Below are 144,179 nucleotides of genomic sequence, written 5' to 3'. Positions count from 1 at the left end.
GGAGTGAACCCCATTACAATGGGCCATACACAATGGTGTATGCTACTCCCATTGTTGTTAAAGTAAAATAATTGAGGTATTGGTTGCATTTGTCTGATGTTAGGAAAGCACCCCCAACGTTACCATCAACTTTAAGCATTTTATCTGACTCTTTTTAATTAAGCTGTATTCTTTTGTGACCTGGGTTTACATGATTATAGCAAGTATTGCATTTGAATGGTTATTGCGTGGTGTTTTGATTTTTCTTTTTCCCTTTTTTCTTTTAAAGTAACATGAAACATTCAGACCTTATGTATATACAAAGGAGTATATTTTTTGTGGTTTTAATAGTATGTGTTCATAACAAAGTTGTACTACATTGTTGCTTCAGTTAATGTGTGGTTTTGTGTTTGGTTTATATTTATATATGTATAGTTCAGTTATATGGGTAGGCCATATAAAGGGGGTGTAGTACTTTAAAGGGATGCATGCAGGGTACACATGATCAATTTTTTGATAAATTGTTTGAAGCCACCACACCAAGTGATGAATATTTAACTACAGTGGTTAATTTTAAGCGGATGAAAGTACACAATACTCTCATATGGAATTTAAGAATGTGAGTGAGGAGGGATTTAAGAAAGGGAATATGACCAATACAAAGGTGTAGTGTGTGATATAAAGTCTAAAAAGCACCAGCCAGAATTTAACAATATGTGGTATAGTTACATGAACTCAGTAGGGAAACAGAAGTACAACAGGAGTTGTTATGTCTACTCCCTCATCCCCCATGCGTCTGGGGCACCCAAAATGTTAGTACCCCAAGAAATATTGCCTTTAGAGTCCCAGTGCTTAGCGCACCTACAGGCCGATTCATGTAATTCCTCTCAAAAGTGTTGCACGCGGCTGGCGCACAGCGTGCCCGTGCGAATGTCTGCGCCAGCCGCGTGCGATAAAATCAATTTCCGCGCACAGCGTATTCATGGATTCCCACCTCCAAAAGCAGACGTGGCGCAGAGTGGTGCAGCGACCCTGCAGCAGCGCCAGTTACGCCCCCAAGAATGCCCTCGCGCAAGGAAAAGCCATCAAGATCGCAAAACCATCGCAAAGGGCTGCACCAACCCTGTACCAGTTTACCCGACTGGCAAACAGCAAACGCAAAGCGGGGAGCGCGTATTACGGGTGTCGGGAACACGCATGCGCGAGAAGTTTCACACGCGACCTGGCCTGGGGGAGCGTGTGCGTGTAATTCAGGGGTGCGCGAGAAGGTCCACACGCGATTGGCCTGGGCGTGTGTATTTCAGGGGCTCGCGGGTGGTTACACAAGCGATCGGGCCTGGGGGAGCGTGTGCGTGTAATTCAGGGATGCGCGAGAAGTTCCACACCCGATTGGCCTGGGCACGTGTATTTCAGGGGCTTGTGGGTGGTTTTACACGCGATCGGGCCTGGGGGAGCGTGTGCATGTATTTCAGGGGTGCGCGAGAAATTCCACACGTGATTGGCCTGGGCGCGTGTATTTCAGGGGCTCGCAGGTGGTTACACACGCGATCGGGCCTGGGGGAGCGTGTGCGTGTATTTCAGGGGAGCGCGAGAAGTTCCACATGCGATTGGCCTGGGCGCGTGTATTTCAGGGGCTCGCGGGTGGTTTCACACGCGATCGGGCCTGGGGGAGCGTGTGCGTGTATTTCTGGGGTGTGCGAGTAGTTTCACACGCGATTGCCCTGGGCGCATGTATTACAGGGGTGCGCGGGAAGTTTCACACGCGATTGGGCTGCGTGCGTGTATTACAGGGGTGCGCGGGAAGTTTCACACACGATTGGGCTGCGTGCGTGTATTAGAGGGGTGCGCGGGAAGTTTCACACGCGATTGGGCTGCGTGCGTGTATTTCAGGGGTGCGCGAGAAGTTCCACACGTGATTGCCCTGGGCGCGTGTATTACAGGGGTGCGCGGGTGGTTACACAAGCGATCGGGCCTGGGGGAGCGTGTGCGTGTAATTCAGGGATGCGCGAGAAGTTCCACACCCGATTGGCCTGGGCGCGTGTATTTCAGGGGCTCGTGGGTGGTTTCACACGCGATCGGGCCTGGAGGAGCGTGTGCATATATTTCAGGGGTGCGCAAGAAATTCCACACGTGAATGGCCTGGGCGCGTGCATTTCAGGGGCTCGCAGGTGGTTACACACGCTATCGGGCCTGGGGGAGCGTGTGCGTGTATTTCAGGGGTGCGCGAGAAGTTCCACATGCGATTGGCCTGGGCGCGTGTATTTCAGGGGCTCGCGGGTGGTTTCACACGCGATCGGGCCTGGGGGAGCGTGTGCGTGTATTACAGGGGTGCGCGAGAAGTTCCACACGCGATTGGCCTGGGCGCGTGTATTTCAGGGGCTCGCGGGTGGTTTCACACGTGATCGGGCCTGGGGGAGCGTGTGCGTGTATTTCTGGGGTGTGCGAGAAGTTTCACACGCGATTGCCCTGGGCGCGTGTATTACAGGGGTGCGCGGGAAGTTTCACACGCGATTGGGCTGCGTGCGTGTATTACAGGGGTGCGCGGGAAGTTTCACACGCGATTGCCCTGGGCGCGTGTATTAGAGGGGTGCGCGTGAAGTTTCACACGCGATTGGGCTGCGTGCGTGTATTTCAGGGGTGCGCGAGAAGTTCCACACGCGATTGGCCTGGGCGCGTGTATTTCAGGGGCTCACGGGTGGTTTCACACGCGATCGGGCCTGGGGGAGCGTGTGCATGTATTTCAGGGGTGCGCGGGAAGTTTCACACGCGATTGCCCTGGGTGCGTGTATTACAGGGGTGCGCGGGAAGTTTCACACCTATAATGCTCATGCCTTCTTTTGCTAGGATGGCTGAGCTGGCCAGCCCCAAAGTTCCCTGCAAAGGAGACTTAAGGAGGGTACCATGCCTCACGGTTGAGGTATTAGCCAGCACTGCCACTCTGACCTGCTCATCCAGATGACCTGCCACTTTTTCTTATTCTCCCCAGCGGCTCTCTCCACCACCACTACTGAGTTCTCCAAAAGTGAAGATTTGTCGTTCTCTTTACTTTTTCTTCACATTATTGGTGGCCCCGACATGATCCCAGCATCTCCCATGAGGACAGAGGATTCCTGGCCGCACATCTGGAGGGGGCGTGCCCACCTGCAGCGACCAGTCCCCTTTGTGCACAACCGTTGAGAGGTCTACAGGAACCGTGTTGTCAGAATTCCTATCTGTTCTTTGGAGCAGGGTGTTGTCCCCAGATTGTGCAGGATGTTAACAGGACCCAGTGACGGAGGACTTCAGGTGAACGCACAGACGTAAGTGCACCTTCTTCAGAGAAAAACAATTGAGGGATGAGCAGAGAGTATGGGTGTTGTGGAGTTTGCAGAGAGAGGATATATGTGTGTGGTGGGAAGACATTGGATTTACGGTTTGGGAAACCATGTGGTATTGTATATATTTTCTTTTTCACAAGTGTTGTATTATGGATTATGGAGTAAATGGGATCCTTTCCTGGGGTGATAGGGAGGAAGACAGTGCTGTGCATTGAAGAAGAAAAAGAAGATATGGATAGAGGATTTGTACAAGTAGCAAACCTGGGATCTCTCCATCCAGTGTAAAGGGGTAGTGGGAATGATACGTAGTTGTGGTAGAGGCCCTCGTTGGTCTGGGATCTCCTCACACGATGTAAGGGAGTGTTGGAACAAAAAAGTCGAATTTATTGTGTTTATATTTTTTCTGTTTTTGTGGTGGTTAGTGGTGACTGGGGGATGGCCAATTGTGATGTGACATAGGAGGTGTGAGAGAGGAGTGTGTTTGTGTGCATGTGGGTGGGGGTATAGTGAAAAAGGGTAAGTGAGGTCCCTCTGTGGATACTTTGGCAATAGGGGATTTGAAACGTTTGTGTCGATTCTGGGAAATCAGGCTGGCGATATCTGAGCTAAAGCAGGGTACGCAGGTGTGAAGTTGGGTGACGACAGTCATGATAGAGCACATTTTAACGATGGTAGGCTTCAGGTTTGGGTGGCACTATGGCATGCATATCCCGATACACCTGATCTCCAGTTGACTATGAGGACCCTGCCCAATATACATTGCATGTACACGAGTTGTGGCGGGCAGAGAGAGGAGATTCATGTGATTGAACGATTCAATTTTTCTATTTTGTGACTAAAAGAGGCCTCCCGAAGGAGGTACAGAAGGCGCTTGAAAAGATAGTGGGGACTGAGGTGAAGGGTTGGGTGGAAATTCAATCTCTTATTATCCATCATTGCAAACGGTTGAAAGAATAGGAGAAGGAAACTGTGCAGCGAGTGCAAGCAGAGGAAGCAGAACTCAGGGCGATTCAGGCTGATGTGCATGCAGCACCTGCAGCTATGTGGGGAGGAGAAAACGATTGGGCAGGTGGGTAGCAGCCAGAGTACCAAGGAGTATTTCGGGGGGGATTTCAGTGGGGAAGAGGGGGAGTTTTCAGGTGCCCGAGGAGGGCGAGGAGGTTTCAGAAGGATGGGACCACGAGGAGGAGGAGGAGGATCAGGTCAATGTTGCACTTGTGGGCGAATGGGCATTTTTTGAGGGAGTGCAGGAGTAGACAAGCATATGCGTATCCTCAACAAAAGATGTACCCTTACCCTAAGGGAGGTCCGGTGTCATACCACCAGGCATACGGACATTTACCTACAGCCACCCCACATGGTGTGCCGGTGCCCGCAGCCCCACCTGCTCCCCCACCATCTTTTCCACAACTACCATCCCCCGGTTCTAGTAATGTACCATTTTATGCAGACAGTACATAATGTGCAGTAACAGGGCCCTCATATTCTGAGTAACACCACTGTTCTGGATGATACAGTGACAAATAACCAGGGGGCCACAGTGGTTGGAGGGAGCCCGTTCGTCTTTCCAGGGATAAATACGTATTCAGATTAGGGCAGCCCACAGAGAGCCTTAGTGTGTCCAGTCCTATCAGTCACCGCCAACCCAGAAGAGGAACCCTTGGTGGGGGTAGCAATAGGAAATAAGCCATTCATTTTTATGGTAAATACAGGTGCGACCAAATCATGCATTAGTGAGGGAGAATTCCCTTTATCAGGTGAGGTTATGGAAATGCAGGGCTTCTCTGGGGCAGTTCAATTGGTTCCTTTTATAAAGAATTGCATATTAAGATAGGGGGTAGAGAGTTGTGGGACACCTTGTTGTACTCTACTGCAACTACGATCAACATGTTGGGGAGAGATATTTTGAGTAAGCTCAACATGACCATCTCGTTTACGGAAAGGGGTGTGGTCTGTTCAACACCCACTATGTGTGCCGTGAGGGTACTGTTTACCTTACATGCAATGGCATTGAATCTGCTGCGATAGGAATACCAGTGGCCCCAGATTTGTTCTTATATGGAATTACCATATTGCTTAGTGCAATACCGCAAGGCAAACAAATATTTGCGGGTACCATCTGAGTTTCTGTTCAGGCCTGCCAAGACCCAGGAGATTGTTGCAGGAACCATCATAGAACTGGACGTAGAGGGAGTTCTAGTAGCAGAAGACAGAATTGTGTTGATAGCAGTTGATGCAAACAAAGGGGATTGACGTACAGTTGTGTGTGTTGACCCAACCATGCCAATGAAAAATGTCTCAGATGAGGGGCAAATGAAGGGGAAATAATATTGGAAGTGTGTGTCCCCTGTGAGATCATGATACTGTACTGACATGTCACTTGCCCCATGTTATTGGTAGGGAATGGTCCCTCTTTTGCTTCTGCAGATCTGTCACAAATACTTGATAAGTTATGGACAAGTAATTTGCATGATATGGGACTTTTACAAAGTGTTGCACCAATACGTATTACTTTGAAACCTGGCGCTGTGTTACCTCGAGTGAAATAATACCCTTTATCAAAGACAGCAGAGGAGAGAATATATGACACCATCATGGTCCTTTGCACCAGGGCATAATAGAACCATCTAACTCGCCCTGTAATACAGCTATTTATCTCATGAAGAAAGCAATGGGGGCTAGTTGGAGAATGATTCAGGATTTACGCCCCCAAAATGACATTGTACAGGCAGAATTGCCAGTGGTTCTGAATTCTGCTAACATATTATGCAATATATCAGTTGAGGCCACCCATTTTACTGTGGTGGATTTGAAGAATGCTTTCTTCTCAGTACCCTTGCACCCTGATTCACAGTATCTTACCATGTTCACGTTTGCTGGGAGCAAATTCCACCATACTAGACTTCCTCAGGCGTACAGTGAGTCCCCGAGCATCTCTAATAGGGTGTTTCACAAGGATTTTGGTAATATTGTTGTCCCCAGTACTATAATTCAATATGTGGATGACTTGCTGGTATGTAGCACTACAGAGCATCAGTGCAGGGAGGATTCTATTGTAATGCTGCAACTGTTGGCTGACATGGGGTACAAGGAGGACAGAGCAAAGAAGCAATGCTGCCAGCACAAGGTGATGTACTTGGGACAGTTGATTTTGTTGAACAGTAAAAGTGTAACCCCAGAGCGAGCAGCAGCAGTGCATACTAATCCACAACCAGCGACAGTTAAGGACATGCAAAAATGTCTTGGTTTGTGTAATTATTGCAGGGTGTAGATTTTTGAGGACACGTCATATACCAAACGATTACTTCAGGCTCTCAAGAAGCCACAATGAACAAATAATACTATTATTTGGACTGATGAGATGGTCACTAAATTTCAGGAATGATGGATCATCAACTATTGATCATGAGACTGGTCAGAGACATACTGAGGCATCAGTGGTGCGGTTGGTGGATGGAGAATATAAAGTTTTTCATGACTCTGAGGCTTCCGGGTCATTACTCTGCACAAGCAGCAGAATGTATCTCTCTTATTGAGAGATGCACTTGAGGCAGCCCAAGGGTCCTGAGTAACAATTGTTTCTGACTCGGCATATGTCACAACCATTGTTCATTCAGGATTGTCAAGATGGATGCAGAGAGGATTCCATAGGGTGGCTGGGTCTCCAGTGCAGCACATGGCTTTGTTAGATTGATTAATTGCAGCCCTTGCTGAGCCTTCACTCGCTGCAGTGGTTAAATGTGCTGCCGAAACGGGTGGTGTACATTTTGTTTCTCTCTGCAACCATGCAGCAGACACAGCCACCAAACAGGCTGTGTATTTGCTGCTTCAAGATATTCCTGAAGATCCTGTTTTTGTGAACATGCAGTTGCAGTTGCAAGTTCCATACATAACCCTCCCTGTTGCCGAGATTATTGGGATTCAAGGCCAGGTCCCACAGAGTGAGAATTTGGTGTGGCAAAGGAGAGAGTGTGCTCAATCTCCAACTGATTTTGGATGGGGACAAACAAGCACAGGGAATAGTTATTATTGTTATAGTTGTTCTTCTATAACATGCTTAATACCAGCGTGTGGTTTCTAAGCATAGGATCGGGATTCGAACCTGTGTTACCCTGCGCTGTTTTGCTTCCAAGGCAAACGGGTTGCCCCTGGGCTATCCTTCCTCACGGGTAGTGACAACCCAAGAATTGGCGATGGTGGCATTTTATCAACTTTACTACCCCTTTCATTTATCTAAACAGCATATTGCAGCAGATCTTTAAGAGGATTGGTATGTACCTAACGTTCAGGAATTATTATCTGTGTTCACATCTAATTGTGCAGTGTGCCAGACATACAGTATGGGGCAAATATTAAAGACTTTGAGAGGCATTGTGCCATGTCAAATTGGTCCATTTTGTGATTTACATATCGATTTTGCTGACATGGGACAACAATGTAATTCTTATCGCTATGTAATAGTGGTGGTTTGTCCTTTCTCCCATTGGATTGAGGCTCGTCTGTGTGCATATCCTGATGCCAAATCAGCTGCCAAATTCTGGTGAGGGAAGTGTTTCCCTGATGCGGAGTGTGCAATACTCTTAGAAGTGACAACAGCACACACTTCTTTAATGAGCTTTTTAATGAGATTGCAGCTCTTTTGGGAATAAAGCATAACCAATGTTTCATTTACCACCCTCAGGCCAACAGGAGTGTTGAAAGGATGAATGAATTGCTTAAGAATAAGTTATTGAAGCTTTGTCCAACACTGGATATGAACTGGGTGCACTGTCTCCCTTTGACCTTGTTCAGTTTGAGGACTCAGCCTTGTAAGGACCATCAAATCTCCCCTCATGAAATGTAACGGGAAGACATATGCACACATCATTGTCACCTGTGCATAGTGCTTCAGATGCTCACAGTGCTGCATTGATTCTGGGGGATGAATTCCATTCGTACTTAACTCAGTTAACAAAGGGTTTTAAATACCTCTCTCAACATATTGTTCCAAGATCATCGAAAGAAACTGATAACAGAATCTGTGAGCTCGCCACCTTTGCAATTGTTTCCCAATAATAAAGTGTATATAAAAAATGTGGTTAGACGGTGGAGTGAACCCCATTACAATGGGCCATACACAATGGTGTATGCTACTCCCATTGTTGTTAAAGTAAAATAATTGAGGTATTGGTTGCATTTGTCTGATGTTAGGAAAGCACCCCCAACGTTACCATCAACTTTAAGCATTTTATCTGACTCTTTTTAATTAAGCTGTATTCTTTTGTAACCTGGGTTTACATGATTATAGCAAGTATTGCATTTGAATGGTTATTGCGTGGTGTTTTGATTTTTCTTTTTCCCTTTTTTCTTTTAAAGTAACATGAAACATTCAGACCTTATGTATATACAAAGGAGTATATTTTTTGTGGTTTTAATAGTATGTGTTCATAACAAACTTGTACTACATTGTTGCTTCAGTTAATGTGTGGTTTTTTGTTTGGTTTATATTTATATATGTATAGTTCAGTTATATGGGTAGGCCATATAAAGGGGGTGTAGTACTTTAAAGGGATGCATGCAGGGTACACATGATCAATTTTTTGATAAATTGTTTGAAGCCACCACACCAAGTGATGAATATTTAACTACAGTGGTTAATTTTAAGCGGATGAAAGTACACAATACTCTCATATGGAATTTAAGAATGTGAGTAAGGAGGGATTTAAGAAAGGGAATATGACCAATACAAATGTGTAGGGTGTGATATAAAGTCTAATAAGCACCAGCCAGAATTTAACAATATGTGGTATAGTTACATGAACTCAGTAGGGAAACAGAAGTACAACAGGAGTTATGTCTACTCCCTCATCCCCCATGCGTAAGGGGCACCCAAAATGTTAGTACCCCAAGAAATATTGCCTTTAGAGTCCCAGTGCTTAGCGCACCTACAGGCCGATTCATGTAATTCCTCTCAAAAGTGTTGCATGCGGCTGGCGCACAGCGTGCCCGTGCGAATGTCTGCGCCAGCCGCGTGCGATAAAATCAATTTCCGCGCACAGCGTATTCATGGATTCCCACCTCCAAAAGCAGACGTGGCGCAGAGTGGTGCAGCGACCCTGCAGCAGCGCCAGTTACGCCCCCAAGAACGCCCTCGCGCAAGGAAAAGCCATCAAGATCGCAAAACCATCGCAAAGGGCTGCGCCAACCCTGTACCAGTTTACCCGACTGGCAAACAGCAAACGCAAAGCGGGGAGCGCGTATTACGGGTGTCGGGAACACGCATGCGCGAGAAGTTTCACACGCGACCTGGCCTGGGGGAGCGTGTGCGTGTATTTCAGGGGTGCGCGAGAAGTATTACACGTGAATGGCCTGGGTGCGTGTATTTCCGGGGCGCGCGAGAAGTTCCACACGAGATTGGCCTGGGCGCGTGTATTTCAGGGGCTCGCGGGTGGTTTCACACGCGGTCGGGCCTGGGTGAGCGTGTGCGTGTAATTCAGGGGTGCGCGAGAAGTTCCACACGCGATTGGCCTGGGCGTGTGTATTTCAGGGGCTCGCGGGTGGTTACACAAGCGATCGGGCCTGGGGGAGCGTGTGCGTGTAATTCAGGGATGCGCGAGAAGTTCCACTCCCGATTGGCCTGGGCACGTGTATTTCAGGGGCTTGTGGGTGGTTTCACACGCGATCGGGCCTGGGGGAGCGTGTGCATGTATTTCAGGGGTGCGTGAGAAATTCCACATGTGATTGGCCTGGGCGCGTGTATTTCAGGGGCTCGCAGGTGGTTACACACGCGATCGGGCCTGGGGGAGCGTGTGCGTGTATTTCAGGGGTGCGCGAGAAGTTCCACATGCGATTGGCCTGAGCGCGTGTATTTCAGGGGCTCGTGGATGGTTTCACATGCGATCGGGCCTGGGGGAGCGTGTGCGTGTATTTCAGGGGTGCGCAAGAAGTTCCACACGCGATTGGCCTGGGCGCGTGTATTTCAGGGGCTCGCGGGTGGTTTCACATGCGATCGGGCCTGGGGGAGCGTGTGCGTGTATTTCTGGGGTGTGCGAGAAGTTTCACACGCAATTGCCCTGGGCGCCTGTATTACAGGGGTGCGCGGGAAGTTTCACACGTAATTGGGCTGCGTGCGTGTATTACAGGGGTGCGCGGGAAGTTTCACACGCGATTGCCCTGGGCGCGTGTATTAGAGGGGTGCACGGGAAGTTTCACACGCGATTGGGCTGCGTGCGTGTATTTCAGGGGTGCGCGAGAAGTTCCACACGTGATTTGCCTGGGCGCATGTATTTCAGGGGCTGACGGGTGGTTTCACACGCGATCGGGCCAGGGGGATCGTGTGCGTGTATTTCAGGGGTGCGCGGGAAGTTTCACAAGCGATTGCCCTGGGCGCGTGTATTACAGGGGTGCGCGGGTGGTTACACAAGCGATCGGGCCTGGGGGAGCGTGTGCGTGTAATTCAGGGATGCGCGAGAAGTTCCACACCCGATTGGCCTGGGCGTGTGTATTTCAGGGGCTCGTGGGTGGTTTCACACGCGATCGGGCCTGGGGGAGCGTGTGCGTGTATTTCTGGGGTGTGCGAGAAATTCCACACGCGATTGCCCTGGGCGCATGTATTACAGGGGTGCGCGGGAAGTTTCACACGCGATTGCCCTGGGCGCGTGTATTAGAGGGGTGCGCGTGAAGTTTCACACGCGATTGGGCTGCGTGCGTGTATTTCAGGGGTGCGCGAGAAGTTCCACACGCGATTGGCCTGGGCGCGTGTATTTCAGGGGCTCACGGGTGGTTTCACACGCGATCGGGCCTGGGGGAGCGTGTGCGTGTATTTCAGGGGTGCGCGGGAAGTTTCACACGCGATTGCCCTGGGCGCGTGTATTACAGGGGTGCGCGGGAAGTTTCACACGCGATTGGGCTGCGTGCGTGTATTTCAGGGGTGCGCGAGAAGTTCCACACGTGATTGGCTTGGGCGCGTGTATTTCAGGGGTGCGCGGAAAGTTTCACACACGATTGGGCTGCGTGCGTGTATTTCAGGGGTGCGCAGGAAGTTTCACACACGATTGCCCTGGGCACGTGTATTACAGGGGTGCGCGGGAAGTTTCACACGCGATTGGGCTGCGTGCATGTATTTCAGGGGTGCGCGGGAAGTTTCACACGCGATTGGGCTGCGTGCGTGTATTTTAGGGGTGCGCGGGAAGTTTCACACGCGATTTCATCAGGGTACGTGTATAACAGAGGTGCGCGGGGAGCACCACACGTGAATTGCACGTGTGGGACCTCCCAGGTGTTCCCTCTACACCCTCCACGGCCCCTGCAGGTGGCTCACACCACAGGGGCCTACCCTGCACATGCCCTGCAGGCACCCCATCCACCATGGCCATGCCCCCCAGCCAACCCACATGTCAACTTGCACTACTGCCCACCAACGCATGTCCCCCTGCTCCCCCAGCCACCAGGGGCACCTGCCACCAGGCCCCCACCCATGTCTCCCACCCACCCCACCCCCCAGCACTGCGGAGCACCTGCCAGCAGACCCCACCCATGTCCAAATCATGTTCCCCACCACCCCCACCCCCCAGCACTGTGGGGCACCTGCCAGCAGGCCCCCACCCATGTCCAACTCATGTTCCCCACCCCCCCACCCCCCAGCATGGCGGGGCACCTGCCAGCAGGCCCCCACCCATGTCTAACTCATGTTCCCCACCACACCCACCCCCCAGCACTGCGGGGCACCTGCCAGCAGGCCCCCACCCATGTCCAACTCATGATCCCGACCACCCCCACCCCCCAGCACTGTGGGGCACCTGCCAGCAGGCCCCCACCCATGTCCAACTCATGTTCCCCACCCCCCCCCACACCCCAGCAGTGCAGGGGCACCCTCCACCAGGATCTCGCCCATGTCCCATCCATGCCCCCCTGCACCTGGGTCCCAACAATCCCCAATCATGTCCGTAATGGCCATCCTCCCCTGCCAAAAGGCCCAACCAACTATCACATCCACCCACATATCAAAGGCAATTACATGTTACACACCCAATGTAAATAATGCAAATGAACACATGTCTGTCACACACAATGGCTGCAAGTGAATGTTAAAACACCCAACATGACATGCATGAAACCAATGAGATGATACGACACATTGAAGGATGAAAATAAAAATGTATTGGAAATCAACTTGAATGGAAATGAAATGAGAAAAACCACAAAGCAAAACAACCAAACGAAGATGAATGTCTATGAAAAAAATCAAAAACACACAGCACAATCAAAATGAATGGTGTCCAAAGTCACAGTCAGAAAAGTAATCCAAGTGTAAATGATAAACAAAAACCATTGCTCCATGGCGATGAAAAAAAAACAAAAAATAAAATAATCCATTGAAGAACTATTTACAAGATAATCCCGGGTCCATGAGCTCAACCAAATGAAACCTAACTATGACAACTAACTAAAAACTGAACTATATACAAAAATGTGGCGCATTGTCCAATCGCAACCAAATAAAAAAATAAATTAAAGGAAACCTAACACTAACTATATAACTATATACAAAGGCGGGGGGCAAGTCCAGCGGCTCACTCCGTGGTGTTCCGGGCCAGGGCATCATCGAACTCCTGTTCGATGTCCCGGAGGCGGTCCTGTTCCATGGCCCCGAGGGTCCGCAGGGACGACGCTGTCTCCTCCTCCAACCCCCTGCGGATTGCCTCGAGGCACTCGGCCCGCCTCAGGGCCCTCCGCATGGAGTTCTCCGCCCTGACCATTGTGAGCCACGCCTCTTCCGCCCGCCACCACTCCGCACCTATATGCTGGCCCAACCGCTGCCACACAGAAGACACTTCCCGTCCTGGGTCCTCCTGCCCTCCGGCCGATGCCTGCCCCTCCGATGTTGATGGCCCCGAGCCATGATGCCTCCCACGTTGACTCCGCTGCTGCCTCCGACGCCACTGCCTGTGCCAGCACGATGGCATCCAGGCTGATGGAATCCACCGACGCCGTCGTGCACGTGCCCTGCCTGATGATGCCGGCACATCCTCCATCTGCTGGGGTACAGTTGCTGTGGTGTCCACCCGTGCTGGACCTCTGACTCCCGACTGTGGCAGGGATGGGATCCCCACCGAGCTGGCTGCATTGGTCAGGGCATTTCCACAGGGGGCCCTGGTGGCATCTGGGCCAGAAGACGGCAAGGAGAACGACTGGCGTATAGTCTCCACAGAGGAGGAGAGGGCCGCCAGATTGGCCGACACATGCAGGAAACCCCCGAACATGGACGATCCCAATTGGGCCACGTCGGCATGGTGCTCTTCGTGATGACGTGCGTGCTCCTCCTGGAAAGCATGCACGGCATCACGAATCACAGCCGTGCGCATCGCGACCCCAATCAGGACCTTCTCCATACGTCCAGGGGTCCCCTCGTCCACAGGTGGAGGGGAGTCAGATGACATGGACATCCCCTCTACCTGCGGGCGGGCCTGGGACGGGGCATCCCTGCTGGTGCATGGTGGTGCACCCACAGGGTCAGGGACAGCGACATGCACAGGCCCCTCCACGGTGACCTGTGCTGCCTCCTGCCCCTGCCCCTGGACTGCACCACTTGCACCAGCAGGGATGCCCCCACCAGGCCCCATGTGCGCCTCAGTGGCGGCCTCCTCCTCCTCTGTGGGAACCACCAACCTGGATGGCTCCTCACCGTCTTCCGCCATAGCAGGCCCCTTTGGGGGCTCACCCACCCCTTCCGCTGCAGCCGTGGGGGCATCCCCGCCGCCTTGCTCCACAGTGCCGTCTCCGCCCTCTTCTTCACTAGCCGCTGCGTAGAGGGAGACATAGAACACAAGCATCAGGGTACTGTACAATGGTCCCCTAGACAGGAAGCAATAGCAGATGAGTGCCACTGTCAAAGTACACTTCCATCATGTCCCTCCACAACACATGTGTCAGTCGAGGCAATACACACACAGTGACAGTCATGGTGCATGCCATGGACATTTCCATACATGTCCAATGGACTCTCGAAACATACAATGTAATGGTACTCACATGCATCATGGGTCATGCCTATCACATGCACACACTTCACCTCAGTCACATCCATCTGGCCCCGTACACCCCAATCACAGTGGATACAAGGATGACTAGGCTGCATCAGTGAATCTGTAAATTGTCACAGACATGTGTCATGCATCCATGGCATTCACAAGTCACAGACACGCAGGTCAGGCACACAGACATGGATACCATATATGTACCTGGCATCAGCACCCATCCCTCACCCCCACCCATGTCCAGGAACAGAGACTGCCATGCTCTCATGTGTGCAATCTGCATAGGGCTCCCCATGTCGCATTTAAACACATGCAACAACCGTGCGGTTCACACATTACTGGTCGCACATGCATTACCATGATGTCCCTGCACACATACATGCGTACATGGCCTATGTCACACATACAGGCAAGTATCAGACATCCAGCACACTGCAACATGCCCTGTCTCACACAGCAATGCTTGGCCACTTACCGCTCAACTCCAGACGGGTCTCCCTCTCAAGGACCTAGGCGTGGAGCGCTGGGTGTACGCGTTCCAGGACCCTCATCTGGATGGAACTCATGCAGCCCCGGCCCCCCTCCACGAGGCGCCGGGCCTTTATGAGGGTCCTGGACCTCAAGTCCTCCTAGCGCTTCTTGACCTTCTGGATGGTGCGGGTTGCCACCCCCTCCGCGCTGATGGCAACCACACAGTCGGCCCAGATCCTCTCCCGTCCTTCCTTGTTGGCGCGGGACGATCCGAAGAGGGCATCATACTTCCCCAGGACTTGCTCCACCAGGACACCAACTTCGGTGGCAGTGAAGCTGGTGCCCCTCTGCCCCTCTGGCCGGGGGTTGCCACTGGTGCCAGATGTTGATGTGCCCGACATGGCAACCCCAGGGGCAGGAGTGGGTGGGCAACTGGGTCCTGGGGCTGGGCTGTGGAGCGATGTTATCTGAGTCGGGAGTCTTCTGTTCCAGCAGGGGTGGACACAGCAACTGGACCCCTGCAGATGGCTGATGTGCAGGCACCAAATGGCAGGGCACGGTGGCAGCAGGCAGGCAGGAAGGCAGGCAGCAGCAGATGGCACGTGGGAGGCTGCTCGGGGCACTGGGGGGCAGTAATTCGGCCTTCTGGGCAGGAGTGTGGTCTTCCGTGTGTTTTCGCGTGGCCAGCTTGATACGGAGTGATTTGGCACGTGAAAATCCTGCACGTCAGCGTGAAATTCGAGGAAAGGGCCTTAGCGCGTAAACGCGTCAGCACGCGTACGCGATTTCATTGGACCAAAGGCCCAAACAGCGTAAGCGCGTCTGTGGCGTTTCGCGCACGGGCGTTGCCCTGGCAGGGCTTGGAGATCCTGCGTGCCTTTGCACTGCTCTGTATGTGCTTTTTGTGTGGTGCGTGTGTTTTCCATCCGTTGGGGTTCACACGCTATTACTTCACAACGGGTGTTGGCTACGCGTTCTTCTACACGCAAGGCAGACGGTGAGTGGTACCCCACTCCCCCCCAGGCCCGATCGCGTGAAAAACTTCACGCGAACCCCTGGAATACACGTAGCACGCTCCCCCAGGCCCGATCGCGTGTGAAAACACCCGCGAGCCCCTGGAATACACCTACCCCGCTCCCCCAGGCCCAATCGCGTGTGAAAACACCCGCGAGTCCCTGAAATACACGCACACGCTCCCCCAGGCCAGATCGCGTGTAAAACTTCACCCGCACCCCTGAAATGCCCGCACGCAGCCCAATCGCGTGTGGAACTTCCCGCGCACCTCTGAAATACACGCGCACGCTCCCCCAGGCCCGATCGTGTGTGTAAACACCCGCGAGCCCCTGAAATACACGTACCCCGCTCCCCCAGGCCCGATCGCGTGTATAAACACCCGCGAGCCCCTGGAATACACGTACCCTGCTCCCCCAGGCCCGCTCGTGCATGAAAACACCCGCGAGCCCCTGAAATACACGCGCCCAGGCCAATCGCGTGTGAGAAACTTCTTGCGCACCCCTGAAATACACGCGGCCAGGCCAATCGCGTGTGGAACTTCACGCGCACCCCTGAAATACACGCACACACTCCCCCAGGCCCGATCGCGTGTGAAAACACCCCCGAGCCCCTGAAATACACGCACCCAGGCCAATCGCGTGTGAGAAACTTCTCGCGCACCCCTGAAATACATGCGCCCAGGCCAATCGCGTGTGGAACTTCACGCGCACCCCTGAAATACACGCACACGCTCCCCCAGGCCCGATCGCGTTTGGGCCTTCTCGCGTGTGTAGGACTTTGGCGCACAATTTTTTCCTGCGCAGGGACGCTACCGCCTGCTTTCGTGTGGCGGACATGTATGGGCCTGTGCGCGTCTTTGGCCGTGCGCTGTTTTTCCCTATTCGATTCCTTGAATACGTGTTGTAGGCGAGCATGTGGGCGTTCTGCGCACTTGCCTCCTGTACTTCCCCCGTGACGCCCACATTTTCACGAGTTGTTCCCCATTCTGCGTGTGACGCCCCGTGTTATGCCTACTTTTGTTATGTGCGCCGCGCTATGTGCGAATTCGCTGTGGCCTTATCGCACGGCGTTCGATGACCTGTGCGCCAGCGTGCACCAGCGTGCGCCGCGCACTTTCTCAGCGCACATCCCACATTTCGCGCGTGCACGGACTTCCATGAATTGATGTGCGATGTTTTCTGTGCGATAATCGCACTTGCACTGCGATAATCGCACTTGCACTGCGATTTTTGCTATTTCACTACGAATCGCACGTTTTCGCACGCGTGCGCCGTTTTTTCGCCGCACATTGATTCCATGAATCGGCCTGTTAGTGTTGTGTCAGGTTTCCAGCTTATTCGAAGGGCACAAGGTACAAGTGGTGTTAATGGACATGGAGAGAAATGTGCCAAGGACGACAGTGCCCCTCAGTGCAAGCCACAGCCCATGTTAAAATTGGAAGGAGTGTTGTTTGTGTCAAACAGATGTGAGAAAGCATTGGTAAGCTGTACAGCAGGGGGTGGGCATGGTTTGGAGAAGAAGTTATATGAAACATCAATGAGAACTGTTTCACAATATGGATTGCATATATGCCTAAACTAACATGGATTGAAGCACGTGAAACACCAGTTAAAGTGCAACAAGTAGATGAATATCAGTTCTGTTTTTAAGGGCATGGGATGGTTCCAGTAGGTACTAACATTAAGTGCAACAAGACACTGTTTATTCTAGACCTTGCAAAAGGAACAGCAGCATTCATGAACATGTATTGGGTGTGCAGCCAACAAGTACTCCTGCATCTTCCGCCTTCCTGGCGAGGCACATGTGCACTCTCAGCCTTGCAGTACGTTATCTTAGTGATGACGGAAGTACACTTGACAATAGCTTTGAAGCGTGGGATATCGCTATCCATTTCACCCTCTATCCAAACCCCCCAGATGAAGACGAGGAAGCGGCTGGGGAAGTTATGAAGGAAAAGATCCAACTACTTACCAGAAGATTTGTCCGAATTGCGCAAAGAAATTCCAGACAAATGTCGGCTGTACATTAAAACTGAAGTTTTCTTTGTGTCGCCCCTGACTCTAGGAATCCAGGCTGCTGTGAATGCCAAGTTGTTGCAGAAGTCATTCAGTTGGCAAATGATACCAAACAAGGCCTCAACGCTATCAAGAGTGAGCTGAGGGCGATCCTATTAATGATGCTTCAGAACCGGTATGTCTTGGATCTTCCTGATGGCGATGGAAGTTGGCGTGTGCAAAAAGATCAGGTTGTCCTGTTGCACCTACACACCGGCAAATGATGCAGAGAATGGATCATTGGCTCATATCATAGGAGGCTTGCACAAATTAAAGACTGGTGTGGAGAGTGAAGCAGGTGTGCAGGCCGAAGGTTTGATACATTGTTTTCTTGGGCACCCTCGTGACTTGGGGCATTGGTGAGGATATTGGTCCCGATCATGGTGTTCCTGTTGGTGTTGTTTCCCATGTGCCAAATGATGCTTCGATGTTGAGTATCCCAAACAGCGCAAGAATTATGGTTACTATTGGGGTAGGAATGACTCTCTCGGGCACAAAGGATGGGCAGACTCAAACTGAGGATCCAAATAAGCCATGTATGGTTGGAATAGAGTGACCTATTTATCCCACAGGAACATTAACAACGCCCCCACCAGATCCTGAGAATTACACAGAGTACTGAGTAGATCTAGCAGGTGATGGGCACTGTATATACCACACGTCTACTCCCGAGAAATGTGCATGTATGAAGGCAGTTTGCACATTGTGTGTAGGGCTTGGATGCCTAAGGATGAAGAAAATAGAGACAGAGAGAAAGGAAAAAGTTAGCTAATGAAGGATTAACTAAAGGGGGGAATGTTGGGATGCATGTGCAGATTGTCGCCCCTCCCAGATGATTTGGATTGTGAAAGATATATTAAAACATGGAGAATAGGCTCAGGATGGTGTAGGAGAGAGGGGGGTGATTAATGGTCGGGATGAACTGGTGGGAGCAGGGAATCACATAGGAGGGAACCAGGGGTGTTGCTAGGTCTGGAAAAGATCAGGGGCTACGCTAATGTCGGGGCTGGCTAGACTCGGGGCTAGGTAGCATTTTGGTTGTAGCACCTGAGCTTCTATCTGGGGCTTCAACCAAAAGACCCGGGGCTATAGCCCCCTCAGCCCCCTGCTAGCAACGCCTCTGGAGGGAACTAATCAGTAGGTTTCACAATAGAATTACATAAGATACGTAACATACATATATACATGGTAATTACAACATAAAGTAGCATTGCAATTAGGAGTAGGCCTGAAGCCTTGCAGGCCGTGTTGAAAACACAGAACAACAAGGCCTCATCCTTTCTCTGACCATTACATTTTGATTCCCCAGGCACGCAAGAAACACACAAGTACACCAACATCAGTTAGGCCTCTGAACAATTAGACAGGAAGGTGTGTAGCTGACATGGCGAGGGGCTACGGCCTAGAACAAAGGTAAGGTCGTATTTTTAGGAAACAAGGCAAAGGTCCTGCAGTGACAAAACATGAACCAAGATTTAAGACACTAGCGCCCCCCAGAATTATGGCCATTCCATTTGAACTTCCAGGTGTGAAGGGATATGGGTCCTAAATCCATCGACAACGGGATTGATTAGTGGGATACTAAGTTCACTCTAGGGGAGGGGAACTTATAAAGGGGAAAGTGGAGATCAACATGATTTATGCTTCGTGCCAGGCAAAGCCAAAAATTATGTCCATGGTGTGGGGAGGGTATGATGGGGGCGCAAATCTGTCTTGCATGAGAAAAGGGCTGCTTTGTGTTCCGCGCTCAGACTGACCTCGAAGTTGACTGCTGAGTTCATGTTGATAACCAGGTGTACATCACGTGATTAGTATTAAAGGTAGGGTGGTGCCAGTTGAATGTAACCAATTATCTTGTAGTGTTTCAAGGTGGACAAGGACGTTACCCACGTGTGGTGAAGATGGACGAGAAGACAGAAGAACCAATTGGGAAATGGGCTACATATAAACTTTAACATGTACATAGGCGGTAGCCAATGTGGGTGGGGGATTATATGTTACAATTTTAGTGTTTATAACCTGAGTCTTGTACGGAGGACGAGAGAGCTCTGTGGCAGTGGATTTATAATACCATTGTCGCCATTTTTCTTTTGTATAAAAAATAAAGCTCTTGTGCAGCCAGCCTTTTTCCCTACTGGATTGCATTTTCTTGGTCTGATCGCTGGGGAGTTAACCGACAGTACAACAACCCAAATCACCTTGCCCTCTGGCTTAATTATCTACTTCTTTTGGCAATCTTTCTGCCCACAGTGGTAGCAAATGGCTGACCATGTCAGGAAATCCCAAGAGTTACAAGTCATTACTAGGTTTCTGTAATGAATTCTCCGTGCCAAAAAGCAGTTTAGTGTTCATCTCAGGATAACAATTTTAGGCATTCTGCAGTACAAGAAAAACTTAGATTACAGCTGCTACAGAAGGTAAGGCAGGTATGAAGCAATAAATACAATGAAGTGAAAAAAGACAACTCACAAAAGCATTGGAGGAAGTGAGGTTTGAAGCCCACTCTACTTGCCACTCCCCATTCATTCAGAGGCAAGTGTGCAAACCACTTCACAAGAAATGCAGTAACTAGGCAGTCTGTAGAAAAGCACAAAGACTTTGACACAGCCATGCACATCATCACCATGCGCTCAACTCTGCCAATACTACTCTCATGGGCATTGTGGTTTCCAATTAGCATCACGCTCTGGAGAAAGTTGAGAGGTGCCATTAGGATCTCGTTGAATCCGTTGGTAATTTGTAAAAAAAAAGAATTCACCAGAGTGCGCTCGTTGAGAAAACGGGTTTTGCTTCAAAGAAAGAGTGCCTCACGTGTTGGCAGAAATTACTAACGTCGATAATAAATACTGTAGGAAAGAAAAATATGTCCATGTAGTTCAGAGCAAGTTCTTTGTAAGAATAGACCAACAAAGGGTAAATTCAACATTGCATTTTATTGGCTAACTGCAACATTTGCACTCTGTGTTTTTTTAAAAGAGGCAGCTTGGCATTTGATCTAGCATTCCTTTGTTTCCCTTTAAAATGATCACCACAGAATACCTGCCCCTGTGGCTTGTGTAATCCTGTAATATTCCGGCTGTATCCCTAAACATGGTTCAGATACTGTTCCTTTAACAATCTTGGAAGCAAAGAAACGTCACACAAAGGAGAGGTAAACATCACGAGCTGAGTGTCCGTCCCTGCACTAGAGACAGCTTCCCAAGTACGCATGGGAATCGGTAAAATTATCCCACTTTCCTCCCATTTCCACCCCTACCTCTGCAGCTACCACTGCAAGTCAAAAGATTCCGAGAACAAAGAAATGTGATCACTTCTATAAGACTTCCCCTGCCTCATTTCTAGCCACAACCCAATTCCAATAGAGAGTTGGCTCTGGGATAAGAACATATCACTTCTAAGAGATCTGTCAACGTAGCTGCACGTATTGGGTCTGATTCACAGGAGTGTTTTATAATGGCACAATCCTATAGGAAAACACTCCGTGAATCAGACCCATTGCTTTTGGATCATCTCTTCACCATTCCTGACACCCTCGAGCAATCCCCCTTGGGGAAGGAACACTTCCAAGATTTTGAAAAACTTTGAATTGAACTCCTACAGAAATATTTAACCCATATGAACTCTTCAAAACCTTCTGCTTGCAGAGCCTCACCCTGGAAAGGCTGGCACAAGAGGATTTGGTTTAGAATCCTATACAGCCCGACATCTGAAGGCTGCTCTGCTGCGGCCCTATATCCAGATAGGAAAACATACTCACCATGACCACAAAAGAGTGAGAGCTTGACACCTTCTTCCCCCAGCACCTGAAAAGAGGAAAACAGATGCATTCCCTGTGTGAAGTATCTGCATGTTTTCTCTGATGTCCTGTAATCTGGCTGGAGTCCATTTTCACTGTCATCCCCTGTCTATGGAAACCATTTAATGTTTCCCAGTCACAGAAGTCTTGCATACATTTGAAACGTGCATTGAAGTTGTAAACCAAATATCTTCAGCATTGTTACTTATCCGTGTGGTAAACGGTGCAACTGCGTAATAATAATTATATTAAAACACATTTTAAGAGATAGAAAGATGACAACTTTCCCAGGTCACTTGGGGTACATGAAATTTATTTGATTTTAAAACTATTTCTGAACGTGCTTACTCATTTAACCTTTCAACCACAAGTCCAATGTACGTGTGATATTTTTTGTACACTTTCGAATATGTTTTCTGCATTTTTTGGATGTGTTTTGCTTTTTATACATGTGTTATTTCTTTTTGTAGATGGTGCTCTGAGCCAATAGTTTTTCAGTATTTTAATTATTTTTGCACATGACTAAAGGATTAAACAGCCATTAAGTCTATGATACGTTTAGCCCTACCTTGCTACCCCAGTCTCCCTAGACCCGTACACTATGAATGGATGCATTGTTTTGAATGAAAACCATACAATATACAACATCATTATTGTGTAACCCTCTTGACTCTCCAGTTAGGCACTGGGCTTCACAGATGTGTGAGATGTTAAGTAAATGTGTAGACTCCAGCAAGAGGTCATAACATGCCAAACACTGTCTAGAAGGAGGTGACTCCGTAGGTGTAACATCTGCACTGACTACTCTAAAAAAAATGCCAGCATGACCAGCACAGTTCTTATTGATCCAAATACAATGAAAGTCTTTAAAACTGAGCCGTACAACTATAACCATTAGATCTCACAACTTCCACTTCAAGGCACAGCCTTCAGCAGAATTGAGGGAGGAAAATTGAACCCACCTCAGGTAGGCCTTGAAGTTAGAAAAGTGTAAGTGTAATGGGTTATTTATAACGCGCTTAATAACCAGAGATTTCTAAGGGCGAACACAGGGATCGAACCTGTGTTGCTCAGCGTCGTCTTGCTTTCAAGGCGAGCGCGTTGCCCCTGAGATATCCTCCCGAGGCAAAAAGAGTGTGGGAGCCCCTCTACTGAGAACGTACATGGGTCAAATACCCCGTTCTATGGAATTTCTAGCACTCAGGAGGGTCTACACCCACGTTTTACCTCACTGCACCCTTCACAGAAGAGAAATAACCATTTGCATATCAGTCTTTTTCCCACCCACAAGAAAAGTCCAGCACCGAAATCTTAGGCCAGGTCACTGAGCTGTTTCAACATACTTCTATTTGGCAACACCACTTTGACCACTAAACCAAAAACTCTTCTGTTCGGCCAAATCTGATTCCAAAGAAAAAAGCTGACATGTTATCCATCATCTGTGTGTATTTGTTGCATAATCTTTATTATTATCTGGCCCACATTTGAATGTTATTAGCATTGCGTGTGTGTCCAGCGGTACAGTGATTTGCTTAGACTGCAACCCTAACTTTTCTTAACAGCTTCTCACAACCCTTCCTTTCACTGCTGTCCCTTTCAGCAAGTATCAATTTAACTAAAACATTGAATTTGAGCTAATGTGATGGTGTCAATATGCATTAAAAGGATATCATTATCCAGTGAAAATACTAGTAGAACAGTTTTGCCGTAATGGAATTTTGGTGAAGACAAGGCAGCATCATTTTAAATTTGGCTTAGGTTTATGACCTCCAGTAATTGCTAAAACAGTATTCCATGTTTCTTCCACATCAAAGAAAATGAAGTCTTCGTGGAATCTCGCCGAGAGGAGAAGAAAAGATATAATGAACATTAGCACTACCTAGCGTTTCTCATACAGACAGAAGAATGCAATCAAATATTTTAAATGCAACATCCATGCAAAACGCTTAAGACCTGATTCATGGAACGTTTAGCGCATTGCAAAGTGACTTTGCACTGCCAACAAAAACCCTGATTCACAGAACGGTGCAAAGTGTATTTTTGCAGTGCAAAGTCACTTGGCACTGCAAACGTACTCTTTGCACTGTGAATTAGGTCCATTTAGCGCTGTGCAAAGTGCCTAGGGACTGCAGAAATACAGGCTCTTGATTGAATTTGGCACAAAGTAGAGCAGGTGACTGTTGACTGGAGCAAAGACCGATAGTAAAACAATCATACTCCCAGTTTTGACCTCTAAATGTGACGCAAGCTTATAATAATGTGGGGATAAAAGAGAAGAAATAGAGAGTAAACTAAAAGAGTGGACAAGAGTAATTAACTATATGCGTGCTTCCAAGGCCAGACCATTATAGTTTGCCCACAGTCATCCAAATGCAACTGGGTCTCTTTCCCTTTCCATTCAAGGCCTTGATAGTTCACCTTAACCACGGATAGAGGCGTGCTCCCTTTCCTGAGTTTAGAGTGCAGCGTCCTGGGATTTAAGGGATCCTTCAGGCTGGATAACCATGTTCCTAATTTGTACATTTTTTGCATTGCTCTCACCAAGAGACTCGAGCGACGCGGAAATTCTATGAAGGAATGGAAGTTGAAGTACAAATAAGTGATATCAGGTAATATTAGCCCCACCAATATTATCCCCATATATATGGTCGTCTGGAATGGCCATAGGTGATATTATTAGTGGGGATTCTTTTTGGGGTTAAATGGGAGCGGGGGCTGCAGGGGTGTCCCCCGGTCGCTTTAAAATAATATGGGGGTTGCGGGGATGTCCCCTGCAGGTTTAATGGGTCAATATTGCTGGGCGCCATTCTTGTATGGCAATATTTTTGCAGGGATATTAACACATGGAACTGAATAAGTCTGTGCAGATACTCGAGCTGTAGTTAGTTCATAGGTAGTCACATGAAACCTTCATGTTAGTTTTGGATGAATGGTTAGTTGTGTGTGGTTATGTAAACACGTGCCTACAGCTCACTCATCTTGACAATGGGTTTCCCTTAAATGTGTCCCTGTCTTCCTAACCGGAGAGGTGGCGGCGCAATAGCACTGAATGGAAATCAAGAAAGAACAGCAGTAAAGCCAAGTGTCACTGGGAAGTGGCTGGTAAACAGCAATGGCAAGGCATGGACACAATAACTCAGGAGGGTAGCGCCTTGCACACTTAGAGGCTTTGCTGAAAGGGCCTTTGCCCACAGAAACCTGGTGTTTAGTTACAAAATGCTAAAATTACTCTTTCCTCAATATAATATTCTTCCCCATATGGTGGTACCCCCAAATCAATATAGCACACTCTGATTTTTGGTCCTACCATGTGTTAACTTTGAAGGTTCCCCCTGGGACTTATTTAACCGAACTTGACAGTGGGTGATGCCATTGTCGAGGTGGGTCATAGCACCACGGCTATAGCACTCTCTGGGGCCTGAACACGCATGCAAAGCACTGCTTAGGGATAGCATAATGCCTGTGCATTACAATCTCCACCCTCCTGGGCTAGCCGTCACATTGTGTGAGACTAGAGCAGGGAAGAGTAGGCCTGCATAGCCTTCTGGTGCTGCACGCGGATATGCATGCCCATCCAGACTGGCACTCAGACACTTCCTGTGGCCTAATCGTTGTTCAGAGTTAGAGGAGAAGCATTAGCCAGTTTTAGTAGTGTGAGAATTGCTACTGTCAACTCGACAGTTACCACTGTTGGTAATAAATGATGTAGCCACTAGTCTTATACACACTGTGAGTGCTAATCACTAGCCTGACAACATGATTAGGTTGCTATGCTTATTAGGTCCGGTTGGTCTGTCTCAGCGTCTTTCCAGAGGGAGTAACCAGTGGTCGAAGTGTACAAAAAGAAGTAGTGGAACTATGTTCCCTGCTGGCCTGCCCCCACACCCCACAAATCCCATCCCCACTCCCCCTCCCACAATACAAAACCCCAAACCCTTGCAACTGTTGTTTAAGGGAACGTTCACTGCACAGCACTGAAAGTGCACGTTTCAACTTCTTCCTATACTTTCATTTTAAAACGAAACCATTCTGGAATGGTTTCTTTTTAAAATAAAAGTATAGGAGCTGTAAAACGTAATTTAAAAAAGTAGAGGAGCACCGCTCCCACCTGCTCCCGCTCACTTCGACCACTGGGAGTAACAGCCAAAAGGTCCCAAAAAATATAACTTGGTTGCATTGAGGTTCCTACCTTTAGCGATGGATGCACCTTATTTCAGGTCACACTGGATGGTGGCGAACCAAATGGGACTTTGTTTGTCCCCCAGAGTGCCAGGAGATGGCTTTGAAGTATACACCAGTGGTTCTTATAACTCATCCACAAGGATGTTTGTGCTGCGAAGAAGGATCCCAGGAGAGACTTGTGCACCAGGAGTCCGTGGCCTGATCCTACGCTGGTGAGAGCATCTTAGCGAGAGGATAACAAACATCTGGAAAATGATACTGACACTTCTGAGTTGTTGGAGATTTCGCTCAATGCTTTATTTCGAATTGCCATGTCATTCAAAAATACCACATGTCAAATTCATACAATTACGAAAAGTTAAAACCACAGTCAAGTGCAAAAACATGCCGAATATTGATAAAAGCAATGAACATTTTCCAAAACACAGCAAATCTTGATAGAAACATGAATAACAAAATATAACACTTAAAACATCCTATAGCTACGGAGATACTGCAGGTGCGGGTGCCACCAAATCACCATATTAGAATCTAGAATTAAGGGCTAATCCCTCCAAATCTGAGTAACCGAGGCACCGTCAGCTTAACCTTTTTTGCCTTAATCGCCATGCCCAGGTGAGATATTTGCATGTGGAGTATACTGCAAGAACATCGCAAGGATGAGTGTATATTGATAAGGTATCGGCGGTTGTGCAAGCTCCACAAGCTCTAAAAAGCAGCTTCATGTAACATTTCCTAGCTGACAAAGTAAAAATTAAATGAACCATGGTCTCACCGGGACTAGGGCATAGCGGACATACTGCAGAGACTGCATTATTCCACTTATTGCATAAGCTGTTAATCAGCAAGTTCCCCATGCAGAACTTGATACATAATCATCTTTCAAACTTGGGGTTAACCAAGTCTAGATAGTCCTTGTAGACCAGATTCTCCTTCAAGTCCAAAGTTCTCTTAAGCCCAAGGCACACAATTCTTCCTTTATATGGACAGACCCTGGTAGAGACGTTCCTCCTGCCTGGGATAAAACATCCTTCCCAGCCTCTTTATACTTTAACAAGGAGTCTTTTTCCCATAGGCAAACCAAGTAATAAACTGGGCACAAGCAACACATAAATTCAATGCTTTGCATTCCTGTTTCCAGTCGGACTGGTAGGATGGGTGTAGAAAAAGGTAGCCCCAGGAGATTCTTGAAGTGTTTGTTTTCAATGATGGATAAAGGAGCACCATTTGTATGCCCCCACAGTTCCACCCCATAGACAGCTGCCTCTCATGTCTGGCTTCATGTAACATTTCCTAGCTGACAAAGTAAAAATGAAATAAACCATGGTCTCACTGGGACTACCGCATAGCGCACATGCCACAGAGACTGCATTATTCCACTTATTGCCTAAGCTGTTAATCAGCAAGTTCCCCATGCAGAACTTGATACGTAATGATCTTTCAAACTTGGGGTTAACCAAGTCTAGATAGTCCTTGTAGACCAGATTCTCCTACAAGTTCCATTAGTGCGTCAATTGTGCAAAGACCTCGGCCTGGATACTGATATCAAGCTCCAGCCTAAGTAAAGACGCTGCAGTCTTGACTTCAGCTTTTGCTGCATTAGTCACACCAAGCGGGCGGTCCAGAGTTCACTTAATCCTAAGGCACGTAATTCTTCCTTTATATGGACAGACCCTGGTTAGAGACGTTCCTCCTGCCTGGGATAAAACATCCCTCCCAGCCTTTTTATAATTTAACAAGGAGTATTTTGCCCATAGGCGAACCAAGTAATAAACTGGGCACAAGCAACACATAAATTCAATGCTTTGCGTTCCTGTTTTCACTGGGACTGGTAGGTTGGGTGTAGAAAAAGGTAGCCCCAGGAGATTCTTCAAGTGTTCTTTGTCAATGAAGAATAAAGGAGCACAATTTGTATGCCCCCAGAGCTCGGCCCCCTAGATAGCTGCCTGTCTTGCCTGTGCTTTATAGGCTTCCAGGGAGAAGCAAGCTCCTGCCCCTCCAGAATCACTACAGAATCTCGAAAGAGCCCCACTATAAAACAGCATTTATGGGTGTACTTCTGATGGTTCCTCATGTGTCCTGCTTTCTGTCCCCCTCTCATCTGCTCTAGTCTCAGTTGACTGCGATGATGCAATTGACACCTGCCAACACTGTCTGCAACTACACAGTGCTCTGGTTAGCCATTCAGAGCCATGCACTGCCTCGCTACCATTCCCTGGAGGGGAGGTGGGGGGGGGTTCACTGTATCCCTACAGCCCAGTGCCAACACTTTGCACATGATGACTGCACTTGCCCTTACACTGCCGTCATGTCACGAGATTGACATCTCTACTTTTTTGTTTATGTTGATAGTTGAGGCCCTACACATGTACTGCACTGCACCCATGCACTTCTGAGCTATGTTTCACCCTTCTACATGCCTATTCACTTGTGTGATGTCAAAGTGACCTGGCATGTATGTATCCATGTGTCTCCCTTCACTGTATTTCAATGCACTTGCGTTGTTGCATCCTGTGACACGTGTACTTTTATTTATATTTATTTTCTTGTAGTGCATGGTGACATGCATTTTACATGTGTCATGGACAGTTCTATTTAACTTACTGCTGTGGCTATTTGGGAATTCTGCCATGGCTATGCTACGTGTCATCTCTTTGTTGCCATCTGTCATTTTCGGCTAAGATCTTTGCCTGCCAGAAGGTTGTGTGTGATGCAGGTGATATGCAACATGCAGTACATGTGTGGGCTTCACATTTGACACACATCCATGTCTGCTTTCAGGGTCCCCTTCCATTTCATTGCCACTGCATGCATGCCAGAGTTTGTGTCGTGTGTGACATGGCTGCTTCATGTGTTGGCTGTCAATATTGTGATGTCTATGTGTGTGGTATGTGCTGCTGACATGGGTGCTCATGTGTTTTTTTTATTTTGTTACAGGTGATGAGGCACCGGAAGCAGAGGAGGAGGAGATGGCAGACAGGTTGGAGGGTTCAGGTAAACAACCATGCACCAGTGGTGGTCGTGGTGAGGTAGGCCGTGAACTCCATCGGTGCTCCAGACCATCCTGTCCAGGGCTGCCTCTGGGTACAACTCCGAGGATCTCTTTGACTCTGATTTTGAATCAGATGCTCATCAATCCATGCCGTCGACGGTGAGTGATTCTGCAGTGGGCGCTGTTCTGTCTGCCACTCCTGCAGTGGGGATAGACCTCTCGAAGGGCCAGTCAGTGTTGGAATGTCCGCCTGTGGTGGTTACAGGTGCAGGGTCATGCTCCAAACCAGTTGCTCCTGTTCCTGGGGCAGCAAATCGACGGAGGAATGCAGTCCTGCAGCCACTAACAGCGCCAGCACAGCAAGGACCATGTCTCCTTGGGCCCAATAGGTGTGGTGTCCAGCAACACGGTGGCCGTGCGCCACCGGGAACACTGGGTGGGAGAATCCCATGTATGCCATTGCACAGCAACAGGGGGAGCGATTGAGATGTTGGCTCAAGGCATGGAATGTGTGGCCGATTCCATTCTCCCCCTGATAGGCAGGTGGCGCTCCAGCAGCAGGCAACGCAGTCCACGTGCCGTTCACCCAGGCTGAGCACGGCAGCATCCAACAGGGCCCGCTGGGCTAAACTGGTGGCTCTGCGCACAGCTATTACTGCTGAGGCACAGGCCCACAGGGAAGCCCTGAGGGAAGATAACACCTCCCTTAGAACTACTCTGACTGCACTCATTATGAGCCAGGGGACACAGGCAGATCAGAGGATGGAGCAGCTGGAACGCACCAATCCCGGCTGAACTCCAGGCAAGCGGGGAGGAGGTCCATCTGTCACATGAGGCCTCGCAGGCAGAAATCTGTGCTGTGGGATGTTTTTACCCATGCATCCGAGCCCTACCACAAAAACTGTGCAGTACTGGCATTGAAAACATCATGATAGCCAGAGCTTCCCAGAAAATGCCCAGGGAAATGCATGAAGAATAGGCTGCCACCCATTTTTGCCGATGTTATGGGCACAGAAGGGCACTGCCTAAAACCACCATTGGACTACCCACACAGTAGCCTGAAACCATTGGGAATGGCCATGCTGATTGCCAAAAGCAACCTAGAACTGTGGGGAATTCATTTTCTTAAATCCCCAAAATGGTTGCATTACCAGTACTCACCACTATCAGAAAGCCGGCGTTTTAAAACCACCAGACTTTTGTGTAAAACTGAATAAATGAACCCAAAGCAGGCCAAAGAAAGACTTACTGAGAGGTGGATACAATGTAAAGTTATATTCTGAAGTGACTCGAATGTTCATAACAAGACTGGCTGAGCTCTGCAGGTCTGCAGTAGCCTAACTGAAACTGGATTTAAAACTACCAAAAATCGAAAATGATTAAATTAACTGAGTGACCTACTTTTGAGTGTCACATAGTTTGTCACTGTTGAAATGTCATAGTTTTGAACTTAGAATCAGCATTCTAGCTGCATATGTAAAAATTGTCTTGACTTAAACTGGGGAACAAAAAGTGACATTTTATCTGAAACCTGGCTTAATGAAAGTGAATTTTGCCCACCAGCTACCCCCGACAGGAGTTGAGACTTGCACAACAGCTGTGTTCCCAGGCCTAGCTGCCTTTTGCTGCTCCCACCAAAAGGGATATGACACTTCTCTGATTGAATTACCTGGGCTCTGCAGGAAATTGAACAAAGCCCTGTCCTGACTCAGGCAAATGTTTTATTATGGGGGTCGTAAAAGTGGCTTCCTCCTGGAAGGAAAGGGGAGAGGCACTGCCTGTGAGAGCAAGCTGGCTTGGCAGAACTGGAAAAACCAGAAATTCAACCTTGTGCTGGGGGAAACCACACCCCTTTGGGGCCAGAACATAAATCTAAAAAGATGGATCATTCATAGAGCGGACTTGTGAAAATTTTATAAGTGATATCATTATTCTTGTGATTTTTCTGTGCACATTTGAAGACGTGGTAGGACCCGGTGGTATGTTCAGGGGGGTTTTAGCGGAAAAGAGGATATTGCTCTAAATGTATGTATGTTCAAATTCTGACACTCCACCACCTAATGCCCACACACCATGGGCACATCTGTGTAAATGCGGGGAAAAATCCAATATTGCTAACCCGACTAAAAAGTGAAATAGGTTGCCATTTTTGAACCCAAGCTCCTAGGAAGAGCAGATTTGGGACAGAGACTACCTCATGTGATAGGTAATATGTACATGCAATGACAAACCACTATGTATTTGAGAAATGTGCATTTTGAATCAAATATAGACTTGTGGGCAAACTGACCAGGGGAGGATCCTCTGACCCATAAAACCTACAGCATCACTCAGACTCACAGTTCCTTCCCCAATCATGGGAGAGGGGAGAATTGGGCCAATGACAAGTTGAAAGAGGGGCTGGCTAGTGATGCTGCACACACACCCACTTTCAAAACACATAAAAGCAGACAGTCAGGACAGATAGAGACATTCAATTCAATTTGCTGCGGAGCATGCTGATCGACAACTTCACATCCAGAGATCCAGACTTCAAATCCATCAATCTCCAGAACCTGTAGCAGTACCTAGAAAGCGGAGCAGTATCCAGAATCCAGAGAGGCTAGACCAGCAGAGCAGAGCTGACCCAGAGCGCTGTTAGCAGATCCAGAGAGCTGACCCAGATCACTGTGAAGAGACCCAGACCAGACCGGAGTCCAGTCCAAAACCTGACCAGATCCGTGGCGAGGCCTAATTCAAAAATATATTGTGAGTACCTAGCAGAACTGTGCCGAACCAATCTCTTAGTTAAAATAATATAATTCAATCTATTTTAATCTAACCAGAACTGCCTAAAAGCTGTCACCTGTCATTTTCTATCTGCAAGCTGTAACCTGTCGCTTTGAACTTTTAAAATTTCAAATCCAAAAAACTACCTTTATTTAATCGTCCGTATCTCTGGAACCGTTTGGGCTAGGAACTTGGTTCAACTTTCCCCTGACAGATCAGAATCTTACCTTTCCAACAAGCCTAGAACTGACTTCCTACTCCTTATACTTTCTCCGTAATCACGATTCTCGCACTCGCAAATTTTACCGCGATTTGGTTAAAAATCCAGCCACGTGTGAAAACAGCAGCTTCCTTGCTTTCCTTGCTAAAAATTTGTTTGCCTCGTAAGAACCATTCCTAAATCATTGCTAGAGTGAGCCTGGACTAATATTAACTAGATACCACTCACCCTGAACCTCTAGAGGGAATTAAAAGCATTTTAGCATATTTTTCACTTCATTGCCAGCACATATAAAAGCATTTTAGCACATTTTTCACTTCATTGCCAGCACATATAAAAGCATTTTGGGCCTGTGTTTCAAACTTCTGTAGTCTAAGCTTGCTGGGGTGAACTGAATTACATTTGATTGCATTTCTGAGAACTGTGTGCTTTCCTTCCATTTCCTTGCATTGCATAAAGGGGGGAGTGGATTGCCAGAGAAAAGTGATTACATTGTTTTGTTGAAATCATATTGAGTATTTCTGTACTAAAATTTCATTCCACCCTGCATCCATTTGAAACCATAAAAGTATTGTTGCTATCTTCTCCATCCTATAACCACTCATCATTGATTATAAAGAAGTGTGCTAGTGCCGGACTATCCATTATTGATTACTGCTCAGATTAAGTGTGATATTCAATTATTAATTTATTATAAGGTGTGATATATATATCTATTGTTTAAATTATCAAATAAACCCTTTAAACTTGCAAAACAGAACTACTTCTTGGCTCAGTGGGGTCAGGGGGATTCCAAGAGAGGGGTGTTATATAGGGGTAGTCATCCAGAACGCATGAACTGGACGTAAAGATATATCAATAAGGGTTTCCATTCAGTATCCCAGACTAGGCATTGACTTAGCTGTAGTGTTGAATTGAATCCTCTTACAAATTGGGGGCTCGAGCCAGACTTTTGGGTTAGATCTATCACTTGTGCAGATTAATACAGCGTGCCAGCTGACCAGATACACATATCCAGTCGGATCACCACGCTGTGTTACGCTGTAAAGCACTCCTCAATGGAACGCTCTAAGGAAAAGGTCTGTTTTGCAAAAATAAAATACAAACTTCTGTAAGTCAGGACAGAGACCAATCTCTAGAATGACGACCTTGGTAGATATGAAAATAGCCAGAGAACACTTCTTACATAAGCTATTTGTGAGAGGTGAGTGGACTCATCAGGACCAAACGGTCTGGTTGCAGGCAATCGCGCAACAGGTCACTGAAACAGGGTCAGATATATGGGGAGATCAGGGTCCCCTACATGTGGCCCTGAGCGAACTATACATGGCCTCGAAGGCCAAGGATGAGCACCACAAGATTGCCAGGGTAGCGGCATATTTATATTTACATATGGGAGCCATGCAGGACAAATGTGCTGAAGGCCAAGATCTGGCGAGTAGGCAACTGCTGGCACTACAGAAGGTCCAATCTGACCTGGTCTCTTCTGAGCAGAGGCTGCAGGGGAGCCAGGAGTCAGAAAATGATAGTAGGCAGTATATCATTAAAATAAAAGAGGATATGGATATACTGCAACAGGAAAAGACAGACCAGGATACCAGAATTCTGGCTTTGCAGAAGGAACACCAAGACAGTTTGGACTCCCTACTGCAGAGCCAGAAAAAGCTGGAGCAACAGATCAATTTCAACAGGGCATGCACAGAGCAGGTAGCCACCCTGCAAATCCAACTAGACAGAGAGAAAGAGGAGAGCAATAAACTGATCCTGAAAGACCTGGATACCCAGGCAGAGTTTGATCAGGAGCGCCAGAAAGCTGGTGCCTTCCAAAGGCAAAGGGACGACCTGGCGTCACAAATTCAAGCTCTTGGTCAGGAAAGGGACACCTTAGGCCAGGAAGTCTGCCACTTAAGAAGAAAAATGGAAGAAAATCACCTGGCCCACCAGGGACTGGGTGACCTCCAAAAAGAACACCAGGACTTGCTAGAGCACACCAGGAGGGTGGAGGATGCTCTGGCAAGACAGGAGCAGGCCAATAGGGACACAGCTCAGGAGGTAACCATCCTGCAGCAAAGACTGGCCCAGTGCTCCAGGACCAATCAGGAAACGCAGAGAGAGAATGAGGCTCTCTGCCAGCACAATGATAGGCTCCAACAACAGGTAGCGATGCAGGAGAGACTGATAGAGTCTAGTAAGGCCTTAACTGAGGAACTGAAGGCGCAGGCTCTTGCATTGCAACAGGGAGCATGGGAGGATAGAGACCAGGTTCGATGGGAAAGGGAAACTCCTGAGCATAACCTCAGGAGCCCTAGTACCAGAGGCCTTTATCTCTCTCAGTCCCTGGACTCTGCCACCCTCATGTCCCCTGGCGCACATGAGCACCGGGCCACAGGGATGGCAGATTACTATCCAGCCAGAAGCAGGGGGCTCATAGGCCAGTACCTCCCAGGAATGGATGGGCGGGCATCCGGGTATGGGCACCCAAGCACAGTGCAATTTAGTGGGGAACCCAGGAGAATAGGCCCATTAAGGGCATCCTGAAAACCTCTGCCCAGTTAGGTCAGTGGGGGGGGGTACCCATCAAATCCTGGCAGCAAAGAGGAATCTGAAGACTCCTCTGAACGGTACAGGACACAGGAGACCAGGTCCCCACATTCTGCCAGCCATTCCCAGGCTCGCAGAATCCGGGAAAACCTGGAAGATCAGACAGGAACCTCTGGGAGCAGTGCCTCTGAGTCAGAGGATGAATGGACCAGGGTTACCCGAACCAAAAAGGCCAATAAGGCAAAAAGGGTCTTGCTTAAGGACCCACTGAAGCAAATAAAGGCAATAAGGAGTTTTATCACGCCTTATCATAAGAACGCCAAGTATTCCGTATGGGAACACTTGGAGCTCTATGAGCAAATGATGGAGACTTTCCATTTGAAGGACAGCAGTAGCTGCATCCAGTACGTCAAATGGACATTCTCCCCAGAATACTCCAGTTTCTTTGCGGGGCTGGAGGACCAAAATCATTTAAGATGGTCCACCTATAAGGCGGCCATCTTGAAACATTTTTCTGTTCACAGAAATCCTCAAGAGGCTCGCAAGGCAGCCTACAATTTGCAATGTGGGGAGGATCAGGCCCCACAAGAATTTGTGCAAGAACTGAAACGTGCCTTTGCGCAGACCACCAGAAGGGTGCGCACAGACAGCAGAGAATTTGTCAATACATTTTTCCATGCCTTGCCCAAATATATAATGACCCAGCTCGTGAGAGATTTTCATGAGAAAAGATCTTTAGACTGGGTCATTGAACAGGCTACCCGGATCTATGAGGTACAGAAGCCTATCAAAAATAAAATTAACGCGCCGAAAAACCCCAAAACCAACAGCACCCCTGCTGCTGCCAAGGTGGCAGAGGTAAAGGTCACCCCCGTTTTGGATTTGGAGATGGGGGGGCCTAAAAACCTACCTGCACCTAATAATGCTAGGCCCAGAAGGTCCTCGGGCCAGTCACAGACAGAGTGAAAGAGGTAGTCCCACAAATGGGGTCCCTCGCTCTCCTGACTATGTAAGTCCCCGTTGCAAGGGAAACAGACCAATCCTGGGTTATGTGTGGACTCCTCCAGCCCAAGGGGGGGGGATCCAGCCAAGCACCTGACCCAGGGAACTTCCCTCCTAACTTCCCCCAGGAGGGCAGAAATTCTCCAAATCCTGGGCAGAACTTTTTCCCCAGGTATCCACCCAATTTCCAGCCCCAAAATCATCCATCCTTCTTTCCCCAATTCCCTGAGCCCAGTCAACCTAATCCGGGAGAGGGGAGGCCAAGGGTGGAGGGGTACCAAAATCTTCCCAACCCGGGGTACTACCAGAGAAGGGATAGCTACCCTTCCCGGGATCAGCCCAGGGGAGAAAATAGAGCCCCGTATCAGACTGAGTGGGTTTCCCAGTTAGAGCGCCAGGTCCAAAATATGGCACGGGATCTGGGTCACATACTGAGGGCTCAACAGAACCCTCAGATGAGCGTGCCACCGCAGAATGCCCCAAACTCTGGACCTGGTACTCCAGAACAATGACGGGGGCAGCACCCAGATAACACACCGGTTCCTAGGGAGGAGGCACAAGGGGAAGGGGGGTGTAAAGCCTTGGAGGAAGCTTCCTTCCCAACTTGTAAACAGCCCTTGGAAAACCAGGAACCGGAAAAAAAATCTCCTGCCCCTGAAAGCCTGCCTCCCAAGGAGCAGAGGGGGGGTAGGAGAAACAGAGGACCCAAACAGACCCACTTTGTGGAGGAGGTACAGGTCTTCCAATTTGAGGGAGAGGGATCCTCAGAGGATCCTGGGGAAAGGACCTTCTCCTTCAGAGATGGGGGAACTCCTCCCAAGGAAAAATGGGTCCCAAGGGATGCCAATTCAGACTGGGGAGATATGGAGACTGAGCTACCGCCGCCCATCATCTCATCCCAGAACCCACAATACCAAAATCCCCTGGTTAAAACCCATCCTGATGACTGCCTCCAAAAAGGGGGGGGCGGCCCAGAACCGGAACCAGGGGAACCCACAATGGCTCTGATCTCCAGTTGCCAACTTTTTCTTTCAGATTCCCAAGGCTCTCCACAGAATTCTGCCCAAATTTCTTCTCTTGCAATGTCCAAAACCAGAAAGTTAGCCCACCAGTTGTCCAAAAATGTGCATTATCTGTGCCCCCTTGAGGAGAAGGAGGGAAGATATTATGCCCCGGTACAAGTACAGGGGCAGGGTACGATTTCCGCGCTGGTGGACACGGGATCTCAAGCTACCCTTCTGTCCAGAAGGGCCTTTGATGAACTGAATGCAGGAAGGGGAGGGAATTACCAAATTCCTCTCACCTCACTTCCTGGACAACTCCAGAACTTTGACGGGAAGGAAATTCCCGTCGAGGGGACGGCAGATTTGGACATTAAAATTGGGCGACACAAGTTGAAACACCCGGTCATAGTTGTGACTCCAGAGGGCACCCCTTGTTTACTAGGGAATGACCTCCTGAGAAGGTTGTCACCCCTAATAGATTGCGTAAACAAGCTCCTCTGGACCCAGACTAGCCGACCAATAAAATTAAAACGGAGTGTCAACCATGTTAGTTTAAACGGCACCTGCCACATGGTTGAACAAAAATCTGACCAAGTAGAATTTCACTTCCAGAACAACCAAATTCCAGACGTGACAGTAATAGCAGTAGGACAACAGACTGGTGATGGGGGGGTCCTCTCTATTTCTGAAAATCAACCTTCCTTCCAGTCTAAAGTGGTACTCCACGCTGGAAGGAAACACTTTAAAATTCTTTACTAATCCACAATCAGAAACTCCCACTCCTATAGTCCAGAAAGATGTGAAATCAGCTCAGAGCCTGGCTGATATTCAGCAAATTGGAGAGCAGTTGTTCATCCCTGTTCAGTTAAATGATGGGAAGGACTCTGTTCTCGCTCGAGTGTGTGTGAACAATGGTAAGAGCTTCATCAGCGAAGCCATGTTCCGCCAACTCCCAAAAGATCCAGCCATTCCCACATTCAAACTGATAGGCAAATGGGAAATGGACCTGGAAGCACCTAATTCCAAACAGCTCCTGCCAAGCAGGTGTATGCTCAAAATCTCCATTGGCAACAAGAGCATAGTCCATAATTGTTGGGTCGTGCGAGACGTCACTGCCGCCTTTTACTTAGGCAGTGACATTCTCAATCGCTTTGCCATTAGTTTGGACCTAATAAACTTCAAAGCTTGGTCCCGATTAGCGGATAATCCCATGGGCTTTGATGATCCAGAAAAAGCATTTAGGTCAGCTCAATTGCTACCTTATGCAGTTGAAATTCAGATTAAAGAGGAAGTCACCATCCCAGAAAGGACCCGACAATTCTCCCTGGAAGTGAAAGTTAAAAGAGGACAATATTTGCAAAACCCTGATGCTTACATACATCTAAACGCTTCTCTCCAACAGCAAGGGTTGGGGGTAAACCCAACTCCATTAGTCAACATAGAACCTGACACCATTCTAATAGAGGTGGATAACAGCGACTTGAAGAGTATTACTCTAGCCGCAGGCACCATTATTGGAATGGCGGTTGATGACCGACATTTCTCCATTGATTTAGGTAATGAACTGTTAGGGCCAATCCCCAAGGACTGCTTTGACAGTGACAGTGATGACAATACAACACCAGACAGGATTTTTACCCGACATGGGGGGAACTTCCTGGTGTACACTTCTTGCCCTTATGGTAAGGAAGATGTGACTTGTGACTTCAGGAGGGATGAGGTGATTTTCCAGGTCCATGAGGGCTGCCCTTCCCACCTGAAGCTTCCAGTCCAAATCAGCACTCTGACCAGGGACTTCTCCACCCAGCTGCAGGAGGCCGCTGAGATAGCCAAACCAGAAGTCTTTCCAGGCTTCAGGCAGATGGTGGAAGAGAGAGTCAACCTAGCTGATGCCTGTGTGACTCTGGAACAAAAGCAAAAGTTGAAACAAGTTTTCTTGGATTTCCAAGATCTCTTTGCGGTAGACTCATATGACTGTGGCCGCACCGACATCCACACAACAACAATCCCCACGGACCCTGGCATGACTCCAGTGTTTGTGAAGCAATATCGCTTGCCTCTCGCATCAATGGAGTCCCTTACTGAAATAATTAAGAACCTTGAGTCCAGGGGAATAATCCGTCCCGTCCACAGCACCTTCAATAATCCGGTGCTGGGAATATTGAAGCCAAACGGCCAGTGGAGACTCTGCGCTGACCTTAGGGAGCTCAAAAAACGGGTCCATACTTCCCGATGGCCTCTTCCCTACATTGACCAAGGGCTGGCCCAGATTCAGGGGTCACAGGTATTCACTGCAATAGACCTGACCAATGGATACTGGACCGTGCCGGTCAGTAGAGAGGACCAATACAAGCTAGCTTTTACCTTTGGGGGTCAGCAGTATACATGGACCCGGACTCCCTTCGGATACCTCAACTCCGGCAATGAATTCAACATTTTCCTACATAAGGCCATGCCCGACATGGGTGCGAGGGGTAACCTGGTTTATGTAGATGATGTCCTCATCAAAAGTTCATCTGTGGAGGAACACATAGCGGAGATCCGTTATGTTCTGACCCAGTTGAGGGCCGCCGGAGCAAAACTTTCCTTTCAGAAAGCACAGTGGTGTAGAACCCGTGTTAATTTTTTGGGGCATGAGATTACTCCTCAGGGTCTCTGTCCCCAGGAAAAGAAAGTGGAAGCACTTCAGAAACTGAAAGACCCCACAACTCTGCGGGAACTAAGGAGCCTCCTTGGACTGACTAATTACAGCAGAAAGTTCATTGAGGGCTACGCAGAGATCACCAGACCCCTGATTCATCTTCTGAAGGGGGGGCTCAAGTGGAAATGGGGTCCAGAACAAGCCGAGGCGGTAAAACAACTCAAGAGAAGCCTCTCACAAGCGCCTTGCCTAGCTTACGCTGTCAGAAACAAGGAGTTCTTCCTGGAGACGGGGTTCTCTAATACGTGCTTGACGGCATTATTATACCAAAAGCATGACAAGGTAAATAAAGTAATCTCCTATGCGAGCAAAACTTTATCCTCTGTGGAGGAAAAATTCAACGATTGTGAGAAGGCACTCCTGGCAACGGTGTGGGCATTGAAGAATTACCGCCCGTTTATCCATGGGGAACACATCATAGTGGAGACTCCACACCAGCCTCTGCAATATCTCCAAAGTGACAGAATCCGGGCCGGAAATGTGAGTAATTCCCGAATTACTTCCTGGATTCTGTCAATGCAAGGCTTTCCTGTGGAGGTCAGATATGGCCAAAACAAGAAGAGTCCCCTCGCGCAAGGTCTGGCTGACTTGCATGATTGTGCCAGAGAAAACTGTCTCGAGGACGAAAGTCTAAAGATCAAGGACAACACGGAGGCATACCTTAATTCCCCACACAAAGTCTTTGAAGAGGACAAGTGTGAGGGAATGCCCACTGTCTATGTGGATGGATGCTCTTACCATGTTGACAACAACGGGGAGAAAGAACTGGTGGTGGCGTAGGGAATGCATGGGTGAATGAGTCCCCAGAACCCTCCGCTGGATACAAAATTGGTCCCCGAAATAGTCAGGTGGCAGAGTTGATGGCTGTGCATCAAGCCATCCTCACCGCTGTCCAACATCAACTCCACGAACTGGTCATAATCACAGATTCTGATTATGTACGGAACGGGTTCGTGGAGCACCTGGTTAATTGGAAAACCAGAGGCATGTTATGTGCTAACAACAAACCCTTGAAACATGGGAAGTTGATCCAAAACATTGACGATCTGGTCACCTCGAATGGGATGACCATCTATTGGAAAAAGATCAAGGGTCATTCCAAAGTAGAGGGACCAGACAAAACTGGAAATGACTTAGCTGATCAGCTGGCCAAAACCGGGGCCATCCAAGGGGATCTAATTGAGATTGAGTCCCTGTTGGGGGAAATCCAGGTCACTGTTATCACTAGGTCCCAAACAAATGCTCACAATGATCTTTCCACTGCACAATGGAGTAAGGAGACCCCTGATGCTGATTTGATTACAGCTCAGAAGGGGGATCCAATTATTGGTAAGTTTTACCAACACCTTGAGGACCCTGAGAACTTTCCCCTGACGGATAGCGATTACATTGGGAAAGAGGACCTAAGAGTGTTGAGGAAATGTCCAAAAATGTTCCGAATCCAAGACGGTTTGCTGGTAAGGAAATCCAAAGCTGGCCACGATCAGTGGGTGGTTCCTACCTCATTCCGAAGCCTGATGTTAAGTCACGCCCATGATGCGGCCACCGCCGGTCATAGGGGGTTTCACACAACACTGGAAATCTTAAGAGAGGTTGCATACTGGCCACACATGGGGCAGGACCTTGACCAATACTTGAAGGGGTGTCTTGTGTGTGCACAATTTCAGCCATCATCCCTCACGCACCGTGCACCCCTCCAAAAGAGGGGGATGACACTGCCATGGTCAGATTTGCAAATCGACTTTGTAGGCCCCGTGATTCGATCTGCTAGGGGGAATAAGTACATGTTGACTGTGACATGCTTGTTTACCAAGTGGGTGGAATGTCTCCCAGCCCCAAACTGCAAGGATCGAGTCAGACAGAGGTAGCCACTTCACCAGTGAAGTGATGACAAAGATGTGGGAGATACTGGGGGTCAAAAGGAAGTTGCATATTGCTTACCGGCCAGCTTCTTCTGGGGCAGTAGAGAGATATAACCGAACCATTGTGAGCATCTTAAAAAAGTTTGTAGCAGATTCTGGGCCAAGTTGGGATATCCGATTACCTCTGGTCCTAATGGCCATCAGATCTACCCCTTCATCTGCAACCAAAATGTCACCATTTGAGTTGATGACTGGACGCAAGATGGTGCTTCCTCAGCATTTGCTCTACAGAACCCAAGAGCAAACGTTGATAAATGCCTCCACAACTCATGAGTATGTGGAGAATTTAAGGAAACACCTTCAGAATGCTTTTGCCTATGCTCAGCGGAATCTAGAAAGATCAGCTGAGAGTATGAAGACCCACTATGACCTGAAAACTTCCAGGAAGGAATATCAGGTGGGGGGCCGGGTCTATCTATACAATTTCCAAAGGAACCAGGCCAAGCAGCGAACATTTTTGCCTACATGGAAGGGATCCTGTGAGATTATAGACAAGATCTCTCCTGTGGCCTACAAGATCCGCATCCCCAAAGGCGGTTTGGCAGAGGGGGAAGACAAATGGGTACATATAAATCAGCTAAAGTGTTGCCATCCCAGGCACACTCTGCAACAACTAGAGGAATCCTCTGGAATCCTAGAGGGTACTGTCTCAGATTAATTCAGTTCTAACTTAAAATATCCTACATATCGCCTATCAAATTCTGAGTTTCTCAATGTGGGTGTTTTCGATTTTGAATGCAAAAAGAAATGTGCATGTTCATATGTTTTGACTATAAATTTATATGCCACCCCACTATATCAACGGTGGGGGAAAAATGTCTATGAATAGGTATTGCCGCTCTTCCTTTGTCGTCCTAGGAGAAAGAAAACCTCGAGACTGGCCAAGGAGGACGATCCGGAGACCGGGAGCAGAGACGCAAGGGGCCTGGGGTACCGCCCAATCTTCCCATCAGGACCGGCGAGGAGAACCGATCGATCCGACCGGATGGAGAAAAAGATGCTGAACTGTGCCATCTATTGGAAGAAGATGAGGAAACATCCCAGATCTTGCGAGTTCCATCAGGGAAACAGAATGGCCATCGCAAGAGGGGGGCTTGTGGGATGTTTTTACCCATGCATCTGAGCCCTACCACAAAAACTGTGCAGTACTGGCATTGAAAACATCATGATAGCCAGAGCTTCCCAGAAAATGCCCAGGGAAATGCATGAAGAATAGGCTGCCACCCATTTTTGCCGATGTTATGGGCACAGAAGGGCACTGCCTAAAACCACCATTGGACTACCCACACAGTAGCCTGAAACCATTGGGAATGGCCATGCTGATTGCCAAAAGCAACCTAGAACTGTGGGGAATTCATTTTCTTAAATCCCCAAAATGGTTGCATTACCAGTACTCACAACTATCAGAAAGCCGGCGTTTTAAAACCACCAGACTTTTGTGTAAAACTGAATAAATAAACCCAAAGCAGGCCAAAGAAAGACTTACTGAGAGGTGGATACAATGTAAAGTTATATTCTGAAGTGACTTGAATGTTCATAGCAAGACTGGCTGAGCTCTGCAGGTCTGCAGCAGCCTAACTGAAACTGGATTTAAAACTACCAAAAATCGAAAATGTTTAAATTAACTGAGTGACCTACTTTTGAGTGTCACATAGTTTGTCACTGTTGAAATGTCATAGTTTTGAACTTAGAATCAGCATTCTAGCTGCATATGTAAAAATTGTCTTGACTTAAACTGGGGAACAAAAAGTGACATTTTATCTGAAACCTGGCTTAATGAAACTGAATTTTGCCCACCAGCTACCCCCGACAGGAGCTGAGACTTGCACAACAGCTGTGTTCCCAGGCCTAGCTGCCTTTTGCTGCTCCCACCAAAAGGGATATGACACTTCTCTGATTGAATTACCTGGGCTCTGCAGGAAATTGAACAAAGCCCTGTCCTGACTCAGGCAAATGTTTTATTATGGGGGTCGTAAAAGTGGCTTCCTCCTGGAAGGAAAGGGGAGGAGCACTGCCTGTGAGAGCAAGCTGGCTTGGCAGAACTGGAAAAACCAGAAATTCAACCTTGTGCTGGGGGAAACCACACCCCTTTGGGGCCAGAACATAAATCTAAAAAGATGGATCATTCATAGAGCGGACTTGTGAAAATTTTATAAGTGATATCATTATTCTTGTGATTTTTCTGTGCACATTTGAAGACGTGGTAGGACCCGGTGGTATGTTCAGGGGGGGTTTAGCGGAAAAGAGGATATTACTCTAAATGTTTGTATGTTAAAAATCTGACACTCCACCACCTAATGCCCACACACCATGGGCACATCTGTGTAAATGCGGGGAAAAATCCAATATTGCTAACCCGACTAAAAAGTGAAATATGTTGCCATTTTTTAACCCAAGCTCCTAGGAAGAGCAGATTTGGGACAGAGACTACCTCATGTGATAGGTAATATGTACATGCAATGACAAACCACTATGTATTTGAGAAATGTGCATTTTGAATCAAATATAGACTTGTGGGCAAACTGACCAGGGGAGGATCCTCTGACCCATAAAACCTACAGCATCACTCTGACTCACAGTTCCTTCCCCAATCATGGGAGAGGGGAGAATTGGGCCAATGACAAGTTGAAAGAGGGGCTGGCTAGTGATGCTGCACACACACCCACTTTCAAAACACATAAAAGCAGACAGTCAGGACAGATAGAGACATTCAATTCCATTTGCTGCGGAGCATGCTGATCGATGACTTCACATCCAGAGATCCAGACTTCAAATCCATCAATCTCCAGAACCTGTAGCAGTACCTAGAAAGCAGAGCAGTATCCAGAATCCAGAGAGGCTAGACCACCAGAGCAGAGCTGACCCAGACCGCTGTTAGCAGAACCAGAGAGCTGACCCAGATCACTGTGAAGAGACCCAGACCAGACCGGAGTCCAGTCCAAAACCTGACCAGATCCGTGGCGAGGCCTAATTCAAAAATATATTGTGAGTACCTAGCAGAACGGTGCAGAACCAATCTCTTAGTTAAAATAATATAATTCAATCTATTTTAATCTAACCAGAATTGCCTAAAAGCTGTCACCTGTCATTTTCTATCTGCAAGCTGTAACCTGTCGCTTTGAACTTTTAAAATTACAAATCCAAAAAACTACCTTTATTTAATTGTCCGTATCTCTGGAACCGTTTGGGCTAGGAACTTGGTTTAACTTTCCTCTGAAAGATTAGAATCTTACCTTTCCAACAAGCCTAGAACCGACTTCCTACTCCTTATACTTTCCCCGTAATCACGATTCTCGCACTCGCGAATTTTACCGCGATTCGCGATTTGGTTAAAAATCCAGCCACGTGTGAAAACAGCAGCTTCCTTGCTTTCCTTGCTAAAAATTCGTTTGCCTCGTAAGAACCATTCCTAAATCATTGCTAGAGTGAGCCTGGACTAATATTAACTAGATACCACTCACCCTGAACCTCTAGAGGGAATTAAAAGCATTTTAGCATATTTTTCACTTCATTGCCAGCACATATAAAATCATTTTAGCATATTTTTCACTTCATTGCCAGCACATATAAAAGCATTTTGGGCCTGTGTTTCAAACTTCTGTAGTCTAAGCTTGCTGGGGTGAACTGAATTACATTTGATTGCATTTCTGAGAACTGTGTGCTTTCCTTCCATTTCCTTGCATTGCATAAAGGGGGAGTGGATTGCCAGAGAAAAGTGATTACATTGTTTTGTTGAAATCATATTGAGTATTTCTGTACTGCAATTTCATTCCACCCTGCATCCATTTGATACCATAAAAGTATTGTTGCTATCTTATCCATCCTATAACCACTCATCATTGATTATAAAGAAGTGTGCTAGTGCCGGACTATCCATTATTGATTACTGCTCAGATTAAGTGTGATATTCAATTATTAATTTATTATAAGGTGTGATATATATATCTATTGTTTAAATTATCAAATAAACCCTTTAAACTTGCAAAACAGAACTACTTCTTGGCTCAGTGGGGTCAGGAGGATTCCAAGAGAGGGGTGTTATATAGGGGTAGTCATCCAGAACGCATGAACTGGACGTAAAGATATATCAATAAGGGTTTCCATTCAGTATCCCAGACTAGGCATTGACTTAGCTGTAGTGTTGAATTGAATCCTCTTACAGTGCTACACGGGAGTCCTTGCAGGAGGAACTCAGTGTTTCACGTGAGGTGCTGCATGGGGACCTCCGTGCCATATTCCTGCTGAACCAGGCTTACCAGGCCTGCATGCTTGCTGCCATGGAGGGACTTGCTGGGGCTATGCATGGTCAGGCACCTGTACCATGCACACCTCCTGATGTACAACCAGAGGGTGACAACAACGCCGAATCTCTCACTCAGATCATCCCATGCATGCAATGCACCCATGGAGGTCATTTTTGTTTTATCTGAACATCAACACATGTGGGTGTTGAGGTGCAACTTGTGTATACACCCCTAGTGGGGATTCATGATGGTTCCTCCAGTGCATGGTTGGACTGCATTTTGATGAGTATATTGTTGACTGTGCATTATTTCATGTTGCTTATTCATGTATTGCCTTGACTGTATACATTGTTGATGCACTTCATGCTGTATGCGGACCCATGCCCCCTTTAGCTGTCAAAGCCACTCTCATGATGGAAGGGGGACGTGTGGGGGCAATGTTACATTGAGGCACTTGTGCTATGGTGATTTGTCACTTTCTGGTCCTGTGTTCATGATATGTTATGCTGGTAAATTGATAGTCCTGTGTTGGCTTTGCTTATGATGTGTCACAGGATCGGCAATATGTTTCCGTTGCAGATGTGTAAACAATGGAGTAGTTCAAATGGAAAATGTACGCAACACTGAAGGTTCATGCATTTCCCATGCTAACATGCATTGAATGGCCCTGCAAACACACACAACACACCAACAACCCCCACCCCCAACACCATCCCAACATCCCCCCATGCACACACTACTTGCCTTCTGAGACATGCTGTGTCCCTGCTGCACAAGTTCACTTTGACTTTCGTGATCGTGAACTGGCGCTGCTGGCTAATTTTTTTGTTTCATTTTTTTATCAAGCTGCAGGGGTTTCCAGCCTGCTAACACCACTCACTGTACTGTGTGGACAACGCCGCAGCACTTGCATTTTCTTTTCTTTTTTGGTATTCCCTGAAATGCATGTCACCAAAGATTCGAGCTTTTGGTGTTCACACCTTTGGTGGCATGCATTTACGTCCTTTTAGTATAGGTTGGATATTTTTGCTTACTCTTTTCTTCAGAGTCCGTGTCTGAGGGGATTGTCTGTGGCCTGTTTCCATTTGTGGCGGTGCACTGTGTGACAGTTGTGTCATGTGTGTTGATTTTTTATTGAAGTTTTCACATTGCATGCCATGGCATGGTGTGTCGGGTGGGTGACATGGTGTTGAGGGAAGTTTAGGTGACATACCAGCATTTGGATGTGCTGTTTTGCATGGGGGGAATGGTATCTGTAGCTTGCATGTGTGCCTTTTGGTCACACGGGATTGTGTTTGTTGAAGTGGCTAAGGATGCACACAATGCTGCTATTCCAAGGACACATTCTCAGGTTGTTAAGGTTGTGACAGTTGACTGTCCCTTTGTCATCATCAATTGTCATCTGGAATGTGCCAGGCCTGTGTGCACTCCGCAGGGGGGGAGTTTAGGTGAAAAATGTAGCCACAAGCTGGGTAGGGGCTGCCTCGCCATGTGCCCTTTCCCCTCCCGGGCGTGCATGTGGTTGGGGATGTGGGGGCACCAGCATATGCACCGTTACGTCCCACCGGGTTGCAACGTTGTGCAGGACACATGCTGCCACAATGATCCTGCACACTACTGGAGGCGCACATAGTAGCTGCCCACCAGCGCGTTCAAGGGAGCGGAAACGTGACTTGAGCACTCCGAATGTGCGATCCACTATGCCCCTGGTTGCAATATGGGCTGCGTTGTATCTTACCTGGGGTGGTGTGGTGGGGTGCCGTATTGGCGTCATCATGTAGGTGCTCAGAGGGTAGGCACTGTCCCCTGGGGAGGTGATAATGGTTGTCATTAGTTGTGTTTGTGTATTTGTCTGTGTGTGACATACATGCATGTGCACAGGCATTTGTATTCACCAATGAGCCATGTGTTGCCATGGCCCCCAGCTTCCAGGTTCCGGTGTAGGGCTGACATTCTGAATATGAAACTGTCATGGGTGGACCCGGGATAGTTTGCATAGACAGAGGTGATGATTCCCTTGGCATCGCATACAACCTGCACGTTCATTGAATGCCAGTGCTTGCGGTTGTGATAGGTGTGCTCAGTGGCCCTAGGTGGACGTAGGGCCACATGGGTGCAATCAATGGCACCAAGCACTTTTTTTTATTTATTTTTTTTATTTTTTGCATTTTTTTAAAGCGCTCACACAACCTGTGGGCATCGAGGCACTGTTACAGGAATTGTTTGTTTTTTTTAGTAGTGTAATTGTTTGTCTTAATTGCTTATGCGCGGACCCGGGGATCGAACCTGTGTTGCTTTATGTCGTCTTGCTTCCAAGGTGCGCACGGTGCCACTAAGCTATCCTCCCGGGACAACTTTGGGGAAGTGTGTCACCCTGTAAAAGTCCTGGACCACGGCCTGCCTTTCTGCGGGTGTTCTGGGCATGTATATGTGCCTGCGGACTGAGGGACGTGCAGTCATGATTGCCAACACCTGGTGTAGGCAGCGTGACTGCGTGGCCTGTGAGACGCCCCCAACTATGGCAGTTGTCCGCTGAAATGACCCAGTGGCCAAAAAATGCAGGTCATTGAGCAGCTTTTCCAAGGGGCTCAGTGATTGGGAGCACAAGGTGGGTGATGTGAGGTCATATTCCCACTCAGTGACCAGGTCTAGGATGATATGAGTTGGAAACCTATACCTGCCATAGACCTGGTCATAAGCATCCCAAAAAGGCTAGTCCTGGGTAAAATAATGCGCAGCCTGGCTATCATCCTCCTCATGTGGTGTCCCACGATCACTGCTGCGAGAAATGGGACGTTCATCGTAGCTGTATATGCTTGTTTGTTGTTATCGTGCACTTTTATGCTGCGCAGGGGCGTTTCCGCTTGCTTTTGCGTGGCGGACGTGTTTCCGGCTTTGTGCCTCTTTTGGTGTGCGCAGGTTTGCCCTGTTCAATTCCATGAATACGTGCTGTTAACGCGCATGTGGGTGTTGCGTGGATTTTGCTGCTGAACTTCCCCCGTTACGCCCACATTTATGCTTGTTGTTCCCCATGCCGCGTGTTTCGCCCCTTTTTTAAGTGTGTGTGCTGGACGTTGTGCGCCTTCACTGGGCGACTCACACACAGCATTCGGGATGTCGCAGTGACGTGTGCGCCACGCGTGGATTCGGCGCAAGTCCTAGGTAAACCACGCGCAGTGCCTTCCATGAATTGGGAAACGGGCGCTTCTGTGTGTTTCGCATGCGTGCGCTGCATTTGTCACGCTTGCGCCACCCATTTCGACGCACATTGATTCCATGAATCACCCCGTTGGTGTGTTGTTGATTGTTTATTTGCGATCAAAGATCCATAAAACGTATTCAAATACACATGTCACACAGTAAAAACATTGCATCCGTTCAGTTGGCACATACAACTCTGTACATTCATCCGATGCACTGCGGTGCTAGCTATAAATTAGCTAAAAACCATGTGTCCTAGTCCATAAAATGAGTAGAAAAAACATGTAATAAGAAGAAAATATATATTCCACAGTATTGCTACAATTAGAAAAATAGGCAAAAGGGCGCAACAGATTGGTAGGTACGCTAAGTGAAAATAGAATTACGAGCTCAGTGGCCAGAACCCTGACACTCACGATTTTATAACAAGTGTGCTCTCTTAGCCCAGGCCTTCCTTAGGTAGCTTGCCAGGGTAAACGCCACCCTCACTGCTGCGCACTGCAATAAGAATTATAGAGCTGGTTTATATTGCCTGAAACCGCTCCATTTCAGAGCTCCTATTAGCAGAGTTTACCTGATCTCAGCGTGCAGAGGACAGAACAGGACAAAATTAACCAGTGTCTCCCTTTCCCCACATACATGTAAGGAGGCATCTCTGGACATTGGCTCATGACTCCATCTAGCCGTCAGTGCCCTCAAAGATAATGCATTTAGCCGAGCCCTCGAAAGGAAGACCCTTCGGTCCACACCCCTAACCACTGACAAATACCCAGCAGCCCCCTCAATTGGGGCAAGAGGAAGGTATAATTTAACTTGGTGTTTGTGCATCATTGCATCCTTTCTGACACTGACAACCTGCTGCATTATCTTAAGTTTCAGAATGTGCTTTGGGACCTGATGCAACAAAACCGTATTTTCAAAGCACATCCCCAGCCCCAGTTTGCGGAGATATAGTGTAACGTAAATAAGTCAATCCACTCTGTGCTAGCTTGAGAGTGAGATTACATTGGAAATTATCACCTTTGTCAGGTTTGCCTCCTCATTTTTCCAGGGAGCATGCCAGAAAAGAATAAGCCTCATCACGACTTTGGCGGTAACCCTTAAATCCGGCGGATTTCGCCCCAGCTCTGAGCGGGAAATCCGCCGGCGGTATTAGCGCGAAATTTCCCCATTGAGCCCAATGGGGAATGGGGCATTCCCGACTGGGCTCACTGAGGAATGGGGATTAACATTACCGCCGAACTCGTGATCCGGCGCTATTAGCGAGAACGCAGCAAGTCAACCAAATAAGTTAAGCCCGTCTCCAGATGGTCCATGCTTGGTATGTGATTGGTGGATGTGTTATTGATGCTTGGTATGTGATTGGGGCTTTGTTCCTTCACCCCCTTGTCGTGGGGATAAAAGCAGACCCCCTTGCTAACTCAATATGTCAACAGCTGAAACACTATCCAAAGTTGGTTGTGGCCGGCACACCAATATCTGTTATATATTTAAGAATCAAGTATAATGGTTCAATTGTTGTATGGGTGCAGGGGAGAAAAACACGGCTCTGGTACTAGAAGCCGTTCCAATAATACACAGAAAAAAAAAGAGTACACACATCACTGTGAACTCATGACGCTTCCACATCAGACGCTGGTGACGCTGTATACATAGTGGCCATTTTGAACCACTTGCGACGTGTGATGGTTCAAAACAAGACCGCGGATTAGTTGGGTACGTTTATTTTTGATGTTGTCCTACAATTCTCTGTACTATACATTCCCTGGTGCTCTAGTATACTCTCTACATGTCCAGTTGAACCTAAACACTTGCTGTGTAACACCCTGTGTTGACCATTACATTTGACAGCTTTTGAATGTCTTCATATTGGTGAGTTAATATACCTATTTTTCAAACAAGTGACTAGGGCCTCATCACGAGTCTGGCGGTAACCCTTAAATGCAGCGGTAGCGCTATTATCGCCGCATTTAAGGGTCCGCCAAATCAGGGCTTTGGCGGATTTCTCCCCAGCTCTGAGCTGGGGGGAAATCCGCCGAAAGTTCGCGCTATTACCGCCAGCAGAAAATCCACCGGCGGTAAGAGCGTGAAAATTCCCCACTGAGCCCAATGGCGAATGGGGCATTCGCGAATGGGCTCAGTGGGGAATGGGGAATTCCATTACCGCCAAACCCGTGATCCGGCGCTAATAGCGCCGGGGGGGTTTGGCGGTAGGGCTAATTTTACTGTGCAGGGATCCAAGATGCAGAACATCTCCTGAATCATTTGCATGCAGTAGTGAAAGACAATGAGTGGATTGGCATCCTTTACTCCTTTTCAGGTCTGCTCCATTTTAGTGCCCTAGATATTGAGGACATTAACAGTGATACAACAGAAGAAGAAATAGTTTCTTCTTTAATACATTCTTTACAGTTTGATTACTGGAAACAGAGACAGGTCCAGCTTGTGGACTAGATGATACCCACGCCTATACCAAAAGGTATCTAGAACTCAGTTCATCTTCATTTTTATGCAGTAATAGTCAAGCTATAGTAAGTTGAGTTACTTTATAGTGATTTTCTGGGCATTTATGATAGGTATACATTGGACCTTTTACTGAGTCCGCTGAGGTTAACGGACCAAAACATACACACAAGGACCTTTCTTCAATCCACTATCACCATTGATGTCAACCAGGTGATTACATTTGCAATCCTCTAATATGAGCATGTGCCTAATAAATAATTTAAATGTACCAAATATGGAAAACAAAGACTGACAGTTTGTTCATTCTGTACTTATCCGTTAGATATTGTACACTTAGTGAAGAAATAGAATTCGCAAGAGGAAATTGCTCCTGAGTAAGGAAATAGCCAGAAACATGTTGAGCTCATAATTTTATTGTATTCTATGTTGATTAAATAATTTGTTCACTAAATATTGCATTCAGAGTATTCTCTACAACTGTTTGCTGATGAAAAGGAATCATTGGAAGAACTACTGAAAATGTGACATAATATGCAGTTAGCATTATTATATGGACAATTTGACTGATTCCAGCAAAGAAGGTGTGCAGGGGACGGGAGTGTCCGCAACTTTAGGACACTGTTTTGTGTATAAACATCTGAAACACTGACTAAACTCTGGAAAGCCTACAGTTCAATGAAGGACTGATGGTCCACCCAAGCCTCCTTAGACATTCCCAACAATCTGGCGAAGCGCTGCCTCTGCAGGTTGACCAGAAGGAACCAACCACGACGCCCTTTTTGCCTCATCCCGCGAGACAACTGGATCACAGCTCATGCTCAATGGCCTTATCTCCCGTACGCTCATGGCTGTGCCTGTATCGCCAGAACCAGAAGCGGGTGCCCCTTTTCTACCAGGGCTTAGACTCTATGTGCTGAACCAACTAGAAAATCTTCATCTCAGGACATCTGTCAAGTGGTCCAGTTCCCCCTGCCCCTACTGGGAAGCTCAGAGGTCTGTGCTGCATAGATCGCTGCCACTGCACTACCAATCGATCCTTCCTGGTCCTCCTTCCATACCTGGTTCCTATAGTGCGACTTCAACATTTGTTCATCCTTGGTGTCTCTCCAAGTCAACCCCATATTCAGAAGCCGAACCCAGTGCCACAGGACCACATGGGAACACTGCGTCACTGGCAACTGCTGTGCACAGAGGAGTCTCCTTTCTGCTCCTCTAGTCCTGACACCCTGACATTGGAAGAGATTATTCATCAGTGATTACCAAGGGTATGTTTCCGAGCACAGCCTCACCTCTGACTTGTGTGATGTCCTGAAGTCGAAGAGATAGGGCCTGTCCGCTCCAGCAGCCAGGGGCACCCTGACTGTACAGAGCACCAGGGCTTCCAGAAAGACCGGATCCAAGGAAAAACCATCCCAAGGATGGAAAAAACCTTGTGGTTTGCAGCAGGTTCAAGGCAGATGTAGAAAATCCTCCTGGAATACCAACGGAAATGACAAAGGCAAAGAATTGCTTATCCAGCAGGGTGAAATGAAAGTAGAACAGAAGGAAGTAGCAAAGTAGCAGGATCTCAGGAAACGTAACAGGGGACAAGAGACAGATAAAGAGAGCACCAGCGCAACAAGGAAAGTTGTGATGTGCAGCTTACCCGTTCTGGACGGTATTTGTTTTGAAATGAGAAAGGCACCTCCTTCTGGTGCACGCTGTGATGTGCATGATATCGCAGCCAACTTGTGTGTGGCGCAACAATCTGTAACGCGTACCATGTTGGAGTGTTGCCCAGCACGGTACGTTGCGTCTCCAGCGTTCCCAAAGAGATGAGGGGCGGAGCCATGGTCTGAAAGTATGAGATGGGGCTCCATCTTCAATAAACAATTGAGGGCTTGCTCTGCCACCAGAACAGCAGGAGCACGTGAGAATGAAGGTAATTATTTCCCACCTAAGAGTGCACCATTCAAACTTGATCTCATCTTGAACTTGCCAGCCTAGATAACAAAGTGTTTACTTACCTGTTACTGCCTTTCTAAGAAGGAGACACTACACTCCACTGTTTTACAACGTTGATCTGTGATAAAGCATGCATTTTAAGTGTTAATACATAGCTAGACTGGCCTTTTGGTGCAGGCAGTCTAGACATTTCTTATTGTAGCATGACATTTTTTAGTGTACATTTAGAATAAAGCAAGCATGATACATGTTATTAAAGGCTAAACTAGCATTTTGGTGTCGCCAGTCTAGCCTGTTCTTACTCTGGCATGCCATTTTTACTGTGGATCTATGATAAAGCAAACGTAAGTGTTATTACATGTCAAGCACGTTTTCTCATTGTGGCATGTCAGTGTTAATGACAAAGCCAACAGGAGTATATTTGTATGTGCAGGTCCTGGCATATATTGGCAGAGCCAGCTTTGACATGTTTTCTTATACTTTAATTACTGTCATTATGCGCATTGGGAAATGCTCCTGTACAATGTCGGTGACCTTCATCTATTGGATGTTTACATGCGTTACCCTACAAAACCGCTTGCAAACTGTCTGGCTTTTAATCACATTTTTCAGAGAAAGGGTGCTGTATAAAACACCAATGTAACCAATTATTCAAAAAATGTTCTCGTGGTTCGCTCCACGTATCTCACCCTTGTCTGGTTAGGGTTCCACGCTACCCTTGCTCGCTCCCGCTTGTTGGTGGCAAATATTTACTCCCCTCCAATCTGCCCAAAATAAGATTGTATCAGAACATCACACTTTGTTGTAACTCTGGGTTCTTAGTTACCACGTTTCGAAGAAATAAAGCAAGTTTGTGCAGTCCCCCTCTTCATTGGCTACATGCTACATGATGCAGCGACAACGGCAGCCCCGGACTCCGAAAGCAGCCATGGCCTCCTCTGTTCACTAGCATTTTGATTGAATGTTTTGATCTCGGGAATTAAAAATGCAATCTTTGACCTCTGCCCTGGCTTTGTCTTCTTTCTGCGACCGTGTATGCAGCAAAAAAATACCCTCCTCCTGTCATTGACAGGGACCATTCATAACCACGTGTATGAAATGAGTGAAACAGCCACTGTAAAGAGCACCGTAAAACAGCAGCAGGTCAGACGCCAAGAAGCTTTGTCGCGCGGAAAAACCGCGTGGGAGGTCGTGGGGGCAATATCCTGAACGAGCTCACCGCCGCTCCGTATATTCTGTACTTATCAAGCCTCGGTAAACAAAGCAGACATCAGAAATCAAAAACGGATGCCAGGCGAGGGAGAACAATAACACGCTGTGCCACATTCAACTTGTACAATCGCTTCCCTGCTTCACAGCCCACACATGTTCGGGTTTTCTAAAGGGGGAGTGACACTTTGCAGATGCTGGTTGAGCTTGGGTGGGTGTTAGGCCAGAGTATTGCCTTGCATTGCCCTTCGCTCTTGTAAATTATTGCATGATTTCTTGATTTTTAATGTATTTTTGTGACATTGTCTAACGTGCATCATCTGCATTGGCAATGAGAGCGTTGTAAAGAAGTGGGGGAAATAATTGGGGTGGGAGTGTTAGGTTTGCCAGGAAGGTGAGTATATAGGATGATAGCAGGAAGATACCACAAATACGAGAATACATGTTCCAATGAGCCATAATGTAAATTAACACCCTAAGCGGGTACGTCAGCCAAGCAGGTTAAAGATGCAAGCCCCGGTTCAGAGCCACCCCAGTGCTCTGTGCACCCTCCCTCCACCGGGTGCTGCCTGTTCTCCCTCCTCCCCTGCCTCCAAACCCCATATCCAGCCCCTCACCACCCTGCACCCCTCTCTCTTTTGCTTTAACAGGGCTCCTCTGCCCAGCCGCACTGCTTTGAGTACGCCATGGAAATGAAAGAGGGGCTCCAGGTGGAGCCCCACCTTCCATTTCCATGGCAATCCTGACTCTCCCCGGCTGCTGCTGTGAACGAAGAAGCGCTGTTGGGTTTAAACAAAAAAAAATAAAGATTGCTATTAGCACCTTAAGGGCTTGTCTAGTGTGCTAATGGCAATAATATTGTGTTCAGTGGGCTTCACTGCCCAGTAACCACTCTATTGCGCAATGTTAAGGCCCTTGCTTCGCTGAGGCCTATAACTTGGGCCCCGGACTCTTAGCGACCAGTGAAGCCCCCCAAACGTTTTAATATTGCCATATGGAAGGCGGAAAAAAAGCCTTGAGGCCTTTCATTCATGCCATGGCTCATTTTGAATCATTTGTATGGCGGAGAGGATGGGCGGAACACAACTTGCATTTCTGCCGCCTCCCTTCCCCTCTGCTATACAAATGCTCCAGCATTTGGTCCAGCATGGATTTTCATGCCAGCTCAAATGCTCGTGATCCCACAGCAACATAAAGCAGGCTGACCCCATGGCAGGCAGCATGTACAATGACAATAAAACTTTGCCCAACATGCGAGCATGGTAAGCAATGTTCACAAGAGCAAATAAATGTTGTCTGATATGCGTGCATGTTGGGGAACACTTATTTGTAATAGTGAGTGCCGCTTGTCATGCTAAAAGTAAACACCTATATGCCACCTTTTGCACTTCGGCGTGCTAATGACAAAAATTTGGCAGCACAGAGCCGTCTTCACGTATGTCAACACATAACGGCACGCCGAAGAGGGTCTTAAGCTTATTAGCACCCCAGGTTGCAAATACGGTAACACGGGGTGCTGAGAGCATTGTATTTTGATTTCATTTAATTTCAGTGAACAGGATCCTTTGCTGCGTCCCGTTGATTGAAGGAAAATACTTCAGTGATATGGCCACCATGGATCTGGAAAGCTCAATTTCTATTCCCATGGCGGCTACAACGGACCAGGAGCGGAAGCTGTAGCAGCTGCTTCAGTGGCAGATCAGGTAAGTGGGGAGGGAGGAAGAAAAAAAAGGAAGGAATGGTGGGGGGAAGATGGTGGGCAGGTGAAGCAGCCATCAGGCAGCTTGGAAAGTGGGCTTACGTGGGGAGATTCAGCCTGCGTTCCTTGCCTCCTGATTGGCTGCCTACTCCATGCTGTGTGCTAATAGTGGTTTAAGCCCTATTCAGACCCATTGTTCACAATGGCCAGCCAGCATTCCAAAATTATAATTAATCTTCCAATACCAAACCTGAGGGCCATACCAGGAGTTAATGGTCATGAAGTTCGAGTTAATTGCCAAGAGCAGCGAGGGCACTTAACAAGGTATGCAGGCTCATAACTCCCAGTACAGCCCGTGGGCAAGGTATATAAAGCCTTTATAATCTGCATCTCTCTTCAAAATATGTGTTGTATATAAAAGAGGCTAGAAGTTGCCAGTACACACATCTGCTTAGGTGGTCACAGGGATTTGGCTACAGGTACTCTCTGTGGTGCGGGTAGCCTTGTAATGTGTTATTCAAAACCAATTGCTGGCTATAATGTGGCATTAGTAACCCGTTCCATGGGCTATACTGGGGGTATCGACCGAGGGTGATTAACAAGGGCACCGGGCTGCCTCAGACTTGTGAAGTTTATAACGTATGTTATAATTATGTAGCTGTCAAGGTGACATTGTTGAGACAAGAAAGTAGAAACCAATCTAAAACTGATTAAAGGGCAAAACTAGGATGGGCGATTTAGGAATCATGTATGATGAGAGGGGAGTGAAGTTATAGTGACTTTTGGAGGGCTAAGTGCCTACGAGCGGTATGCCTTGCACTAGTGCTTTAAGGGAGTGTGGGCTTTCCAGGGGTTAGGGTGGCAAAATCAAGAGAAAAGGGGATAGGGAAGAACCTCATTTGCAGTGGGACAGTAGTGACTAGGCAGTCATCACAACCATCTCCATGCGAGATTGAGTATTGTGGATTCTCACAGCACATCAACAAATAATCCACTAGGAAATCAGGCAGCAAGGGTCGAGGCAAGGATTATTTCCATAAAGATGTGAAGAAATGGGCAGGGAAACTGGCACAGTATCCACCTCCCAAAGATATGACCCCCAAGCAGAGAAACTGTAGGGTTTCATATGATTTTATACAATGGGCCTCATCACGAGTTTGGCATGGGCCCCTAAATGCGGCGGTGACAGTATTACTACTGCATTTAAGGGCTGGTCAAATCACGAGTTGGCATTCTCAGTGTTTCTGACTTCGAAGCATTCAAGGTTTTGTTCGTTATTGCTTCCAGATCATAGGACTTGAAGGTACTCCGAAGAAATCAGATTGAGAACTGGTGCAGCTCAGACAACACAAATTGTCTTGTCATAGGCTGTGGGTCCAGTAGTTTTCCTCTGTTCCTGCATAGAATAGCCAATCTGGGACACGTATCCCCATCGTCTAGGTTGAACATTGTTATGAACTGAACTGTTCTAGGTATAAGTTTTGCTCGTCTCTGCGGACTATTGTTTGCCCCCTTAAATTATCCATCGGATTATATAACCAGGGCATATGGGCTATGCAGTGGTCTGTCTGTACTTAATCAACATTTGAATCTTTGAAGTATATGTTTTTCCACTTTCACTTTTAGAAATGTTTCTTTTTCCTCCTTTGAATGAATTAGCAAATTTTTGTAGCATTCTTCATTACACCATTGCCTCATACCCTAAGCATTGGCTATATTGTGCCATATTGCGTACCACTTGTCATTGTTGATGATTGTAAAGCACTTGTATTGTTCTTCAGTGTTTTATATTTGTTTTGTACGTAATATGTATATTTTATTATGCGCCCTGATGCCTGCGGACTTTCGACGCTATATAAACATATAAATAAATAAATAAATAAATAAATAAATAAATAAAGATGGGTCATTAGCCTTTACAGTTACGATACTTCTAAGGTCACTATGTGTCCCGGGTAAGTATCATCTGGGTACCTTTACCAGTGCGCAACACTGGATACCTTCAATCCTATCCCAGCGCTGTACACCAATTTGTTAAAAGGGATTTCTGAACTCTGACCTGGTGGGCAGAGGTTCAGAAAGCCAGCCTAGTTCTTGGAACAGTGTAACCTTCTGGACAATTCAGACCAATCAAGGTAGCATTGGCGGTCACAGGAGGGATGAGGGTGATTGAAACTCCACAATGAGCACACACAGCAAAAAACACCACAAATTACTCTCAGTCAGGTGTATATATCAAAAATACATATACATTTATTAAAGGCCTTTTAAATCAAACACACAGTCAAAGCAATATTAACAAAACGAACCCAACATTAACTATGAAACATATATACAGTAAAAGTGGTCTAAAAGAATAGTAGAAATCCACAACCAGCAAAGAAAGGGGTCACACAGTGGGGTTATATTTTAGGCAGTCCTTCAACAATTCAAACCCTAACTAATAGGCAGTCCAGTCCCTAAGAAGTGTGGTGCCTTGCACTCAAAAGTATATTCAGTGTCGCAGCACTCGATTGTGTGGTTAAGTTCAAAACGGGTCTTCTTCAGGGGGCTGTACTGGCTCAGGAAGGTGGTGAGGTGATGACGAATAACTTCCCACTATTCAAGGAGGGTCTCCCCAAAAGGGCAGAGCAGGTTCCAAGAAATGGGAATAGCTTGGTAGCACAGGCTACCTCGATAAAGAAGAGTGGCCCTCAGGGGAAACTTGTGCGTAAAAGTGTATGGATGCGCCAGGGGCTACCAGTAAGAGATGCAAGTACTTACCGACCCTGGGCGACACAGTGACTGCGTATGCTCAGGTTCATGCGTACTCTCCTAATTCCAGACCTCGGAATGCTAGGTGTATGTAACTTGGCGGGACAGTGCCTTATACCAAGAGCTTACAGTCTCCAAAGGCTTAAGTGGAAACACGAGAAAGTGGCGGTTCCAGGGCAAAGGTCTCATACGAGCTGGTCAGTTCACTGGGCGGTCCAGGAACACTTCCGAAAAGGCTCGCTTACAGGTTAAGCAGGAGGTGCAGAGAAAAATTTGGCCCACTATTCCAATGGGTCGAAACTCCCTTGCAGCCTTCTGTATGCAAAACTGCAGCTCCAACAGGACAACAGAGTACCAAACCTTGCAGCGGGTCACCAGCGGTTCCACAGATCTGCTTCAGTGGTTCAGCATACTTGGCTCCTTTACTAAGTTCGGTGTGAACTCCGAAGATCGAACTGGAATGGGTGTAAGGTGCCTTCTCTTATCCAAAATCTCCTTCTCGCCAAAACGAAGAGAAACCAATAAGAGATCTGCTCACATTTAGCCATCCCATAAGTGGACCAATCACGGACCATGGTGGTCCCAGTCTTCCCAGCACACCAGACATCTTGGCACCCAGGATGTGTATTGGAACTGGACAGCTCCAGCCCACATCCTGGGCAAAAAACACACAAGGCATGCAGAAGCCTGTAAAAGCTTTGGGTTTGCGTGGGATCTGCATGACCAAATAAAGAATTTCCTGGGTGGGCTCAACCTGGGGAAGTCAAAGGGACAAGATGGCCAGAGGACAGAACAAAGGGCCTTGTGGCATGGCCATTTTGGGCACTGGCCTCTGTCCAGGGCACACTTATACATTCACAGAAAATCCTTTGAGGGTGTCTAGGGCCTTCAAAATGAAAAAGGGACCCCAGCGCACTGTACTGTAACGTACATTCTGCACTGATAAAATGTTACTAAGAAATAGCAACAAAATGAAAGACTAAGGGAAACAAAGTCTCCTAGTACTGACAGTCTTATGGTCATGTCAGTTTCCCCATAACAAAATGAGAAAATGCCCAAGTACAGCAGAAGCCTGGGCTCCACTGGTAAAAGTCAGGCTGGGATTGTCAGACAACAACAAAAAGTTGGGGGTTTCACAACTGGAGGGAAAATGATCCCTAAATGGAAATCTTTCCTAACACCAACCAATCGGCTTTCTCACCATACCACCATGGCGCAGTCGCAGCGTCATCTCATATCGTGGCTGCAATTTTGCACTATCTATGACTCATGTCTGGTCAAGGCTAATAATGCAGAAATAAAATGCTGTGGGCTTTGAGATTATGCATCGCTAGATCCTGCTTTACTGTTTTACTACTCAAACAGAAAAGCATTTGTTTACTATTTACATAGGACACAGTGAACAGGAACTAATGTTTTAACAGGTATATGTGAATATTGTGAATATTTTACTGCAAAGCCGAACATTTTGACTTTTTATTTTTTTATTTTTCAGCAATTTTATCCCTGTTAGATCCCCCATGACTAATTAATACCCCTACCTCACTTACCATCTATATTTTCAACAAAAAGTGTTAAAAATCGAAATAAAATACCCAGCATTTTTCGGACTTCAGGGAATATGTGCTCTTCCTAAGGAGCCATGTTTTGGGAGTTGTGCTATACAAGTGGAGCATCATACATTCATCACATTATGCATTTGCTTTGTTTTTCTTTAAAGTCCCGGACGAACTTTGATTTTTGGTGTTAATGTTTCACCGCTTTACATGTTTGCTAGCACAAAGTTGCATACATTTATTGTTCACATAAACAGGGCTACTCCCAGATAAGTTTGGGGTTATTGTCAGCGTCACCAACAACATCTCACAGAGCCTGTACAAGGAAAGAGGGGCAGGTCTGACAGTATTACTGTGCCACGGAAAAAAAGTCAGGACTTCCCACCTCCCCTTGAATTTACGTTTTTGAAAAACACGGAGGTCACTTAACAACTAAATTTCTTTACACTTGAACTAAGTAGTGTGGGGCTGTTGTACAACATTAGCAAAACAAAAGAGGTGATGGCTAGAGGTTTGGAATTAATCCTAACCTCTGGGATTGCTCTTGGCAAACCTACAGACGATTGTTCTTTGCCTGCCAAACCATGACAAAAGGGGAAAGACCATATGTAAATCGGGCTTGGTCGCACCCCAATAGGGACCATCCAGCCCAAACTGCTTGGTCACATCCCTTCTGCACAAGACCATAAGCATCCCCAAACATGTTTCTGCCTTGTTGGGCCTCATCAGTGAGGAGTAGCTTGCGTCTCTAAAACCAGCAGGCACAGGACCGACGTCTGGGCATATCCGTCCCACTGTGGGTGAATTATGCAAAACAAAAGAGGTTATGGCTAAAAGGTTTGGAATTAATCCTAACATCTGGCATTGCTCTGGGCAACCCTCCAGACCATCGTTCTTCGCCTGCCAAGCCATTACAAAAGGGGACAGACCATATGCAAATCAGGCTTGGTACCCCCACAAAAGGGGCAGTCCAGTCCAAACTGCTTGGTCGCCTTCCTTCTGCACGAGACCAGAAGCACTTATCTTCCAACTCACTATTCTCTTCCAACTTGTTGCAATCCTCTTTCTTGGCCTCACCAAAACCGTCTTCTTTTCCAATATCTATTCTCACCTTCTCACCTTCCACCCTCATTTCTACTCTCACCAATATTATCTCCTGTACACCTATTCTATCTAAAAGCTACCCTCGCCTCTTCTTTAAAACTATCACTCGAATCCCTCTGCTTGCTGTTTTCTCCCTTACTTTACAAAAACGGTTGTGCCTTTCTCATAATAGTCTCACTTCTTTACAATTGTTCTCTCTTCCCCTCTCAAGATGAAACCCTTTTTTCCTCATAGATCCTTTAACAATTTCTGTGAAAGCCCAGCCTTTGGGTTTGACCATACACGCAATCATAACCTGCAAGGCCAAGGCTATTTCTTTATGCAAGGCAAAGTTTGGCACTGACATGGGTAGGCCCAACACAGATTTCACAAAGCGATTTACCTCTTTTTACAACACACCATAATCTCACATAGCCCCAGATCACAGCACTATATATAATTGCCCCTATAATACGTGCATTATAAATCTTTTCTACAATACAGAGCAGTTTCTGCTTATGCTGCTTGTGCTGCTTCATGAATCTGTAAATACCGCCAAACCGATTGTTTCATCAATGGGACCGTTTTCTGTACATGTGCGTGCCCATTAAAGTTCTCACTAAATCGAACCCATAGGTAATTGAATTTGGTCACTCTTGGGATCACTAGCCCATCACAGCATATGTTTGGGAACTTGCACGCCTGTTTCTTTCCTAAACACACCATTACTGCTGATTTTGTGGTATTGACGTGCAGGTCCAAGTCCCTTATGTAAGTGGAAGATGTATTTACCAGAGTCTGCAGGGTTCCTGGAGTACATGCAATAAGTACTGTATCATCCGCATACATTAAAGCTGGGATCTGCATGTTTCCCAGTCTCGGTACATCTGCATGGCATTCCAGTAGGTTCTCCAGGAGCTTGTTGATGTACATGGAGAAGAGCAGGGACACCCCTGTCTTGCCCAAGATTCAATTGGAAACCAGGCTGTACACTGACGCTCACTACCAGAACTAATAGATGCCTCGTTGTCCCTATGCAGAGCCTCCAGGTTGTCCAGAATAACAGTTGGTGAATCATAGGACCTGAGCACGTCCCACGATGTGTTCCGATTTACTTTGTCGAAGGCTGTGCTTAGGTCCATGAACGCTAAATATGTTGGTTTGTGTTTAATATACAGGGAGTGAGCAATTATCATATACAAGTTTAGACACTGTTCCATTGTCCCCAATTTAGGCCTAAACACCAGTTGAATTGGGGATAGAATTTCATTGGTTGTAACCCACTCCTCTAATTTAGAGAGAAGGCACTACACACATTTCTTAAAACTTGTGTTCAAAAGGGATAGAGGCTGATATGTTTGTGGTATTTTTCTACACCCTTTTTTAAAAAAATTGGAACAATCATTGCTCTTCTCCATTCCCTTGGTATGAGATTTGTACCCAGTATCGCATTGAATAATATTGTTACAACTGGACCCCATATTTCATCATTGTCTTGGTAAAACTCAGCCAGTATTCCGTCACTACCAGGGGCACGCCTTCTTTTTTGCATTTTGGATGACTTTCATCACCTTTGTAAGTGATGGTTAACCTTTGCCCTTTGCATATTCAATTTCCCATCAATTTACCAGGGGAGCATGCCTAAAATTATTTTCCCCCTCTTTGTGCTTGGTGAACCGTACTAAAATAGTCTACCCATATGTGATCTTGAATACCACATTCCAGTCCCACTGTTAGCTCGCTATATGCAGGGAGTCCATTAACTTCCTTCCAGAAGTTACGTGAATCATTGTTTTTACTCGCTATCTCTAGCCTGTCCCATGCTTGATTGTCCAAATCTTTTTTAACGTATTCTAATTTGCACTTTATACTTTTCCCTACCCTGAACAATCTCCTTATTAGGGGATTCTAGATTTGTAAGTAGGCTTAATAGATTTGCCTTTGCGAGTCTACATTCATTAACAAACCATCCTGCATTATGCCCCTTATTCACTTTTTAAGAGCTTCTCCCCATACATCCCTCTTTGATGTTTCCCATCAGATGCATAAAGGTTTGTACTATAACAACGGCGTTAGAGTCCAGATTCAACAAAACCTCAATGATAGCCATGTTTCTTTTCACAATCTTTTTCCCCATTACAGTTTTAGTTGAGTTGTTCCATCTCAATGTTTTAGTTGTATTGCCTACACAGGCAATTTCTGTGATATGGTGAAATTGGTTACCTCTCGACCTAATGACCGGCCGTTTTATGACTGGATCTAAGGCACAATGGTCACTTTATAATTCATCCCTTAATTAGGAATTCCTTACCAATCCCCACAAATTAACAGAGACCAGAAAATAGTCTATGGTCGACCTTCCTCTTGTGCTTTTAAAAGTGATTGCACTGGGAATATCCCCCTCGAGTCTACCATTGGTTCATCTCAGGCCAGCCTCCATCAACCAATGCCAGAACGGGCGCCCAGCACCACACATCCTCTTATCCATCATTTGCGGTGGAGGCACTCCCAATACCCTATCTTCTTCCTGGTCAAAAAGACCCTCAATCGGGCCATTACCCATTTGCAGGTTAAGGTCGCCTCCACACACTATGAGTGCATCACTTTCTCTTATTTGCTGTCGTAAACTGCCAACCACCTCTATTAAAGCTTCAATAGGTCCCGAGCCATCTTTCGCTAAGGGACTATCATAGATGTTAATAAAGTATATGGGAAGACCCTCCAGTGGGGTCAATTTAAGAACTGGATTGATGTTTTCATTTTTATTTTTACTTCAATAATCTCACAGGCAAGTGAGTCCTTAACCAGGATCACAAAGCCTCCATAATACTTTCCTCTTTACCCCCTTTTTGCCTTTACCTGATACACCAGATACCCATCAAGGACTATTTCCTCTTCTTCACGTGTCACCAGTAGGAGAATAATTGCAAACCCATTCAGTTTCTCTTTTGACATTATCAATTAATTTCTACACATTCTGGCATATTCACACACTCTAACTGCTGATCTATAATAGATTTTGCTAAGGTTAAGGATAAGGGGCGCCTGCTACCCTTTTTGTATTTTTGGAAGGAACTTGGGGTTGGTTACCCTAAGTTACCTGGGGGCAAACAGACGTGGACGCCCTGCTCACTGTGCCCATAGAGGCACAGCTCCACCTCACTGATGAGGCCCAACAAGACTAAAACACGTGTATGGGGTTGCTGTTGGTACTCTTGTTCAGAAGGGAATTGCCATAGCATTTCAGTGCTGGACTGCCCATGTGGCAGAACAAAGACTGATATGCAAATGGATTTTTCCCATCTGTGAAAGGTACAGTGAGCAAAAAGCAGATGGCTGTGAACTCTCGAAGTGGCTACAAACCACTGAACAGGTTATCATGCCGTGTTCTTTCGAGAGAGGGGTGCCTGCTACCTTTTTTGCATGATAAGGAACACCCTGGTTTAACTGGCCCTGGTACTATTAATTCACCGTCCCAAGATTCTGGCGGTGCCACTCGGGTGTCATACACAACCATGACGGAGAGGTCTATTCATGGCAAAACCAGTTCTTCAATAGTGGATAGGGCATAAAATCTATTGGATACAACCATATCGCTTTTTAGCACTTGTTCTTTTGCCACCCTCATTTTTGTCCTTTGCATTTCAGGGTCTCTAGCCAGTATCTTCCCATTTGAGTAGTTATTCAGTGTTTCCCTCCCAAGTATGCAAACCAAGGCCGGATCAGGATAAAAATATGCCAGAAGGAACCATCTTGTACAAAGAGCTACCTCAGGCATGAGTTAAATTTGAGCACAATATGTATAAAGCCACTTGTGGAGAGTCAAAGGAAACAATAATATAGCCACCTTTGATAGATGTATCTGTGCCTCCAGCCCAACCCACGCTTCTAGTCATTAAAATAGGCCTTGGATTGATTTGTGGCCCATATAAGCATTCATCCATTGGGTAACTTTGTTCATCAATCCAGTTTTGGTTTCATATGATTCATTAGATAAGGGATCTACCCTACTATTATACCCACCAGTGGTGCCGCTACTCGTGGAAGATTTAGAATCACTTGTCCATCCCTTGGGTTAACAGGCTGCTTTCCTTGTAACCTTTCGGCTATGGTAATATTTTCCCAGTAGTTGTACATATCACTCTCAGGGTTAGATATGGGATTTGGTTTGCTTTTACCAATTTGGGTCTCATTTGGCCTTGTACACAACATTGGGTTACTATCTGTTGTCCATTTGGGGGTATCTACTCAGTGGGCTTACTTTGAGGCAAATTACCTTTTAGCTCTTCATTCCCCTCACAAATGATGGTCTTTTTTCCAACCGTGGTTGTCCCCTGCCCCAAGTTCGTTTTCAATTCACTGATCTCATTTTTTGTTTGTCCGGTCATATCATCAATCACATTTAGAAAGGTGAATAGTCTAGTTCTAAAATGTTTTAGACAGTCCCATATCGGCTGCATAGAGTCTTTAACTATTCTACTAACACATTTTTTAAGTTGGTCTTCTAAATCACCTACATCAATCAGGCTAGTCTCTTAATTCACAAACGTCCATCACACTCTTATCACACAGTTGTTCTACATCAGACACAAGGCCCTTTACAGATTCCAATATGGTTTCACCTTCTCTAACCAAACTTTCAAAGTTTCCCTTATTTAAAGTGGCCTTCACACGCTCCTGTGATTTTGACTGTTGTAGTGTTTCTATATGACTTTTTTAAACAGTTTGTGCACTCACTTGCCTCACTACAGGAACACTGTCTCGTGTACCCATGCCTGAGTCATATCAGGAGTTGCACTTGACTTTGGGCTTCAAGCGGATCCTCATGACAGGGGCAAGTATGTCAAGAGTATCAGAGATAGCAGAGTGGAGCATGGCGAGGGCTGTATCAGGTGTGAGTCAGCCAAAGGGGGAGAGGGGTGTGAGAAAGTGCAGCAAAAGCCTCAACTGACACACACTTCATGGTTCCGATAACCAAGAAGGTAGGTGGCAGTGCTGGACTTGGCTTGGCCTGAGAGGTGGAGAGAGTGAGCTGGGAGGAAAGGAGAAAGTGATCGCTTCAGGAGAGAGAAGTGGTGAGAGGGATCGAAAGAGGAAGGTCTGTAGGGATCAGAAAATCCAGAGTGTGCCCTGCAGAGTGAGTCAGGCCAGGGGGAAGGATAGAGAGTGAGAGAGAGTAGCAGAGGTCAGGAAAGAGTCCAGAGGAAGGACAGGAAGCATCCAGGTGGATGTTAACATCTCCAAGAAGGAGGAGATGAGTGGTCGAGGAGAGGAGAGGTCCGCCCACTCGGAAAGGAAGTAGAAGAGTTGACCAGGTGGCTGATAGATGGTAGCCACAGTAAGGGAATGGCTAGTAGAGAGAGAGAGTTTGCAGATGAGGCATTCGAACGAAGAGTAGGACTGTGTATGAATGACAGAGGCAGGAATCCACTCAGGGAAGATCAGGGCTACACCCCCTCTGGAGCAGTTGAACCTGGACACGGAGAAGGTCTTGTAGCCGTCAAGGAAGAGAGTTTCAAAGCTCATGACAGAGCTGGCCGTGAACCAGACCGAAGACATCAAGGTCAAGTTCTTCCAGGGGGCAGCAGATGTCAGAGGAGTGCTTGACAGCTGGGCGAGAGTTGAGAGTGGCAATATAGAGAAGGTTGCCGTCCTTCCAGGGAGGGGTACAAATCAGAGGTATGCTATGTGGAAGTGTAGAAGAAGCCTGAGGAGGGGAAGAAGAGGAAGGAGGAGAGGGCAATGTAGCCAAAGATGAGACAGCAGGGGGAGGCAAGGAAGCTGTGGAGGGAAGAGAGGGGACTGCAGGAGAAGACAGGAAATTTATGAGGCACGGGAAGCATCTATGAAAGAGTAGAAGGTTGGCCTGAGGGCCTTGGACCAAGGCGGTGCCATTCAGGAAAACATTAATGATGACCTTAGAAGAGTGGAAGGAGGCCAAGAGGGTCTCCCACTGGATGCCACCATTAATGGGAAAAGAAGAGAAGGAGAGAGCACAGAGACCATATTTACAGTCCATAGGTCTGGCATGGCAATGACAAAAAGGATGTCGGTGAGGGTTTGCCTGGGGGAGGGACTGGTATAGGTATCAGCGATAGGGAGACCTGGGTTGGAGACCAGGAATTTTAAACTTGTTCCTACCAGATTTAGTGAGGAGAGCAGGCTAGTCGATAGAGAAGCAGTTGAAAAGATAGGAGAGACAGAGAGAACCATAGAGTAGGTAGGGAGAAGAGAGAAGATGAAAGGTGTGGGAGGAGGGTGCAAGCAGACGAGACAGAGGGAGACAAGTAGACAATTGGACAAGATGATAGTGGCTAGGATAATGGTAGAAAGGTTCGCTAGATGGATGCAATGCTGGGAGGCTGAACCACTGAACGGTACAACTTTCAGATGCACAATTTTAAATACTGGTGAAAACACACCTAAATCTGAGAATACTGTAAGTGGGGAAAAAGGCCTAGGTTTCACAATGCAATTTTAAATACTTTCACAATGCTGTACTGTAGAGGTACAGTCAGACATCCTCACTCCAAGCTCCGCCCCTATGTTACCTATATGTTGGGAACCGGAGATGACTACATGTGCAGTTCCAGTCAGTGTACCAATATTGCAGAGAACATTCGAGACAAATTATCCATTAAGTAAATCCTACCTAAATGCACAGAGACGTAGGACCTCATTACGATTTTGGAGGCAGCCATGCCCTTAATAAGGGCATGGCTGCCTCCAAAGTCGGGTCCGGGTCTGTGGTCCCTGAATGGGGAAATACCGAGCCATTCCAACCTTGGAGGACCCGGTATTTCCCCATTCAGGAAACACATCCCCATTCCCATTTCAACCCCCATAGGGCTCAATGGGACTGGGGAGGGAGCTAACAACGAGCCTGTTAATAACAAACCTGTTGTTAGCTCCTGGTCCCCTCGCGGGACCCACACAGGACGTCTGGTCTGACCAGACATCCAGAGCGGGTCACGCAAGGGAACCTCGTAATAGGGCGGAATGGGTTTAACGGCACCGGCACCTTTAACGGCGCCGTTAAACCCATTCCGCCTGCCTCGTAATGAGGCCCATAATGTTCTTTTGGATGAAGTACCAGAAGAAATGTTCATTTGAACAAAGAAAGGAGCCTGGTGATTTCATATGGAATAGTAGCTGACATATCTAGAGGCTGGATGGAAAGAAGAAATGTAACAATATTCTCTAAAAGGACGAAGAACAGATGGTAGAGATGAGCAACATTTCGGGCTTGAGATGAAGATGCTTATGCTACAGAAACGCGGAGAAATATGTAAATCAGTTTACATGCGTACAGTGCTGAAAACAGAAATAGGGAAAAGAATTCATAAGGCTTGCTATGTAGTGAATTAGATTGTGGCGATGCGCCAATGTATTTACATAGGAATGTATATAACCTGGATGATTCCAGAAACGCACTTTAGGAGGCCTGAAACCCAATGAACAAGAAAAATACTTTCAAATGAGTGGCGCAGTTGGAGATTATTGATGGCATGGCAAGTTTCAGAGAAGATGGGGCTGGCCCAGAACAAAGGAAATAAGACCACAGTGAAACTGATGCCTGTCAAGAAGGCTACAACAAACAAGAGAAAGGAACGCGCTTCTGTTTGAAGCAGCTTGAAAACACTAAAGGCTTCTTCAGTTCATCATTTAATAGAATTAAATGCTGCAAAAGACTTGAAAAGAGTGGTCTTCAAATCACATGGGTAAGATCAAAATAGCCTGGGTTAGGCTGTGCCGAAACTAATAGACAGAGTGAAGCTATACTCCCTTTATTTCCCTGATGAAGTCAACAGTTACAAGGCCAAGTTCATAAGCCTAATTGTCTGATGGACTGAAGGAGTTATGTTATGTTATGTTATTTTGCACTTATATAGCACCTAATATACCATTGGTATGGTCTGAAGGCGCTGGTAGGTTGAACGCCCTGGGAAACCGAAGTTCAGGTCAGTAGAGAGAGTAGGGAGAGTCTACGGCGTGTGTGCGCACCGGGTATGTGTGCAGCTGGTGTGGTATTTGTGGAATAGCTGCTTCTTAGCGGTAGGTGTGGTGGTTGAGATCAGGGGTATATGTTCGTTCTGGCAGTATTTATCCAGACCGACTGTGGCTGCGTTAGGCCTGAGGAGAACACCTGGCTGGGGGTGTGTAACCAGCAGTGTTTACTTAGAGTGATGGGGAGTGAGCGGGAGATGTTGGTATGAGAACAGTTATACCAAATGGTGTCAAACGTTCCCTGCATTCCAGACCATACTATGTACGACGTGCGGTTCTATGCGCTCCAGTCTGTTCTATGGACTTATTCATTCCATGCGTCCCCGTCAGCGCTACATACTCCGGTCTGCTCGACGCGCTCCTGACTGCCCCCCGCATGCACTCTGTCTGCCCCTGTATTTCGCACTCACCCGCTCCCCGCACTCACCCGCTCCCCGCACTCACCCGCTCCCCACACTCACCCGCTCCCCACACTCACCCGCTCCCTGCACTCACCCGCTTCCCGCACTCACCCGCTCCATGCACTCATCTGCTATATCCACTCATGCTTTCCACGCATTCAACTCATCTGCTCCTGCACTCATTCGCTCACTTCACTCATCCGCTCCCCGCGCTCAACAGTTCCTCGCACTCATCCGCTCACGGTACTCATCCGCTCCGTTGATGGATAGTGGGTTAATTGGAGGGGAGGCATGATCACGCCGAGCTTCCATACACCTAGGATGGCAGCCTGCGTGCTGCTAGCATATGGAATATTTTAGAGGGGGTACAAGGGTGCCAAATCAATCATAGTGGGCTTTGTATTGAGAAGCCCTATAGGTTGAAGAACCAATTGATCATTGTGTATTTAGTGACAACAATGATGACCAGTTATTGGGGGTGGGTTCTGATGCCCACCTGACTTAGGTACCCAATCATAACCAATGGCTATATAGAACGTATACGTAGATGTTCAATGAGAGCCAACCACAGGTTCTCATAAGTTTTGTAATTTGCCACGTAACATGATGTCAGTGATGATGAATTTTCATTATAAAAGGACCGTTTTTAATGAAATGTTTGGAGATCAAGCTGTGTGGCGTCGGAAGATGCCCGTTGTACTCCATGTTTTAGATAATTGATATTAAAACAGAAAACACTTTGCCAACTTCCTGAGTCGTTTTGATTATTGATGTTTGAGCAACTTCTTCATCCCCATCCGCCTCTGAATATTGCTACCCCGTCTCAAAAGGGCTATTGGGAGTAGAAGTTCAATGCAATTTTAAATACCGGAGTAAACACACCTAAATCTGAGAATCCTGTAAGTGGGGGAAAAAGGCCTAGGTTTCACAATGCCATTATAAATACTTTCACAATGCAATTTTAATCCCGGAGAAAAGCACACCTAAGACTGAGAGTCTGCTATGTGGCCAGGTTTACAGGGTAGAGCGATGCTCCATTCCTGACCCGGGCCACTCCTACCTGAGTAGTCTTTGCTGGTTGACGGCTGGCTTCCCCCGCTGACACCTGCGGACACGGTAGGGAGCTGCCTCGGTGGAAGCCGCCCTTTGCCTAGGGGCCCTTAGCCGCAAGGGGCTGCCTGGCAGGGGGCTGCCCTGTGGAGGGCAGTTATGACAGAATGGAAGGCCAATCAGGGGAGGTGGGGGGGGGGCTGGGAGTAGGGAGAGAGGGGAACAGCAGCGGGAAGGAAGGCAAAGGAACCGAGGAGGGAGGAAGTGGAAAGCAGGGCACGGTGGCTCACAAAAAGAACTGCAAACAAATGAATAAGGCCCAGGAGGGTCCAACAAGGTGGCAACACACTCACCTATTCAGCCGATGGAAATGGTGAGCACAGTGAACTACGGGACACTAAACCCGAGCAGACTACAGAGGGTAGGCCAATCAGGGGAGGTGGGCAAGGAGGAGTGAGGGAGGGAGGGGAACAGAAGCAGGAAGGAAGGCAAAGTAACCGGGGATGGAGAAAGTGGAAAGCGGGGCTCTGGAGCTTACAAAAAGAATTGCAAACAAATTAATAAGGCCCAGGAGGGTCCAACGAGGTGGCAGCACACTCACCTGCTCAGCCGATGAAATGGCGAGTACAGTGAACTACGGGACACGAGACCCGAGCAAACAACAGAGGGAAGGCCAATCAGCGGAGGTGGGTGTGCTGGGAGGAAGGAGGGAGGGGAACAGAAGCGGGAAGGAAGGCAAAGAAACCAGGGAGGGAGAAAGTGGAAAGTGGGGACTCACAAAAAGAACCGCAAACAAATGAATAAGGCCCAGGAGGGTCCAGCGAGGTGGCAGCAACCTCACCTGCTCAGCCGAAGGAAATGGCGAGCACAGTGAACTACGGGACACCAGACCCGAGCAGACCACAGAGGGAAGGCCAATCAGGGGTGGTGGGCGGGCTGGGAGGAGGGTGCAAGGGGAACAGAAGTGGGAAGGAAGGCAAAGGAACCGGGGAGGGACGAAGTGAAAAGCTGTGTGCGGGGGCTCACAAAAAGAACTGCAAACAAATGAATAAGGCCCAGGAGGGTCCAAACTAGGTGGCAGCCAAGGGGTTGCTTCTTTGCGAAAACCTAGCCGCGCTTCTACCATCTTCCCCATGCTTAATAGCCATTGCCTCGAAACGCTCTCTCTCAAGCGGGTTCTAAGCAATAGCGTGGGTGGGATAATAGTTCTGCTCAGTGTCTTTAATACAGTCATGACTTTCCTGTACGTTAGTATGGAAAATCTGAATCCTTATGTCAACACCAGAGGCTCATTTTATGCTTGTTCAAAGCTTACTTACCACCAACAAGGCTGATTGGTTGATTGGTTTGGAGTAAAAAGTCTTAAAAGTTGACTCATTCCACCAATCTGCAACCTTCATAATGTCCTACTGGCCAGCTCTACTGGCAAAAGCCTTTGAAGCAGAGTGTGCTGCAAAGCAGTTTGTGTCTATGGCTACCTATTGCATGGACCATTTAACCCATCTGGCTAAAGTGGGCAATGATGCTGCCTTCAAAAGATTGCATAACACAATAAAGACTTGACTCTCTCTCCTAGGGGTCTAAAATGCTTGGTCTTACTGGCGTATCCTTTCAGACTCCGGACTGGACACAGCTTTGCCCTGCCCATACTGGCTCTTGCATGATTTTGTCCATAGATGGATATTTTAAGGGGTCTGAGGGCCCTTCCATGGGTAACCCGCTGTCAGAGGAGTCCTCCCCTGAGAAATCCTTTGCCTGTTCCCACTTTGTGAGGTATACTCTTATTGGGCGTACTGCTGCCCTTCTGCCGCTTCTTTAACCCCTTGAATGCAAAGAACGAGCGGAGGACAGATACCTCATTCTTTTTACTACTTACTTTTGGCGGGGTGGATAACCCCCCCTGGATGAGCCCTGATCCTGCTGACCCCCAGGATATGAAGGGGAAGACTTCCAATTCCATGCCTGGGGGTCGGGGGCTAGGCGTATTTACATCAATGCATGCTACATGCATTGACATCATCAGGAAGTGTAATTACGGGTACTGTAAATTGAGCAGACACAGTTTCCCATGCTGCTTGGCCATGTTGTGCTCAGCCTGCTTGTGGGAGAACGACTCATTGGAAAGGGGCGGCTCTTTCCTTTCCAATGAGCTCTCACACAAAAAGATTGCTGGTCGAAGATCATTCGGTCCTCGACAGCAATCACCACTGGACCACCAGGGAATTGATTTTGGAGGTGGGGGCTGCCCCAGGTCAAACAGCCCCTCGCCCCCACCATGACCTTTGCCAGAAAGATGTTAAAATGCTGTTTTGCCTTCTTTGGGGGCAAAGTGGTGCAGTTTTGGGGGCATTAGGGGGTTGGCCAGGCCAGCAACCCCACAAAGCCCCACAAGGAAGTGCACATCCCTGCTCCTTCCTTGGGGGGGGGGGGGAATTGGGTTTCTGGACCCATTTTGACACCCCTGGGAAGCAGCAAGGAGCACTAGGCCACCAGCGAAAGGATTTTGGGGGTTGGGGCCAATGGACCAAACAGCAACCTGGCCAGCCTAGATCTCTGGCCGGGCCGCATTAGAGCTTTTCCCCCCAGAGAGGGATGGGAACCCTGCCAGAGCTCCCTGGGACCTCTGCTGGGCTTGGGGACGGTCGACCCACATAGGAGACATGCGCCCCCGGCCATCTTGGAACTTTAGCCAGGCCGCATTAGAGCTTTTCCCTCAAGGAAGGGACAGGGACCACACCAGGGCTTCCCAGGACTGCCACTGGGCTTAGGGATGGTCGACCAACATGGCAGACACGCACCCAATGGCTGGGGCAGCACCCCCGGATACCTGAGTGTGAGCTGCCCGATCCGCGCCAAAGCCCACCTATGGAGAGGTTGCCTGCCAGGCGCGGTCGTGAGGGCTGCGCATCAAGGCCTTCCCACAGAGGCAGCCGTGGGGCACCACAGACAGCCACATATTGCACAGCCAGCTGCCCCAGGGTAGTGCAAAGGTGCATCAGATTTTTACACTGCTGCCACCAGCGGGGCACAAAGGGCGCCTGTCTCTCCCAAACCCAACAAGGTGGGCAAACGGGGAGGCCAAGATGCACCAGCAACAAGCGTCCACGCCAGGTCCATGGATTCTGCAACTATGCTGATCAGGGTGTGACCTTAGGGGGACGAAGAGAACAGGGTCACTGCGAAGGCCCCAGTCACGCCCTCGGGAGGGTCCCCCGGGGCGATTGACATTCAAACAACCCTCAGACAGGTCTAGGCCCGGGAGGAACCTGGGGCCGCAAGGTACGTTCATAGTGTTGATGATCAATGTGTCCTGCAATTCACATCAATACTTGTCTTCCCAGAGCAGTTGGCATACAGATGATTTACCCTTTTCCACCCAGGTGAGCACACCCACACATGGGAGGTCTGTTTTATGTCGGGACATCTTTGTGAATGTGGGAAGGTAGGCCTTGTGGTGTTTTGCGAGCATTTCGGTCATTTCCCAGTGGGAAATGTGCACAAATAATGTATTATTTCGCACATTTACAACTTTATAGTGCATTCTGGATAGGAAATTGTAGCACGATTCACGCAAGTGATGCCTCTTTTGATGGCCACAGGTGTCTTCTTTTCAGAAATGCAGGAGGTTCCCTGTTTTCTTTGGATGCTGTGTTTCTGGCCTGCCTGCATGCCTAAATACTGTGTTGATCTTGTTTTCCCACAGCACTTGACATACCTTTAGGTAAGCCCTTACCCTTTCGGACTCGCCCAGTGCACCCACACATGTGAGGTACTGTTTTTAAAGAGACACCTGTGGGAATGTGGGCAAGTAAAACATATTTGTTTGCAGTCTATTTATGTGTTTTCCCATTGGCTAATGCATCATAATATTGTATGTTCCACCTTTTCCCAATTGAAGTGCATTCTGGGGAAACGAATTCTTCTGCGATCATAAAATCAATATGTATTTGGATTCCACTGGGTTTCTTCTTTTCAAAACGGCATGGGGTTGCCACCTTTCCTTGGTGGTTGTAATGACAGAGCCCTCAATGCATGTGCTTGCCGCAAGGCCAAATATGATCTTCACTGAGCATTTCCATGCTGGCAGTTTGGCCCTTTCCCTTCGGCCCAGGCCAGTGAACCCAAGCATGTGAGAACCATTTTCATCGGGACACCTGTGGCAAAGTGAGAAGGTAGATCATGCACTGTTTGCTGAGCATTTCAGTGTTTTTCCAGTAGCAAATATTTCCATTTTATTCTTTCCACTTTTTCACATTTGCCTGCATTCTGGGTACGTAATTCTTGCACCATCAATGTGCACTGGGTGTATTTGAATTCCCACATGTGTCTTCTTTTCCAGAATGTATGTGGTTCTTTGTTTCCTTTTGGGGGAGTGATGCCCCAGCCATAAATCTCTGAGCTGTCCGCACGGCCCAATACACTCTTCCCAGAGTGTTTGCCATATCTGTAGTTTTGCCGTTTCATTTTAGTTAGGGACAGTGCACCCAAACATGTGAGGTACTGTTTTTATCGGGACACCTGTGGGAATGTGGTAAGGTAGAACATTTGTTGTTTTCTGTTGGTTGTGATAACATTTTCATAAATTTGCTACTGCGCTTAATTATGACAACCCTTTAATTTCCCAAATGAGCCCTGCATTCAGTTGCTGCTTTAGGAACTGCACACTTTTCTGTGCTGCACAAGTCACCTATTCTTCAAAAGGTCAGCTTGTGTTCTTTCAAAAAATGTATGCTTGGCATTCTTCGCCACCGTGGTTTTCTGCATTTTCAAATGCTAAGTAGGTCACTTTAGGCCATCAGCATAAAAATACTGTGTGCCCTGGCGTGTTTTTGGCTCGTGGTATTCCTTGTTTTGTGAAACAATACAAAAAATGTGTGATTTCCTAACTAGAAGAGTCGAGGGAATGTAGCAGTGCATTGCTTTTCTCAATATTCATGTAAGGCATCACCTTACAGATGCAAACATTTTCAGCACATACTTTTTTTCGGTCATTTTAGAATTTCTTTGGCAAAGGATGGGAATTACAGTTAAATAGCTCTTGCCCGATTCGTGAAAAATGACCCCTTCCAGAACTTGGAATTCTATCTACGTTTCAGAAATGTTTGCCTTTTTGTGTTCCCATTCAGCTTTCCTAATCACCTCTGGCATTCCGTGCATCTCCTATTGAAAAAAAGGAAACATTGCCTACCTCTCACAAAACTGAAGGTACACTTATGAAAAATAATTATTTTTGTTTCCACTCAACCTCTGTTCTTAAAAGCTTGGAAAATGGTGAATTCAGAACTTCAAATCATATGTTCATAGCTCTTACAAGAAAAAAACACAGGCTTCTTATTGGCATTTTCTGAAAAAAACACAAAATTTTATCCCTTTTTTGTTGTTTTCTCACATCCCACTAGCAAACAACAAATCCTTGGTTGCGTTATTGCCTCCTACATGTGGGAAGAAAAGTGTACGAATTTGTACAGGATATCACTTGTAACAAAAAGGTTAGAAGGGATTGCATGCCAACATACCGAAATGTCCAAAAAAGAGCTCAGCACTCGGCGGGAAAACCCCCAGCAGTTAAGGGGTTAATGGTGATAATAACGATAATAATGATACTGCTGTTTGTGTTGGGACCTGAACCTATAGCAGCGTATCATGAGACGGTTCGCATACTGGACCCAATGATCGAATTGTACGAAAATAAGAAGTGGAAATATGTTCCCTACTGGCCTGCCCCGTTACCCACAAACCCCCTCGCCATGCTCCCTCCCACGATCAATACAAACCTTCAATTCCATGGCCCTACTGTTTAAGGGAATGATCAGTGCAGTGCACTGAAGTGTAAGTTTCAACTTCTTCCTACACGTCTATTTTAAAACTAAATAATTCTGGAACGGTTTCTATTCAAAATAAAAGTATAGGAACAGTAGAACTTAAGAGAAAAAAGTAGAAGAGCGCTGCTGCCGCCCACTCCAACAACTGACTGGACCTTGGCCTGTTTGGCCTAATTCCCTCCTTTTTCAGAGCACATGCTGCGGTGCCACCTAGCCACCAGCAGAATAGTGGGCCGGCAGCGTCATCATGGTACCGGTGTACAGTTTAAATGATGCCTGCGTTCCGAATGGAAACTCAGCTCCAAGACTCTTGTTCTGTGATCCGAAAAAACGTCCGCCCTGGCTCTTCGGAGCTATAACCTCCAGCTCAGTCGGATTTGCGAGGGATGTGAAGCGCGGGCACCCATAACTGCCTTACACAGGTCCGATGCACGGCCCAAGCCCACTTCCTCCCCACCGCGCATGCAGCCACCTACCTACACTAGTAACACCTAAACCTAACTCGATCGTGCCACACGCTCACCGCTGATAATAATAATAATGAAGGTACTCTGCTCGAGCAGCAAAGAAGAGGAAGTTGCAGGCCGGGTTCACTGGGATATGGCCTGAAGAAACGAAGGATTGGCTGCTCAAGTCACATGACAGTGGAACAAGTTTAAATTTAAGCTGCAAAGAAGGCTACTTTCTGGGGAGTTGGAGCTTATTTGTGTTCTCTGTTGGGGGCCTGCTCCCGGGTCACCGGAGCGGACTACACAGATGTCGGGATCACCCGACAGGGACATCAGGGCTGCGTTCATGCGGCCAACATGAAGCAGGGATCACGCTGCATGCTCTGGGTCACCGGAGCTCCACACAGGGGCTGGGGGCACCCAGCTCACTGCAGCCATGGCTCTGGGCGAACCCAGGCTGGGGTTGCCCATTCAGCCATGTTCACATGGCCCCTCCACTCACAGAGGATGGGGTTGCCCAGCAGGGGCACCGTCCTCATGCTGGGCCCCGTCCTTAGGCCTCCAGCACGCGGTGTTACACCAGCATGGTGCGGAAAGGAAACGACACCTGAGTAAGTTCTGGATTGACTGACGAGCCGGAAGCAGCTCGTCCTCTTTATTTCCTTGGTCACATGGTTGCCCCCATGTGACCATGACACACTCGTGGAAGGTACCATGTCCCCCAGAAGGGGTGACATGCAACACTCCTCCTTTTTTCATAAAAACAAAACGAAATCCACAATCACAGCACAATGCACACAGTGATGGTAATTATTGTAAGTCCTACTACTTTCCACACCCTTATGGGGGGCAAGGTTGTCCACGGGCGACGGTCTGGGTTAGTGAGTTACTGGGGGCACGTTCAAAATCCCTGCTTAGGCACACCCTTTATTCACATGGGTGAGTGGGCCTTGCCCCACTGACGCATCACTACGATTCGCCCCTGAGCACCCCTCAATACAACAAACCACAAACATATTAACACAGTTACACTCAATACTGGGGCTGGTCCAATTTCGGTCTGCAGAGCCCCAGCCTCTGCATGTCCACCGCAAGAGTTTGCGGGCCGGTAAATCCGCACCTGGGGGTACCAGGTGCCACATAACCCAGTCCTTGGTTAGTGAGAGTCAGATGACGGGCAAACACAAAGTTCGGGGTGGGCACCCACGCCTCTGGAAACACCAGGGACTACACTGGCCACGTTCATGGATTGGGTAGGCTCACTGTTGGAGGGTCCTGGCAGCAGAATGATGAACCGCTCACGAGCCGCTTGCTCCTTTCACTTCCCCTCCTTTTCTGGGGCTGCTGGCAGGGAGGCACTGGTGACGAGGCATTTGGGCCAGTGCGCCTCTTCCGTCTCTAGACCAGGAGTCTCTGCGCACACCCTATCATCACTCCCATGCCGCAGTTTGTGCCCACCCTTGATGGGCCCCTGGGCTGGCTGGACTAAATGGTCGTTCTTGAGGGCACACAAGCACTCCTCAAGGAGCCGCTGCCCTCTGTGGCCTCGATTATGGTTGAGAATAGAGGGCGCACAGTGACTTGTTGATGAGCTGCCATCTCTTGGGGGACAGTGACGCTAGTAGAGATGCCAGGAAGGGCCAAACGACATTTGTGGTACCCACTGTGCCGGGTATGCGGGCCCTTACAACTGTGGTATATCCAGTGGCATCTGCGATCTTTAAAGCAACCTCTCACAACAGTTCTTGTCCCTTTTGTTCTTCCCGCTGCTCTGGTGTTGCTGGGTCACTTCCCCTTTAGATGCCGTGCCTACCGTGGGCCAATGGAGGTGGTCCGATGGAGGTGGGCCAATTGAGGAACATGGTCTCGTTGGGGCACACACACCACTGCTCCGCTCCAGGCGGATGCTTGACCGTGTCACTGCCATGGCCCGGTGGCCATATGGAAGTACTAACTGCCCACTGTGGGCGAGGCCAACCCAGCCCCGCCCAATCCTTTGTCTGTCGGCCGCAACTCTTCACCACGCGGCCGACACAGGCCAGGCCACCAGGCTGCGCCCATGATGTTCGGCGGTCATCCCCGTCCATGATCCAATACTCTTTCCTGCCACCAACTCGGTGCACATTCTTGCTGCTGCCCACAACATTGTTCGGGCAGTTGGATAGCCCTCTCCCCAGGCACCAGGCAGCCTGTGGTGTTGAGATGGTCGGGTTCCAATTTTTTTTTTCTAACCGCTGCGGGCCCCGATTACTTAGGCCACGCCCACCCCTTTTGTTCATCTTGGGCCGCGCGGGCTTCCCGTTAAAGTTCTTAATTATGTCACGGGCCCAGGCGGTGATGGGCTTGCCTCCCTTGGGGGCCACCTCAGTTGTTTGGCGGCCCCTGTACTTCTTCAGTGCCGCGGCTGACACTGCTGGTTATCGGGCTGCCTCAGCTGTTTGGCAGACCCCTTGGCACCTTCCCCCATTGCCCGCTCCTCGGAGTAAGCTCTCCTTTGTGGTGCGGGACTCCTGACATTGCAGCCACGCCCCTCTCACAGCGGCCGCCGCTCTCTGCTCCTCCAGTGTCCTGCTACTGACCTCGCTACCACACCATCGGCGGCCGACGCCACGCACCTTCCTGTGGGCACAGACGGCCGTGCCCATGTGCAGCACGGGCCCTGGGCCACCCGCAAAGCGGCTAGCACCACCTTCCCACCTGCAGGCACCAGGCAGCCCGTGCCCATCAGCAGCACGGGGTCCTGGGCCACCCACAGAGTGGCCAGCGCCGTCATCACACACACTGGTTCCTTGCAGCCCCCAAGCTCCAGCTCACGGGCCCGGATCAGCTTCATCGCCATTGTTGGGGGCCCGCTCCCGGGTCACCGGAGCGGGATCAACCGGCAGAGACTTCAGGGCCACGTTCACGCGGCCAACATGAAGCAGGGATCACCCTGCATGCTCTGGGTCACCAGAGCTCCTCACAGGGTCTGGGGGCACCCAGCTCACCGCAGCCCCGGCTCTGGGGGCACCCAGGCCAGTGTCACCCATTCAGCCATGTTCACTGGGCCCCTCCACTCACAGAGGACGGGGTTGCCCAGCAGGGGCACCATCCTCGTACTGAGCCCCATCCTTGGTCCTCCAGCATGCAGTGTTGCACCAACATGGTGCGGAAAGGAAACAACACCGGAGTTCTGGATCGATTGACGAGCCGGAAGCGGCTCTTTCTCTTTATTTCCTTGGTCACATGGTTGCCCCCATGTGACCATGACACACTCATGGAAGGTACCATGTCCCCCAGAAGGGGTAACATGAAACATTCTCCATGGTTATAGTGTTTGTTCATAAGCTGCTCGGGAAGTAAAGTTTAAAAGAAAGCATAATACGAGCCTCAGGTCCGGACATAGAATTATATTGACAAAGGATAACTCGAAAATTATTTTAGAGCAAGTATAAGGAATTTATGCTGATGCCACCACGAATTTAATAACAGTTAATTTTCGTTGTCTCAAAAGAATGCAAATCTGTTATAAATTATTTATTTGACACGTGTTTAGGTTAATAAGAAGAGGTTTGCCCGATAAGAAGCGGTTCGCTCAATAACAACAACGCTTTTCATGACTAAGGAAACGTTCCAAAAACTCGAGCAAAATGGAACCAGATAGAAGATTCATTCCCATTTTGATGAGGGTTATTACACCTGGCTACAAGTGGGAGCTTTAGAAAGCCCTATTATCGAAAACAATTCCTCGGAAATTTAGAGCGCATGCGCAGAAGTATCTATTCGCGTCTTGCTTTCTCAGACTCTCCCCCCCTTCCCGCCCCCTTCCCAGATTCAATGGAAGCATTTAAAATGTCCATCGCTTACTTCGCTTTTCCCCTAATTACCCACAGTTAGGATAATATGCGTGGCGCGCAACCCGGTGTTCTGGTACCAAACATGCCGCTCTAATTGGCTGCTGCCTGCGTGTAAAAATAATAAAACCATAATCCGCTAGCAGCGTGGCACCAGCCAGCGGGGCAGTGCGATTGGGTTCAACATCCCCCTCTACTCCACAGAGCGACACTAAGGAACCTGCGTTATGAGACCCCCGCAACTCCTCCACAACAATGCCGCGATCCTGCAGGAGAGTAAATACGCTTCTACATGAAATATTGATCCCATTATCCGGTCGCAAGTAGTTTACGTAAGCTGAAACAAGTGAATGCCTTTATTTTTAATGAGTGCGTCGCAAACAGACTCTTCTGTCAGCCTGGTGAGACGGGTGAGAGAGGTTCACACAATGCAATTTTAATAGCCCGCCGCGTGCTGCAGAGTGTTAAATAATGAACGACACATGGGTACAAGCCAGCTGACACTGCAAGGGCAAGGAAGGACACTGAACGAACCAGGGCCGTCTTTTGGTGGTGCACATTTTTAGTTTTGGCTATTTGGTGGTACTTAAGCGCCAGCGATAAGCTATAACGATTGCACTGGAGTAGAGCAGAATGGAGGGGCACACAGCTTGTGGGCGTGTTTGATTATTCACCTGCCCACTACCTGCTCATAGTTTCCAGCCCAAAACGCATCCTCATGGAATCCCATTTAGCTAGCGCATTCAAGTGGTAGCATGAAACTTTGTACTGCGTAGGGTCTGCAACTGTTCATTCTAAACAGTCTTCTGAAAGTTAATGGATTCATTGGAGCTGTAAATGATCTGCTGGTGTTATAACTATGGCCCTCATTATAAATTTGCCAGTATCCCACCAGTAATTCCGGCAGGATAACCTGCAAATGGACCGAACGTCAATGGCACCTGATATCCCTGAATTTCCAGGATATTACAGGTGCCGGCAACGGTAAGTAAATCCCCAGATTTCTAGTATTACTGGCACCGGTAATAACAGTGCCGGTAATGCTGCCTGTCTTTTGCCGGTGGAGGCCTGATTTACCTCCAGCTTTTGGCTGGAGGTTAAATCAGTCAACCCCCACCGTCAAACTTGTAGTCTAGCAATGCGGGGAAAAGTGGCGGTAACGGAATTACTGCCACCTTTTTCCTGCATCGCCAAACTAGTAATGAGGCACAATGTCTTTTCCAAGTGTGCCTTCAGTCACTTGATTTATTAGCAATACGTGAGTCCTAGAATCTGGTCCTCGCATTGCAGTCCTGTTAAAAACAAGCATTGACAAAGCTTGTGTATAGGTGTTAGGCATTGGTCAGGCACTGTCGTCATATAACATCATTTTCCAGCTGTTATTTTAGAGTGAAGTAGTAGCATTATTGAAGGACCTGAAAAATGACTGTCCCACGCCTTCAAGCTAAAACTGTTGGCTTTGTCAATGCTTATTTATGTTTGTAGTTAACAGTAGTCCAAAAATGACCACAAGCTCCCCCGCTGTCTGCATTAATACATATAGAGCCTGCTGTAGTAAGATCTTTGAAACAGCAATAGTCTGTGGCAAAAAGCTGCACAGGGCGTTGGATTATGTACAGCGTTCATTCAACCTTTATACCACAGATGAACCATAGCAGCTGATTGGCCCCAAGTCTTGGCTTTGTACAATTCATGAAGAGACTTGCATACCTATGTTTTCCATGAGAAAAATGAAACTACATGTCCCAGCATGCAGTCTGCTGAACCAGAACTGGATCAAGCTGTCACGCATGACATGGGGTCATTTGGCAGCAATGCTGACGAAACAACATGCAGGCGTGTGTTTTCTAGTTCATGAGGCTTATGTTACAGAAAATGTGTGAAAACGTGATGTATGCATGCCGTGCGCATCAGTACATTATCCCCTTCAGGGACGTCATTTAAAGGTTGCCAGGGGTCTCCCTGAGGTCTGCCTTGCTACCCCTATGGTCTCCCTTGCTACCCCTAAAAAAATGTTAAAAAGCCCAATTTTTTATTTTAATTTTTAACTAATTGAAGCTACTGGGCTGTGCCAATGCCATATGGCTATTTGAGCTATTTGTCTTTCTGGAATTCCATACAATAATTGCTAGAGTCATTAAAGGTTTATTTCAGGCACACTTCAGGGGGTGAGTTACTGATTTAGTCTATTCTTAAACACCCCAAATTCACAATGCAGACAAAATCCTCCAAACAGCATTTAGAGTAGAATAAGCATCCATTTCGGACTATGGGCCTCATTACACGGTAGGTGGTAAGGGTTTACCGGTACCGGTAAGGGCACCGGTTCCAGTAAACCCGTACCACCTTACTACGAGGTCCCTTTGCGGGACCCGACCTTAACGCCTGGTGTAGACCAGCCGTTAAAGTTGGGACCCGCAAAGGGACCTTGGTGCTAATTACGGTACCGCAGTTTGCGTTACTGTAATTAGCCCCTTCCCCATTCCCATTGAGCCCTATGGGGCAAAAATGGGAATGGGGTAGAGCCATGGAGAAAGGGGGAATTACCACCCCGCCAACCTTGGAATAGGGCGGTAATTCCCCTTTTCTCCATGGTGTTACTGGTATGGTACCGGCGTCAATCATGGTGCTATTAGCACCATGGTTTACCGCATTCCGTGTAATGAGGCCCTATGTATTTTACGTTTCGTAAGTTGCAGTTAGAGCATGTTTTTTTCTGCCGATACATATGGTGATCCATTCTTGTGATCACGTATGATGTATGACCATATTGTTGATAGTGTAATTAGAAACAATGCTTTGTGACGCCACTTTCTGTTTTGTCAAGGAGTAAAAGGTCGTGTTGCATCGCTTCCCCTGGTGTCACTTCGGGGGTGGGATCAAATGACATCACTTCCTGTGATGTCATCAGAAGTCAAGGGTCATGGGATGTCACTTCCGCTACCCCAGACATTTTGGTGAAATGACGTCCCTGATCCCCTTCTGTACATAGTTTTGTTTAGTCCTTTATAAAGTCGTTGTGGCTTCTTGCTCCTGCTCGGTTTTAGATGACTAGGATCCTTTTCGTGGTCTCTTCCTGGTCTCCCTCTGTGGTTTCATTAATTGATTCCAGCGTGAGGAGTTCTTATTCTCCGAGTCCCTGTTCAAGTTCTTCTTGTCTGCCATGTATTCTTTCTTCTGCAGTATGTGCTTGCTCATTGTTCTCTTTTCTCCCTGTGTTATTCAATCTTTCATCTCCTTTGTTCTTTGCTGTACAAGGCCACTATTTCTGCATTCCATTTTCTTCCATCTTAGGTCTGCATGTATTGTTTTGCTTTCTGCACTAGTATCTGCTCACTGGAACAAGACAACATTTACTTGTTAAAATCGCAATAAAGGTGAATAATCAATTGTGCACGCACAACAATGACCAACAATGACCCGTTGCTCCAACCCCACACAAACTCCACAGCTGTCCTCCTACCTCTCCAGGGCAGAGTATACCTCTTTTCTCTTGTGATTGAACTGCACCCGTTACGTCGCCTAACGTGTGAAATGCCTCTCTCCAGGAGACTTAACCAGCCAATTCACCTTCCGCAATCTAGGATTGCACAAGCTAGCCCTCACAGGAATAACATCATCTATGACCAATGCTAAAACACCCAACCCTCAGGAATACTTTTATTCATATCTATTTGTCATCCAACCCTTCTAAACCCGAATGTGGCCTAAACACAGAAAAGGCTACTTCTACCTCAGCTCCAGTCCCTACTCACAAGGATGATACTAAACAATGCTATAACACACTGGTAGACAATACTTCACTAATACTTAACAATACCCACTGTTACCCTACAATACTGTGTACCCTCCCTTGCACCCACAATTGCTGTTAACCTGGAAAAATACTTACATTCCATGCTGCACTGGTGCAGCTCGGCTGTCGGCTCCCCCTTCAAGACGCTCACATTGTTCTGCCTTGACAACTCGCCGATTCTGGGCGGGATGATTTTCAAATGGCTCCCGATGGCCTTTATCCAGTTACGCGTCTCCCGGTGTTCTTGAAATGCACGCGAAGGTCCCACAGCCTGGTTAGGATAAACTCCCAGATAGGCAGGAGGGCTACTAGGAATTTACGGATCCCGAACTCATGGAAGACCTAACTCCTTCCCTTCCCAAAAGGAACACAGGCCCAGACAGAGAACAATTTCAACTGTGGTTAATTGCAGCAAAACCAACGGGGATCCGAACAAGGAAAAAGCTCCTGGAACGTCTCAGGGAACCCTGGCTTGCAGGCCAGTTTTAGTCAAATCCATGCCACTATGATGTCACAACATGGGTGCCTATTCAGTAAACCTATCGAGCAAGTGAATTGGGTGCTGAGTGTAAGTCCACCTATGGAGGACCCTATACCTGTTAGTTTATTGGCTCTCCCATGTCAGATGGCTGGACTGGTTCATCCCTGAAAAATGATACTTCTACAATGTTGCAGTGTGAGGGTCTGATCATTGGTTTTTGCCCCCTCGCTGCCCACTCCTAAGGTCCTGTACTGCGATTGGTTTGAGCTGTCGCCCCCAGGCCTGGGACCCAAGATGGTTCTCAGCTCAAAGTGTACCCTTTTAAGGTAATAAGAACAACTATGTGCCTGCATTGTATCGTGCGTGCACCACCAACAGACTATGAGAGTGCTCATTCTCATCATGCAACACTCAGCTTCTTCTGTAACAACTTTGTTGCAAGCCATTGTCTGGCTGCGTGAGACTGCTCTGCTTTTCCAGCTGCTAGTTTCGGCTCATCATCGGCTCGGCCGGTCACGTGTCCAGAGACTGGGCTTGTAGTTCTTCGTCTGAATCAGTCTGAATTATGAGCATTTGCTGCAGCCGGTGTTACTATAGTTCAGGGAATGGAATGTCACTTGTATTTTGGTGGCCTTGGCAGGAGGCCCTGTCTCACACTTTCCCTCCCCCGGGCAGCATTCATTTGCTCTGTTCAGCTCCAGCCGAGGGTCTGTGGCCTGTTGTAATTTTCCTAATGCATAACATGGTGTCTACATTGTGCTATTCTATAGTGTCCATAGGTTAGTTGTTTATGGCTGTGTCAGGTTCATCAGGTGCTCCTGCAGCTCCATGGGGTTATTCACATATAAGCATCTGCAAGCCCTTACACAGGATCTCTTGCTTCTTCCGGGTTATGCATTGCCGCGGTCAAGCTAATGACAATATAATAAACGTGAAGACAGTATGTATATGTCTCTGCCCTCTAATTATAGAACTGTACGCATGTGTTCTTCGTGTATTCGGGTGCGTGATCGTGTCCCGATGTGTGGATTGGCACGTGTGCTTCATGTCTAATGCTGCTATGTCATGATGTCGCTAATGACATTATGCCTGGCTTCTTGGCGCTTTAGTCGAGACTGTCTATGGAGGTGTTTTTGGATGCGTCTCGAGGCTCCTCATCCACTTTGGGCAATGTTTTCACTGCTCCTGGGCTATAGGGTTGACTGAGTGGGTACCTCTTGACGTACTTGTCAATTATAGGGGCTCTGGGAACTGGCCCGGAATGGTGAAAACGGTTGTGGCTCTTTCGGTTCTTCTTCTGGTTCATGTATCTGGTGGGAGGGGAAGCAAGGGTAGACTTTGTCCTTCCCTCTTCAGAGGGGAGTGACAAAAATAGCACAATCACAAATACGCTTAGAGTGAAATCCCTCAGCGCAGGCTGGATTGCGGAACATTTTGAATTTCAAACATGTGACATCAATGACAGGGACGTGCACAGGGGGAGGAGGTTCAACTTACTTGTCATATGGGAATTAAGACAACCAGATATGGGTGAGGTAACTTCAGGGCGTTCAGCCAAACAAACAGCCCAGGACGGTAGAGGGTAGACTTGCTCTGCACCAGTGTACCCGCCACATGAACATTGAGGCACATCGGCAGGTGGCAGTGGGTAAAGAACACTGAACGGAGTGGCATTCCTGGGAGGACCAATGAGATGGTTAACTTCCAGCCCTCAAAGTATCTACCGCAGAGTCTGCGAAGGTCATTATCTAACAGGTACCATGTGAATGTCCCCTTTCCCACCAGCTGCAGGGTGTCTTGTGTGCCATTCACAATTGTGCGGACCAATGGCAGTATATTAAAGTTCTGGCGGTCAGCACAAATGTTCCTTCATTAATCACAAGATGTTCCGGGGTGGGTTGTGAATAAAATGTGGTAACACATTGGGAGGTGAGGGGATGGGAAACTATTCAACTATTTTCTCTAATGATGCTTTCACTAATTAATGTAACTATCAAGGAGGAGGAGATTGCAAACCAATCAAATCCCTGGGAAGCACAGAAAAAACAACTTGCAAGTGTTTCTTCTGACTTCTGACTATTGTATTTCTTGTTGTAAAACTGCTGCACTGTCCTGTATGATTTCTGCTCACCCAGCTGTAAGAAGCAGCATTGCTTCTTGCCCAGTTTGTGCTCCATTTTCTGAGTACATAGTTTGCATTATGCATTAATTGGAGGACCCCTGACTACAGTTTTATCCCACCTCTGCCATGTCTGCCCCTATCACTTGAGGCCCAGTCCCACACCGCATCCAGATGCTGAGAGCTCAGCGTGCATTTTTTCCCATTTACAGCACTGGAGTGGTCTGTCAAACAGAGACACTACACAGGGAATAACAGCAAGTAAAGGAGCATCAGTGCCCCAAGAACCTCATGCTGGGTCCTGAAATCCAGACCTCTGAGAAACTGCTCAAAATGCACTGCTTTATGGATGGGATAGTGATGTGACCCTACGAAACTCTTCAGTGAAAGTGGGCTTTAGTTTGCGAATTCCAAGTGTAGTGCACTGCCATGTGTGTGCTCTCTAACAGTCCTTGAGGCCTAGAAGTAACCCTTTGGAGTTTCATGCATAGGATGCTGTTATCTCATTTTTTTTAAAAAAGGGATGTTTGTGAAAGAAGAGCCCAACTGGAGCCATGCCAAGCATCACTTCATCCTCTGTTACATTCCCTAAGTAAATTAAAGTGACAGTGCCACCCAGTGACAGTTACAAGAACTGCATGCAATCATCTACTTTGTTTATCTCTGGTCTTGAACTCCATATTGGTGCAACACAATAGGTGCATTGGGAGCAAGTGTGGCCTGAATCCTCCAAGATTGCAAACTGTGCAACCAAAACACCTAGCTACCACATTTCATCAATCTACGCAATCCTGGGCAAATCACTGTACTTAACTGGGTCACATTTCCTTTGGCTTCCTGTCATGCCGCCGGCGTCTAGTCGCCGGTGGAGGCTATGGAACGCCTGGCGTTGGCGGCGCCATTAGGTCATCCATTGCTTTTCCCTGTTCCTTTCCCAGGTTGCCGCTCTAGTCTTTCCTTTTCAATTTCCCGGCTTCACTATTTAAGCACCGCCCACTTCCGGGTTCGGTGCGTTGCAACTTTGTTTCTTTCCGAGTTGCTTGCTCCGTTGTGTTTTTCCTCGTTCCATATTGCTACCCTTTGATCTCCAGTCGGCGTCACTTCACCGTTCGCCTTCTTTGTTTCTTTCCCTTCCGTGGCGCTCCGCCACTTTCTGGTTTTCTCTGTGCCCCTTGTCCTCCCCTACTCCTTCATTTTTCACTACTGGATTCTTCCAAGGACCTGCTTCGCTTTCCATCGCCTGCTCAAGACCCTCGATCCAGCCATTCTGCTTCTTACATCGGGTCTACTCAATTGCTGCACTTCGCTCTCTAAAAGCTACAGGATCGTGACTTTGTTCTCCGAGGGTTTTTTTAGGCATCCGCCTTTTTCCCTCTTTACCCGGTCCCTGCGGGAAGGGAGCCTCTTGCTTCCCTGCTTGGCAGGGAATCAGGGTGGCTTCCCACCGCGGACGACCATACCTCTTCTCAAAAAAGAAGAAGACTGGAAAAAAGGTATTCCGCCACGACACTTCGCCAGAAGACTCAGGTGAGGAGGAAGCCAAGGAGGTAGTTAACATCATAGATAAACCTACCGAGGTTCCGGAGGTTGACAGTTTGCAACGCCAACAGTTAAGAACCATGGCCTCACCTGAGCAGGTGCAAGAACTGCTAACTGCTGTACATAACCTCACTCAAGAGTTACAGGCAGTAAAGACGGAGAACACTACCCTTAGACAGAGGTTGGACCGCTTTGAGCAGTCACGCAGTGATCTCCCTCCTATGCCATTATCCTGTGGCAAATACGACGGAACACCTAACAAATTCAAGGAATTCATGGAGGCTTGCGTGATCTATTTCACGTTTAGACCTCAGTCTTACGCCTCAGACCAAGCCCGCAGAGGGTTCCTCATTTCCAATTTGACCGGGAATGCCCTGGCTTGGGCAGCCCCTTTGGTAACCAGTGCCAGTCCTCTTCTTCAGGATTATGCTGGATTTACCGCCCAGTTCAAACTTGCGTTTGAACAACAAGAGACTACCTTAATAGCCAGTGAACAGCTACTGGATATCCGTCAGGGAAGCATGGACCTTTTGTCTTATATTTCCCGATTTAAAAGGGTGGCGGCTGATGCGGGTTGGCAAGAGAATGCCCAATACACAATCTTTCGTCGAGGCCTCAGAGAAGACCTTAAGGATGAACTTGCTAGGGTTAGCCGCCCTTCTACACTCAGGGAGCTTTGGGCCACGGTACTCCAGCTCGACTTTCGGTTATCGGAAAGACGGTCTGAGCGGCGGAGACAACGTGGTTTTCCCGTTACCTCTAACCCGGCTACGTCCTGTTCCGTTCCCTCGGGTTCGGTAAGAGACGAGCCCATGCAGATCGGAACTACCAGGGGACCGCTTGCCCCCGAAGAACGGAAGCGGCGCAGAGACCTCAATCTGTGCATGTACTGCGGTTCCAACACCCATGTTCTGAGGGACTGTTCGGACGTACCTCCCCGCAGGTCGGGAAACGCCATACCTCGGAACTAGTAGGGACCAGTTACCGAGGGGGCTATCCTGGTCCCTATGTCTCTTTGTCCATAACACCTACCATCAACTCCTCCGAAGACAATCGGCTCATGGTCATTGCAGTCCAGTTGAACCACCTACATCAGACATTCGAGGTCCTAGCTCTATTAGACTGCGGAGCAGCTGGATGTTTTATGGACGTCGTCTGGGCTGACAAGACTGGTATCAGTCGTCTGGAGAAGGAGGAAGATCAAAAGGTTGAGGGCGTTGATGGTACACCGCTAAGCTCCGGTCTTATCACTCATGCCACCGCACCCATGATCATGAAGGTTCTCCATCATACTGAGACCATCCAATTCGACTTGATTCGAGCTGCTCACTTCCCTGTCATCCTGGGGGTTTCCTGGCTCCGGAAACATAACCCTACGATTGATTGGACCAAGAACCAACTGTCTTTTTCTTCTAGCTTTTGCAAGAAGTCTTGCTCAATACAATCCGTGGCTGCAACTATCCATACTCTTCCGGACCCTCTTACTCTGACTGATGTTCGATCCGTGAACAATATTCCTAAGGAGTGCCTTCATTATCCGGAGGTCTTTGAGGGAGAAGGACCTCAAGAACTACCCCCACATCGACCCGAAGATTGCCATATCACCTTGGTTCCCAATGCAGTGGTTCCGTTTGGCCGCATGTTTTCTCTTTCACTCAAGGAGAAGAGAGTTCTCAAGGACTACCTGGACTCAAATTTACAACACGGTCTCATTCAACATTCCCATTCGCCTGCGGGGGCATCTTTGTTTTTTGTTCCGAAAAAAGGTACAGATGAATTAAGACCGTGTATTGATTACCGGGGCCTAAATCAAGTTACAGTAAGAGACCGTTATCCCATGCCTCTCATGAAGGATATCCTAGAGGCGGTGCAGGGAGCACGGATCTTCACTAAGATCGACCTTCGAAGAGCCTACCATCTTCTACGCATCCATCCTGGGGACGAATGGAAGACTGCGTTCCGGACTCCGTTCGGTCATTACGAGTATCGAGTAATGCCGTTCGGTTTGGTTAATGCTCCATCTATCTTTCAGCGTTTTATGGACAGAACATTCTCTGATCTTCTTTTTCATAGTGTCATAATCTACCTGGATGATATCTTGATATTCTCAAAAACCGCACAGATCCATAGCACTCATCTCATTCAAGTTCTTAAAAGGCTACAGGACCACCATCTCAAGGCCAATGTAGAGAAGTGTGTCTTTGGAGTTTCTCAGGTGATCTACCTTGGGTTTATTCTTTCTGCGGAAGGCATCCGCATGGATCCAACTAAGACCGAAGCTATTTTGCATTGGCCTACTCCGGAATCTGTTAAGGACATCCAAAGGTTCCTTGGGCTTGCGAATTTCTATCGCAAATTCATTCAGGGATTCTCGGAGACGGTTCTCCCTATTACTAGTCTACTCAAGAAGACGTCCAAACCTTTTTCCTGGACTCAAGACGCTGATCAAGCCTTCTTATTGTTAAAGGAGAAGTTTTGTTCTGCACCCATCCTTCGGCAACCCGACCAAGGATTAAGATTCATTGTTGAGACCGATGCCTCGTCAGCTGCCTTGGGTGCAGTCCTCTTACAGGAACATGATGGTCTTGAATACCCAATAGCCTATCTTTCCAAAACTTTGAACGAAAGTCAATCACATTACTCTGTTATTGAGAAGGAACTTCTGGCCATGAAGACGGCTTGCGAAGAATGGCGTCATCTGCTACAGGGAGGAACACACCCTTTTGAAATAAGGACGGATCACAAGAACCTCAAAGTCCTACAAAATATGGAGTGCGTCAATTCACGTCAGGCCCGTTGGGCCCATTTCTTCTCCCAGTACGACTTTCTATTGACCTATCTCCCGGGATCTAAGAATATTCTAGCAGATGCACTCTCTCGGAGGCCATGTTCCGGTGTAACGAACAGGGAACTTCCCAGTTTACTGCTAACTGACGTAAGATTCATATATACCGTAGATGCCTTTTTGGAGAAGGTACGTAAAGGCACACCATCTGAGGGAATTTCTCATACCATTCCTCACTCAGATGACATCTCCATACAGGATGGCCTGGGATTCAAGCAACATCGTCTCTACCTACCTGATTCCCGGACTCGACGCACCGCACTAGGATGGTGTCATGACGATCTTGTGGCTGGTCACCGAGGGGCGAAGAACACTCTGGAGCTTCTTCGGCGGAGTTTTTGGTGGCCAGATATGTCGAAAGAGGAGGACTTGTATGTCCGCTCTTGCCCTGTATGCTGTAGATCCAAGCATTCTACCCAACGACCCATTGGTTACCTACAGCAGAGTGAGATACCGAAGAGACCCTGGAGTATTATCTCCACAGATTTCATCGTAGAACTGCCCGCTTCAGAGGGATGTTCCTGTATCATGGTCACGGTCGATTGTTTCTCTAAAATGGCCCACTTTACACCCTTGGCTGGGTTACCCACGGCAGCAGAGATGGCAACCGTGTTTGCAAGAGAGATCTTCCGTTTACATGGAATCCCCAGTAAGATAATCTCAGACAGAGGATCCCAATATACGTCACACTTCTGGAGAGAACTTTGTAAGAGACTGGGGATTGAGCGTGCACTATCGTCTGGTTTCCATCCCCAGACTAATGGACAAACAGAAAGGACAAACGCTACTCTTGAGCAATATCTACGTTGCTTCACCAACAACCAGCAGGACAATTGGGTTAGTTTACTCTCAACTGCAGAGTTTGCCTACAATAACGCTGTTCACAGTGCCACTGGTCTTAGCCCTTTCTACTGTTCTTATGGGTATCATCCCAGTTTCACTCCTTTCTTTTCTCTTGTCCCTTCTACGGTCCCTTCGGTAGACACCCTTCTCCTCTCTTTGCAAGAAGCCCATATGTCTGCCATCAATAGTCTTCGGGCAAGTAGTCAGCGCTATTGTAACCAGACTAACCCCAAGCGCTTGCCTTCCCCCACTTGGCAGAAGGGAACCAAAGTGTGGTTATCCACTAAATACCTCCCACGTTGGCTTCACCCCTCTAAGTTGTCTCCCAGATTCCTGGGGCCGTTTCCCATCCTGCGTAGGATCAATCCAGTTGCCTATCGGCTTTCTTTGCCCAAACACATGAACCGCTTACACCCTGTTTTTCATTCCTCTCTCTTGAGGGAGTTTAGGCCAGATCCCTATCACCGCTCCATTCCGGCTGTTCCGTCTCCGGTTACCCTACCCCCGGAAGAGTACGAGGTGGCCTCCATATTGGACTCCTGCTTTCGGGGTGGGCGCCTGGAATACCTTATCCATTGGAAAGGTTACCCCCATTCTGAGGATTCCTGGGAACCTGTCTCCCATGTCCATGCCCCGTCTTTAGTTCAGAGGTTTCACCGTCTGTTCCCAGGCAAGCCGGGGAGGTATCCCATTGGAAGGGGGCATACTGTCATGCCGCCGGCGTCTAGTCGCCGGTGGAGGCTATGGAACGCCTGGCGTTGGCGGCGCCATTAGGTCATCCATTGCTTTTCCCTGTTCCTTTCCCAGGTTGCCGCTCTAGTCTTTCCTTTTCAATTTCCCGGCTTCACTATTTAAGCACCGCCCACTTCCGGGTTCGGTGCGTTGCAACTTTGTTTCTTTCCGAGTTGCTTGCTCCGTTGTGTTTTTCCTCGTTCCATATTGCTACCCTTTGATCTCCAGTCGGCGTCACTTCGCCGTTCGCCTTCTTTGTTTCTTTCCCTTCCGTGGCGCTCCGCCACTTTCTGGTTTTCTCTGTGCCCCTTGTCCTCCCCTACTCCTTCATTTTTCACTACTGGATTCTTCCAAGGACCTGCTTCGCTTTCCATCGCCTGCTCAAGACCCTCGATCCAGCCATTCTGCTTCTTACATCGGGTCTACTGAATTGCTGCACTTCGCTCTCTAAAAGCTACAGGATCGTGACTTTGTTCTCCGAGGGTTTTTTTAGGCATCCGCCTTTTTCCCTCTTTACCCGGTCCCTGCGGGAAGGGAGCCTCTTGCTTCCCTGCTTGGCAGGGAATCAGGGTGGCTTCCCACCGCGGACGACCATACCTCTTCTCAAAAAAGAAGAAGACTGGAAAAAAGGTATTCCGCCACGACACTTCGCCAGAAGACTCAGGTGAGGAGGAAGCCAAGGAGGTAGTTAACATCATAGATAAACCTACCGAGGTTCCGGAGGTTGACACTTCCACAATCGGGATCACTTAGAAGTAATTCTGTTTAATTTGCACTGCACAAAAAGCTGCATTTATATATTGTGTATTAAACTACAGTATTGGCTCTAAAGATAATAAAGATATTGATATATACATCCACAACTGTTCAAATCAGGCTTAGTGTGCAGGGGCTTCTTGCCAGACCCATTTATATGCTGCAGTGTCTGAAACAGGGATTCCCCTTTGCCCCCACTTTATTTAATTTGTTGATGTCTGATTTGGGTGAAACACAGGATAGAGTCAAAGCCTTACCACCAAAGTTGGGTGAACAAAAGCTTGCTAGGATCTTCTTTGCTGATGACCTTGTAGTAATAGACCAATCTTCAATACGTATGAAAAGAAAATTGGAGGGTCTATTAGATTTCACGATCGAGAATGGGTTGGAGATTAATCCATTAAAAACAAAATTTTAGTATTTGGTCATAGTAAAAAAAACAGGGGAAGACCATATTTCAAATGCTACCTAGAAAAAGTTCCCCTAGTACAAGTACCCGTAACGATTTACTTGGGTTCCCATATAAACACCAGCATTGACGATGGTCCCCGAATACTGCCCTTAAAAAGGAAAGCCAAAAAGTTAACGTGTCAGGGAATTTTGATCAACAGAAAGTTTTGGCGATTTTCGATTTTGCAGTTGCTGCCTTTTTATAAATCAAAGGTTCTCCCTATCTTGATATATGGGGCTGTCGAATTTTTATTTACCCCGGCCAAAGTTTGGAGGGCAGTTTCTGGAGGAAGAAATTGAGGTTACCCAATCTGATTGCAGCTTCATTGATCAGATATTAGTTGGGTTTGATCTCGATGTATGCAAGAACTGTTTGGAAGACATTGGCTCTATTCCATACGTGCATGATGTCCCCACCTGCACCTCCATTTCTAATTCTAAGCACGGAAATGGGCAGGTATGACCCGGATCTTCTGGGTCAATGGGTGGTCTGTTGCCGAGGGATTCTGGAAACCCTGGATGTAAACCAAGAATTGTTGCTGGTCAACCCTGAGAAGGTAAAAAGAAAACTTTGGCAACAAGATTGGATCCATACTATAGAGGATAAAAATTGCCACTGTTTACAATCTGCACTATTGAACGAGTGTGAGGTGTATGATTGTTTGCCTAGATACTTGAGACTTTTCAAGTGTACCTGGTATTAAGCTCATTACACAAGATTTCACCTAAATATACACCCCACTAAAGAAATGTTAAGGGTCTATAAAAAAAATGTAATTATTTGACCTGTAGATTTTGCAAAATGGAAGCCCATCCTCAGACGCTAAAACATATTGTAGTGTTCTGTCCAGGATTGACTGCAGCACAAACCAGGTACATGGGCAAAAGGATCAGAGACAGGCAATGTCAAGAGGCAGAACTATTCTGGAATCTTTTGATCAGGGGTGAGAATTACCGTTCAATTTTCTGTTTGGTTAAGTTTGTAAAAGAAATGTTTAACCTCTAAATGCACAGGGATCTTTTAGGTTTCCTGTTGGATGGTGGCATGTTTTAATTTGATGAGGAATATTGATTATTGTGATAGGTATATGAGTTAGGGAGTAGGGGTTTAACCTGGAGTATGATTTATTTTTATTGTCTCTGGAGGATAGCTCAGCTGCAACATGCTCGCCTTGGAAGAAAGACGACACGGAGCAACACAGGTTCGATCCCGGGTCCACGCTTAGAAACCTCTGGGTATTAAGCACATTGTAAAACCTATCATATCATTTGTGTCGAGGATGTGTTGATAAAGGTTTGTAATAAACTGTAGATGTAAATAAATTAAAAAGATATTGATAATTAATAATGTGCATACCACAGGATGAAGTATCCCTTAACTTGCTCATTGCTGTGTCACTGTTGTGCCTTGTTTCACTCCTAATGGGAAAGTGAAATATATGATGAATTACATTTTCAGGCGTGCAAAGGGTTGGCCTGGGACATTTTCCTCTACTATATAAAGAGCCTTCTAGAATTATTTCTTTTACTCTCTCACTGGGCTATGCACAGTGGTTATGGGGCATCCATGTACTACCCAGTTTGTGAATGAGACAGTGGGAGATGACACTGGCCTTGGGTAAAGGGGATGCTTGACTAGACATGAGGGTTTCCACCTGCCACACAGCCATTTCTTTTACTCAATCTCCCACAATTCAGGACACGTCGATGCTGCCTATTGTTCCCGCTTGTGCCTGCTGAAAGACCAAACATAGCTCCCCTAGGGTTTAAGACTGTTAGAAACTCTGCACAAAAACCAGCTACAAGTATGTGTGAAACAATGACTACTGTCAGCTGACCTTTTCACACAGGTTTGTTGTTGAGGTTTCAAAGCCTTGAAATTACAGTTGCAAAACTGAGAACGTTGTTTAGGCTGCCATTACTTTGCATCATAGAATATGCAGTGTTCATTCAGGATGGTGAAAATACAGCTATAATCCCTCTTTTTCACAACATAGGGTTTTATATACTTATCAGGTCTGTTATATTATGTTAGTGTACATTTATATGTCCTCCTTATGAAACAGAGCCCTTTTTTAGCTCCTTAAAACAAAACATTAACACATTTATATCAGTTAGAGATGAGAACATATGTGGGTCAGTGAATACAATGCAAACTGGGTTCAAAGTCCGGTGTTCCGGAAAGTGTGTGATCCTGAACAAATCTCGTAATTTCACTGTGCTATATATTCCAAAATTGGGGTGCCAGCTATAGGTTTCCTGTTATGGAAGCAGGGAGGCAGGACATCAGGTATAGGTTTGTGCCATGGGGTGCAGGGAAGGGTTTGTTTTTTTGTAGGAGTTTAGGAGAATTGATGAAAGGTATGGGTTTTATGTTTGAGAGTAGGGTGGTCGACTGCAAGGTATGCATTTATTGCTGGCTCGGCTTGCAATTGACCCCTATAGCCAAACTAGGCCCTATGGCTCTGGACTGAAGCTGCTCTACTCATGATTACTTTTGCTCCCCCATTGCTAGGACAGAACTTAGCCCTCCACAACATGCTGCATGTTGTTGCTTCCCGTACACTGAGCAGAACGCTGCTCTTCACAATATGTTGCACTTTCTAACTTCCAGTGCACTGAGCAGAACTCAGCCCTCCACAACATGCTGCATGTTCTAACTTCCAGTACATTCAGCAGAACAAAGCCCTCCATAAGATGCTGCACATTCTAAGTTCTAGTACACAGAGTAGAACTCAGCCCTGCACAACATGCTGTGCATTCTATCTTCCACTACACTGAGCAGAATTCCACCCTCCACGACATGTTGCATGCTCTAACCTCCCCTACACTGAGCAGAACACTGCAACATGCTTCACATTCTAACTTCCAGTACACAGAGTAAAATTTAGCCCTGCACAATATGCTGTACATTCGAACTTTGCCTACACTGTGCAATACTCACCTCTCCACAACAAGCTGCACATTCTAAGTTTCAGTACAGTGAGCAGAACTCAGCCCTCTACAACATTCTGCACATTCTAACCTCCAAAATAGTGAGCGGAACTCAGCCCTCCACAACATGCTCCACGTCCTAACATCAAATACACCAAGCAGAGCTCAGCCCTCTGCAATATGCTGTGCATTCTAACTTCCAGCAAACCAAGCAGAACTCAGCCCTTCAGGGCATGCTGTATGTTGACACTTCCAGTACAGTACGAAGAACTCAGTCCTCCACAACATGCTGCATATTATAGCTTCCAATACACAGAGTAGAACTCATGCCCCCACAACACGCTTCATGTCCTAACTTCCAGAACACTGAGCAGAACTCAGCACTCCGCAATATGCAGCACATCCTAACTTCCTGTGTACGGAGTAGAGCTCAGCCCTGCACAACATGTTGCCCATTCTAACTTCCACTACATTGAGCAGAATTCCACCCTCCCCGACATGCTGCACGTTCTAACTTCCACTATACTGAGCAGAACTCAGCCCTTTGCAAAATGCTGCACATTCTAACTTTCACTGCACGGAGTAGAACTTAGCCATCCACAACATTCTGCGCATTGTAACTTCTAGAACAGTGAGCAGAGCTCAGCCCTCCACAACATGCTGAACATTCTAACTTCCAGAACAGTTAGCAGAACTAAGACCTCCACGACATGCTGCACGTCCTAACATCAAATACACCGAGCAGAACTCAGCCCTCAGTAACATGCTGTGCATTCTAACTTCCAGCACACCAAGCAGAACTACGCCCTTCACTCACAACATGCTGCATGTGGTTGCTTCAGGTACAGTGAGCAGAACTCAGCCCTCCACAACAAGCTGCATGCTTTAACTTCCAGTACATTCAGCATAACTAAGCCCTGCACATCATTCTGCACATTCTAGCTTCCAGAACAGTGAGCAGAACACAGCCCTCCACAACCTGCTGCACATTCTAACTTCCAGAACAGTAAGCAGAACTCAGACCTCCACGACATGCTGCACGGCCTAACATCAAATACCCCGAGCAGAACTCAGCCCTCGGTAACATGCTGTGCATTTCAACTTCCAGCACACCAAGCGGAAAGGAAACAACACCGGAGTCAGTTCTGGATCGATTGACGAGCCGTGCTGTCACAACGTGCTGTATGTGGTGGCTTCATGTACAGTGAGCAGAACTCAGCCTTCCACAACATGCTGCATGCTCTAACGTCTAGTTCATTCAGCATAACTAAGCCTTCCACAACATGATGCACATTCTAACTTCCAGTATACGGAGTAGAACTCAACCCTCCACAACATGCTGTATGTCCTAACTTCCAGAACACTGAGCAGACCTCAGCACTCCGCAATATGCAGCACATCCTAACTTCCTGTGTACGGAGTAGAGCTCAGCCCTGCACAACATGTTGCCCATTCTAACTTCCACTACATTGAGCAGAATTCCACCCTCCCCGACATGCTGCACGTTCTAACTTCCACTATACTGAGCAGAACTCAGCCCTTTGCAAAATGCTGCACATTCTAACTTTCACTGCACGGAGTAGAACTTAGCCATCCACAACATTCTGCACATTGTAACTTCTAGAACAGTGAGCAGAGCTCAGCCCTCCACAACATGCTGAACATTCTAACTTCCAGAACAGTTAGCAGAACTAAGACCTCCACGACATGCTGCACGGCCTAACATCAAATACCCCGAGCAGAACTCAGCCCTCGGTAACATGCTGTGCATTCTAACTTCCAGCACACCAAGCAGAACTACGCCCTTCACTCACAACATGCTGCATGTGGTTGCTTCAGGTACAGTGAGCAGAACTCAGCCCTCCACAACCTGCTGCACATTCTAACTTCCAGAACAGTAAGCAGAACTCAGACCTCCACGATATGCTGCACGTCCTAACATCAAATACACCGAGCAGAACTCAGCCCTCGTTAACATGCTGTGCATTTCAACTTCCAGCACACCAAGCAGAACTACGCCCTTCACAACGTGCTGTATGTGGTGGCTTCATGTACAGTGAGCAGAACTCAGCCTTCCACAACATGCTGCATGCTCTAACGTCTAGTTCATTCAGCATAACTAAGCCTTCCACAACATGATGCACATTCTAACTTCCAGTATACGGAGTAGAACTCAACCCTCCACAACATGCTGCATGTTCTAACTTCCAGAACAGTAAGCAGAACTCAGACCTCCACGATATGCTGCACGTCCTAACATCAAATACACCGAGCAGAACTTATCCCTCAGTAACATGCTGTGCATTCTAACTTCCAGCACACGAAGCAGAACTTTGCCCTTCACAACGTGCTGTATGTGGTGGCTTCATGTACAGTGAGCAGAACTCAGCCTTCCACAACATGTTGCATGCTCTAACTTCGAGTACATTCAGCATAACTAAGCCCTTCATAACATGCTGCAGATTCTAGCTTCCAGAACAGTGAGCACAACTCAGCCCTCCGCAACATGCTGCACATTCTAACTTGCAGAACAGTGAGCATAACTAAGCCCTCCGCAACATGCAGCACATTCAAACATCCAGTAAACTGAGTAGAACTCAGCCCTGCACAACATAGTGTGTGTTCTAACTTCCACTACACTGAGTAAAACTAATCCCTGCACAACATACTGCACATTCTAACTTCCATTAGACACAGTAGAACTCACCTCTCCACAACATGTTGCATATCTCGCACCTTGAAACACTTGTGTATAGGCGCGTTATAAATGCCATATCATGTCATATCATATCACATTCTAATTTCCAGTGCACAGAGTACAACTCACCTCTCCACAACATCCTGCACATTCTAGCTTCCAGAACAGTGAGCAGAACACAGCCCTCCACAACATTCTGCACATTCTAACTTCCAGAACAGTGAGCAGAACTCAGTCCTCTGTTAGGGAGAATTCTCCAGAATGGCTCATTTCACTTACCTACTGAGTCCCTCAACAGCTTTGCTGGATTTCTAGGATTAATGTTTTCACCTGGTAAGAGTGTGAGCCTTTTTCCCCACTCTTATATGTGTTTTGATCTGTGTTTAACATTTTTGTGCTCATAGACTGTGGAGCTTCACCTAATCCATAGGCATCATCTTTTTACTGTGTGTCACACAGCACCTTTAGTGCAGTGACACAGGGTTGTCTTTTTCAGACCTTTCACTTTAAACTCCATTTTCTGGGACTGACTACTGTCTCCCAGAAAATGTAAAGTTGCCATTGACTTTATTATTCTTTTTAAATTCAGAGACCCAGTACAAACTATCTTACATAGAGTAATGGAAAGGGTTAATAGTTATCCCTTTTTGTCTGTCTCTCATGGAACGTTATTTCGTTCCCTTTCTTTAAGATTTGGCTAGTGGCAGTGGTATCTACCATATTTTTCCTACCGCGGTCGATGAAAATAGCGTTGGTACAGTTTTAGGCTAAGTTAGTAGCCTCAAACTTTAATCCGCTGGACCCCATTTACTTTTATTTTGTTCCGGCTTGGTTTATTCGCCATTTCCTGTTGTAAAGGTCTTTCTCGTGTTTTACTCTGCGCGCCAAACCAGGTTTGGTTCCTTTGTTCGCCGTCCTTTGGTGGGCTTCTGCACAGAAGCACTCCTTAGGCGCCTGAGAGTCTGGGTGGACAGGATATGAGGGAGGGGTTTTAGGACCCCTGCACAGGGTTCCCTGGGAAACCCAAGTCGCACTCTTGTTTGATTGGCTAGGTGACTGTCCTGCCAGGACAGCCACCCTGCTGTGTGATTGACAGCCAGGCTGTGTGAATGGGGGAAAACTGCATAAAAAGCAGGTCTCTGGGACTGAGAAGGCAGAGTCGCCACTGGATCGAGAGAACCGAAGAGAAGCTGAAGGAAGAGGACCACTGCCACGACCGAACCTCCCAGTGAAGCCCTGCTGCGGGTCCGAATCTCCAAACTTTGACGACAGAGAAGATCTGCAAGGAATCTTCTTCCCTTGAGCTGGTGGGACCAACCAGTTCACCAAACACCAAGCAAGGCCTCCCTCCTCTGGTCGAATTTGCTGTGCATCGCTGCAGTGAACCAGATAGCCAGGAGGACCGGACCCTGTTTGGGTTTTAAGGCGCACCTTTTATTTGTTGCTTTGCTCTGCTGCTGGTTTCTTCCCTGGGCAGTGCAGGACCCTCCAGTCTTCCTCCTTCGTGTCAGTCCGACAGTCTCTTCAGGAACCGTGAGCCTGCAGGATCTGCCAGGAACTTCTGCCTCAGCTACAGCATTCTTCTTCTTCTAATGTACTGTTCAAACCCGGTTGCTCGTTCCGTCCGACTGCGGTGAAAGTGTTTTAAATCTTTCGCCAATCTTAGGGATTGTCCTTCTCTACTCTTTTAAGTAACTTTTCTCCCAACCAACTTCATTTCGAACTCTTGGCAAAGACTTAACCGCAAACTACTCTGAACTGTGTGATCCTCTGCAAAGACTCTGAACCATTAACATTGGCCCACGCTTATTGATTTGAATCCTCATTGTAGCAAGCCTTTTCTAGATTGCCTTGCCTACTTACTTGTTGGTGCTGCTTAATTTTGCATAACCTTGTCTTTCCCTCCCTTTTTAAATTGCTGGAGTGCCATTTTGCTCACACTTCATTTTGAGCTTAACTTGTCCAGAATTGATTGGGTGTTGTGTAGTATATTAAGAGTGTGATTTTTCTGCTGCTTTACTTAGTGAACTGTTTTACAAATGAATGTGTAAATAAATGTATATTCTTTTACTCAGAAAACTTGAGTCAGTGTTTGTTTGAACCATAGTAATTGCTGTCCTTTGTGTAACTTCTGCTACTGCTCACTTTACTCTTGAGATAATTTGGGCTGCTCAGCCATCGCTACCCCTTTACTGTGTAGTACAGGCTTGTACCAAAGGTGAATTTGTATTGGCACTTGTAGTCTTAATTGTGTGTGGTGTTCTCAAAGGGTACTGCATATGAGTCTGCCTAACACACTCCACAACATGTTGCATGTCCTAACATCAAATACACCAAGCAGAGCTCAACCCTCTGCAACATGCTACACATTCTAAGTTCTAGTACACAGAGTAGAACTCATCCCTGCACAACATGCTGTACATTCTAACTTCCACTTCACTGAGCAAAACTCATCCTTGCACAACATACTGCACATTCTACCTTCCAGTAGACAGAGTAGTACTCAGCCCTCCACAACATTCTGCACATTTTAACTTCCAGAACAAAGAGCAGAACTCAGCCCTCCACAACATGCTGCACATCCTACATCAAGTAGACCAAGCAGAACTCAGCCCTCTGCAACATCTTGTGGATTCTAACTTCCAGCACACCAGGCAGAACTCAGCCCTTCAGAACATGCTGCATGTTGACACTTCCAGTACACTGAGCAGAACTCAGTTCTCCATAATATGTTGCACTTTCTAACTTCCAGTACAATGAGAAGAACTCAGCGCTCCAAAACATGTTGCATGGTCTAACGTCCAGTACATTCAGCAGAACTAAACCTTCCTCAACATACTGCACATTCTAACTTCCAGTACATGGAGTAGAAAGCAGCACTCCACAACACGCTGCACGTTCTAACTTCCAGAACAATGCGCAGAACTCAGCCCTCTGCAACATGCTGCACATTCTAACTTCCAGAATACGGAATAGAGCTCAGCCCTGCACAACATGTTGCCCATTCTAACTTCCACTACATTGAGCAGAATTCCACCCTCCACGACATGCTGCATGTTCTAACTTCCACTACAAGGCGCAGAACACAGCCCTCTGCAACTTGCTGCACATTCTACCTTCCAGTACAGTGAGCAGAACACAGTCCTCCGCAACATGCTGCACATTCTAACTTCCAGTACACAGAGTAGAACTCAGCCGTGCACAACATGCTGTGCATTATAACTTTCACTAGACTGAGCACAACTCAGCCCACCACAACATTCTGCATGTTCTTACATTCAGTACATTCAGCAGAACTAAGCCTTCCTCAACATGATGCACATTCTAACTTCCAGTACACAGAGTACAACACAACCCTCCACAACATGCTGCAGGTTCTAACTTCCAGAACAGTGAGCAGAACTCATCCCTCTGCAACATGCTGCACATTCTTACTTCCAGTATACAGAGTAGAACTAAGCCCTGCACAACATGCTGCCCATTCTAACTTCCACTACATTGAGCAGAATTCCACCCTCCATGACATGCTGCACGTTCTAACTTCCACTACAATGCGCAGTACACAGCCCTCTGTAACTTGCTGCACATTCTACCTTCCAGTACACTGAGCAGAACACAGTCCTCCGCAACATGATGCACATTCTAACTTCCAGTACACAGAGTAGAACTCAGCCGTGCACAACATGCTGTGCATTATAACTTTCACTAGACTGAGCACAACTCAGCCCACTACAACATTCTGCATGTTCTAACATTCAGTACATTCAGCAGAACTAAGCCCTCCTCAACATGATGCACATTCTAACTTCCAGTACACAGAGTACAACACAACCCTCCACAACATGCTGCAGGTTCTAACTTCCAGAACAGTGAGCAGAACTCATCCCTCTGCAACGTGCTGCACATTCTTACTTCCAGTATACAGAGTAGAACTAAGTGCTGCACAACATTCTGCCCATTCTAACTTCCACTACATTGAGCAGAATGCCACCCTCCACGACATGCTGCACATTCTAACTTCCACTACACTGTGCAGAACACAGCCCTATGCAACTTGCTGCACATTCTAATTTCCAGTACACTGAGCAGAACACAGCCCTCCCCAACATGCTGCACATTCTAACTTCTACTAAACTGAGCAAAACTCAGCCCTCCACAGCATACTGTACATTCTAACTTTCAGAACAGTGAGCAGAACTCAGACCGCCACAACATGCTGCAAGTCCTAACATCAAGTACTCTGAGCAGAACTCAGCCTTCCACAACATGCTGTGGATTCTAACTTGCAGCACGCCAAGCAGAACTCAGCCCTCCACAACATGCTGCATGTTGTCGCTTCCAGTATGCTGAGCAGAACTCAGTTCTCCATAATGTTGCACTTTCTAACTTCCAGAACAGTGAGCAGAAGTCAACCCTCCACAACATGCTGCACATTCTAACTTCCAGTATACGGATTAGAACTCAGCCCTGCACAACATGCTGCCCATTCTAACTTCCACTATATTGAGCAGAATGCCACCCTCCACGACATGCTGCACGTTCTAACTTCCACTACACTGAGCAGAACACAGCCCTCTGCAACTTGCTGCCCATTCTAACTTCCAGTCCAGTGAACAGAACAGAGCCCTGCACAACATGCTGCACATTCTAACTTTCAGTATACGGAGTACAGCTCAGCCCTGCACAGCATGTTGCCCATTCTAACTTGCACTACATTGAGCCGAATTCCACCCTCCACGACATGCTGCACATTCTAACTTCCACTACAATGCGCAGAACACAGCAATCCGCAACATGCTGTACATTCTAACTTCCAGTACACAGAGTAGAACTCAGTCCTGCACAACATGCTATGCATTATAACTTCCACTACACTGAGCAAAACTCAGCCCTCCACAACATCTGCACATTCTAACTTCCACTATATTGAGCAGAATTCCACCCTCCACGACATGCTGCATGTTCTAACTTCCACTACACTGAGCAGAACACAGCCCTCTGCAACTTGCTACACATTCTTACTTCCAGTATACAGAGTAGAACTAAGCCCTGCACAACATGCTGCCCATTCCAACTTCCACTACATTGAGCAGAATTCCACCCTCCATGACATGCTGCACATTCTAACTTCCACTACACTTAGCAGAACACAGCCCTGTGCAACTTACTGCGCATTCTAACTTCCAATACACTGAGCAGAACATAGCCCTCCGCAACATGCTGCACATTTTAACTTCTACTACACTGAGCAAAACTCAGCCCTCCACAACATACTGCACATTCTAACTTCCAGAACAGTGAGCAGAAGTCAACCCTACACAACATGCTGCACATTCTAACTTCCAGTATACGGAGTAGAACTCAGCCCTGCACAACATGCTGCACGTTCTAACTTCCACTACACTAAGCAGAATGCAGCCCTCTGCAACTTGCTGCCCATTCTAACTTCCAGTACAGTGAACAGAACCGAGCCCTGCACAACATGCTGTACATTCTAACTTCCACCACACTGAGCAAAACGCATCCCTGCACAACATACTGCACACCTTACCTTCCAGTAGACAGAGTAGAAGTCACCTCTCCACAACATGCTGCACATTCTAACTTCCAGAACACAGAGTAGCTCTCAGCCCTCCACAACATTCTGCACATTCTAACTTCCAGAACAGTGAACCGAACTCAGCCCTAAACAACATGCTGCAATTCCTAACATCAAGTATATCAAGCAGAACTCAGCCCTCCACAAAATGCTGTGAATTCTAACTTCCAGCACACCAAGCAGAACTCAGCCCGTCAGAACATGCTGTATGTTGACACTTCCAGTACACTGAAAAGAACTCAGTTCTCCATAATACCTTGCACTTTCTAACTTCCAGAACAGTGAACAGAGCTCAGCCCTCCACAACATGCTGCACATTCTAACTTCCAGAACAGTGAGCAGAACTCAGACCGCCACAACATGCTGCACATCCTAACATCAAATACACCGAGCAGTACTAAGCCCTCGGCAACATGCTGTGCATTCTAACTTCCAGCACACCAAGCAGAAATCCGCCCTTCACAAAATGCTGTATGTTGTTGCTCCAGGTACAGTGAGCGGAACTCAGCCCTCCGCAACATGCTGCATGTTCTAACTTCCAGAACAGTGACCAGAACTCAGCCCTCTGCAACATGCAGCACATTCAAACGTTCAGTAAACGGAGTAGAACTCAGCCCTGCACAACATGCTGTGTGTTCTAACTTCCACTACAGTGAGCAGAATTCCGCCCTCTGCGACATGCTGCATGCTCTAACTCCCAATACACTGAGCAGAACACAGCCCTCCACAACACGCTGCACGTTTTAACTTCCAGAACAGTGAACAGAACTCAGCCCTCCGCAACATGCTGCACATTCTAACTTCCACTATATTGAGTAGAATTCCACCCTCCACGACTTGCTGCACGTTCTAACTTCCTCTACAATGCCAGAACACAGCCCTCTGCATCTTGCTGCACATTCTAACTTCCAGTACAATGAGCAGACCTCAGCCCTCTGCAACATGCAGCACATGCAAACGTTCAGTAAAAGGAGAACTCAGCCGTGCACAACATGCTGTGCATTATAACTTCCAGAACAGTGACCAGATCTCAGACCGCCACAACATGCTGCCAGGGACGTCATTTGGGGGTCGCCAGAGGTCGCAAGAGCGACCGCTGACGATTGGCCAGCGACCTCTGTCAATCTCTTGCGACCTCTGGCATCCGTCCAATCAGAGGAGGGGGCGTGGCCACATTGCTGGTCCTCCATTTTGCACGTGGTTTCGGTTTGTCTAAGTGCGCGGCGCTCCTGAGCTCAACTCCTCCTGGCTGTGTCCAAGAAAGGCCCGGTGATGGTGAGGTGAGTACAGTCTCAGGGTGGAAGTGGCTGTGTAAGTCTGACTGAGAGGGGGGTGGGCGGGTGTGTGCGTGGGGGCGGTTGCTGCATCGTGTGTGTGGGGGTGGGCGGGTGTGTGGGCGGTTGCTGCATCATGTGTGTGGTCGGTGGTGTTGCTGTGCCCAGCCCTTGCCTGCTGCCACGGCACCGCCGCAGGCCCAGGCTGAGGTCGGGTGTGTGTGCGCTTCGCACACCATGTGGTATTCCCATCTAGCTTTAAGGGTTTGGTGCCGTGTGTTGCTACAAATTGTAGGGAATACCATGACTCTGCTCGTTTACTGTATCGGGGGGCCCGCTAAACGTTATACATCGGAGAGGTTGTGGGGGAATGTTACCACTTTGAAGAATCTAGCAACAACAGATTGTGACTTTATATGAGTGAAGTAATGCAGGCGGATGAATGGGGGAAGTCAGGGTGGGCACACGGTGGGCGAGGACGTTAATTCGAAATTTTATCTAGGGTAGGAGGGTAAAACTGGGGCCTGTGGGGCAAAGGACTTATCATGAGGCGCTCTCCGCAAGTGAGCAATGGTGGGCGTAGAGAGGTACAGAGCGGCAGCAGCACAGAGCAATCTATTATTGTGATATTGGTATTTTCAGGGATCGTTATTGGATGCGGGCCAGGGGCATATCCGGCCCCCTTACACGTGTTCTCATCGTGCGGAATAGTTAAACAGGATGCAAGTACATGTTGTACCAGAGTTTGCTAGCCGTCTTGCTTTGGGCCAGTTCTGTTGTTTGAAAGGGATTGATGGTGGTAACATAGGGAAGGAGGTTTCACAATGTGGGGTGCAGTTCATAATAATTACGCAGCGTTTGCTGGGTGGTAGATGCTTCTTTCTGGAAATATGAGCGTTTTTGGTGTCCATGCGGTGCCTTTTGGAAATGCGAGTTTGGAAGAAAGAAGCCAAAAAACGAGGAAAAAAAAATTCCGAGGGGGTGGCAGGATAGGTCACAGAGTGACCAAGCAAGTTGGGAATGGCGGGAGCCACATCGCTGCAGGGGGGCACCCAGATGAGGTACAGTGCGGGCACTAGAAGTCAGTTACAGTGCAGCAATTGCTATTGCATAAGTTGAATTGAATTGCATTCGGTCATCACATATTTCGGAAAGGGTAATGTCGGTGTGCAAAGTGAAAAAAAAAATTCCGAGGGGGAGGCAGGATAGGAGGACATTGAGGAAATGTGGGTTGAGGGGAAGGCGGATTGGATATGGGCAGAGATATTCATCTCTGTTGTCCCAGCAATAAAGTAGCTGTGATAGCTCAGTGAGTTAACGCACAGGCGGCAGCCACTTGAACGTTGTGGGGTACACTTCCCTTTCCATGAACGTCGTGCCAGCGAAAAAGCAGGGTTTTGCTCTGCATTAGAGTAAACCGGTTGTGGAATGTGGATATACAAGGGAAGGGGGTGTTTTTAGCTATTTGGGGCTTGTTAATTTGTAGGGCGTTTCAGTTTTTACCAGGAGCCAGGGACAAAGGGGTTTGGGTCACAGAGTGACCAAGCAAGTTGGGAATGGCGGGAGCCACATCGCCGCAGGGGGGCACCCAGATGAGGTACAGTGCGGGCACTAGAAGTCAGTTACAGTGCAGCAATTGCTATTGCATAAGTTGAATTGAATTGCATTCGGTCATCACATATTTCGGAAAGGGTAATGTCGGTGTGCAAAGTGAAATATAACGAGGGAATATTCATGGGGGAGAGCAAATCAGGTGGGTATGCATGGGAGCTGGAATTGCAGGCAGAGGATGGGGGGAGTGGTTGCGGCCAAGAGTCCAGTGTTGGTTTGGGGCCATTGGGGGTACTGAGTAGGGTGCGGCCTGTGTTTCGTTGTTTGCCATGCAGCCATTGCTCAGGAATTTAGGGGCTCGTGAAATTAACAAAATTGGCACCCGGGCGCTCCGCAGATTTGAATGCTTTGATGAAGGGGGTGAGGCGGTGGTTGAATAAGATTTTGATTTTCATGTGCGGGGGCTGGAAATGGGCTCCGGGATGTTGTTATGACATGATGGTCATGAGGGGGATCCAAGAGAGCACAAGGCGATACTTAACAGGTAGCTGTACAGGCAAGGTAGGCCCCACATTTAGGAACCCTAGATGTAGGAATGCTTCCAACAGTCCTCAGTCCCGCCACTGCACCAGGAAGCAAGGACACCCTGAGACTCACATTGACCTCTCAACACAGCCTATAGGCGTAATCTCACTACCAGGGGTGCTACCACCAAGTAGTTTAATCCCGTGGGCAGGTGACCGCTAGGAGACGTCTGATGGTGCCGAGGAGGGAAATCCATGCATTGCTTGTGTGGTTGGGGAAACACTTTTGATTGGGAGGAGAATGGGAGGGAGACTATTGCCAGCTCTAAGCTGGTGCTTGGGGTAGCAAATCTCTCGCCAGCCATCATATCCCTCTGTCACTCACGGAATCAAGAAGCCTGTTTTGCCATTCAGTTTAATAAAGGCACGGTGGAGGCGGGGCTGAAACGAGCTACCACCAGCAAAGCTAGTAATATACCACTGATCAGATGCTGCCATGACAGAAGGGTTGGGGGAAGGAGGTGAAGCTAACCTTTATATGCCGGCCTTCAACCCTGCAGCTCTGCATTCCTTCAACAAGCCCCTATCACTCTACTTTCTGACAGAGTAAGAGTGGTCTATCCAGCAACTCATGTAAGGGCAGCACCACAAGCCAGTTTAGACAGTTGTTTGTGCTAGTCTCATGATAATTGGTCGGCTTGTACTTTTGACCAACGGTTTTTGAAAATACCCTATTTCACACAACCCTTCCAAAAAGTGCACACAGAAGTACAAACAAATATGAACTACTCTTTTTTTGGTGGTGGGCTTATTTAAGGTTTTGGCTATTAAGTGGCACTTTAGCATCACCTATAAGCCGAAACTATTGGAATAGAGTACAGCTATGGAGAAATGGCATAGGAGGAGGGACACACATCTTGTAGGTGTTGTTTGGTTATTTACCTACCCATCGACTGTAGATGGCCATGTTAATCCCTATGGCCATTACCAACCTCTTCCTGCCCCGCCCCTCTCATACCCTCCCAATGCACATCCTCCTGGGATCTTAGAGCTCAAGCCTTAACATCAAACTTTGTGCTCAAAGTTCCTGCCAGTGTTTTTTCAAAGCAGTCTTCTGAGAGTTAATGACATAATTAGAGTTGCAGTATTTGCCAATGCATTCATCAAACCCATTTTAAACTTAGCTCTAGGTTCTGGAGGAGATGCAAATCAGAGACGTATGGCTGTTTGGTCCAGAAGTAATGAAGTTCATTAAACAACTGCAAACAGTACAACGCAACACTGAAGGTAACTTGTCGAATCAGAAGAAAATGGGGTAATTGGGTTCATACACTTCCCGTGGCAACATGGACCTTGCCATTGCTACATATGATGATCCATTCTTGTATGAAATGTCACAATAGACTGATATTGTAACCATATTTTTCTTAGTATACTGAGGGATAATGCTTTGAGGCCACTTCCTGTGATGTCACGTGGGGGTGTGGTCAAATGGCATCACATCGAGTGATATCACGTGGGGGTGTGGTCAAATGACATCACTCCCTGTGATGTCACTCTTGGGGACGTGACATTGTGATGTCACTTCCGCTACCCCTGGCATTTTGGTGAAATGACGTCCCTGCATGCTGCACGTCCTAACATCAAGTACTCTGAGCAGAACTCAGTCTTGCACAACATGCTGCACATACATTCTAACTTGCAGCACGCCAAGCAGAACTCAGCCCTCCAAAACATGCTGCATTTTGTCGCTTCCAGTATGCTGAGCAGAACTCAGTTCTCCATAATACATTGCACTTTCTTACTTCCAGTACAGTGAAAAGAACTCAGCCCTCCACCACATGTTGCATGTTCTAATTTCCAGTAAATGGAGTAGAACTCAACCCTCCACAACACACTGCATGTTCTAATGTCCAGTAAATGGAGAAGAATTCAGCCCTCCACAACACGCTGCATGTTCTAACTTCCAGAGCAGTGAGCAGAACTCAGCCCTCCACAACATGCTGCACATTCTAGCTTCCAGTACACCGAACAGAACTTCTTCTGCTTTTTGATGCCAGTGACCTAATGGGCTTGTGTGGTAGGGGTGATTTATCTTCCTTAATATAATTATTATTTGACTAATCTTACTCCCTTGATTCATCCTGCAGGCATCAGTCAAAGGAGCCCCTCTATAATTCATCAAGGTCCATGCATCATTGCCATTAGAAAACAGCATCCATAAATTTGTCTGGGCTGCGTTAGCAAACAGAATTAAAAAATCATAATTCCTTTTTGTCGGAGCTCAATCAAATTGACACACGCGCATCCCTTTTCGGCTACAGTTCACACCCCCACTCAGTTGCACCATATAGTTCAGAGCAGTGAGGAAGCATGACTAACGCAGTGTATTGTCATTACAAGCTACTGCCTATGTGTTTTGGGGTATTAACCACCTTTAATTTAAATGTCTCTGCGGCTGGCGCTGGAGCAGCAAGCAATTCTTTCGGAGAAGATGTAAACTTTTTCATTGCTTTTCCCCACAGAGTTCTTTCAATTGCCTACTATTGAGGCTTAACATAATCAATTTGCACATCAGCGATCTAGAAGATTGCCCTAAAATGAAGCATCGCGCACCGAATTCGAACTCGGAGACAGCTGACCTTGGATGACAGAGAACGCTGAGTATCTCTCGTATACTGTGCGGGCAATAGCTCACCAATGAACGACGAGGCCACGCGCATTACAGAGCGCGAGATTCCATCAGGGCTGCCCAGCTGTTGCTAAGCCATTCAACGTAACCTGCTGCTGTGGCCAGGCCCTCGCGCTACTTCCGCCTCGATCTTTGTTACATAAAAATGGCCGAGCAGGTGTTTGTAAAAATGAACATTATCTGGCAACAGTTCTAGAAAACGTGCTTGATTTGAAAGTTGCAGGCGAGCAAAAATTGGGCATGAGAAATGAATTTGCCAAGCACTGCAGCAGTGGTATTAATTGGCTATCAATGGTAGCAGCTGCAAAAGAGTGTGAGGAACTGGGCATATAAAAGCAGTGCCTGGCAAATGGGCAGAGGCGATGCAAGGGGGTGGCTGAAGGGGCTATAGCCCCTGATCTTTTGGTTGTAGCCCCTGATAGAAGCTCAGGGGCGACATCCAAAAGGCTAGCTAGCCCCGAGTCCCGACATTAGAGTAGACCCAGATCTTTTGCAAACCTAACAACACCCCTGCAAATGGGTAATACTTATTCATAAGCCAAAACCATTGCCTTTGCCAATGCTCGTTTTTAACAGGACATACGTGAAGGGCACACATAGTGATTGTTAATTATGTAAGTGGCTGTAGGCAGATCTGGTTAAGAATGTTTTATTATACCGGTAGCACGTTTACAGCTCCAATTAAGTAATTAAGGGCTTGATTCATAGAATTATTTGCGAGCTGAAAAGTGAGTGTGTGCTTTTCAGCACGCAAAACTTAATTTACCGATTCAAGGATATGAGTTTGCGTGTCTTTCGGCAGTTTTGCGCACGTCCTTCATGTAGTTGAGAGCTTTGCGCGACACCACGCAAAGTGTTGGATGGGCCTGCGCAAAGAAATAAATAGGGAGCGGAGCACGCACATTCCCCATTTCCCCCCAAAATGAGGACCCCATTCCCCCCCAAAATGAGGACCCCATTCCCCACCAAATGAGGAAGAACGAGGAATAACGTGGGCGTGTCGAGGGATGCAAAGAAATCACATGCCCATTCAAGTGCAAACAACCAAATTCATGGACTTCAATGCACAAAGTCACATCAGGAAAAGTCACATGCAAACCTTGTGATCTTACCGCCACATGATAATAGACGCACAAAGGAAACAATGCACAGAATGCACACCATTCCAACATCTGTCAGCCAGGATGAAAGCAGCTATACTAGGAGCCATTGTACATGGCCATAGATGAAAGAAGAGGATGGCGAGGGACAGGATTTCCCTACAGTGTACCACGTTCTTTTGAATGCCAGATGACCAGGTTTAGTCTAGGTATAGGTTCACCCATCATGTCGATCTAGACCTGGTCAGGGAGTGGGAGGAAGGCCTTGCATCACCCACCATCTGTTCTCATGCTCTCACACCCATGGAGAAGTTGCTGACAGCCCTATATTCCATTGCCATAGGCTCCTTCCAGCACACCACTGCCATTGAATGGGGCCATGCAATCCCAGTGTCTACGCCAGGTTTTGGGGGGCATCTCATCACGTGCATTTGTACCTTGGCACATATATAATGCCACGCACACTGCAGGAAAGGCAGAGAGTGAGCCAGGATTTCTATGCCATACCACACTTTCCACATGTACTCGAAGCCACTGACTGCACACACGTGGAGCTATATCCCCCCCATCCCCCCGAATGACAGAGTTAATTTACTGAAACTGAAAGCATTGGCATTCCATCAATGTCCTGGTCATCTTAGATGCAAAAGGAGTCATCAGGCAAGTCAATGCCAATTTTCCTGGAAGCACACATGACGGCTTCATTTTCCACTAGTCTCCACTCTACCCGGTCCTGGCATTGGGAACATTTGGCAACACCTGGCTCATCAGTGAGTACTGTGGGATGTTTTACCCATGCATACAAGCCCTACCATAAAACTGTGCAGTACTGGCATGGAAAACATCATGATGGCCAGAACTCCCCAGAGAGTGCACAGGGAAAACATGAAGAATAGGTTGCCACCCATTTTTGCCTATGTTGTGAGCACAGGAGGGCACTGCCTAAAACCACCATTGGGCTACACACACAGTAGCCTGAAACCATTGGGAATGGCAATGCTGATTGCCAAAAGCAACCCAGAACTGTGGGGAATTCATTTTCTTAATCCCAAAAATGGTTGCATTACCAGTACTCACCACTATCAGAAAGCCGGCGTTTTAAAACCACCAGACTTTTGTGTAAAACTGAACAAATGAAACAAAACCAGACCAAGGAAAGACTTGCTAAGAGGTGGATACAATGTAAAACTATATTCTGAAATCACTTGAAGGACGTAATTATTTAATGTATAGGTAAAAATTGTCAGTTTGATTTGAATGTAGAAAACTGAGAACAAAAAGTGACATTTAGCTGAAACCTGGCTTAATGAAACTGAATTCTGCCTGACAACTACCCCCGACAGGAGTTGAAACTGGATGCTCAGCCACTCTGCCCCTGGCCAAAAGGAGTTAACACCTCTCAGATTAGATTAGGGGTGGAGCAGCTGGGGACTACAGGGAGTTGAACAAAGGCCTGTCCTGGACTCAGACAAATGTTATATTGGGGGCGTCGTCAAATAGCTTCCTCTTCGGAGAAACTGGGGGGCAGCTGTGCCTCTGAGAACAAGCTGGCTTGGGGGAAGTGGATAAACCAGTTATTCCACCCTGTGATGTGGGAAGCCACACCCCTTTTTGACCAGGGCATAATTTTTAAAAGATAGATAACTCACAGTGCGGACTTGTCAGAATTATATAAGTAATATCATTATTTTTGTGATTTTTCTGTGAACATTTTGAGAGGCGGTAGGACCCTGTGGTGTATTCTGGGGGGTTGCTAGCGGAAAATAGGGTCTTACTCCAAATGTCTGCATGTTAAAAATCTGACACTTCATCAATTAATATCCATACTCCTTGCACACATGTGTGTAATTTTGGGTCAATGTCCGATATTGCGAAACTAGTTAAAAAGCGCAAAATGTTGTCATTTTTTAATGCAAGCCCCCAGGAAGATCAGAGGCGGACAAGCATGGACCATAAGGAATATATAATGTGTACATGTAATTTCAACTCATTGTATATCTGGGAAAGATGTATTTGAATCAAATATAGATTTGTGGGCAAACTGACCAGGGGAGGATCCTCTGACCCATAAACAGACCTCATCATGATGACAATCCATTTCCTTCCCCCAATCATGGGAGAGGGGAGAATTGGGCCAATGACAAGTAGAGAGGGGCATGCTTAGCTAGGCCCAGGCACACACCCATTTTCAAAACACATAAAAAGAGACTGCTGGGACAGGTAGAGACATTCAATTCCATTTGCTGCGGAGCATGCTGACCGACGACTTCACATCCAGAGATCCAACACTTAGACTTCCAAGCTAAACAGAGACTACAGAACTTTGAACCAAGAAGGCCCACTGCAAGCAAAAGTATTTGTCAGCAGGCCTCAAAATCATTTGCAAACTATTCCACAGCCGGGCGAGCTGTCTGAATTCTTTTGCCAAGAATTCTTGCCAGTACCCAGAAAGCATTGCTACATCCAGAATCCACTTGATCCGGACCGGAAAGCAGAGCAGTATCCAGAACCAGAGGCCACTGAATCCAGAGAGGCTAGACCAGCAGAGCAGAGCTGACCCAGATTGCTGTGAGCAGAACCGGTGCCTGATTTACCCGCCGAGCAGACAGAACCGCAGCCGGACGTGTTGACCAGATCCGTGACGAGGCCTAGTTCAAATTTATATTGTGAGTACCTAGCAGAACTGTGCAGAACCAATCTCTTAGTTAAAATGATCTAATCCAAACTATTTTAACCTAAGTAGAACAGCCTCCTAGAAATCGTGTCATCTGTCATTTGTAAAGCTGCACAACTGTCACCTGTCAATTCTGAAGCTGCAAGCTGTCACCTGTCATTTTGAGTACTTTAAATCCGAAAAACTACCTTTATTTAATCGTCCGTATCTCTGGAACCGTTTGGGCTAGGAACGAGATTTAACTTTCCAACAAGCCTAGAACCGACTTCCTACTCCTTATACTTTTACCGCAATCGCGATTCACGCACTCGCGAAATTTACCGCGATTTGCGATTTTGGCTCAATTTCTCCACTCGTCAAAATAGCAGCTCCATTCTTTCTTTTGTTAAAATCCGTTTGCAACTTGGTAATAACTCATAGAGCATTGCTAAAGTGAGCCTGAACTAATACCAACACGCATCTCCCACTCACCCTGAATCTCTAGAAGGAATTAAAATCAGTTGGCACATTTTCCCATCCATTGCCATCACATTTAAAAAGCATTTTGGGCCTGTGTTTCAAACTCCTACCTGTTTCCTCTAAGCTTGCTGGGGGGGAACTGAATTTCGTATTGTATTTGATTGGATTCCTGAGAACTGTGTGCTCCTCTTTCCATCTCCTTCCATTTCTTACATTGCATAGGGGAGGGGGTGAATTGCCAGAGAAAAAGTGATTATCTTATCTTTTGCTAAAATCATATCAAGTAATTCTGTACTGCATTTTATTCCTCATTGCTTTTTCCTTGAAATCATAAAAGTATTTTTGCTACTTTATCCATCCTATACTAACTCCTCATTGATTGTAAAGAAGTGTGCTAGTGCCAGATTACCCATTGTTGATCAACATCATATGTCTAAGTGTACTATCAGATATTAATTTATTATAAAGTGTGATATATATATATTGTTTAAATTCTCAAATAAACCTTTTAATTTGCAAAACAAACCTACTTCTTGGCTCAGTGGGGTCAGGGGGATTCTAAGAGGGGGGTGTTATACAAGGGTGGTCATCCAGAGTACTGAACTAGACATAAAAATACATTAATAAGGGTTTTCCTCAGAATCCCAGACTAGGCATTGACTTGGCTGTAGTGTTGATTGAATATCGCTTACAGTACCAACATTCACACACATGCATGCGGCCGCGTGACACACTGAACAACAGACCATGACAATCAATACCAATGACAACCATTTACACATTTGCAGTGGACGGTGCCTACCCGCTCTCACCATTCCTGCTTACGCCCTTCAGGAATCCTAAGGTACAATGCAGCACATAAAGCCACCAGGGGCATAGTGTAGTGCACATTCCGGGTGCGAAGGTCATGTTTCCACTCCCTTGACCACTCTGGTGGGGTATTGCTGTATGCACCACCAGTAGCATGCAAAATCATTGTGGCAGCTTGTGTCATGCACAATGTTGCCACATGGCATGGCATACCAGAAGACATGCAGGAGGGACATTTACCTCAACCACAGGCACCACCCATGCCCTCAGTCGGCCAAAGGGCACAGGTACAGGCTGCACGCAATCAGCTTGTGAAAACATACTTCTCATGAATATCAACCCATGTGGAGCACACACAGTGAAGCCAGATCCCTGGTGCCATTCAATGATGATTCTGGGCCAATCCTCAGTGCCCACAACAACACCATGCGAATGTGTGTCTGGGAGAGGCAAACTGTTTGTGTCCATAGCCATAAAAGCCAACTGCACAAACCACTCACACACTCAAAACAAGTGGAAACAACAGTATACATGTAGCACACACAAAGGCACACAACACAATCTAAAAAATCCCCTACCACTTTCACATGACCCACAGCGACTATTGTGCATGTAGACCCCCAACATCACAGAGGAGGACACAAGTAGGAAGGCACTGCCCAAAATGAAATCAGCAACTAACACTTATGAGTACTGCCCTGTCCACCGTATGTGTGTCTCACTACAATATTCAGGTGGAGTGGCCACCCCATTACCTGACAACAATTATTCTCGGAATACACATCTAAATATTCATACAGACTGAGAAAATTGCAAGCTCATTTCAGGAAAGATGCACATCCCACCTGACATCTTCCCCTTGTGAGCCGGCTCCAGCTGTACCCTGGAATGTATCCATGCTCCCGCCCCTTTAGGTGCTCAAACCAGCCTACACTGCCAAGGTGTCCCATGCAGGCATCCCACAGCACTGTTCCCTTTAATAGCAGCAATCTTCCTTTGCAGAATGCCTTAGTAGAGAAAAATAACACAAGGTCAGAGGAGGCAACATATCCATGCACACAATGACAATGCAACCTGTGACCCCTTGAGTGCCAGGCAAAAACTGCAAGCAATGACTCACCAGCCTCCCATCACCAAGTTTCCCTGCACCCATGCAGCCAGACCTGATCACCTGAGGCCAACGCAATTAAAAATAACCCACACAAGATCACCATCCCCAACCACAACACCTCCATTGCATGCCCCCCCTAAGTACCATGCTGTGAAGGAGCAGGTTCCACTTACCCCTAGTTCTGGTGAGGGGTCATTGTGATCCTTCAGATCTGGCTATAGTCAGAATGACACTGAGAGAACTCCAGAATAGAGACCACTGAGAGGTTGAAAACCTAGGTTCAGATAGGAAGCCCTTGCAATACCACAATTTGGCTACCCTTGATTAACGTGGCATTAGGTCAGTGCAAGAAATACTGGCGGGGGAGCCGAATCACGAAATGTACAAGATGACGGTAGGTGAAATCCTCAGCAATTGCAGTGAATACAGGATCTGGCAGAAGGCAGCTGGACAAAAAGGCAGCACTCATAAAGGGAGGCAGGGCACAAAGGCAACAGGCAGAAAAGAGACAAGCAGACAAAAGAATGGAATGAGAAACAGAGGCCAATGATACTGGCATTCAAAAGAGAGATGGCAACATGCAAGAGGAAGGGAATGCAGAGCCCAGAGGGACTGGACTGATGGGTAACAATGAGCATGTAAGTGAAGTGAGCAGCAGCATAAAATTGCTGCTGGGGTACGGTGCACACTGCGCATTGCCATGGCAAACAGCAATGTCAGGTCCATGGCATGTGCCTGGTATCCAGGTGTAGGACATCCACCCTGTTGCGGTCAGACATACAGGGCAGCTCCCACATGCCCTGCCATACTGTGCTGAGTGAGGAGTAGTCAGGGGATTACAACCCCATACAAAACCAAAGCCCCAGTAGTGGACTGCCAGTGTGGGTAGACATGTCATGTAAAGGTGAGTGAATGGGACACCATGTGGTAGGCATGACAAAAACAAACATGCAGGAAATGACTCGCCATCCTCCCAACCCCATATGTCTCCACGCCAATGTAGCTGGACCTGCTCACTTCATGACAATGCAATAATGCACACCACACACAGTGAAAGCCTCCCTGCCACCAAAGACACCACAACATGTTCCCCCTGAGTGTCTTCAACTTACCTGCACACAGTAGTCACCTGTCTTGTATCCACAGCATCCCACCTGAAACAACATTGTAAGCTTGCAAAGCCAAACTGGACAGCCTTCACAACTGCAGCATGGAAGAAGGTAACATGACCCGATGGACCACCCAGTGTCAATGACCGGCAGTCCAAATAACATAGTGTGAGCAGCTACCAATCCAAAACCATAAAATGTCACTGACAGAGCAATCACTGCCAGTGAAGCAAACAGATTTCAAACACATCACGACATGCGCACTGGAAAGGGGTGTCAGTCAGCCCTGGGATGCATGCACGAGTCAGGCCATTGATTGCAAGCATACAAGTTCTGCAAAACCACCATCGGGTGGCACGTGTGCCTCTGGGTCACCCATGGATACAGGGAGTGAAAAGGTCCCCAAATCAGTAGATGAAGGTCTGGGGAGTAGATGAACTAGTGTGGGACATGATGTGCAGGATGACAGAGGGCAAGAGGGGGACAGGGCAGAAGTGAGGAATGTGTAGCTGTGGAGTGGAGAGAGAGAGATGGGTGGGTGAATCAGTGAGCAAGGAGGAGTCTGGCAGGTGGTGAGATGAAGAGAGAGATGGTGGCAGTTACAGTGGGTGAGAGCAGAGAGAAGAGGTGAAGAGGGAAAGACAGGAAAAAAGCCAGCGTGTTCCGAGAGCCTTTAAGGCACATTGATTGAACAGTAGCACATGTTGGGTGTGAATAAGGACAATATGGTGTGAGGGAGAAGGGCAGACTGGAAAACAAAGGCCACCCATAAAAGGTCAATCCTCAGCTCCTCATCACAAAACACAACATGCACAACACACCATGGCATGTAAATAAGAAAGAGACCCATGTTCCCAACATCCACACAAAGAAGTCTGGTCAACTACTAGTCCAGACTCTGCACAACCCAACAACCACCCCTGTTGGACATCACGGTTCATGGACATAGCATCTATCTCCCACACCCTACAACGGACTACACACCCTTGACTAGACATTTCCATGAAAGGGCTGGGGATCATAGGGTGCACTGCCAATATCTACAGGGTCAACAGATGCACAGAAGCTTGAGGGAGGGGACGATGTACCACATGCATGTGCCCACAATATACACACACATACCATGCGTCACTCACAGTGCTGGATCAGAACAACAAGTAATGGGGAAAAAAGTCATGCAATACATTCCGAAGGAGAAAACAAACAGCAAATAACTATGAACAAGTGACTTAAATAGTGAACACATGTAAAGTCCGTCAAGGCTCTACATATGCGAAACAGTACAAACCTAGATGCACCAAGTGTGGCAAACCTGTCCTGTGGAGTGCATGGAGTCAAATGTCCAGATCTTCCTTTCCAGAGGCAAGGACATGAAGAGGAGTAGCCGAGGTCCTGCCGATTTGTGAATGGACGTGTCTGTAAGATGTCTACTTATAGCAGGGCAGGTCATGTGTGCAGACAAGGGCTTGGAGTAGGCACTATCTTGGGTCAAAGACTAGTGTGGACAGGGAGTACACCTGCAGGACCCCCTACAACACATTGTGTGTGAGGGAGGACAGGGTGGCAGTAAGTAGACATCACAACGGTCAGTGAGGCAAGAGCTGAACAATCATAATGCAGAGTCCAGATTTACAGAGAAATGAGGCAATGTATGAGGATTTAGTAGTAGAATGTGCAAACAGTGCCAATGGCATAAGTGTCATAAGTGCTGCACATTCCCATGAGGCTCTATTTTTCGGAAGTGCAACCTGAAAACCAATGCACACACATGTATGTTCAAGAGGAAATACACACACATGCATGTAGACAAACAGACATCTGTACTGTCATTCACTGTGACATAATGATATCACCAGCTGAAAATCCATCCCATGTGTGACAATGCATGCAAAGACAGTGGTGAACACCAAAACAGACATTAACACGATTAACAGTGCTCAACCTTACTTGCTGATACAGCTGACCTGATGTGATTCCCTCATCACCACCACCGGAAGCTGGTCCTCTTTATAAATGTGAATGGTGGGGCATTGGCCAGCAGGGGGCATGGAGACAAGGGAGGTGTAAGGGTGCAGGGTGTACCTCTCATGGAGTGAAGTTTACTGGATGAATCAGAAACACTGCAACAACATGTGACATTGCATGTCAGCACCCATAGAATCCTATCATGCATACAGCACATATGTTCAAAGAGTCAATCACGCTGCTTCCTGTCCACACAGTACCAAAGCCTGGTCTTCATTGGCAAGGGCCAGCCATGACACAGATGCATGCACCAGCACACAAAAGACAGTGAGGTCACGATGCGCTTCTCCTCAAATGGCCACAGGGTTCATATGTGCGCTCACTCGTGATGCCTCAAGTTGCGGGGACAGTGTCTGCCTCAAGGCTCCCATCTCTTTGTGAAGCTGGGTCCTTGTGGCTGGGAGTTCATCATGCAGAGTCTTGAGTACCGCATCTCAGCATGCAGTTCTCCAGATTGCTGTTGCTCATCCCAGGCCACTGGCGTGGACATGTTTTCTGCAAGCTTATCCATGCCCTCAGGAACATGATGTAACTTGTCTCCATGATGGATGGCGGCATGAAATATATGCTGCTCCCACACTGTCTCTACAGCATGCATACGTCCACCACATGTTCAGGGCTGACTTGGTTTCATGCAAGTGACCTGGCCCGTTGCTACAGGGGCCTTGTCATTGGCTGCAGGTCTGCAACCCTTCCCTGGACATCAGCCCTAGAATCTGACAACTCATGGGAGGGAGATTGTGCAGCCATTGCCACCGCAGATGTGGGCCTCAACACTGACTGGCCTTGTAAAGCCTGATGCACTGCCGCAGACTCAACGGCTCCATCCAATCTGCCCATTGGGGAACTCACCTTCTCCCTCAGTTAGTCATCCACTTCTGGTTCTGCATCCGAATCTGCAGAGTCAGAAGAAACCAGAGCATGACTGATGATTGCCTGTAGCACCTGTGGATTTTCATGGCGAAGGACACCACGGCCTCCACTGGTGGACTGACGTACCACCTCCTCTTCTTCTTCCTCCTCCTGCTCTACATCCACTGCATCATCAACTGCACATAGACAGATGACATTTTGAGTCATGTGTATCCTGATAAAAATGCACATGTGCATAAAAGGTACATACAGAGTTAATATGGCTGTGCACCCATACATCAGACATTGTGGCTTGTCACACTGTGAGCAGTATATCACGTGTATGGCTTTGGTAAACATACACCACCCACCAAATGGGCCTACCCATAACTGATGGGCCATACAACAAGCTTTTAAGTACACAACCAAGGGAGAGAGAAGTACTGCACATGGTGCACCATAATGCTGAGTGCAGGACATGGCATCAGTTAGCCAACTAAATCCACGTATACTACCAAGAACAATATATGACAGACATTACGTGATTCCTACTATGCACTTGATAACCATGTCATGTTGATTTCCTATTGAAGACTGTGCATACATTTCACTACATTGCCACACATGCTGCATGCCTGAGAAAGGCAAACTGTGATGTCCTTGCCAAAGTGCCCCAGTGGATGCATTGGGACATGGCCCACATGCATTCCCTCGCCATCGACATCCTCTCTGTTCTCCCAACATGCCAACCACTGTCAGATGTCTCCTAAATGTGACTCTGCGCCTTAATTAGGACAGCAGGGTCCATAGTGTCATTTCGCAGACCCTAGTCCATGTACAGTCAATCACGTGATATGTGTGCGGCAATGATGAGTGTGCAGGCAAAATGACAACTCTTGCAGTCATGCCATCCCTGCCCTGAGCAAAAAATTGAATAGACATATGACTGTTACCGTCTGATGTGGCATGTCAATGATGACACCCGGTCTACCAGTAGCCTGTGTGTGATAGTATGCGGTAGCGAGTCCCCTGCTAACATTCATGTATATGCAGTGTCAATTCACAAAGTGTAGGATAACAGCGCCCTTCACATGACATTGTCATATGAAGTGTCAGGCAAAGACTGTCCATGAGTGAATGACTGACAGTCATTGAGTGTCGGTTTGAATGACACTGTCATGTAACGGGTGCTGTCATGGCTCACAATGTGAAGTGCTACTTCACATTGTGTGTGTGTTGGCTGTGCACTATGTTTGTCCTGAACCTGTGTGACTGCACAACTCAGTAGTCCCTCGAGCAAGCTTGTGTCACTTGTAAATGCAATGGTGCTCTGAGAACGTTGACATATGCATTTACTATGAGTCTGCCATACTGTACCCTCAACCAATCACATGAATCAATCATAGAATTCACCACGAATTCAACAATCCACTGTACCAAACTCACATACCACACTGCTACAACATGGTATGTGCTGGCTGCAGGCCAGCACTTGTTATGTTATGTTATGTTATGCTGCGCTTATAATGCACCATAGCCCGCAGGCATCAGGGCGCACATACAATGAAAGACAACAGACAGACAATGATAACAAACCATGTACAGGGGAGAGGCTAGTGAATATGAAGGATGCAGAAATGTTCATGCGGAGTAAGGAAGTCTATTTATTCAAATAAGCACATCTTTAGCCTTTATCCGGAAAGTTTGGGGGTTCTTCTCTAAGTGCATTTCTACTGGGAGGTCGTTCCAGGCTAGAGTAGCCAGAACCAAGAAAGAGCAACCTCTACCCCGGCTTCTTTTGATCCGTGGGCAGATGAGGTGAAGGGTGTTGTTGGATCTAGTTGATCTCCCTAATGCTTTGGGGGGTAAGAACGTTTTTCAGGTAACTAGGAGCCTGTCCATATAAACATTTGAATGCCATGGTCAGGATCTTAAAACAGATCCTGCGATTAACTGTTAGCCAATGAAGTTCCCTCCTAGCCATAGTTATATGTTCTCATCTAGCTAGGCCTTTGATGATACAAACTGCATCATTTTGAAAAACCTGGAGTTTTTGTATGCAGTTTGGACTTGCTCCCCCATGCAAGGCGTTGCAGTAGTTAGTTTGAGGCATAACTATGCCTCTGACCAAGGTCTTGCAGTTCTTATTGGTGACATATGGCTTGACCAATCTGAGGAGTTTAAGATGGTATTGTGATTCTTTTATGACATTGGCTACATGTGTATCGACGCTCAAAGGTTTATCCATTATCACCCCCAGGGTTTTAAACTGGTCTAACATTTTTATGAGATGACCATCAATTGTAAAGTCTGTGTATGCCGCCTTGCTTGTGCAGATCAAAAAATCAACATCTCTGTTTTTCCACTGTTAAGACAGAGCCAGCGTTGGGTCATCCAATCTTTTATGATCAGACAGATGATCTGTACCTTTTTTTCGAATCCTCGGTATGATCACAGCTCAGTTCCACTAATAGCTTAGTATCGCCAGCATAATTAGTGAACTTGACTCCTGCTTTATCAAGAATGTCCAATAAAGGGCATAGATACGTGTTGAAAATTGTAGGGGACAGGCAAGCTCCATGTGGCACTCTAAAGATGTACATTATAGACCATGAGGATGCTTGGCCCCAGCAAACTCTAGACATTCTGCCTGACAGAAAAGAATCCAGCCACTTCACTGATAATGGGGAGCAGTGGCCTTTCATAGACAATGTTGCAAGGAGTTTTACATGGTCACAGAGATCAAAGGCAGCTGATAAATCAAAAAGTATCAATAGACCTGCCTTGCTCCTGTCCATGTAGTCCAGCATCTGGCTCTGAAGATCTAAGAGGGCACTTTCAGTGCTGTGATGCTCTCTAAAACCAGATTGACCAGGATGTAAAATGTTGGTCTGTTCCAAGTGTTTTTGTAACTGTATCATGGATACACGATCCACTACTTTCAAAAAGAAAGGAACATTATTAATGGGTCTATAGTTGGCAATTTTTTTGGGATTCAGACCGGCTTTTTTCAACAAGGGGGAGACTACAACCCTTTTGGCCTCTTTTGGATTGGTACCATAGAGGAAGGTGGCATTAGTGAAACAGGTCAAGAAAGGTGCAAAAATATGAGCATTACTGAGAATGATTTTACCTGTCAGGAGATCACCACTACAGGAAGTGGAACAAGTCTTTTTTAGGACTTCCTCCATTGTTTGAACATAAATAGTGGAGAATTCAGAGAGTATGGCCTCCTTGCACAGGGAAAGTTTAGTTATGTTAGGTTCAAAGGCTGAAGCCAGACCAGCCATAATTTTCTTGTGTACATTCGTAATTGTATCAGAGAAGGCTTGTTGGACTTTGAGACAGTCTTCAAGGGTGGGGGAAGCTAAGTCTGATTTAAGATCAGATTTTCCATCATTTTCAGGATCTCAAAAAGTGTCCTTGTGTTATTTGGAGACTCCTCAATTTTGACATTGTAGAAGATTTTTTTTAGCAATGGTAATTCATTCCCTGTATTCTTTTCAATATTTTTCCAGATTAGTTCAGTTTATTTTCATCTGTATGGATTTTGTTCCATTTACATTCAGCTAATCATTTTTCTTGTTTCACCTGTATGAGTTGCTGGGAGAACCAGCTCTGTCAATTTAATCTGTTCCTAACGGTTCTAGTCTTAACAGGAGCTATACTGGTAAGCATATCCGTCATAGCAGAGTCATAATTGGAGAGCAGAATGTCTGGTGGATCGAGATATTAAGGATTTCAATCAGGCGACACACACATTAGTCTCGGCCCAGTATGCAGTGCACAATTGAAATGCTTATGTTTATTTTGTTAGATTCAACATTCAGATGGTACACCACTCATATCACACACCCTTTTCAAATACCCTGGGTCACAATGGACCATGAACCAGGCTGGTTGGTAAAATATAATATTTATTTATTTGAAAATTAAAAGAAATCATACAATTTTTAATATGGGGCAGCAATCACCAATGGGGTGATAATAAAAATACGAATGTAAGCAACGCACTTAGTTAACCTTCTATTGACACATCTACAAAACACGAAGGAATAGGAGCACTTTTTATTTTAGGCAAGATAGCACTTGAGGTAGAATTTCCCCCTGCAATGGTCCCTCAACCCACAAATAATCAATTCTAATGGATAAACAGAAGCAGCAGGTAATCAGGAATGACAAATAGAAAACAGAATGGAAATCGGACCTTCCCGCCCCAAACAAGAGAGAAAAACAGCAACCATTTAGAAGTACAAACAATAACAAGCAATGTATAACCAAGAGCATCCAGTTTGAAAATGAGTGGCATGTTTTAAAACATGTTGCAGTAAATGACATGTTGGAAACTTGCAAACTTTGCAATTCCTGCCTGAAATTACCCAAACGGTTTTTAATAAAAAATGGGTGAAATATTGTCTTTTTGTGTTGGGTGTAGCTATCGATCATAGGTACAATATGGAAGTGAAATGAAGTCTCTAGCTGGAAAATTGAGTGAGTTATGCAAGATCTAGAGAGGTTCGTTTTTAGGAAAATAGAGCAGAGAAGCAACAGAAAAATGGCTTTAAAATGGATTGCAAATTTTACCTAAACTGGATTTAATGGCTAAGAAAAAGAGAATGCCACCCGTGAATCTCCACAGTTATGTGGCTGTTGTAACTCTTCACGTGGTGTACCCCGTTTCCTTTATGGAAAATTAATTTATTTAATCAAAATCGCTACTGGCTTATGTTCTAGCAAAACAAAAATGAAGAGAAAATCAGCGCTAACACTAGGAATCAAAGGCAGGGTTTTTCATATAATGCTGACAATTTTAACAAGATATCGGGGTCAGAATAGGATAGCTTAGAGATTGGGATAGGACAAAGCAAGGCAAGGTAGACTATGGTTTTCTATGGTTCCTATTGATACTCACAGTCCACTTTTTAGTTTTTGGATTTTGGACAGTCAGCGCTCTGGTCACCACCTGGATCTCATCTAACAAAGGACAGCCGGACAAAATCAGCAGGAAAGGATCAGCTGGGCAGGGACTGGTTACTGGGTAGCACTTCCGGTCACTGGATAAGATAGGGCATCAGGGTAGAAGGATGGCAGCAGCATGCAATGAGTGGCAGCAAGCCAATCTGGATCAGGATGCCAAAAGTACCACAGTTTTCTCCTGGTTAATGGGAGATTAGTGTTTTTTTATATTAGAGGCCTTGCTGGAGCAGGATCAGCAACGCTTGGGTTCTGCAATGGGCCCTGGGGTAAGATCAGCAATGCCTGGCCTTGTAGTTGGTATCTGGAGTCTGGATAGATGACAGGAACAGGACGCCGGTGCAGGAAAATCAGGAAGAGTGTGTGTGTCCAAGGTCTTGTCAGGAACCCTTATTTACTGTGTAAAATGACATCATCAAAGTGTAGGCTGGGCAGGGTTATCTATGCACGCCCCTAAACTACTAGGATTGAGCAGGGGCGCTAGTTTACGATTGCTCTCAACTGGTTGGATTTCCAAGGGAATTATGTCAGGTTTTGCCACACCTACCACCTGGGCTACTTTTACACAGGCTGTAATGCACCCAGTCATTCTTCGTGGATATGCCTAATCTATGATTTTGTGTACTTCTGTCCTCCACAGCTATTCACTTGCTGTGCTTTGAGGCCATTGCAATGACGCATGGGCAATATGCACATGCCACTTTGCATTGCATTCACATGTCACATGTACATGGGGTGGCCACAGTGTAGGGGGTGCAACAGTGTGATGTCCAGTTGAGGTGCTGCAGATTCAGGTCTACAAGGGAGTGACAGGAGATGTTCCAGTCCTGGATTCAACAACAACGCTACCAGCTGATTGTGTTGGTGGTGGAAATGTGGCAGGTCTGCTTCATGGTGGAAGCAGACCAGAGAGGTTGAGGTAAGGTGCGGCTCCACATTGGACTGGTAGGGTGGTAGACTGTCAGGGTGCTGCCTGGAGTAGTGGTAGAGGTGAGGGGGCTGGTGAGTGGTGTCTGAACTTGAGGGGGATGCCATGGTGTAGTGGCAGAGGTGAGGGGTGTGTAGGGAGGGGGGTGTACTGTCGGGGTGCTGCCTGGGGAAGAAGCAGAGATGAGGGGGCTGCCTGGGGCAGTGGCGGAGGTGAGGGGGGCTGGTGTCAGGACTTGAGGAGGCTGCCTGTGGATCATGGCGGATTTCAGTGGGTATCGGGAGGGGGTGTACTGTCTTTATTGGCGGAGATAAGTGGGGCTCATGCGTGGTGTCTGGGCTTGAGGGGGGTGCCTGGGGTAGGTATCAGGTAATATTATCCCCACCAATAATATCGCCATACATATGGTAGTCGGGAACGGCCATAGGCAATATTATTAGTGGGGATCATTTTTGGGGTAAATGGGAGCAGGGGTTGTGGGGGTGACCCCGGTCCCTTTAAAATAATATGGGGGTTGCAGCGGTGTCCACTGCAGGTTCAATGGGTTAATATCGCCAGAATAATACAGTGCCATTCTTGTATGGTGATACTTTTGCAGGGTTATTAACACATGGGACCCTGGGGTAGTGGCCGAGGTGAGGGGGCTGGTGGGTGGTGTCAGGACTTGAGAGTGCTGCCTGGGGGTAGCTGTTGAGGTCAGGGTGGTTTGGGGAGGGGGGTGTACTGTCAGGGTGCTGCCTGGGGTAGTGGTGGAGGTGAGGGGGCTGGTGGGTGTTGGCAGGACATGAGGGGGCTGCCTGTGGTAGTGGCAGAGGTGAGGGGGCTAGTGGGTGGTGCCAGGACTTGAGGGGGCTCTCTGTGGGTAGTGGTGGAAGTCAGGGGAGTGTGGGGAAGGGGGTGTACTGTCAGGGCGCTGCCTGGGGTAGTGGCGGAGGTGAGGGGGGCTGGTGGGCGGTGTCAGGACTTGAGGGGGCTGTCTGGGGTAGTGACGGAGGTGAGGATGGGCTGGTGAGTGGTGCCAGGACTTGAGGCGGCTGCCTCAATTGGTGCTGGAGGTCTGTCAGGAGTGTGTAGGGAGGAGGGTTTATGGTCAGGGTGCTGTCTGGCATAGAGGCAGAGGTAAGGCAGAGGTAAGTGGCAGAGGTAAGGATCACCAGGCCACTTCCGTGCCAACATCTTGACAGAACTAGGTTTTACGCAAAAAGTGAATATGTCCACCCATACCAAAAGGAGAACTCTTGACTGGATTGCTAGTCATAACTGTAACCTCTCCATTACATCCATTGCCCCCCAAATATTAATCTCCTTTACTCTCAACACTAAAAGACCCACTGCTCTATCACCCCCCCTCGCCGTACCCACATTAACCAGAAACAAGAAAAATATTACAGCAGACAATATCTTGCCCCATATCCTACCCAATCATAACCCCCTACGAGACCACACCATACCGACCCATGCCTTCTAGTGGAGGAATTCAATAATGCTATGACCATTGCTATCGACAGCATTGCTCCGCTTAAACTTAGGAACAGTAAACCCAAAAAGCATCTTAACTCTTGGTTTGCACCTCACCTAAAAAATCTAACACTACAAAAAAGAAAATGCGAAACGGTATGGAACCTACATCCCACCGCAGAAAATAAAACCAATCTAATAAAGATCTCAACGCAATACAAAAAGGATATCATCCTGGCCAAACAAGAAACGTACAATAACAGGATTACCCAAGCCAACTCCAGTATGAAGGAGCTTTTCTCTATTCTAAAAGAACTGGAAACCCCTATTGCAGTACAGGATGACTCTATCAAAGACAAAACCTGGTGCACAGACATACAGCTGGTACTAACCAACAAAGTGGCCAACCTCCAAACTAAAATTGCTCTACAGAAAGCTTCACTATCAGCCCAAACCCAAACTCCCCTGAACAAAACACCTATACCCAAGCCCAAAGAATTCACTCAATTCAACTTCTCTAAAGTCTCAGTGATCGAGGTAGAGAAAACTATTCTGGCGCTTAAACCATCCAACTGCAAAGGCGACCAATGCCCAGCACAACTGATCAAGGATGCTGCTGGAGACCTAGCTCCCTTCATCACCAAACTGATCAATGCCTCCTTTACCACGGGCACCATTCCGCGTAACCTAAAGGAATCCTGGGTACTCCCCCTTCTGAAAAAACAAACATTGGACCCTAACATTCCCACAAACTACAGGCCCATTACGACGGTACCTTTCTTACCAAATATTCTAGACAAGGTAGCATACACCCAAATTCAGAACTTCCTTGATGTGAACCACTTCATTGGCGCCCGCCAATCCGGTTTCTGACCTCAACATGGCACAGAGACTGCCCTTATTGACTTAAAGGCCCAAATAGACTCACTCAGAGACGAGGGTAAACTAACACTCCTCCTCCTACTAGACCTCTCAGCCGCCTTTGACCTGGTGGACCATGGAGTCCTGTGTAATCACCTGGACTCCGCGGCCCACTTTTCAGGGGAGGCTATAGTTTGGATACAGTCATTCCTTAGCGACAGGACCATGAGGGTGTTCTCCCCCACAGTGGCAGCAGACCTGATACCCATCACTTGCGGAGTGCCCCAGGGATCTTGTATCTCGCCAACACTCTACAATATCTTCACCAAGCCACTCTTTGACGATCTTGACAATCTGGGTATCACCTATACCAACTACGCAGACGATACCCAGATTCTCCTACCACTTACTGGGGATTATGGGGAAGATCTGGCTTTGGTGAACAGAGTCTATAGCATCGTTCAGGCATGGATGGCCAACCACGGCCTATGCCTGAACGATGACAAAACAGAGCTCATCATCCTGGGAACCGCAGCTCGCATCTCTAAACTTAACCCAAATTACTCAGCATTTATCATCGATGGGAACACTATCAAGGTCGCCAGAGAAGAAAAAACCCTAGGTTTCTACCTCGACTCGACCCTATCCTTTACCAAACAGGTGAACTCACTGGCCTCAACTACGGCCTATACATGCAAACTAATACGAGCCGGGAAACAATTCCTATCAGATGACAGTTGCCTAATCTTAGCCAGACCCCTTATTCTAACAAAATTAGATTATTGCAATTCCCTCTACATAGGGGCAACTAAACAAACCATCAACAGAATACAAGTGCTCCAAAACAATGCTCTTAAGCGGCCCTAAGTATCCCCAGAAGAGCACATATTTCTGAAATAAGACGGAAACACAAATGGCTTTCTACCCAAGAAAAAATCAACCTCAAATCTGCCTCCCTCATCCACAAATGGTTAAACAACAAAGCCCCTTGTTACCTAACAGAACGATTTACTAGAAAAAACTCCTCTAGACCAACAAGAATAGTCAGCCCCAACTGCCTTCTAGTGCCTAGATTTAAACTGACCACTATTGGAGGATCCAGTTTCCCAGTCAGGGCAGCTCAATTGTGGAACACCCTACCTCACGCACTTAGATTTGACCAAACGTTCAACAAATTCAGAAAGAACACAATAGAATGGCTCACTGAGAATGCTATGTAACCCACACTCTCCCCACGTACCTACCTCATCTATTGTACCTGATATAGATTTACTATTATGTAAACGCTAGCGATATGATGACTTGTTGCCCGCACACCGTCTATACTTGTTCCACCTGTGGAGCCAAGAAAACTGTTTATTACCATGCTCTGTAAACTTGTAACTTCTGTACCTAAGCTGTAAGCCTTCTTGTCACATGCGCCCTGCTACCTCAGCATCCGGTGCGCACAATAAATAAACAAACAAACAAACAAACAAACAAGGGGTTGGTGGGTGCTGTCAGGACTTGATGGGGCTGCCTGGGGAAGTGGTGGAGGTGATGTGTGCTGGTTGGTGGTGTCAGGATTTGAGTGGGCTGCCTGGGGCTAGTGGTGGAGGTCAGAGGGTGCAGGGAGGGGGTGTACTGCCAGGGCATTGCCTGGGGTAGTGACAGAGGTGAGGGGGGCTGGTGGGTGGTGTCAGGACTTGAGGGGGCTGCCAGGGGTAGTGGCAGTGGTGAGGGGGGCGGGTGGGTAGTGTCAGGACTTGAGAGAGCTGCTTTGATTTAGGGGTATATGCCAGCTTGTTTGGGTGCCTTGGCAGTAAGGGGGAATAGTCTGCAGTTTCGCTGGGTTGCAGCCATCGCTTACGGACAGCGCACAGGTGTGCAGACTTGACTTACAGGGACATTGCACAGTTTTGCAGGGGTGCAGCGGTTGCTTTCGGGGTGCCATGCGTAGTTTCGCAGGGGTGCAGCCGTTAGTTATGGGGGTCCATGCATAGTTTCACACGGGTGCAGCCGTTGCTTACGGCGTACAGCACACAGTTTCACAGGGGTGCGGCTGTTATTTATGAGGGTCCCCGTGCAGTTTTGCAGGGGTGCAGCCCTGATTTAGGGGGACCACGTGCTGTTTGCCAGGGGGATGAATGGTGGGATTAAGATGGACACGAAAGTGGGAGCAACGTTTGGTGTTTGTCAATGGTTTTTGTTTGTGTGGGGGTATGTTGTGGGCGTTCCTAGCTCAGCTCGGTTTTCTTTGCGCATTGGGTTACTTTGCGCTTTGTGCACAAAGTTATTTTATGTGCAGAGTACTTTGCAGGGTCTTTGTGCTTTTTCTATGAATTGGGCCCTTAGTTTCTTGCTCTCGAGTATGCTTAGTATAGTCTATGTGCCTGCTCAATTCTCAAACATGCAAGGTACTTCGCAAACAGTACTTGCTCAGTCTCATTTCGTGTCTATCCCGGCCTTTGAAAGCCGAAGATAATTGACAGGTTGAAAAATAAACGCAGGCTCTCATGAAAGGCAAAACAGCGATTGATCCTTTTCATACCTATATAAATGCATAATCGAAACGCTCGCAGTTAACCTGCAGCAGCACCGTAAATATATTTTCATTAGTTACTCTCCCTCTGTTAAGCGATTTCACTGGTTTTTGCAATTTTTCTAAATAGATTGCATTTTGTAACAAAAATAGTATAGGACTGGAAAAAAGAGAGGAAATTGACATTAAGTATTTATGGGGCTGGAAATTGTCATTAAGTAAGTATATAGGGGGCTTTGCTTTAACCAATGCCATTCATATGTTCTCTCTAATACATGCTCACCCCCTTACATTTGAGCATAGATTATTTAGATAACGGGGAAATTAAACTTTTAAGTTCATGATGTGCATAATATGAATGTTGTTCCGGAAGTATTTGAATGAATGGCATTGCTCATGGCTATTTATTTGTTTGTTCATCCACAAACCTTTAGTGCAGTATTTTGCATTTTGCCCAGGTTTTCCATCTTGGAAGGCATGCATTTGCTTTAGCATGTCCGCGTGTGGCATGTTGTCAGATAAAGTGCCATGCATCCTGACTAATTTTACATGTTGACAGACATGCTTTATCTTATTCAGAATTAGCAGGATGCCAAAGGTATGCATGTTGCCAGGCACGTTTATCAGCATGTGTGCAATCAGCATGTAACCCATGTTTACACTTTGCCAGACTTACTTTGGTTACTATATCTAGGCGTGGCACATAGCCTCAGTTTTACCTGTGATGGGCTTCTTTTAGCATGTCTCCCTTAAGCCCATAGTTAAGTTAAAGGTTTGTCAGAAAAGAAGGGCTCAATTATGAAAACTTTGTTGGCACAAGTGATGTGATGCGCTAGCACATCTGGGATGAAATTACTACTGCTTTGCAGGAGTCTAAGGATTAGTAGGGGTTTCTAAAACTCCTAAGCATCTGCACACTACAACTAAACCAGCAGTGATCTCAGTCGTAAAGGTGAAGCAGGCACGTGAAGGGTACACCGCCTTTGCCTTTTTAAGGTACCAATGGTCGAGGGCGGGCTGCACTCTTGAGGGTTGTGAGCCCGCAAGGAAGCTTCGTAGGTAACAATAGTACTATGATAACAAAATAAAACAAAATGTCCAGTAAAGGTTATAGGGAAATAGTACATACTCAATATCTTTTGTTGAAAATAAAAACAGGTCTGGTATCTTCCTAAGCATTGAGAGTATAGCCCCCCTGTTCAATGTTTTTTTTAGTTTGCTTATTTTTTTCACTTCTAAATCAAAGTCTGGGTACTGCATATGCTGTTAAGTCAACGAGACAATCCCTGTGACTTGTAGTGTTGTGTCCCACCCCAGTACTTTGATGTTCAGAATCTTTCTCTGTCGTAGGGGTATCAATGATCTTATTTTTTTGATTAGCTGATAGTTGATCTTGGTTTGTAGTTTTAACTTGACTTTGTAGCTTCTCATCATTCTCCTTAATGTAATCCCTCCGGATGTCCACGTCACCAACAACTAATGACTTTTTTGCCCTCATACTAGTGAATATCGGGCCATTTTTAAACCTGGAGTACTTTGAGTGCTGGTTTTGGTGGCAGGTATTGGTCGTGGTGCCCAATCGAGTAATTTCCCAGTTATGTTTGATCACTCTCCTTCTTGTAAATGCAGGGATCCCGGCCCCTTATTCTGTCCCAGCACAAAATCTGTCTGTACTCCTATATTGGCTTTGGGCACCCTCCTTTCATCTGATACAAGTGTTTCCGTTTCTTTCCCAGTTTTTTGTGTTATGATTCCTGTGAACATTCCCGAAACAAGGGGGTGTGTTAGTCTTCCCTCACTTTCTGCTTCTTTACTTGCTTTGGTCTTTTCCCCTACTTTTGTACTTAGTCCTTTGACAAAATTATTAACGTTGGATTTTTTAGCTTTTTTCCCCTTCATATTTTTGGTCTTCTTGTCATGGGTGTCCAATGTCTTAGATATTAATAATATATTTTGTTGTTTCCTACACCTGGTCCCTCTCCGACGGCTGTAAGACTGTTGTGAACATTCTTTCCATAAAGTTGTTGTTTCAGTCTCTTCCTGATCAGGGATCTCCATTATTTCCTCCATTGTTCTGGATGTAAGTTCAACTGTCTGTTCCGCTACCTGTGCCAACCTGCAGAACTCTTCCAAAACAGATTCAGAAAGAGGGGTATTGTCTGCTATTTGGGCTGACTTTAACAATTCTTCATCATTTGTTAACCTCATCCCCTCATACTTTGCTTTCTCAATGGTTTGTACCTGTGTAAGATTGGCTAACAGTTTATTTGTCTCCTTTCCTTCTGCCCACAATGCATTAAACTTTTCTTTCACCCCAGCCAACTCTCCACTCTGAGTTGTGTAAGAGGATTCAATTCAACACTACAACTAAGTCAACGCTTAGTCTATAATACTGAATGAAAACCCTTATTGATATATCTTTAGGTCCAGTTCATGCATTCTGGATGACTACCCCTATATAACACCCCTCTCTTGGAATCCCCCTGACCCCACTGAGCCAAGAAGTAGTTCTGTTTTGCAAGTTTAAAAGGTTTATTTGATAATTTAAAATATATATATATCACACTTTATAATAAATTAATAATTGAATAGCACACTTAATCTGATATGATAAAGATCAACAACGGAGAATCTGGCACTAGCACACTTCTTATAATCACTAATGAGTTGACATGAAATGGATAAGGTAGCACACTGGTAAATAGGAACAAAAGTATAATGAGGTAGGGGATGCTTTATGTAAGCTCAGGTGGATGCAATATTCAATGAATGCAGTACAGAAAATACTCAATATGATTTCAACCAAACAATGTAATCACTTTTCTCTGGCAATCCCCTCCCCCCCTTGATGCGATGCAAGGAAATGGAAGGAAGCACACAGTTCTCAGAAATGCAATCAACTGTAATTCAGTTCACCCCAGCAAGCTTAGACAACAGAAGTTTAAAACACAGGCAAATGCTTTGATATGTGCTAGCAATGGATGAGAAATATGCTGGAAATGCTTTTAATTCCCTTTCAGAGGTTCAGGGTGAGTGGTATCTAGTTAATATTAGTCCAGGCTCACACTAGCAATGAGGCAGGGATAGTTAGCAGGTTAAACGAATTTCTGGCAAATGGAAGGCAAGCAGCAGCTGATTTTACATGTGGAGAAATTTGCAAATCGCGGCAAAATTCGCGGATGCGCCGAGCGCTATTACAGAGGAACCACAAGGACTATCTCTATCGTTTTGGGGTCCTAGGAAAGCCTAGGATCTCAGCTTCAAAATGAAAGTTACTGCAAGTCTCTAGCACAAACGGTTGCGGAGATATGAGCGATTTTGTGAAGGTCGTTTTTCAGATTTGAAATTTTAAAGTTCAAAAAGACAAGTGCAGCTTGCAACTAGGAAATGACAAGTGACAGCTTTACAAATGACAGGTGACAGTTAGGAGGCAGTTCTACTTAGATTAAATAGATTGAATTATATTATTTTAACTAGGAGATCGGTTCTGCACAGTTTTCTAGGTACTCACACTATATTCTTGAGTGAAATGGGCCTCATCACGGATCTGGTCAGGGTTTTAGACTCGCCTCTGGTCTCTGCACTTCACAGTGATCTGGGTCAGCTCTCTCTGGTTCTCTGGTCTGGGTCTCTAGTTCTGGATAGATTGAAGTCTCTAGTTTGGCTCTCTGGAGGTTTGATGGAGGTAAAGTATGGATTGTTCCGGCAGAGCTTCCAGCGGCAGATGGATTTGAAAAGTCCCTATCTGTCCTGTCTGTCTGCTTTTATGTGTTTAGAATGTGGGTGTGTTCTAGCATCACTGACCCTACCTCTCTCTCAGCTTCTAATTGGTCAAACTTCCATTTATCATTTGATTGGGGAATGAACTGTGAGTCAGAGGGATGTCATTTTATGGCTTGCAGATAGGACACTCCTCTGTCAGATTGCACACATTCTATATTTGATAATAAAAGACATATTTCACAGTTACACAGTTGCTTGAAATTACATATACATGGTGTGGCTGAATTTAGCCATGTCTCTGTCCAAATCTGCTGTTTCTAAGAGCTTGCATTCAGAAATGGCACATAATTGACTTTTTAACTGATTTTTCACTTTCTGACATTGACCCAACTTTACATACATGTGTGCAGGGAGTATGGACATTAACTGATGAAGTTTCAGATTTTTAACATGCATACATTTAGAGTAATATCCACTTTTCCGCTAAAACCCCCCTGAACACGCCACCGGGTCGAAAAACCTCTTAAACTGTGGGCAGAAAAATCACAAGAATTATGGTATCATTTATAAAATTTTCACATGTCCGCTCTATGAATGATCCATCTTTTTAAAGTTATGTTCTGGCTCCAAAGGGGTGTGGTTTCCTCTCAGCACAAGGTAGAAATACTGGTTTATCCAGTTCTGCCAAGCCAGCTTGCTCTCACAGGCAGTGCCCCTCCCCTTTCCTCAGGAGGAAGCCACTTTTTACGACCATTTACGACTCCTGCCAATAAAACCTTTGCCTGAGCCAGGACAGGGCTTTGTTCAGAGCTCCTGTAGAGCACAGGTAATTCAATTATCAGATAGATGGCATATCCTTAGTGTGAGCAGCAAAAGGGCAGCTAGGCCTGGGAACACAGCTGTGACTCAAGTTTCACTCCTGATGGGGGTAGTTGCCAGGCAGAATTCAGTTCCTTAAGCCAGGTTTCAGATAAAATGTCACTTTTTGTTCCCCAGTTCCTGCATTCAAATAAAACTAAACATTTTTACATATGCAGCTAGAATGCTGATTCTAAGTGCAAAACTATGACATTTCAACAGTTACAAAGGCATGTGACACCAAACATAGGTCACTCATTTAATCTAAACATTTTCGATTTTAGTGTCTTTAAATCCAGTGCAACTTAAACTGCTGACTCCATAGCTCAGCCAGTTTTGTTATAAGCATTGTTCTGGGCTCTTCATTTCCCAGATTTTGTAGGCACACAAAACTCCATTCTACCAAATGTCTGCTGGTGTTCAGTGAATATTTTGCACATATTGCAATGTTTGAAATAGGCACTTTGGCTTGCCTTCAGAGAAACACAGGGTGGTTTTAAACTGCCGGCTTTTGGATAGTGGTGAGTACTGGTACTGCACCCATTTTTGGGATTTAAGAAAATGAATTCCCCACAATTCTAGGTTGCATTTGGCAATCAGCATTGCCATTCCCAATGGTTTCAGACTACTGTGCGGGTAGTCCAATGGTGGTTTTAAAGCGCTTTGAAGCTAACCGGCGCTACTGTTTTTCCTTTGGCAACCCATTTCCCTCATGGCAACCCGGCCTTTCATTCTCGCACTGGTGGGTGGCAAGTGAGGCAACAATTTTGGTGTGCGCACAAACTGCGCAGCTTTCCTGGATTTCGGCGCACATGTGGGTTTTCTGCCATCTTGAATTTTCTAAGCCCACAGCACCAAATGTTGTGGCATGATAGCTTAAACGTGGGTCAGGACACCCAACAAGCCCCCCCACGCGACTGCACTTTGAATTTGAGTCGATGGGGAGTCGCGTGCCCAAGGGTTTTGACCCACGCACCGGTCTGTCCGCATAATCTTCTTCCTACTCTGTAGATGGCACAGTTCAGCATCTTCTTCTCCATCCGGTACTGATCGATCGGTTCTCCTTGCCAGTCCTGATGGGAGTATTGGGCGGCCCACTGGGCCCATTGGATCTTCGTTCCCGGTCTCCGTATCATCCTCCTTGGCCCGTCTTCAGGTTTTGTTTCTCCTAGGACGACAAAGGAAGAGCGGCAATACCTACTCATAGACTTTTTCCACCACTGTTGAGATAGTGGGGCAGCATATGCATTTCATCATCACGAAACATTACATTCTTATTTTGAAAAAATAAAAACAGTATAACTAAGAGACAGTTTCATGCAAATCACAATATTTTAGAGACTAGATGTGGTATGTTTTATGGTTGGAACTGAATTAGTCTGAGACAGTACCCGCTAGGATTCCAGAGGATTCCTCCAGTTGTTGCAGAGTGTGCCTGGGATGGCAACATTTCAACTGGTTTATGTGGACCCACTTGTCTTCCCCCTCTGCCGAACCGCCTTTGGGGATGTGGATTTTGTAGGCCACAGGTGAGATCTTGTCGATGATCTCAAAGGGTCCTTTCCATGTAGGCAAAAATTTGCGCTGCTTGGCCTGGTTCCTTTGGAAGTTGTATAGATAGACCCGGTCCCCCACCTGATATTCCTTCCTGGAAGTTTTCAGGTCATAGTGGGTCTTCATGCTATCAGCTGATCTTTCTAGATTCCGCTGAGCATAAGCAAAAGCATGTTGGAGGTGTTTCCTTAAATTCTCTACATACTCATGAGTAGTGGAGGCATTTATCAGTGTCTGCTCTTGGGTCCTATAGAGCAAATGCTGAGGAAGCACCATCTTGCGCCCAGTCATCAACTCAAATGGTGACATTTTGGTTGCAGATGAAGGGGTAGATCTGATAGCCATTAGGACCAGAGGTAATCGGATATCCCAACTTGGCCCAGAATCTGCCACAAACTTTTTTAAGATGCTCACAATGGTTCGGTTATATCTCTCCACTGCCCCAGAAGAAGCTGGTCTATAAGCAATATGCAGCTTTCTCTTGACCCCCAGTATCTCCCACATCTTTGTCATTACTTCACTGGTGAAGTGGCTACCTCTGTCTGACTCAATCCTTTGAGGTAGACCAAAACGGGAAAAGATGTGGTTAATCATCAAGGCAGCTGCAGTTTCTGCCTTGCAATTTGGGGCTGGGAGACATTCCACCCACTTGGTAAACTAGCATGTCACAGTCAACATGTACTTATTCCCCCTAGCCGAGTGAATGACAGGGCCTACAAAGTCGATTTGCAAATCTGACCATGGCAGTGTCATCCCCCTCTTTTGGAGAGGCGCACGGTGCGTGAGGGATGATGGCTGAAATTGTGCACACACAAGACACCCCTTCAAATATTGGTCGAGGTCCTGCCCCATGTGTGGCCAGTATGCAACCTCTCTTAAGATTTCCAATGTTGTGTGAAACCCCCTATGACCGGCGGTGGCCGCATCATGGGCGTGACTTAACATCAGGCTTCGGAATGAGGTAGGAACCACCCACTGATCGTGGCCAGCTTTGGATTTCCTTACCAACAAACCGTCTTGGATTCGGAACATTTTTGGACATTTCATCAACACTCTTAGGTCCTCTTTCCCAATGTAATCGGTATCCGTCAGGGGAAAGTTCTCAGGGTCCTCAAGGTGCTGGTAAAATTTACCAATTATTGGATCCCCCTTCTGAGCAGTAATCAAATCAGCATCAGGGGTCTCCTTACTCCATTGTGCAATTGAAAGGTCGTTGTGAGCATTTGTCTGGGACCTAGTGATGGCAGTGACCTGGATTTCCCCCAACAGGGCCTCAATCTCAATTAGATCCCCTTGGATGGCCCCGGTTTTGGCCAGCTGATCAGCTAAGTCATTTCCAGTTTTGCCTGGTCCCTCTACTTTGGAATGACCCTTGATCTTTTTCCAATAGATGGTCATCTCATTCGAGGTGACCAAATCATCAATGTTTTGGATCAACTTCCCATGTTTCAAGGGTTTGTTGTTAGCACATAACATGCCTCTGGTTTTCCAATTAACCAGGTGCTCCACGAACCCGTTCCGTACATAATCCGAATCTGTGATTATGACCAGTTCGTGGAGTTGATGCTGGATAGCAGTGAGGATGGCCTGATGCACAGCCATCAATTCTGCCACCTGACTACTTCGGGGACCAATTTTGTATCCAGCGGAGGGTTCTGGGGACTCATTCACCCATGCATTCCCTACGCCGGCCACCAGTTCTTTCTCCCCGTCGTTGTCAACATGGTAAGAGCATCCATCCACATACACAGTGGGCATTCCCTCACACTTGTCTTCTTCAAAGACTTTGTGTGGGGAATTAAGGTATGCCTCCATGTTGTCCTTGATTTTCAGACTTTCGTCCTCGAGACAGTTTTCTCTGGCACAATCATGCAAGTCAGCCAGACCTTGCGCGAGTGGACTCTTCTTGTTTTGGCCATATCGGACCTCCACAGGAAAGCCTTGCATTGACAGAATCCAGGAAGTAATTCGGGAATTACTCACATTTCCGGCCCGGATTCTGTCACTTTGGAGATATTGCAGAGGCTTGTGTGGAGTATCCACTATGATGTGTTCCCCCTGGATAAACGGGCGGTAATTCTTCAATGCCCACACCGTTGCCAGGAGTGCCTTCTCACAATCGTTGAATTTTTCCTCCACAGAGGATAAAGTTTTGCTCGCATAGGAGATTACTTTATTGACCTTGTCATGCTTTTGGTATAATACTGCCGTTCAGCACGTATTAGAGAACCCCGTCTCCAGGAAGAACTCCTTGTTTCTGACAGGGTAAGCTAGGCAAGGCGCTTGTGAGAGGCTTCTTTTGAGTTGTCTTACTGCCTCGGCTTGTTCTGGACCCCATTCCCACTTGACCCCCCCCTTCAGGAGATGAATCAGGGGTCTGGTGATCTCTGCGTAGCCCTCAATGAACTTTCTGCTGTAATTAGTCAGTCCAAGGAGGCTCCTTAGTTCCCGCAGAGTTGTGGGGTCTTTCAGTTTCTGAAGTGCTTCCACTTTCTTTTCCTGGGGACAGAGACCCTGAGGAGTAATCTCATGCCCCAAGAAATTAACACGGGTTCTACACCACTGTGCTTTCTGAAAGGAAAGTTTTGCTCCGGCGGCCCTCAACTGTGTCAGAACATAACGGATCTCCGCTATATGTTCCTCCACAGATGAACTTTTGATGAGGACATCATCTACATAAGCCAGGTTACCCCTCGCACCCAGGTCGGGCATGGCCTTATGTAGGAAAATATTGAATTCATTGCCGGAGTTGAGGTATCCGAAGGGAGTCCGGGTCCAGGTGTACTGCTGGCCCCCAAAGGTAAAAGCCAGCTTGTATTGGTCCTCCCTACTGACAGGCACAGTCCAGTATCCATTGGTCAGGTCTATTGCAGTGAATACCTGTGACCCCTGGATCTGGGCCAGCCCTTGGTCAATGTAGGGCAGAGGCCATCGGGAAGTATGGACCCGTTTGTTGAGCTCCCTGAGGTCGGCGCAGAGTCTCCACTGGCCGTTTGGCTTCAATATTCCCAGCACCGGATTATTGAAGGTGCTGTGGACTGGACGGATTATTCCCCGGGACTCAAGGTTCTTAATTATTTCAGTAAGGGACTCCATTGATGCGAGAGGCAAGCGATATTGCTTCACAAACACAGGAGTCATGCCAGGGTCCGTGGGGATTGTTGCTGTGTGGATGTCAGTGCGACCACAGTCATAGGAGTCTACCGCAAAGAGATCTTGGAAATCCAAGAAAACTTGTTTCAACTTTTGCTTTTGTTCCAGAGTCACACAGGCATCAGCTAGGTTGACTCTCTCTTCCATCATCTGCCTGAAGCCTGGAAAGACTTCTGGTTTGGCTATTTCAGCGGCCTCCTCCAGCTGGGTGGAGAAGTCCCTGGTCAGAGTGCTGATTTGGACTGGAGGCTTCAGGTGGGAAAGGCAGCCCTCATGGACCTGGAAAATCACCTCATCCCTCCTGAAGTCACAAGTCACATCTTCCTTACCATAGGGGCAGGAAGTGTACACCAGGAAGTTCCCCCCATGCCGGGTAAAGATCCTGTCTGGTGTTGTATTGTCATCACTGTCACTGTCAAAACAGTCCTTGGGGATTGGTCCTAACAGTTCATTTACTAAGTCGATGGAAAAATGTCGGTCATCAACCGCCATTCCAATAATGGTGCCTGCGGCTAGAGTAATACTCTTTAAGTCGCTGTTATCCACCTCTATTAGAATGGTGTCCTGTTCTATGTTGACTAATGGAGTTGGGTTTACCCCCAACCCTTGCTGTTGGAGAGAAGCCTTTAGATGTATGTAAGCATCAGGGTTTTTCAACTCTTGTCCCCTTTTAGCTTTCACTTCCAGGAAGAATTGTCGGGTCCTTTCTGGGATGGTGACTTCCTCTTTAACCTGAATTTCAACTGCATAAGGTAGCAATTGAGCAGACCTAAATGCTTTTTCTGGATCCTCAAAGCCCATGGGATTATCCGCTAATCGGGACCAGGCTTTGAAGTTTATTAGGTCCAAACTAATGGCAAAGCGATTGAGAATGTCACTGCCTAAGTAAAAGGCGGCAGGGACGTCTCGCACGACCCAACAATTGTGGACTATGCTCTTGTTGCCAATGGAGATTTTGAGCATACACCTGCTTGGCAGGAGATGTTTTGAATTGGGTGCTTCCAGGTCCATTTCCCACTTGTCTATCAGTTTGAAGGTGGGAATGGCTGGATCTTTTGGGAGTTGGCGAAACATAGCTTCGCTGATGAAGCTCTTACCATTGTTCACGCACACTCGAGCGAGAACAGAGTCCTTCCCATCATTTAACTGAACAGGGATGAACAACTGCTCTCCAATTTGCTGAATATCAGCCAGGCTTTGAGCTGATTTCACATCTTTCTGGACTATAGGAGTGGGAGTTTCAGATTGTGGATTGGTATAGAATTTCAGAGTGTTTCCTTCCAGCGTGGAATACCACTTTAAACGGGAAGGAAGGTTGATTTTCAGAAATAGAGAGGACCCCCCATCACCAGTCTGTTGTCCTACTGCTATTACTGTCACGTCTGGAATTTGGTTGTTCTGGAAGTGAAATTCTACTTGGTCAGATTTTTGTTCAACCATGTGGCAGGTGCCGTTTAAACTAACATGGTTGACACTCTGTTTTAATTTTATTGGTCGGCTAGTCTGGGTCCAGAGGACCTTGTTTACACAATCTATTAGGGGTGACAACCTTCTCAGGAGGTCATTCCCTAGTAAACAAGGGGTGCCCTCCGGGGTCACAACTATGACCGGGTGTTTCAACTTGTGTCGCCCAATTTTAATGTCCAAATCTGCCGTCCCCTCGACGGGAATTTCCTTCCCGTCAAAGTTCTGCAGTTGTCCAGGAAGAGAGGTGAGAGGAATTTGGTAATTCTCTCCCCTTCCTGCATTCAGTTCATCAAAGGCCCTTCTGGACAGAAGGGTAGCTTGAGATCCAGTGTCCACCAGTGCCAAAATTGTACCCTGTCCCTGTACTTGTACCGGGGAATAATATCTTCCCTCCTTCTCCTCAAGGGGGCACAGATAATGTACATTTTTGGACAACTGGTGGGCTAATTTTCTGGTTTTGGACATCGCTAGCGAAGAGATTTGGGCAGAATTCTGTGGAGAGCCTTGGGAATCTGAAAGAAAAAGTTGGCAACTGGAGATCAGAGCCATTGTGGGTTCCCCTGGCTCCGGTTCTGGGCCGCCCCCCCCTTTTTGGAGGCAGTCACCAGGATGGGTTTGAACCAGGGGATTTTCTTGCTGTTGGTTCTGGGATGAGATGGTGGGCGGCGGTAACTCAGTCTCCACATCTCCCCAGTCTGGATTTGCATCCCTAGGGACCCATTTTTCTTTGGGAGGAGTTCCCCCCTCTCTGAAGGAGAAGATCCTTTTCCCAGGATCCTCTGAGGATCCCTCTCCCTCAAATTGAAAGATCTGTACCTCCTCCTCAAACTGAGTCTGTTTGGGTCTTTTGTTTCTCCTACCCCCCCTCTGCTCCTTAGGAGGCAGACTTTCAGGGGCAAGAGATTTTGTTTCCGGTTCCTGGGTTTCCAGGGGCTGTTTACAAGTGAGGAAGGAAGCTTCCTCCAAGGCTTTACACCCCCCTTCCCTTTGTGGCTCCTCCCTGGGAACCGGT

Source organism: Ambystoma mexicanum, chromosome 8 (assembly GCF_040938575.1).
Source record: "Ambystoma mexicanum isolate Mex_15411 chromosome 8, UKY_AmexF1_1, whole genome shotgun sequence".
NCBI classification, from domain to species: domain Eukaryota; kingdom Metazoa; phylum Chordata; class Amphibia; order Caudata; family Ambystomatidae; genus Ambystoma; species Ambystoma mexicanum.
The sequence above is the reverse complement of the archived record's forward strand: the minus strand, read 5'-3'. Positions refer to the sequence as shown.